General features: G+C 44.3%; 2 protein-coding genes and 1 long non-coding RNA gene across 7 annotated transcripts in view; 2 read left to right on the forward strand and 1 right to left on the reverse strand.

The window, feature by feature from the left end:
* Window positions 1-13,588: 13,588 nt before the first annotated feature.
* On the forward strand, window positions 13,589-84,636 carry LOC115192238 (leptin receptor). 3 transcript variants are annotated; one of them, XM_029750519.1, is made up of 21 exons: window positions 13,589-13,710; window positions 13,802-13,873; window positions 30,459-30,518; window positions 31,826-31,878; window positions 35,121-35,366; window positions 36,753-36,882; window positions 39,702-39,883; window positions 60,386-60,543; window positions 60,781-60,925; window positions 66,761-67,036; window positions 67,615-67,711; window positions 69,454-69,677; window positions 73,463-73,614; window positions 74,824-74,977; window positions 75,523-75,605; window positions 75,879-76,092; window positions 76,878-77,084; window positions 81,623-81,706; window positions 82,266-82,368; window positions 82,846-82,921; window positions 83,582-84,636. In XM_029750519.1, the coding sequence occupies exons 3-21, from the start codon at window positions 30,508-30,510 to the stop codon at window positions 84,434-84,436; spliced, it is 3,450 nt and encodes a 1,149-aa protein (XP_029606379.1). In that variant the 5' UTR covers window positions 13,589-13,710; window positions 13,802-13,873; window positions 30,459-30,507; the 3' UTR covers window positions 84,437-84,636. The 3 variants fall into 3 exon arrangements, with proteins under 3 accessions (XP_029606379.1, XP_029606378.1, XP_029606380.1); XM_029750520.1 differs by having other exon boundaries at window positions 13,600-13,622; XM_029750518.1 differs by having other exon boundaries at window positions 13,589-13,873.
* LOC115192239 (uncharacterized) lies at window positions 30,958-66,858 on the reverse strand. 3 transcript variants are annotated; one of them, XR_003877903.1, is made up of 4 exons: window positions 66,559-66,858; window positions 39,777-39,927; window positions 32,663-32,848; window positions 30,958-31,120 (listed from the first exon to the last, which is right to left on the reverse strand). It is a non-coding gene; the product is annotated as an uncharacterized LOC115192239 (long non-coding RNA). The 3 variants fall into 3 exon arrangements; XR_003877901.1 differs by lacking the exon at window positions 32,663-32,848 and having other exon boundaries at window positions 66,559-66,854; XR_003877902.1 differs by lacking the exon at window positions 30,958-31,120 and having other exon boundaries at window positions 32,545-32,848; window positions 66,559-66,855.
* A 51,817-nt stretch (window positions 84,637-136,453) lies between the features above and the next one.
* Window positions 136,454-144,179, forward strand: part of LOC115192240 (cAMP-specific 3',5'-cyclic phosphodiesterase 4B) — a 319,267-nt gene continuing 311,541 nt past the window's right edge. Inside the window, exon 1 of the mRNA XM_029750521.1 lies at window positions 136,454-136,727. The gene's annotated coding sequence lies outside the window, so the exon portion shown is untranslated. The remainder of the gene's footprint in view (window positions 136,728-144,179) is intronic.

Raw genomic sequence — 144,179 nt, forward strand, 5'->3', positions numbered from 1 at the left:
TCACAGCCGGTTGTGATACAGCCTGGAATTGAACCAGGGTCCGCAGGGACGCCTCTAGCACTGAGATGCAGTGACTTAGACCACTGCGGCACTCGGGAGCCCTAAAGCCATACCCTTAAATTTGGTGTTCCTTTAATTCAAATTTTATCGACAGACTTCCTAGAATATATGGAGAAAACGGTTCAAAATATTAGGGATCAATGTATTTGTTTATATTTTGGATCCCCATTAGCTGCTGTCACATCAAAATGAAGGCAGTTTGTACAATTTTAAAAACATTACAATACATTAACAGATTTCACAACACACTGTGTGCCCTCAGGCCTCTACTCCACCACTACCACGTGTGTGTAGTGTGTATGTTATCGTGTGAGTGTGTGTATGCATGTGTCTGTGCCCATGTTTGTGTTGTTTCACAGTCCCCGCTGTTCCATAAGGTGTATTTTTATCAGTTTTTTAAATCAAATTTTACTGCTTGCATTAGTTACTTGATGTGGAATAGAGTTCCATGTAGTCATGGCTCTATGTAGTACCATCCAGTGCTCTGACATTCATGGGAATGGAGAGGGGTTGTGTGGATAATCCCAACTCCGACACCCGGGTAGCGTGCCCTCCCGGACATCAGCGTTATCAGGTACGCTATCTTCTAGCGATCCGAGTTAAACGAAGAGGGCTGCAGCTTGAAGATGAGGGAGCACTGGGAGAGAAATGCCCGGCAGGTTCCTGAATCTTCAGCGTAGCGCTCCGAAGGAGGTAAGCGGGGTTCCCAGGTAGCCGGAGTAGGCTGGGTATAAGCGCTGCTGGTAGCGGGATTACTGAGAGTCTGGGGGTTACCGTAGTGGCTTGCTGCCTAGTAGATAATCGGTGGAATTGCTCCAGCAATGCATTGAAAGCATGGTATTGGATTTCCGCTAAGATCTGGAGTGCTTTCATAAGGTTTTGAAGTAGCTCCTTGTCTTCCAATGGTGGCTCCTTGGGAGGAGACAGCGTTGCAGAGCTGGTCCCAGTCTGCCGGGTCAGTCATCGCCAATTCGTACTATCACAACTCAGGATAAGACCCAGATGCAGACACAGGAAGCAGACAGTTATAATCTCAGAAATGTATTTTAAAACAGGGGGCAGGCAAATGGCAGGTTAAGGGCAGACAGAGGTCAGTAATCCAAGTCAGAGTAAATCAGGGACAGAATAGCAGGCAGGCTCAGGGTCGGGGCAGGCATAATGGTCAGAACCGGGAAGACTAGAAAACAAAACTTGAGAAACAGAAAAAATGGGAAACACGCTGGAATGACCTGACAAGACAAGATGAACTGGCAACAGACAAACAAAAAACGCAGGTATAAATTCAGAGGGGATAATGGGAAAAAATGGGAGACACCTGGTGGGGGGTGAAGACAAGAACAAGACAGGTGAAACAGATCAGGATGTGACATTTATTCATTGTTTCCTCGCATGTAAAGGTGGTATAATCATGAGAGAATTACGTCCAGGCCAGAATATGTAGACCTATTTTTAAACACACCTTAATAACCTCTCTGGGCCAGTGGGACGCTTGCGTCCCACCTACTCAACAGCCAGTGGAATCCCGTGGCGCGATATTCAAATACCTTAGAAATGCTATTACTTCAATTTCTCAAACATATGACTATTTTACACCATTTTAAAGACAAGACTCTCGTTAATCTAACCACACTGTCCGATTTCAAAAAGGCTTTACAACGAAAGCAAAACATTAGATTATGTCAGCAGAGTACCAGCCAGAAATAATCATTTTTCAAGCTAGCATATAATGTCACATAAACCCAAACCACAGCTAAATGCAGCACTAACCTTTGATGATCTTCATCAGATGACAATCCTAGGACATTATGTTATACAATACATGCATGTTTTGTTCAATCAAGTTCATATTTATATCAAAAACCAGCTTTTTACATTAGCATGTGACTAGCATGTGACTAGCATTCCCACCGAACACTTCCGGTGAATTTACTAAATTACTCACGATAAACGTTCACAAAAAACATAACAATTATTTTAAGAATTATAGATACAGAACTCCTTTATGCACTCGCTATGTCCGATTTTAAAATAGCTTTTCGGTGAAAGCTCATTTTGCAATATTCTGAGTAGATAGCCCGGCCATCACAGGCTAGCTATTTTTGACACAACTCCGATTTACTATTAGAAAAGTTTGATTACCTTTTCTGTTCTTCGTCAATGCACTCCCAGGACTTCTACTTCAATAACAAATGTTGGTTTGGTTCCAAATAATCCATAGTTATATCCAAATAGCGGCGTTTTGTTCGTGCGTTCAAGACACTATCCGAAGGGTAAAGAAGGGTGACGGGCCCGACGCGTTTCGTGACAAAAAAATTCAAAATGTTCCATTACCGTACTTCGAAGCATGTCAAACGCTGTTTAAAATCAATTTTTATGCTATTTTTCTCGTAAAAAAGCGATAATATTCCGACCGGGAGTCGTTGTTTTCATTCAAAGAGAAAGAAAATAAACATGGTGTCGGCTCGTGCACGCGCCTCCAGTCTCATTGTCCTCAGATCGACCACTTACGAAATGCGCTAATGTTTTTCAGCCATGGCCTGCAAAGCCACCATTCATCGTTCTGGCGCCTTCTGAGAGCCTATGGGAGCGTTAGAAAATGTCACGTTATGCCAGAGATCCCCTGTTTTGGTTAGAGATGATCAAGAAGGCCTTGAAATGTTCAGAGAGAGCGCTTCCTGTTTGGAATCTTCTCAGGTTTTGGCCTGCCAAATGAGTTGTGTTATACTCACAGACACCATTCAAACAGTTTTAGAAACTTTAGGGTGTTTTCTATCCAAATCAAACAATTATATGCATATTCTAGTTACTGGGCAGGAGTAGTAACCAGATTAAATTGGGTACGTTTTTTATCCGGCCGTGCAAATACTGCCCCCTATCCCCAACAGGTTTTAATCTCCACCCCAAAAGAATAGCCAGTGTACAGCATGCTATTCTCATTGTTATATTCAAGGTCAGAATACGTGTGGAGAGAAAAGGTGAATTAAAAAGGGAATTATGTTCCAGTTACGGGCTTAATGGTATGATGGACTGATGATGATCTTGATGCTAAAAATGATCTTTATGCTTTTGGGAAACCCACCCCACAAGCTAACAAGCTAACGTATTTACATTGGTAAATGTCTCGGTGAGTACTGTGTGGAATCGTGGTGTTAATATAGACAAGTATAGGAGTTGCAGGCTTTGTCTGCCTTTAGTTTCTTCCTACCCCTTGATGACATACAGTAGAAACAGTGCCTTTTTCAACATTTTGTTGTGTTACAGCCTGAATTTAAAATGGATTAAATTGAGATTTTGTGTCACTGGCCTACACACAATACCCCATAATGTCAAAGTGGATTTATGTTTTCAGAATGTGTACAAATTAATAAAAAATGAAAAGCTGAAATGTCTTAAGTCAATAAGTATTCAACCCTTTTGCTATTACAAGCCTTGATTCGGTCTTAACATTTTAAAGAGACACAGAGCTACAAAATGGTATATCATACACTGCATTTGAGGAACAATGGGAAAGTAATTATGCTTTGAAAGTTTGTATTTTTTACCCCTTTTTTCTCCCCAATTGGTAATAGTTACAGTCTTGTCTCATCGCTGCAACTCACGTACGGACTCAGGAGAGGCGAAGGTCAAGAGCCATGCGTCCTCCGAAACACAACCCAACCTGCTTCTTGACACAATGCACATCCAACCCAGAAGCCAGCTGCACCAATGTGTCAGAGGAAACACTGTACAACTGGCGACCTGGTCAGCGTGCACTGCACCCGGCCCACCACAGGAGTCGCTACTGTACAACAAGACAAGGATATCCCTGCCGGCCAAACCCTCCCTAACCCGGATGACGCTGGGCCAATTGTGCGCTGCCCCATGGGCCTCCCGGTCACAGCCGGCTGCGACAAAGCCTGGGCTCGAACCCAGAGTCTGGTGGCACAGCTAGCACTGCGATGCAGTGCCTTAGACCCCTGCACCACCCGGGAGGCCACTCTGCTTTGAAAGTTGATAAACTTGTAACCTCACTTTAGAGAAAATTGCCTTTGAATCATTTGGTACCTACTGGAGAGCTCTTCTTTGTCTACACCCATTCAGCATTGTTCACACCCTCTTAAGCTTAGCCTCACCCATCTCTTTAAGGGTTGATCCGAGCGTTCTGTCCTAACAGCAGCAGTCAAGCACCCAAGCAAACTGGCTAATGTTGGCTAGCTTGCTAGCTACTTCCAGACACAACTGAGAGAACAGCTCACTGACCATTTTACTTGCCCTAGCAGAGCTGGTTAGGCTGTTTTTATGTTATCCAGAGAGTTGGTGACTGCAACCATACTGCTGGCAATTCTGACACCGGCCATATTCAACCTGTGTTGAGCAATTGTAAATTCATCAGTTATTCTGCACTAGGGCGAATTTAACAGCTACGTCTATCAGTTGTTGCAGTGACATTCTATTGAAATGGTTACTTGCATGGTGGAGTCTTTTGTTAAGCCATGTAGCTAACTAGGTAAACAATGAACCATAATCCCAACTCATGGTGTTAGTACCCTGCATGAATCTACAGGTAGCTAACCAACCAGGTTCAATGTTAGCTAGCTAACATTAGGCTATAACTAGCAAAGCAAAAGGCTCTGAGATACGAATAATAAGATCATGCATGTAATGTTAGCTAGTGAGCCAGCCAACTAACGTTAGCTAGCTAACAGCACACTTTAACTTGAAATGAAAACGACTTTCTGTCAAAATTAGAAACGTGTCATATCTGAAAATGTAGCTAGTTAGACCATCTTACCTGTGTACATCTTGGATGGAAGCTTCTCCTTGTCACGGATGCCATGGCTGCCCTTAGTTTGAAGATGTAATCCGGAGACAGGTGTTTTCTCCATCTCCTTAGCGATCATACTCAATTTCCACTGATTTCAAAACTCGGTCCTCCAGAAAGTGGAGAGCAACACTTATGCATTAAGAACACCTGCTCTTTCCATGACATACACTGACCAGGTGAATCCAGGTGAAAGCTGTGATCCATTATTGATGTCACTTGTTAAATCCACTTCAATCAGTGTAGATGAAGGTGGGGTAGACAGGTTAAAGGAGGATTTTAAGCCTTGAGACAATTGAGATGTGGATTGTGTACATCAAATCGGATTATTTGTCACATGCGCTGAATACAACAGGTGTAGAACTTAACGTGAAATGCTTACTTACAAGCCCTTATCCAACAATGCAGTTTAAGAAAAATAAGAGTTAAGAAAATATTTACTAAATAAACTAAACAAAAAAATAAAAGAGCAACAATAAAATAACAATAAGGAGGCTATATACAGGGGGTACCAGTACCGAGTCAATGTGCGGGGGTACAGGTTAGTTCAGGTAATTGAGGCAATATGTACATGTAGTTTGGGGTAAAGTGACTAGATAGATAATAGATAATAAAAAGTGAGTAGCAGCTGCGTAAAAAAGGCGGTGGAGGGGGTCAATCAATGCAAATAGTCCGGGTAGCCATTTGATTAGCTGTTCAGCAGTCTTATGGCTTGGTGGTAGAAGCTGTTAAGAAGCCTTTTGGACCTGGACTTGGCACTTTGGTTCCGCTTGCCGTGCGGTAGTAGAGAGAACATGACTAGGGTGGCTGGAGTCTATGCCAATTTTTAGGGCCTTCCTCTGACACCAGCTGGTATAGAGGTCCTGGATGGCAGAAAACTTGGCCCTAGTTATGTACTGGGTCATACGCACTACCCTCTGTAGTGCCTTACAGTCGGAGGCCGAGCAGTTGCCATACCAGGCAGTGATGCAACCAGTCAGGATGCTCTCGATGGTGCAGCTATAGAACTTTTTGAGGATCTGAGGACCCATGCAAAATCTTTTCAGTCTCTTGAAGAGAATAGGCGTTGTCGGGCCGTCTTGGTGTGTTTGGACCATGATAATTCGTTGGTGATGTGGACACCTAGGAACTTGAAGCTCTCAACCTGCTCTACTACAGCCCCATCAGTGAGAATGGGGGAGTGCTCTGCTCTCCTTTTTCTGTAGTCCACGATCATTTCCTTTGTCTTGATCACGTTGAGGGAGAGGTTGTTGTCCTGGCACCACACTGCCAGGTGTCTGACCTCCTCCCTATAGGTTGTCTCATCGTTGTCGGTGATCAGGTCTACCACCGTTGTGTCCTCGGCAAACTTAATGATGGTGTCGTCTTGGCCACGCAGTCATGGGTAAACAGGGAGTACAGGAGGGGACTAAGATCGCCCTCTGAGGGGCCCCCGTGTTGAGGATCGACGTGGCAGACGTGTTGTTGCCTACCCTTACCACCTGGGGGGCGGCCCGTCAGGAAGTCCAGGATTCAGTTGCAGAGGGAGGTGTTTAGTCTCAGTGTCCTTAGCTTAGTGATGAGCTTTGAGGGCACTATGGTGTGAACGCTGAGCTGTAGTCAATAAACAGCATTCTCACGTGTTCCTTTTGTGTTCCTTTTGTCCAGGTTGGAAAGGATAGTGTTGAGTGCAATAGAGATTGCGTCATCTGTTGGGGCGGTATGCAAGTTGGAGTGGGTCTAGGGTTTCTGGGATGATGGTGTTGCTGTGAGTTTGTGTACCATTCAAAGGGTAAATGGACAAGACAAAAGATTCATGTGCCTTTGAACGGGGTAAGTGCAGGCGCACCGGTTTGTGTGAAGAACTGCAATGCTGCTGGGTTTTTCATGGTCAATAGTTTCCTGTGTGTATCAAGAATGGTCCACCACCCAAAGGACATCCAGCCAAATCAAATCAAATCAAATTTTATTGGTCACATGCACATAGTTAGCAGATGTTAAGGTGAGTGTAGCGAAAAGCTTGTGCTTCTAGTTCCAGCTGTGCAGTAATATCTAACAAGTTATCTAACAATTTCACAACAACTACCTTATACACACTAGTGTAAAGGAATGATTAAGAATATGTACATATAAATATATGGGTGAGCGATGGCCGAACGGCATAGGGCAAGATGCAGTATATGGTATAGAGTACAGTATATACATATGAGATGAGTAATGTAGGGTATGTAAACATTATATAAAGTGGCATTGTTTAAGTGACTAGTGATACATTTATTACATCAATTATTAATTATTAAAGTGGCTAGAGATTGAGTCTGTATGTTGGCAGCAGCCACTCAATGTTAGTGACGGCCGTTTAACAGTCTGATGGCCTTGAGATAGAAGCTGTTTTTCAGTCTCTCGGTCCCAGCTTTGATGCACCTGTACTGACCTTGCCTTCTGGATGATAGCGGGGTGAACAGGCAGTGGCTCAGGTGGTTGTTGTCCTTGATGATCTTTTTGGCCTTCCTGTGACATCGGGTGCTGTAGGTGTCCTGAGGGCAGGTAGTTTGCCCCCGGTGATGCATTGTGCAGACCTCACTACCCTCTGGAGAGCCTTACGGTTGTGGGCAGAGCAGTACCAGGCGATGATACAGCCCGACAGGATGCTCTCGATTGTGCATGTGTGCAAGTGACGAGTTTGGAGGGTACTATGGTGTTGAATGCTGAGATGTAATTGATAAACAGAATTTGTTTTATTTTTTTAATTTAATTCATTTTTTCACATTCAAATATTTTTTATTGAACACACACACAAGAATGGTGTATAGGTATAAAAGTTTACAGTTCTTATCTAAACATAAGAGAACAGACATTAACCAAGACCCAGAGTTCTGGGCACAAAACAAATATTACAAAATAAGACATACAGAACAAGGACAGGTAGAAAGACAAAGGGTCGATGTAACCCCCCACTTATACCCCCCTTTATCCCCCCCTTATTCCACCCTATTCCCCTCCCAACTGCTCGGGTGGCGGGGCCAGCACATGCTGCCCAAAGGTAGATTACCATATGACAATTGAGAGTGCGTTTAAAAAGTGCAAATTCACAGCGCCGACTGGTCCAAGTAAGAGAGGAAAGGCTGCCAGATTTGATCAAATGTTGATAATTTATTGTTCAGAATATATCTAATTCTTTCTAAGTGTACAGTGTTTGCCAATTCGCTGAGCCATAATTTGGTAGAGGGCGCTTCCCTCCTTTTCCAAAACAACAAGATACATTTTTTTGCCGAAATGAGACTGTAAGTGATGAGTTGTTTTTGGGAGTTGGTTAATCCTTTTAGGGAATCGGACACTCCCAGGATTATCAGAAGCGGGTCTGGATCTATTGAAGTCTCCAGAACTTCAGAGAGGACCCCAAGAATTCCACACCAATACCCATACAAGTTAGAGCATAGGGCAAAGCAGTGGAGTGGTGTACCCTGCTCAGCCTGACATTTATCACACATACGGGATGTACCAGGAAATATCCTATGCAGTTTGGTTTTGGAATAGTGTAATCTGTGTAGTACCTTGAATTGTATGAGACAATGTCGGAAGTTAATGGAGCAGGTGTGTATATACTCCAAGCTGTCCTCCCAGTCTGCCACCGAAATATCAGTCCCTAGTTCTTCCTCCCATTTTGCCTTAATGGCATCAGTAGAGGGTGCGCTAACAGATCGAAAAGCGTCATATATACGAGATATCAGTTTGTCTGAGGTGGGGCATATTTTTATGCATCCGTCAAACATGGAAGGTTTAGCATTCCCAAACGTTGGGAGGTGTTTTCTAAAATAGTCTCTAATCTGTAGGTATCTGAAAAAGTTACTTCTGGGAAGATTATAAGTTTCCCTCAGCGATTCAAAGGAAGCAAAGGTCCCTCCTATATATAAATCCCCTATGGTACTTATCCCCAACTCTCCTCATCGCTCAAAGGTGTTATCAAGGTTAGAGGGGGCAAAGGAGGGATTCCTGGCAACAGGAAGCATGAATGATATTGGTCTAAGATCAAAGTGGACTTTAATTTGCTTCCAGATTCGGACTGTGCTATGTATAATAGGATTGTTACGGTAAAGTGACATCTCCAGATTGACAGGTGGCAAAATCACAGCACCAATAGAGAAGGGGTGACACTCCTCACGCTCCATACTAAGCCAGCTGGGTGATGAACAGAATTCTTACATAGGTATTCCTCTTGTCCAGATGGGTTAGGGCAGTGTGCAGTGTGATTGCGATTGCGTCGTCTGTGGACCTATTGGGGCGGTAAGCAAATTGGAGTGGGTCTAGGGCATCAGGTAGGGTGGAGGTGATATAATCCTTAACTAGTCTCTCAAAGCACTTCATGATGACGGATGTGAATGCTACAGGGCGATAGTTGTTTAGCTCAGTTACCTTAGCTGTCTTGGGAACAGGAACAATGGTGGCCCTCTTGAAGCATGTGGGAACAGCAGACTGAGATAGGGATTGATTGAATATGTCTGTAAACACACCAGTTAGCTGGTCTGCGCATGCTCTGAGGACGTGGCTAGGGATGCCGTCTGGGCCAGCAGCCTTGCGAGGGTTAACACCTTTAAATGTTTTACTCACGTTGGCTGCGGTGAAGGAGAGCCCGCAGGTTTTTGTAGCGGGCCGTGTCAGTGGCACTGTATTATCCTCAAAGCGAGCAAAGAAGTTGTTTAGTTGGTCTAGGAGCAAGACATCGGTGTCCGCGATGGGGCTGGTTTTCTTTCTGTAGTCCGTGATTGACTGTAGATCCTGCTACATACGTCTCAACAGTGGGCAGCATTGGAGGAAACATGAGCCAGCATCCCTATGGAATGCTTCAACACCTTGTGGAGTCCATGCCCTGACAAAAGATGTTCTTAATGTTTGGTATGCTCAATGTATATTCCACCTCAGGACTACAAATACATACTGGCACTTAATGAACTTAACAAGGCTATCAACAAGCAGGAAACCATGCACCCGGAGGCTGCTTTTCTTGTTGCCTGTGATGAAAGTTTGCAATCAAAAGCCCTGGAATAACACAGAGCTGAAGGACAGAGCTACCGCACACTGGGCTATCACAGCCAACACCAAGGCTATGGCTGACACAAACACTTACAAGAAGTCCCGCTACAACCTCCACAGAGTCATCAAACAGACAGAAGAACAATATAGGAACAAGGTGAAATTCTAAATTCAATTAAATAAAATGTTGTTGGTCACATACACATATTTTGCAGATGTTATTGCGGGTGTAGCGAAATGCTTGTGTTCCTAGCTCCAACAGTGCAGTGGTATCTAACAATTCACAACAATACACACAAATCTAAAGTAAAAGAACAGAATTAAGAAATATATAAATATTAGATCGAGCAATGTCTTAGTGGCATTGACTAAAATACAGTAGAATAAAATACAGTATATACATATGAGATGAGTAAAGCAGTATGGAAACATTATTAAAGTGACTAGTGTACCATTATTAAAGTGGCCAATGATTCCAAGTCTACGTATATAGAGCAGCAGCCTCTAAGGTGCAAGGTTGCGTAACCGAGTGGAAGCCGGCTAGTGATGGCTATTTAACACTGATGGCCTCGAGATAGAAGCTGTTTTTCAGTCTCTCGGTCCCAGCTTTGATGCACCTTAATTATCTTTTTGGCCTTCCTGTGACATCGGGTGCTATAGGTGTCCTTGAGGTCAGGTAGTTTGACCCCGGTGATGCGTTGGGCAGACCGCACCACCTTCTGGAGAGCCCTGCGGTTGCAAGCAGTGCAGTTGCCGTACCAAGCGGTGATGCAGCCCGTCAGGATACATGTTAGAATCACCTTTGGCAGCAATTACAGAGATGTGCACACCTGGATTGTACAATATTTGTACATTATTCTTTTTAAAATTCTTTAAGCTCTGTCAAGTTTGTTGTTAATCATTGCTAGACAGCCATTTGCGAGTCTTGCCATAGATTTTTAAGCCGGTTTAAGTCAAAACTGTAACTAGGCCAGTCAGGAACATTCAATATTGTCTTGGTAAGCATTAATAATTCATTAATTGGAAAAAAATGTATAAAAACGTAATTCTACTTGGACATCATGGGGCATTGTGTCTAGGCCAGTGACACAACATCTCCATTTAATAAATGTTAACTTCAGGCTGTAACACAACAAAATGTGGGAAAAGTCAAGGGGTGAGAATCCTTTCTGAAGGCAATGTATATCCTACTACCAGTCATGTTGTATGTATAAACCTCAATCACTCCAGTAACCTGCACATTGAATAAGGTACTGGCACTGTGTAACGCCCTGGCCATAGAGAGGGGTTTTTTGTTCTTTATTTTGGTTAGGCCAGAGGTGTTACATTGGGTGGGCGTTCTATGTTCTTTTTCTATGTTTTTGTATTTCTTTGTTTTGGGCCGTGTGTGGCTCCCAATCAGGCACAGCTGAAGTTCGTTGTTGTTGATTGGGAATCACACATAAGTGCATGTTTTTCCGTTGGGGTTTTGGTGGGTAATTGTTTCTGTCATTGTGTTTCACCTGATAGGACTGTTTGGCTGTCAGTTTCTTGTTTTGTAGTTGTATAGTGTTCCGTTTAAGAATTAAATATGATGAACACTAACTCCGCTGCGTTTTGGTCCACTCTCTCTTCAGACAGCCATTGCACACTGACCTGTATATACTTGCATTCTCATGTTTCTTCAAGTTATATTGTACTTCCTCTGTGTGTTTAAACTAAAATGTTATGTCTTATTATCTATGTTATTATTATTATCACTGCAAGAGCTCTCAAGTAAGAATTTCACGGTACTGTTTTACACCTGTTGTATCCTGTGCATGTCACGAATAAACGTAGAATCTTGAAACACACACACACAGAGACACATTACCTGACGAAGAACTGCCAAAGTCAAACTTTACAATGCAACCACATCTGCTTACTGTAAGACAAGGACAACATTTAGAAGGTTTTGTGAAAAGGTGGACAAATTGTTTTGTGTCCTTACGTGCAAAACAGTCTTTTGTAACACAAGGACTAGGCTCCAGGCGTCACACTGTGTTTCACTGATAAAGCAGACTGTCATCTCTGTCAGGGAACAAACAACCTGCTGAGAACAGACACCTACCTCTGCTTTGGCTGTGTGCCTCATACTGAATCACCCAGAGAATTAGAGATTAATTATCCTAGACCAATTATTATTATCCACATGTAGTCTCTAATGCCTCACAAAAGACCAGGTAGAGATAGGATACTTATTTACTCTGATATGCATATTACCTATTATGTACATTTGTCATGTGATCCGATATTTATCATGATTAGTTAGGTCTCTCTGTGTGTGTGTGTGTGTGTGTGTGTGTGTGTGTGTGTGTGCGTACACTGTGAGAGGATGCACTGTTCAGAATCATTTCTGTCACTTGCAAGTATAATAAAACACCTGTTTGATCAAATAAATATGTTTCTAGTCTGAAGAATTAGTCTACGGAGATCGAAGAGATAAGCTTCATACTTTAGGCTGTGGGAACTTCTTCCCTCTCCTTTGATCTGTGGTCTACACTGTGCTTTTGGCCAGTTACTATGGTGAGAGAAACTAGTTTCAGGACTTCAACACTGATGAGAAATCTATCTGACCGACTGCAGTGGCTCTTTGAGAAATTGGACCGGCTGGGACTGTCCCTCCATGCCAGGCATTGAGACCCTGATATACGCCCTGTCTGTCTATTTACTTTCGGATCTAGCGACACTACTGGATCTGGGATGGACGGATTTTAAATGGGTTGTTCAGGTTGCTCAGGACTGAAATTGTACTTTGGTGAAAGCAAGGAATTGTGTACTCAAATATAATCAATCAGCCACCCACCTCCGTAGGGCGAGGATAATTGTTCAATTCCAGGCAGGGTTGTCTCTTGATATTTTGCAGAGAACAGTAAAACAGAGCCTGGAGGTTTGGTGTCCTTGCTTCTTCTTCCCCGATCTTTGTTTTGGGTGATGCAACACATCAATGTAATCATTCGATTTATGCTTTATCCGACAATAATAGCTACAATAGCTATCACCCAGGTAGTTTTTAGAAGAAGATTTGAAGGGAACTTCAAGGGAATATGATGAATATTATAGAATAACGTGATAAATAACCATCACCTCAGGGTTAACATTAGTCCATAAGCATGCATCCCTTTAGAATAATATGGTCAAAATATTAATTATTATTCCTGTCTACTATATGCCAGTTAGACTAACACCACTACCATGTATTACACGTGTAGACTATACCTTTCAGTTACCCATTAAGTACACAAAATACGAAATGTTTACTGAAGCTACAAACTTTCCATGAATCAGCTATGAAATTGTCCTATGACATCACCTTGAGGATGAGATCACTCCACTGATGTAAGGTAAATATAGGCCTATACATAATGAACCTTTTTCCATTTTAATAATGTGACATCGTAGTCAAAAGCAATTTCATGATAATTGTGCCCGTTATTAATGATTATGTTATTGTAAATGCCTATGGGGCAAAATTATATTAATACGTTGTATTTTTATTAGACTAACTACTACTTAATTGTGATTTGTTAATGATGTTATGTTGTATTGAACATGTTTTGTTATTATAATAGTGCTTTTAATGCGTATTGCAAGTGTTATTATTTGGTGCGGGGTAGTTCCGGTGACGGTATTGGCTCGCCCATAACTATGCCACTCCCTTCTCTAAATAGAGTATAGCGTTCGTTGTGGCGCCTTTCAGTAACCTTCATGTCGGGTTTAGGGGACAGCTCTGGTGAGACACACCGGACTTCAATGATAACGAACTGTAGCTGCCTTCCAACAACGTTATAACCGTTATTTTTTATACAGTCTATAACAAAGTAACGTATTATCTCTCATTTGTATTTGTGATAGATCTAGGCAAACTTTCGGCTACTTATAAAGACTCAAAGTTCGGTATTTGTACCCTAGTGATTCGCGGACCGGATAACTATCGGTTACTGTGCGGGACACTGGCGATTCAGAGAGGAACCAAGATATCAAGTAAGGAAAACTATTAATTCTTTATCACTTCGACATTTTTTTTGGTGAGATATAACCTAGACTACTATCCGCTACTCTCAAGATCACCACAACATGCTATGAATATTTGTGGTCCAGGTGTGAGAACGCAAGCGGATCCTCATCTTGATCTCTCTTGAAGTCTCTCAACTGGGCAGAAAGGCTACTGCAGATTTGTTTCTGCTTATCTATAAAGTGTTTAAACAAATGCCTTTGTTTGAGTCTTCTCATTTATCCAGGCTGTTTGCCTATAGCCTATATATGCATAGGCCTACATTTATTTTTGGTTAAAGATTGTAAGTAAAACAAACTCTTATAGCCATTTGCAATTTCAAGTTTGAAGTTTTATTAGTCGTATGTACGGGATACACATGGTATACACGTCCACGAATTGTTTACTTGCATGTTCATTCTCGACAATGCAACAATAATAAGAAAACATAAGTATAATACAGGAATGCACAATTTATAGTCCTATATTCAAATCAAATGTATTGGTCATATGAGATGGGTGATACAATATGTAAACACAATTTAAAAGTGACTAAGATAACATAGAATATTGTGGAGTGCAGTTTATACATATGCATGAGTAATGCTCGATACGGAAACATGATTAAAGTGGCTAGTGATCCATTTCTAAAAGTGGCCAGTGATTCCTAATCTATGTCTATAGGCATCTCCTATAGCCTCTGATGTGCTAGTGATGGCTGTTTAGCAGTCTGATGGCCTTGAGATAGAAGCTGTTTTCCAGTCTCTCGGTCCCAGCTTTGATGCACCTGTACTGACCTCGCCTTCTGGATGATAGCGGGATGAACAGGCAGGTGCTCTGGTGGTTGATGTCCTTGATGATCATTTTGGCTTTCCTATGGCATCGGGTGCTGTAGGTGTCCATGAGGGCAGGAATTTTGCCCCCGGTAATGCATTGGGCAGACTGCACCACCCTCGGTAGAGCTTTGCGGTTTCGGGAGGTGCAGTTGCCGTACCAGGTGGTGGTACAGCCCGACAGGATGCTCTCAATTATGCATCTGTAAAAGTTTGTAATGGTTTTAGGTGTTAAGCCAAATTTCTTTTGCCTTCTGAGGTTGAAGAGGCGCCTTCTTCACCACACTGTCTGTGTGGGTGGACCATTTCAGTTTGGAAGTGATATGTACGCCGAGGAACTTGAAGCTTTCCACCTTCTCCACTGCGGTCCCGTCGATGTGGATAAGGGGGTGCTCCCTCTGCTCTTTCCTGAAGTCCACGATCATCTCCTTAGTTTTGTTGACGTTGAGTGGGAGGTTATTTTCCTGGCACAACACTCCCAGAGCCCTCACCTCCTCCCTGTAGGATGTCTCATCGTTGTTGGTAATCAAGCCTACTACTGTTGTCATCCTCTCATATTTACAGGAAGGGGTGATTGGGGGCGTGTGTTTAAATTTTGCAGTATTTATCGATCATAACAAGAGACTGGTAGCAGCAGATGTGTGTGTGTGTGTGTGTGTGTGTGTGTGTGTGTGTGTGTGTGTGGGTCAGTGGCAGTCGGTGCCGATGACTGTCATTTATATTCCATTCACCCAGCTCAATGTAACATCGATAGGTTTAGGCTACTACATGATACTCATCATGAGGTTGCTACAACCTAGCCAATGAATGAAAGTTTACAACGTAGGTGCACATCTAACTGATCTAGGGCGTAATCATTAGTCCAAAAGTTGAAAATGAGACTTTCTATTGGACAAATTCATAGCGGCCACATAAAAACAGCATGATCACGCCCTCTCCTCTCACTTTTTCTCTTCGCTTGTGGACTTCAGTGCACGACACATCAGCTGTCTGTGACCAGACGGTAAAACCTTTCCAAACCATATCATGACCGCTAACTGCTACACATAGCCTACATCGTTGTCACCATATTAATGTCATAGTCAACATAGCTACTTGAACTAACGTGTTAGTTAACCCGCTACAATCAAGCAGTACAGTGTACGGTCAGAAATCAGTTTAGCAGTTACACTGGTGGCAATAAATTAATAAAACCAAAAGCTTACCTTGACTTGGAAGAGTTCCAGTGTTGGATAGCCATAGCCAGCTAGCTAACATAGCATCCATCTCTGTTTTAGCCAGGTGTCTGAGTAGGCTAAACTAGATAGCTGCATCTGCTAGCTAAGTGAAAGTGAAAACAAATACAACCAAATATAGCGCTCTCTCTCTTGCTTTTCCTTCATTTTGGAAGAAAGTTAGTTTTTATAAAAAATTGTGAAATAGTGAAACGTTAAAGTTAACCTTTTTAGATAAAACTAATAATTGATTAAAACACACTGTTTTGCAATGAAGGTCTACAGTAGCCTCAACAGCACTCTGTAGGGTGGCACCATGTTGTAGCCGGAGGACAGCTAGCTTCCGTCCTTGACTTCAATACAAACCCTAGGAGGCTTGTGGTTCTCACCCCCTTCCATAGACATACACAGTAATTATGACAACTTCCGAAGGACATCCTCCAACCTATCAGACCCCTCCTTCATGAACTGACATGTTGTCACCCAATCAAAGGATCAGATAATGAATGTACTACTGAAAGCATGAGCTACAGCTAGCTAGCACTGCAGTGCATAAAGTGTGGTGAGTAATTGACTCAAAGAGAGAGAAAGACAATAGTTGAACATGTTTGAACAAATTAATTTCTTCAAAAATGAAGGAACGGAAGAGAGAGAGAGCTATATTTCTTATTTTTTTCACTTTCACTTACTTAGCTAGTGAATGCAGCTAGCTAGTTTATCTTACTCAAACACCTGGCTCAAACAGAGAGGGATGCAATGTTACCTAGCTGGAGAAGGGTGGGTGTGTCTGTCTGTGTTTGTGTCCCAATCATGCAGCGGGTTAACAAGTTTGCTGTCACTCAGTTAGAATGCGCATTAGTTTCCTATTTTTTCTCGGTACCCTTGCACCACTTGTTAGATATTATGCACGTTGTTGATAGCTTGACAGCAACATCCTTGCCATGTGATTTATCATAGTAACAGGCAGCTGCAATGTAAATGATAAGACTGAAAACATGCAAGGAAAAGCGATCGGGTGAATTTATGATGCTAGTGGACAGAGAAATACAACTTCACTCTATCCAATCAGAGCAGCAGGATCAACGTACACCCCGCCCTTCTCTTTACAGACAGGCAAACTAGCCAGTTTAGTTATTTAGACCGCGCATGAATGACTCAAAGACAGTACGGTATGGCTTAGAAACTCTGTGAATGACTGACATGAAAAAGATGCTTGCTGGCACCCGAAAATAACCTTTTCCCCCCCAATCACGGATAATTACAAAAAATACTCGGATCTTAATCGTATCCAGAAAATGTCCCATATCTGTTACGATACTCGTTTTGTCCGACTATTCAGGCACATCCCGATATGAAAGTGAATTATTCTTGCGTGTGATCAGGGGTGTATTCATTCTGTCGATTCTGTTGAAAAACCTTTCTTAAACGGAAGCAAACAGAACAAAACGGTGGAGAAACATAACTGAATTTGTCCAGTAGAAACTCTTGTTTGCAACTGTTGGACTAATGATTACACCCTAGATCAGCTACAGTAGATGCAGGCAAGAGTGTACAAGGTGGTATTGAATGTGTCACAGTCTGTCACCTTGATTACTCAAATTTCTCTCCGCCTGTGCACCTACGTTGTAAAATGTTATTCATAGGCTTAGGTTGTAGCAACCTCATGATGGATGTAGAGAAAATTAGAGTATCATTTAGTAGCCTAACCTATTGATATTAGAGGTCGACCGATTAATCGGAATGGCCGATTTAATTAGGGCCGATTTCAAGTTTTCATAACAATCGGTAATCGGTATTTTTGGCCACTGATTTGCCTATTTATTTATTATTATAGTCGGTATCGGTATCGCCGTTGAAAAATCATAATCGGTGGACCTCTAATTGATATTACATTGTGCTGTCTGAGTAGCCATATACATTTTTGTTGTTGCCATATTACAACCCGTGTTGTGATAATTGCGTTGTTTGCTCTATAACCTGTTAGTTCATATACCTTGCCACTGTGATATATAGGCTTTAGGTTGAGACAAATAAGACACATTGGCAGAATAAATTCAACCACACCTGTGTGTCATCACAAAACCGGAGAGCAACATCTGTCCGGTGAAGTCTACAAAGCATTTTGCATGTAACAAACAGTTACATGACTTACAGCATGGTTAAGCAAGTTAATCTTTCCGATTTTTCAGACTACTAATTCACTTTTTATTTAGAACCATGGGGAGTTAGGCTACCGGAAGTTGCAAACAGGAGCTGCCTCCAATATTCCAGCACAATTTCAACTTTAACATTTCAACATCATCAACTCACCTATGCTTAGTCTAATACAGTGACAACTAAAAGATACCAAACAGAATTTAGTCCAATCAACATAAGCTACAGTGGGGGAAAAAAGTATTTGATCCCCTGCTGATTTTGTACGTTTGCCCACTGACAAAGAAAGGATCAGTCTATACTTTTAATGGTAGGTTTATTTGAACAGTGAGAGACCGAATAACAACAAAAATATCCAGAAAAACGCATGTAAAAATTTTTATAAATTGATTTGCATTTTAATGAGGGAAATAAGTATTTGACCCCCTCTCAATCAGAAAGATTTTTGGCTCCCAGGTGTCTTTTATACAGGTAACGAGCTGAGATTAGGAGCACACTCTTAAAGGGAGTGCTCCTAACCACAGCTTTTTACCTGTAAAAAAGACACCTGTCCACAGAAGCAATCAATCAATCAGATTCCAAACTCTCCACCATGGCCAAGACCAAAGAGCTCTCCAAGGATGTCAGGGACAAGATTGTAGAATGGGCTACAAGACCATCGCCAAACAGCTTGGTGAGAAGGTGACAACATTTGGTGCGATTATTCGCAAATGGAAGAAACACAAAAGAACTGTCAATATCCTTCGGCCTGGGGCTCCATGCAAGATTTCACCTTGTGGAGTTGCAATGATCATGAGAACGGTGAGTAATCAGCCCAGAACTACACGGGAGGATCTTGTTAATGATCTCAAGGCAGCTGGGACCATAGTCACCAAGAAAACAATTGGTAACACACTACGCCGTGGAGGACTGAAATCCTGCAGCGCCCGCAAGGTCCCCCTGCTCAAGAATACATATACATGCTCGTCTGAAGTTTGCCAATGAACATTTGAATGACTCAGAGGACAACTGGGTGAAAGTGTTGTGGTCAGATGAGACCAAAATGGAGCTCTTTGACATCAACTCAACTCGCCGTGTTTGGAGGAGGAGGAATGCTGCCTATGACCCCAATAACACCATCTCCACCGTCAAACATGGAGGTGGAAACATTATGCTTTGGGGGTGTTTTTCTGCTAAGGGGACAGGACAACTTCACCGCATCAAAGGGACGATGGACGGGGCCATGTACCATCAAATCTTGGGTGAGAACCTCCTTCCCTCAGGCAGGGCATTGAAAATGGGTCGTGGATGGGTATTCCAGCATGACAATGACCCAAAATACACGGCCAAGGCAACAAAGGAGTGGCTCAAGAAGAAGCACATTAAGGTCCTGGAGTGGCCTAGCCAGTCTCCAGACCTTAATCCCATAGAAAATCTGTGGAGGGAGCTGAAGGTTCGAGTTGCCAAACATCAGCCTCGAAACCTTAATGACTTGGAGAAGATCTGCAAAGAGGAGTGGGACCTAATCCCTCCTGAGATGTGTGCAAACCTGGTAGCCAACTACAAGAAACGTCTGACCTCTGTGATTGCCAACAAGGGTTTTGCCACCAAGTACTAAGTCATGTTTTGCATAGGGGTCAAATACTTATTTCTCTCATTAAAATGCAAATCATTTTATAACATTTTTGACATGCGTTTTTCTGGAGTTTTTTGTTGTTATTCTGTCTCTCACTGTTCAAATAAACCTACTATTAAAATTATAGACTGATCATTTCTTTGTAAGTGGGCAAACGTACAAAATCAGCAGGGGATCAAATACTTTTTTCCCCCACTGTAAATATGATGAGTATGTCCATGGTACTGATTTGTGTGTGTGTGTGTGTGTGCGCTTGCAAGTAGAAAAAAACATGTTGACTCAACCTACTTGTAGAGGAGCCAATGCCGTCCTCCTCTCTTTCATGTTGCCAAAATGGTCAATGACTCTGTCATGCAGTACACACTTATAGTTTTTGTTGTCCTAGCCTACCTGGCTAAAATGCTTGCTCGCTAGCCTAACTTCCTTTCATGGGCAACGATTCATCTACTACATCTAGCCACATATTGAACTTCCATCCTCTCAGGCAAGAATCGCCGTCAAAATCTGCAGTATAATCATTGGCCAGCACGGAGAATTAAGTAAAACCAAGTAAAGTTCAAATCCCTATCTCCATCCATTGCTAATTTAGGAAAGGGACCATTTTAGCTAGGCACTGCATCTCAGTGCTGGAGGCATCACTACAGACCCTGGTTCGATCCCGGGCTGTATCACAACCGGCCGTGATCGTGAGTCCCATAGGGTGGCGTACAATTGGCCCAGCGTCGTCCGGGTTAAAGGAGGGTGTGGCAGGGGTAGGCCGTCACTGTAAAATATGACTTAAATAAAGGTTAAATAAAAAGCTAGCCTGCCACCGGAGAACAACAACACAACGAGATGCAACAATTGCGTTTTTTTCTGTCAATGACGTTTGGTTTTTAATGTGATGTGATTGGTGTGGAGCCAAATCCAAACTGGCTACCCTTGACACTTTCTTTGGGGCGCGCCAGGACCATTCACAGTTGAGCTCTCTCAGTTTACGCTGATTGGCTATTATTTTATATATTATTTTATCAAGGGAGGCCAAATGCTCGCTGGCTTCCCTTGCATTCAACGCTAAGGGAGGCAACAATGTCATACTCCTTTTGACCAGACAGCATCAGATAGATGGGCTACACATTTAGAGACAAGGGGGCGCTGTTTCGCTCACGTGGATGCTTTATCCAGTAAGATACATTCAGCGTGTTGTGAATTGAAGGAAAATTATGAAACACAGAGAGATGAAAGATACATTATTTAATGTTTAAAAAAATATATATTTGTAAAGTTTTTGGGGAAGCCTGGCTTCCCTTGGCATCCATGAATACACGCCACTGTGGTACCGGGAATCAGTGGTCAGTTCCTCCATGCGTAAAGAATGTCTTGGAAGTCCCTTGAGAGGAGGGAACTGTGGAACTGCTTTAGTTGAGAAATCAACCAGGATTTCCTCCCGGTGATGCAAGCCCCAGAACACAGAGTTTGGAACTGGTTCAACCCCTTGACTAATTGGGAAGTGACAACATTCCCGAGAGTTTTACTTGTGAGTAACCAAGATTACACTGTGACTCACACTGGCTTGTTGGAGTAGGTTATTAAGCTATACTCCCAGGGACATGCAATCGAGAGGCTGAGATTTGTGTGACAAAAAACAGGCTTCACACCTTTATAGGTTAATCTACGTTGACATTCTGGCTCTGGCTGAAATTCAATCAGCAACCAAAATTAGATTTGAGAGATTTGATTTGACCAGTGGTCTATGCGTCAATATGCATGAGGTGCCTATTCCAATGTGGGCCACATTTGTTGATCAAATCTAGATTAACATTCATTACTTTTCTGGTAATTTGATTATTTGTGATAGGCCTACTGTCATATCTTGTTATTGTCACTTGCAGAGTACAACTTGTTTTGATATGTGATCTAATGAAAATCAGGCATGAGGCTTGAGTGTACCAGCACTGGCTGTCATTGAAAGGATTCACTTTTGTTTTTAATGTAGAGCCTGATCGTGCCCAGTGCTTCCTTCTCATCATTATGCTGATAGTCGTTTGATATAACACACACACACACACACACACACACACACACACACACACACACACACACACACACACATGTTGTTATATCTCACTGAATAACACCTAGGCCTGATTGTTATCGCTCAGTAACACAAGTCATTCCTATGGATGGTTTAGGCCACTCAGCTCTCATCTGCAGGTGGCCACTTGGTAGAGCTGGGCCGCTGTCCATCGTTCTGTATTGTAACCTGGGATGTTATTGTTTTGATCCAGAGAACCAATGAATGAATGGATGCAGTCATTAATCTGTGTTCATGTTTGGAGTAATTTTCATGAATGAATTTTCATGAACTTGCATGCTAAGGGTAGGAGGCTATTGATGTTTGGTATGGGAATCAGGTTCCTAGACCAGGTGAAAACACCTTCTCAATTACTAAGCGAGTCGAATAAGCCTAGCTCTGTGACCGCCTTAGCTTCAGAAAAGACAAGGTAACCACACACAACAATTCATTTACATTTACCAATTGGATGTGCTTGTTGAGCAGTCTGATGACGGGCTCATCATATGCTGCGCCGTGACTGTAAAAAGTGTGCCATTTCCCCTACATACAAATTCACACAGACAAAGGTCGGACAAAATGTGTAGCCTATCTCACGCTACATACTGAAAACATGCTGCTGAATGTTTTACAGCATCTGTTGCCACTAATGTCTAATTGATTAGGCTATATGTCGCATTGGTTCCGAAAACACTGCAAACAGTTGCGAATGCTAGGACAGAGATGCATGTCCAATGTCAAAGCAGACCGCGATTTGGCTACATGTTCTTGTCTCAGCTATATCCCCTGAAGCTCAGCTCATTACAGTAATGTCTTTGTTTATATTTTCCGTGGGTTTTCCCAGTTTTAATCTGAGTTATCATTCCAGAATGATTTGAGTCATCCATGGGCGGTCTAATTAACTAAACTGGCTAGTTTGCCTGTCTGTAAAGAGAAGGCCGGGCTGTACGTTGATCCTGCTGCTCTGACTGGATAGAGTGAAGATATATTTCTCTGTCCGCTCCGGGGGTTGTAAGGTGTGCGTGCGCGCAGGGGACCCCTGGTAATAGTTTGGGAATGAGCCTATAAATGATCGCCGCAGTGACAGGGGAGCTTACTTTTGGGAAGAGTTTGAGGTTCCTCATAGGTGGAAGGGGAGGATCATCCTCCTCAGTGAATTTCTGAGAAATAAAAATAGTGAAACATTAAAAAGTTACCCTTTTTAGATAAAACTATACTAAATGTGTTCACATCAAATCAAATTTATTTATATAGCCCTTCTTACATCAGCTGATATCTCAAAGTGCTGTACAGAAACCCAGCCTAAAACCCCAAACAGCAAGCAATGCAGGTGTAGAAGCACGGTGGCTAGGAAAAACTCCCTAGAAAGGCCAAAAAATTTATTAAAACACTGTTTTGCAATGAAGGTCTACAGTAGACTCAACAGCACTCTGTAAGGTAGCACCATTGTGTAGCCGGAGAACAGCTAGTTTCCGGAACTCTTCCAAGTCAAGGTAAGGTTTTGGTTTTATAAATATATTGCCACTGGGGCCCGCCTGTGTAACTGCTAGTAGCTACAGTTGAAGTCAGAAGTTTACATACACTTAGGTTGGAGTCATTAAAACTCGTTTTTCAACCACTCCACAAATTTCTTGTTAACAAACTATAGTTTTGGCAAGTTGGTTAGGACATCTACTTTGTGCATGACAAGTAATTTTTCCAACAACTGTTTACAGACAGATTATTGCACTTATAATTCACTGTATCACAATTCCAGTGTGTCAGAAATTTACATACACTAAATTGACTGTGCCTTTAAACAGCTTGGAAAATTCCAGAAAATGATGTCATGGCTTTAGAAGCTTCTGATAGGCTAATTGACATAATTTGAGTCAATTGGAGGTGTACCTGTGGATGTATTTCAAGGCCTACCTTCAAACTCAGTGCCTCTTTGCTTGACATCATGGGAAAATCAAAATAAATCAGCGAAGACCTCAGAAAAAAAATTGTAGACCTCCACAAGTCTGGTTCATATTTGGGAGCAATTTCCAAACACCTGAAGGTACCACGTTCAGCTGTACAAACAATAGTACGCAAGTATAAACACCATGGGACCACTTAGCTGTCATACCGCTCAGGAAGGAGACGCCTTCTGTCTCCTAGAGATGAACGTACTTTGGTGCGAAAAGTGCAAATCAATCCCAGAACAACAGCAAAGGACCTTGTGAAGATGCTGGAGGAAACGGGTACAAAGTATCTATATCCACAGATAAACGAGTCCTATATCGACATAACCAGAAAGGCCGCTCAGCAAGGAAGAAGCCACTGCTCCAAAACCGCCATCAAAAAGCCAGACTATGGTTTGCAACTGCACATGGGGACAAATATCGTACTTTTTGGAGAAATATCCTCTGGTCTGATGAGACAAAAATAGAACTGTTTGGCCATAACGACCATCGTTATGTTTGGAGGAAAAAGGGGGAGGCTTGCAAGCTGTAGAACACCATCCCAACCGTGAAGCACGGGGGTGGCAGCATCATGTTGTGGGGGTGCTTTGCTGCAGGAGGGACTGGTGCACTTCACAAAATAGATGGCATCATGAGGCAGGAAAAGTATGTGGATATATTGAAGCAACATCTCAAGACATCAGTCAGGAAGTTAAAGCTTGGTCGCAAATGGGTCTTCCAAATGGACAATGACCCCAAGAATACTTCGAAAGTTGTGTCAAAATGGCTTAAGGACAACAAAGTCAAGGTATTGGAGTGGCCATCACAAAGCCCTGACCGCAATCCTATAGAAAATTTGTGGGCAGAACTGAAAAAGCATGTGAGAGTAGGGAGGCCTACAAAAATGACTCAGTTACACCAGTTCTGTCAGGAGAAATGGGCCAAAATTCACCCAACGTATTGTGGGAAGCTTGTGGAAGGCTACCCGAAAAGTTTGACCCAAGTTAAACAATTTTAAAGGCAATGCTACCAAATACTAATTGAGTGTATGTAAACTTCTGACCCACTGGGAATGTGATGAAAGAAATAAAAGCTGAAATAAATCATTCTGTCTGCTATTATTCTAACATTTCACATTCTTAAAATAAAGTGATGATCCTGACTGACCTAAAACTGAGTTTAAATGTATTTGGCTGAGGTGTATATAAACTTCCGACTTCAACTGTATGTTGACTTGATGTTAGCTAATATGGTGACAATGATGTAGGCTGTGTGTAGTGGTTAGCAGTTAAGATATGAAGGTTTAGCTTGGAAAGTTTTTTTGCCGGGCACAGACAGCTGATGTGTTGTGCACACTTAAGTCCACAAGCAAAGGGAAACAGTGAGAGGAGGAGAGTGCGTAGATGCGAGAAGGTATTGTCCAACGATCAAAGGGATCCATGCTGTTTGTATGTGGCTGCTACAAAAGTCAACTGTGTTTGCGTGTAATCCGGGATGTATTCATTCCACTGATTCTGTTGCAAAGCATTTCTTAAATGGAAGCAAACAGAACAAAATGGCGATAAACATACCTGAATTTGTCCAATAGAAACTCTTGTTTGCAACTGTTGGACTAATGATTACACCCTAGATCAGCTAGATGCAGGCAAGATTGTGCAAGGCGGTATTGAATGTTCCAGTGTCTGGCACCTTGAGTACTTAAATTTCTTTCCACCTCTGTACCTTCAGTACGTTGTAAAATGTTATTCATAGGCTAGGTTGTAGCAACAACATGATGGGTATAGGGAACAATTTAGTGTCATGTAGTAGCCTAAATCTGTCGATGTTACATTGAGCTGGGTAAATGGAATATGAATGACAGTCATCCAATATGCTGTAATAGAAATAAGGCCATGCTCATAAAAAAAGAATCATCCTCCCTCATCTTTAACGGCACTGACTTCCACTGTTCTTATAATGGTGTTTATTGAGATGTTTTCCTTTCTTAATACTTGCCTCCTGTGCCTACCTTGGCTTTCAGACACGGTACCCCTCAACACAATCCAGGCATTGATGGAAACACTAAAAACTAAATGGAAGGCGCCTCTCAGACAGTTGTTGTGGCACTCAGCAGGAAGCAAAGCAAATTTGACCCACTCCAATTTGACTACCTCTCCAACAGATCCACGGAAGATGCCATTTCCATCACTTTTCACACGGCCGTAACACATCTGGACAAGATGAACATCTATGTGAGAATGCTGTTCATTGACTTAAATTCAGCATTCAACACTATTGTTCCCTCCAAGCACGACACCAAGCTCAGAGCCCTGGGTCTTGACTCCACCCTCTGCAGCTGGATCCTGGAATTCCTGACGGGCAGACCATAAACTGTGAGGATTGGCAACAACACCTCCTCCACACTGACTCTTACCAGGGGCCCCCCAGGGGTGTGTCCTCAGCCGTCTGCTGTACTCCCTTGTCACCCACAACTCCGTTGCTTTGCACGACACCAACTCCATCATCAACTTTCGCCGAAGTCGGTCCCTCTCCAAATTTGATGACGACACCACGGTTGTAGGACTGATAACCAACAACGACAAGTCAGTCTATAGGGAGGAGGTAAGTGAACTGGCATTGTGATGCCAGGACAACTACCTCACCCTCAATGTCAGCAAAACAAAGGAGTTGATTGTTGACTTCAGGAAGCAGAGGAGGGAACATGCCCTGATCCACATCAATGGGATTGCTGTAGAGAGTAGAGGACGACCGATTTATGATTTTTCAACGCCGATACCGATTATTGGAGGACCAAAAAAGCCCATCCCGATTTATCGGCCGATTTTTATTATATTTATATTTGTAATAATGACAATTACAACAATACTGAATGTACAATGAACCCTTTTATTTTAACTTAATATAATACACAAAGAAAATCTATTTACCTCAAATAAATAATGAAAGATGTTCAATTTGGTTTAAGTAATTTAAAAACACAGTGTTGGAGAGTAAAAGTGCTTTATGTGCCATGTAAAAAAGCTAACGTTTAAATTCCTTGCCCAGAACATGAGAACATATGAAAGCTGGTGGTTCAATATTCCCAGTTCGTCAATATTCCCAGATAAGAAGTTTTAGATTGTAGTTATAGGAATTATGACGCATCAACTATTTCTCTCTATAACAATTTTATTTCATATACCTTTGGATGTTCTTATAGGCTCAGTCAGACTGCTCTATGAAATATCAAATCATAGACCTAATTATAATAAACACACAGAAATATGAGCCTTTGGTCCTTAATATGGTCAAATCTGGAAACTGTCATTTAGAAAACAAAATGTTTATTCTTCAATGTTATGTCACAATTATGTAAAATTCTGGCAAATTAATTATGGTTTTGTTAGGAAGAAACACAGTTCGCAACGAGCCAGGCGGCCCAAACTGTTGCATATACCCTGACTCTGCTTGCACTGAACGCAAGAGAAGTGACACAATTTCCCTAATTAATATTGCCTGCTAACATGCATTTATTTTAACTAAATATGCAGGTTTAAAAAAATATACTTTTGTGTATTGATTTTAATAAAGGCATTGATGTTAATGGTTAGGTACATTTGTGCAACGAATGTGTTTTTTTTCCACGAATGCGCTCTTGTTAAATCATCACCCGTTTTGCGAAGTTGAATTAGGCTGTTATTCGATGATAAATTAACAGGCACCGCATTGATTATATGCAACGCAGGACAAGCTGGTTGACCTAGTAATATCATCAACCATGTCACGTCCTGACCAGCAAAGGGAGTAATTGTATTATAATTTGGTCAGGACGTGGCAGATGTGTATTTGTTTTGTATGGTTTAGGTTGAGTGTGAATTTTGTAGGGGTGTTTGATTTATTATTTCTGGGTTTTGGTTTATGTTCTATGTTTTGTATGTCTAGGTTCATTCTAGTTCTTTGTATTTCTATGTCTAAGTAATTGGGTGTTGGACTCTCAATTGGAGGCAGGTGTTTTCTGTTGCCTCTGATTGAGAGTCCTATATATAGGTTTGTGTTTTGGTTGTAGTTTGTGGGTAGTTGTTTTTGCATTGCGTTGTATATAGCCTGCAAAACTGTTCCTGTCGGTCATTGTTTCTTGTTTTTCGTGGTGTTCACATTTAAATAAAATATGATGAGCACGCAACCCGCTGCGTATTGGTCCACTTTTTCCAACAGCGATTTCTCCATATCTTCAGACGAAGAGGAGCATGACAAACCATGTGTAGTTAACTAGTGATTATGTGAAGATTTGATTGTTTTTTATAAGATAAGTTTAATGCTAGCTAGCAACTTACCTTGGCTCATTGCAGCCACAAGGTCCTTTTGACGCTGCACTCGCGTAACAGGTGGTCAGCCTGCCACACAGTTTCCTCATGGATTACAATGTAAATGGCCATAATCGGCGTCCAAAAGGGCCAATTACCGATTGTTATGAAAACTTGAAGCCATGCCGATTAATTGGGCGACCTCTAGTAGAGAGTCAGCAGTTCCTCGGCGTCCACATCACAGAGGACTTGACATGGACCAAGAGGGTGCAACAGCATCTCTACTTCCTAAGGCGTGCCACCCTGGGTGTCACGACTTCCGCCGAAGTCGGTCCTTCTCCTTGTTCGGGCGGCGTTCGGCAGTCGACGTCACCGGCCTTCTAGCCATCGCCGATCCACTTTTCATTTTCCATTTGATTTGTCTTTGTTTTACACACCTGGTTTCAATTCCCCAATTACATGTTCATTATTTAACCCTCTGTTTTCCCCATGGTTTTTGTGCGTGATTGTTTCATGTATGTTCGTTCCGTTTTTGTGGGCTCTGTATTACGACATGTTATGGGAATATTTGAGTAAAGTTACTTGTGTTACTCATCTCTGCTGTCCAGCGCCTGACTCCTCTGCACCAGCTACACCCAGACCTTTACAGAATCATGCACCAAAAAATGGAGTCAGCAGGAGCAGACAACCCCTCTTTTGCAGTCGAGGAGCGCGTCCAGCAGCATGCGACCATGTTGTAACATCTCGGCACCACCATGGATCGCGTGCTGCAGACAATGGACAGATGGAAGAGAGGAGGAGTTCTTCCAGCACCTCCACCAGCACCACTACAACAGGCACCAGTGTTCACCCCTCCTTCACCCGATCCCGGTGGGATTCGGCTCACGCTCCCGAGGGAGTATGATGGGACGGCTACCGGATGCCAGGGGTTCCTACTCCAGCTGGAACTCTACCTGGCGACCGTCCACCTGGCTCCTTCGGGACATGAGAGTGTGTCCGCCCTCGTCTCCTGTCTCTCAGGGAAAGCCCTGGTGTGTGCCAATGCCGTATGGGGGGAAGGAGAAGCGGTGTTGGACCATTACGCGGAGTTCACCCGCCGCTTTCGGGCAGTTTCCGACCAGGGTAGAGCGGCGGGTGAACGTCTGTTCCACCTCAGGCAGGGGACGAGGAGTGCAGAGGAGTTCGCCTTGGACTTCCGGACCCTGGCCGCCAGTGCGGGATGGAACGACAGGGCCCTGATCGATCTCAAACGTGAGAGTGGTGTCCCTGCAGGCCAACTCCCGACGGACGCGGTATTACGACATGTTATTGGAATATTTGAGTAAAGTTACTTTTGTTACTCATCTCTGCTGTCCTGCGCCTGACTCCTCTGCACCAGCTACACCCAGACCACTACACTGGGTCATCTCCAAATACTTTTGCTGCACCATCGAGAGTGTCCTGACCAGTTGCATCACGGCCTGATATGGGAATTTCTATGTTCACGACCTCAAGGCCCTCCATCGTGTGGTGTAGACAGCCCAGTACATCACTGGGACCGTGCTCCCACCCATCCAGGACATCTACTCGAAATGGTGCCTGAAGAATACTTGCAGCATCTTCAAGGAACCCACACACCCCAGCCACGAGCTGTTCACTCAGTTACTGTCAGGCATACGGTATCGGAGCATGAGGTCTCATACCAACAGGCTCAGAGACAGTTTCTATCTACTGTACAAGCCATCAGACTGCGGAACACTTGAACTGGATGACCACCAGCTCTGATTCTCCTTACCTTAGCACACAGGCACTCACTCATGCACATACCCACGCAGATGAACACATATCCACACACACAGACACATACATTCATGCTACACACACATCACAACTTCTGCTTCCAGACTCTTATTATGATTGCTGAATACTGCACAATTTAAACACTTCCTCCCCAATCTTCCCTTCCCCAAAACACGAGTAAATATTGGACTATTATTTGTGATTCCTGTATTATACTTATGCTAAAATGTTTATTCTATTTTACTGAGCCATTTACTTTATGTTCATATTCTTATATTTTATTATTTCTTATTGTTGTTGCATTGTCGAGAAGGAATCTGCAAGTAAGCGTTTCGTTGGACTTTGTATACCATGTGTATCCTGTACATATTACTAATAAAACTTGAAACTGAAATGGCGTATTATTATCTGAGTTGCAGTGACATGTCATTTTTAAATCAACATGATTTATTAAAGTAAAGACTAAAAATCCACTCAAAAACGATCCTTTATGTTTTCATTAGTCCACTGTTAATACAGTCCCAAAATATTTTGAATGTCAGCAAGTTTTGATGCGTTTTGCATCATATGATTTATTTTGTGGATTTTTCCTTTAAGATCAATGCACAAACTGTAAGTCACTCTTGATCAGACTGTCTGCCAAATTACTCAAATGTAAAATGTGTTGTGTCTTCCCAAATAGTCCATAAGGTTCTCTCTACCTTTTGCTCTCTCCTCAGTGAGAGTCATCACAACCGCAGTAGAGGCCATGCTCGCCAACTCTAACTCATGAAGACAAAGTAAGTATGATTGTGGGCAACACCCAGGCCTTTACAGCAGAATACTGTGGAATACTGTGGTCGTGATGTGGTCAATCAATCAATCAATCAATCAAATGTATTTATAAAGCTCTTTTTACATCAGCAGATGTCACAAAGTACTTATACAGAAACCCAGACTAAAACCCCAAAGAGCAAGCAATGCAGATGTAGACACAATGTGGCTAGGAAAAACTCCCTTGAAAGCCAGGAACCTAGGAAGAAACTTAGAGAGAGGAACGAGGCTCTGAGGGGTGGCCAGTCAAATGTTCATAGATGACCAGCAGGGTGAAATAATAATCACAGTAGTTGTAGATGGTGCAACAGGTCAGCACATCAGGAGTAAATGTCAGTTGGCTTTTCATAGCCGAGTATTCAGTGGTCGAGACAGCAGGTGCAGCAGAGAGGGAGGGGGGGGAGGGGGGAGGGAGAGGAAGAAGGTCGAAACAGCAGGTCCGGGACAAGGTTATGGTTCTATAGCCACAGGCAGAACAACAGAAACGGGATCAGCAGCAGGACCAGGTGGATTGGAGACAGGAACAGTCAGAAGTCGTCAGGCCAGGTAGTCCTGAGGCTCATGTCCTCTGGGAAGGGAGAGAGAGCGAGAGAGAGATGGGAGAATTAGAGGAAGCATACCGAAGATCACACAGGACACCAGATAAGACAGGAGAATTACACCAGATAGGACAGACTTACCCAAGCCCCCTGGCACATAGACTATTGCAGCATAGGTACTCGGGGAAACTGTGGGCCCCATCCAAAGATACCCCCAGACAGGGCCAACCAGGCAGAATATAACCCCACCCACTTTGCCAAAGGGATATCAACAGACCCTGAGACAAGGCTGAGTATAGCCCACAAAGATCACCCCCACCTCACTAGCCCGAGAGGATGCAAAACCAGACCGGAAGAACACGTCAGTGACTCAACGTTGTGACTAAAGGCCCTGATGAAGCTCAGTGACACTGCTGACTTTAGTACCTACTGTAAAACACTCTCCTGTTCTCCTGTGAAACTAGTTTTGGGGTTGAGTCAGCATTGGGTTGACAAGACTCTCTGCTTTCCTCTCTTTATCTATCGCTCTGTCTCTCTCATCTCATGTTCTCTATCTTGTCTTTCTTTATTCATCTGTTTCTCCTTTTATTCACCTGTACATCTCTCCTGATCCCCCTTCTCTCTCTAAATTCCTCCCCATACCATCTCTCATAACTGATAGAAAATGTAAACATTTTATCTCTCCCTCGCTCACTCTCGTTCCCTCTTCCTCCTCTCTCTCCCTACCTCTGCAGGATCCTGTCTGCAATGCTAACATTCCTGGTGCATATCCTCATCATCTCCCGTGGTGAGTTGAGTTCCTTCCCCATGAGAAGAATCGTAACTATCTCACTGCGTCCATCCACATGACTTCCCCTACAACCTCCCGCGGGCAGATTCCTTCTCATAGACCGAGAGAATCTGCCAGGACTGAATGGGGTGCGTGAGATCAGAGCAGCATTAGTTCCGGATTGGACGAAGGCAGTGCTTAATCTGCTTCGCCTCGAGTGCTTTGTGCATGTGCCCACACGGATCGTAAAGGGGGTTATGCCTGTAATTGCACAATTTCACTCACCTCTACCCTGGAATAATGAATAGCAAACATTTCAGATGAAACGCCACATGCAGTTACATGTAGTTAGTTCCCTGGCAGCTTTTCGCCGGAACTAGGCCTACCCATGTCAGCAAATACAGTACAGTGCACTAGTATTCGTATACACAGAAACACAGGGCCTCTTCCTATACTATCACATCCACTACACCAGGGTTTCCTAAACTCGGTCCTCGGGACCCCATGGTGTGCACGTTTTGTTTTTTTCCCTGGCACTACACAGCTGATTCAAATAATCAACTAATCATCAAGCTTTGATCGTTTGAATCAGCTGTGTGGTGTTAGGGCAAAACAACAAAACGTGCAGCCCTTGGGATCCCGAGGACATAGTTTGGGAAACGTTGCATTACACACTATCACACCCCTTAGCTACTTACAATACAGTCCATTATTGGCAAAATCAAAAGGGCCATTAAGTGTTGCATTTCAATGGTGTGACACTGTGTGATCAAAATAGAGGTATGCTGTTCTCTGCGATTACCCATCCTTTTAATGTTGGACGTCATCCAATGTGTAAGGCAACAATCCTTCTAATGGGTGGAATGAATCATGGTCTTGGAGGAGGCTGCAGAGGTTTGGTTTTGTTGGGCAGAGGGGGTCTGGTGGGATGGAGGATGGTGAGGATGGTTGTTGTCATTCTCTTCCCTCTTCAGAGGCGTCAGGTAGCCTAGTGGTCAGAGCGTTGGACTAGTAACTAAAAGGTTGCAAGATTGAATCCCCGAGCTGACAAGGTGAAAATCTGTCATTCTGCCCTTGAACAAGGCAGTTAACCCACTGTTCCTAGGCTGTCATTGAAAATAAGAATTTGTTCTTAACTGACTTGCCTAGATAAATAAAGGTGATAAAAAAATACTCTGTCTCCCCGAGGCACTGTCACATTGTTTCACCTGTTGAAATAGAACCATGTTCAGTATTTACAGTTGAAGTCGGAAGTTTACATACACCTTAGCCAAATGCATTTAAACTCAGTTTTTCACAATTCCTGACATTTAATCCTAGTAAAAATTCCCTGTCTTAGTTCAATTAGCATCACCACTTTATTTTATTTTAGGAATGTGACATGTCAGAATAATAGTAGAGAGAATTATTTATTTCAGCCTTTATTTCTTTCATCACATTCCCAGTGGGTCAGAAGTTTACATACACTCAATTAGTATTTGGTAGCATTGCCTTTACATTGTTTAACTTGGGTCAAACGTTTTGGGTAGCCTTCCACAAGATTCCCACAATAAGTTGGGTGAATTTTGGCCCATTCCTCCTGACAGAGCTGGTGTAACTGAGTCAGGTTTGTAGGCCTCCTTGCTCGCACACGCTTTTTCAGGTCTGCCCACAAATTTTCTATAGGATTGAGGTCTTGGCTTTGTGATGGCCACTCCAATACCTTGACTTTGTTGTCCTTAAGCCATTTTGCCACAACTTTGGAAATATGCTTGGGGTCATTGTCCATTTGGAAGACCCATTTGCAACCAAGCTTTAAGTTCCTGACTGATATCTTGAGATGTTGCTTCAATATATCCAAATAATTTTCCATGCTCATGGTGCCATCTATTTTGTGAAGTGCACCAGGCCCTCCTGCAGCAAAGCACCCCCACAACATGATGCTGCCACCCCCGTGCTTCATGGTTGGGATTGTGTTCTTTGGCTTGCAAGCCTCTCCCTTTTTCCTCCAAACATGACAATGGTCATTATGGCCAAACAGTTCTATTTTTGTATCATCGGACCAGAGGACATTTCTCCAAAAAGTACGATCTTTGTCCCCATGTGCAGTTACAAACCGTAGTCTGGCTTTTTTATGGCGGTTTTGGAGCAGTGGCTTCTTCCTTGCTGAGTGGCCTTTCTGGTTATGCCGATATAGGACTTATTTTACTGTGGATATAGATAGTTTTGTACCTGTTTCCTCCAGCATCTTCACAGGGTCCTTTGCTGTTGTTCTGGGATTGATTTGCACTTTTAGCACCAAAGTATGTTCATCTCTAGGAGACAGAACGCGTCTGCTTCCTGAGTGGTATGACGGCTGCGTGGTCCCATGGTGTTTATACTTGTGTACTATTGTTTGTACAGATGAACATGGTACCATCAAGTGTTTGGAAATTGCTCCCAAGGATGAACCAGACTTGTGGAGGTCTACAATTATTTTTCTGAGGTCTTGGCTGATTTATTTAGATTTTCCCATGATGTCAAGCAAAGAGGCACTGAGTTTGAAGGTAGGCCTTGAAATACATCCACAGGTACACCTCCAATTGACTCAAATTATGTCAATTAGCCTATCAGAAGCTTCTAAAGCCATGACATCATTTTCAGGAATGTTCCAAGCTGTTTAAAGGCACAGTCAGCTTAGTGTATGTAAACCTCTGACCCACTGAAATTGTGATACAGTGAATTATAAGTGAAATAATCTGTCTGTAAACAATTGTTGGACAAATTACTTGTGTCATGCACAAAGTAGATGTCCTAACCGACTTGCCAAAACTATAGTTTGTTAGCAAGAAATGTGTGGAGGGGTTGAAAAATGAGTTTTAATGACTCCAACCTAAGTGTATGGAAACTTCCGACTTCAACTGTATCCTTAAGCTATAGAATCCCTCTGGTAAATACTGAGGTTGCCAGAGTTTATTCTACTGATGTTCTCTGAACAATAGTATTGCCTTTTTGTAATACCTTTTCCAACTTCATGAACATGTCTTGAATGATTGATCTTTTTAATTGATGAATGTATCATTATTATCAATTTACATCAATGACCTCCATTTAAATATTTTTGATTCTGCCTAGGAACAAATGCTATTGTAACAGTTGGAAATAAATATTGTGGGGATGGAATACCATGTGACGAAATAAACCCACAACTCTGGTGTTACCAGCTTCATCATGCCACAGCTTCTGCCCTGTGTCTGATGTCATTTCCTGTCAACCATGTAAACTTCCCATTTCTGCCTAAGGTGTTGTGTCTCTGGAGCCTATGCAAGAATTCCCCCATGGAGACGTTCTAGACCTCCCTTGGCAGACAGAGCTCTGCTGTGCCTCACCCCCAGCCCAGCTTCATCATGGGAGAGAGGGAGAGGACGAGGGGTCTGCGGGGTCCAGGAGGGCACCATCTGATCTGGGACACCCACACACACCCCAGTGCCTCTTTAGGAACTCCACAAGCACACTAATACCTCCCCAGGAGACAGATCCCAGTGGAGGTCAGAGTTCTACTCTGTTTTAATGACATTACAGTTACTGGGTGATAGTTCTCTCTACTAGACCTGGGCCCGTATTCACAAAGCATCTTAGAGTAGCAGTGCTGAGCCAGGATCAGTTCTGCCTTTTAAATAATAATGAATGGAAGTTGGGGACCTGCTCCTTAATCAGCACTCCTCCTCAGAGATGCTTTGTATATACTACCGTTCAAAAGTTTGGGACACTTAGAAATGTCCTTGTTTTTGAAAAAAGGCACATTTTTTGTCCATTAAAATAACAACAAATTGATCAGAAATACAGTGTAGACATTGTTAATGTTGTAAATGACTTGTAGCTGGAAACGGCAGATTTGTTATGGAATTTCTACGTAGGCGTATAGAGGCCAATTATCGGCAACCATCACTCCTGTGTTCCAATAGCACATTGTGTTAGCTAATCCAAGTTTATCAGGCTAATTGATCATGAGAAAACCCTTTGCAATTATGTTAGCACAGCTGAAAACTGTTGTCTTGATGAAAGAAGCAGTAAAACTGGCCTTCTTTAGACTAGTTGAGTATCTGGAGCATCAGCATTTGTGTGTTTGATTACAGGCTCAAAATGGCCAGAAACAAAGAAATGTCTTCTGAAACTCGTCAGTCTATTCTTGTTCTGAGAAATGAAAGCTATTTCATGTGAGAAATTGCCAAGAAACTGAAGATCTCGTACAGCGCTATGTACTACTCCATTCACAGAACAGCGCAAACTGGCTCTAACCAGAATAGAAAGAGTAGTGGGAGGCCCCTGTGTGCGCGTGTGCACACACACACACACACATACACCTAGTTAAATAAATAATAAACCCACACCCAATTAGGACAGTCATAGCAAAAAAGCCATGGAACATATTCTGAAAAATAGACCTTGAATTTGGCCAACGTTATCTCAGGATCCTCTTTGATGAATTAAACACACAGTGAATGGGAAGATGTTATTCATTCATTCACCCCCTCTTATCAAAATAACTCTGTCTAACGCAGGTATTGTGTACCTCCGGTATACACTACCGTTCAAAAGCTTGAGGTTTGGAGCCTGCACAGAGCCCTGACCTCAACCCCATCGACCACCTTTGGGATAAATTGGAACCACAACTGCGAGCCAGGCCTAATCGCCCAACGTCAGGGCCCGACCTCGCATGTCACCGCAGCACTATTCCCAGAATAGTGTAGGTTGTTATAGCAGATAAGGGGGGACCAACTCCATATTAATGCCCATGATTTTGGAATGAGATGTTTGACGAGCAGGTGTGCACATACTTTTGGTCATGGAGTGTAGATTGGGTTTTACAGCGACCAGACAGACAGTCAGACAGACAAACTTGATGCAAACATGCTAATTGAATCTCTCTCCAGCCACCTGTTGGGACATCCTGTGTCGTGTCGATGAGACCTGGGAAAATGTAATATGTGATCTAAAGCACCGCGCCACTTCTTCAGACAACTCCACTCCTGGGTCGGTGACAATTTGCTTGCAGCGCTTGGTGTGAGTATCAAGTTAAATTTAGAGTAACAGTCCAGTGTTACCAGATTTCTATTAAATAGGACCTATAATTAATTACATTATGAAATAGGATGACATCATCCTCTATGAGGAAAGAGCAAGCATTTTTGAAACGGTCCATTTGAGATACAAGATGGAGGTGGGTTTTTTAAAGTGTTTTTTTTAATGCAATTTATGCTTTGGCCACAAATACAAGTATAGGATGAGTCAACAATATTGCTTGGGTATGAGTTAATATCACTTTTAAAAGTTAATATTCTGTTTTCACTGATCCGTTACTTTAACTTGCTGCTACTCTCTAGAGTCACTCTCCTCTCCCATTACTTTTTGTTATTCCTGTCTAGTGTTGGCCAAAAACCTACCTGAGGCAGTGTGTGTGTGTGTGTGTGTGTGTGTGTGTGTGTGTGTGTGTGTGTGTGTGTGTGTGTGTGGCTATGAGCCTATTCATCTCCCACAGCAGGGTTAAGCATGTGGTTGTAGGTGAATCTACTACTGCAGGTAGCAGATCAATTATTGGCTGGTTGATAACACACCAGCACCAGGATAACTGGGATTGCTGGCACTGCTAAACAGACAACAAGATCACACTGCTGTTATCACTCAATAAGCCTTTGATACAGTCATTCAAACAGGATCATCTTGTTCCATACTCAAACAGTATGTGAGTTGTGTTTGATGTTTGAACAGTTAAAGGTCAACTTGTCAATCAATCAAATGTATCAGCAGTTGTCACAAAAACAGTGTTAACTTAGGTATCCCAATTGTCATATTTTGCCAATAATTGGTCTTTTGGCTAATCAGATCAAATATTTTGCTTATAATCAGAATCGGGCTGCCTGTGTAAATGCAGCCAAAGTGCTTTTACTTGCTCATTGCTTTCATGTGGATTGCACCTAGCCTGGTCCCAGATGTTTGTGCAATCATTTCAAACATGGCATGACAAGGAATTTGACATGATAGTACAAACAGATCTGGGACCAGGCTAGGTTGCACCCTGACCTGTGCTTTGTCTATGATTTCCACACTACACTAGCCTATTATCTGTACTGTAAGAGCGTATATTTATTTAGGCTGGCATTTGTGATGAGAACATGTTTACGTCCCAAATGGCTCCCTATTCCCTATGTAGTGCACTACTACAGTTGAAGTCGGAAGTTTACATACACTTAGGTTGGAGTCATTAAAAATCGTTTTTCAAACACTCCACAAATTTCTTGTTAACAAGTTTTGGCAAGTCGGTTAGGACATCTACTTTGTGCATGACACAAGTAATTTTTCCAACAATTGTTATAATTCACTGTATCACAATTTCAGTGGGTCAGAAGTTTACATACACTAAGTTGACTGTGCCTTTAAACAGCTTGGAAAATTCCAGAAAATGATGTCATGATATTAGAAACTTCTGATAGGCTAATTGACATCATTTGAGTCAATTGGAGGTGTACATGTAGATGTATTTCAAGGTCTACCTTCAAACTCAGTGCCTCTGCTTGACATCATGGGAAAATCAAAAGAAATCAGCCAAGACCTCAGGATGAACCAGACCTCCACAAGTCTGGTTCATCCTTGGGAGCAATTTCCAAACACTTGAAGGTACCACGTTCATCTGTACAAACAATGGTACGCAAGTATAAACACCATAGGACCACGCAGCTGCCTTACCGCTCAGGAAGGAGACGCGTTCTGTCTCCTAGAGATGAACGTACTTTGATGCGAAAGGTGCAAATCAATCCCAGAACGACAGCAAAGGACCTTGTGAAGATGCTGGAGGAAACAGGTACAAAAGTATCTATATCCACAGTTAAACGAGTCCTATATCGACATAACCGGATAGGCCGCTCAGCAAGGAAGAAGCCACTGCTCCAAATCCGCCATAAAAAGCCAGACTACGGTTTGCAACTGCACATGGGGACAAAGATCGTACTTTTTGGAGAAATGTCCTCTGGTCTGATGAAACAAAAAATAGAACTGTTTGGCCATAACGACCATCGTTATGTTTGGAGGAAAAAGGGGGAGACTTACAAGCCAAAGAACACCATCCCAACCATGAAGCATGGGGGTGGTAGCATCATGTTGTGGGGGTGCTTTGCTGCAGGAGGGACTGGGGCACTTCACAAAATAGATGGCATTATGAGGTAGGAAAATTATTTGGATATATTGAAGCAACATCTCAGACATCAGTCAGGAACGCTTGGTCACAAATGGGACTTCCAAATGGACAATGACCCCAAGCATACTTCCAAAGTTGTGGCAAAATGGCTTAAGGACAACAAAGTCAAGGTATTGGTGTTGCCATCACAAAGCCCTGACCCCAATCCTATAGAACATTTGTGGGCAGAACTGAAAAAGTGTGTGCGAGCAAGGAGGCCTATAAATATGACTCGGTTACAGCAGCTCTGTCAAGAGGAATGGGCAAAAATTCACCCAACGTATTGTGGGAAGCTTGTGGAAGACCCAAGTTAAACAATTTAAAGGCAATGCTACTAAATACTAATTGAGTGTTTGGAAACTTCTGACCCACTGGGAAGGTGATGAAAGAAATAAAAGCTGAAATAAATCATTCTCTCTACTATTATTCTGACATTTCACATTCTTAAAATAAAGTGGTTATCCTAACTGACATAAAACAGGGAATCTTTACTAGGATTAAATGTCAGGAATTGTGAAAAAATTAGTTTAAATGTATTTGGCAAAGGTGTACGTAAACTTCCGACTTCAACTGTTAGGGAATACCATGCCATTTTGGACACAGACCATGTGCTGATCTGGTTAAGTAAATAAATATCTCCTGTCTTTTTCAGATCACAGCCTGACAGAGTGGTAAACACCACGCATGGGACTGACAGCATGGACTGTGTGGGAAAGGATTCAATCACCTGTTCTATCGTCATCTTCGCGGTCAGCAGTATCGTCGTTGTAACAGCCAACGTGTCCAACACCACAGCAGGCCCCCTGATGATTCTCATTGTCCCTCCGCGTCTCGGTAAGGAGTGGTAAATGCATCTGATCCCTCCTTCACCCTCTTGTCTGATGATGATAGAGGATGTTAATTGCTTTAATGGCCAGGTGGCTTATCTATCTGGACCTCAAATTCAGAGGGTAATGGATATTACTTAAACTTTTTTTCATTAGTCCACTGTTGATACAATCCCCAAAATGTTTTGCATGTCATCAATCAAGTTTTCAGTATATAGAACTTACAAAAAGCAAATTGTCATGCATCATCATGATGATGTGGCAAGTGACAATTTGCTTTAGTTTTTGATTGTTTTTGAATTGATTATTCCTTTAACCTTTTCATATATGAGTTCCAAATATCTCCAACGGTCGCCCCAGCGTGAGTTTTTTTGTGGGACAGTGGGAAAGCCAACCCTAGATGCACACTGCCTACACCAGTTAGCCCAGTTAGATGATCTGGAACTTAGAAAAAATTGTTTCTGCTTGCCATTAACCCCTTTCTAAGTTACTGTAGATGTTTTGTTAACCTTTTCACATGTGAGTTCCAAATATCTCTAACGGTCGCCCCCAGCGTGAGTTGTTTTATGCACGTGATGTCAGACTGCACTCACTGTTCCAAAATGTGATTGTTACGCAGCAGGACAGTTAACCTGAGCTGCGCTCAAACTAAGACACACTCTGCCTGCCAATTATCTATAGACTATATTTCAACTTGTCAATTTGAAATGATTTTCTTAGAAGTTTTAATTGAGTTGTGTTCCACCTTCTCATAAATTCACATAGAAGTAGCCCATTTCACTGTTGCAGACAATTTATGTTTGAGGCTTTACTGACAACTTCTCTCTTCGATGAGGGCCCAAGAAACCTCCCCAGTGTTTCCCCAGATCATGTATGCAGACATTTGCGCAGTCTAGCACAAACTTTTTCCCCCTGGCACATTTTCTGGCTGGCGTTCGCATTGCCTTCATTGTTGTTTACAAATAATAACTTAGGACATGTGTGAGTTCCAATCAAAGTAAGTTCCTTATTTTCTGTATATCGTGTTGTTGTTTCTACTTTAGCATACTGTATGTATGTATGGAGCATAATGTATTTACTGTTTTGTTCACATTTATTCAGATTTTTTTTATTGTAATGGACACGTATGATGTGTGTAAAATACTTTTTTGAAGGTTGTACTGATTATGATGAGCTAATGCTAAGCTATTTGCCAGCTGTGTGTGTTGACATTATACAATGCATTCTGGGTGTCACGTAAATGTCTGTCAGACCAAAGATATTATAACAAATGAGGTGAGGGATGGTTCACTCATCTTTCGGAGTAAACTTCCGGAAGTGAATTTAGAGAAGTGAATGATGGTAGATGACACACCCCCTTCAACATGCATACTGAAAAAAGGCCAAACTCATCTTGTCTCCTCTTATCTTTGGTTGACCCTGAAAAATACATTAAAAACTGTAATATCTTAAGTTTCAACGAGTCATGGCTGCCGATACGGTTATACACTGTATCGGCAGGATAGAACAGCAGCCTCTGGTAAGACAAGGGGTGGCGGTCTATGTATATTTTAAAACAACAGCTGGTGCACGATATCTAAGGAAGTCTCGAGGTTTTTCTCACCTGAGGTAGAGTATCTCATTATAAGTTGTAGAGCACACTATCCACCTAGAGAGTTTTCATCTATATTCCTTGTAGCTGTATATTTACCACTACAAACCAATGCTGGCATCCAGATACGGCGCTCGTTGTGGCTGGGGACTTTAATGCAGGGAAACCTAAATCTGTTTTACCTAATTTCTACCAGCATGTTAACCTCTACGGGCCACGGGGGCAGTATTGAGAATTTTGAAAGAAATATGTGCCCATTTTTAACTGCCTCCTACACCAACTCAGAAGCTAGGATATGCATATTATTAACACATTCGGATAGAAAACACTCTGAATTTTCTAAAACAGTTTGAATGGTGTCTGTAAGTATAACAAAACTCATATTGCAGGCAAAAACCTGTGAAAAATAGATAAAAAAAAAAGAGAATTTTGTGACTGTACTATTTAGTGTCATTGTTTTAAAGATACCACAGTGAGAAAGGATTCAGTTCGCAACTCCTACTGCTTCCACTAGATGTCAACGATCTTTAGAAAGTTGTTTGAAGCATCTGTGATAAATACACACCGAATTAGAAAGCTTACAAGTTGACACGTCATCACTTCATTTTTTGCGCCTGCGCATGAATCTGAGAAGAGTGCCTTTGTCATTATCGTTTATTCTAGACACTTGATAGGTTGTGTGAAAATATTACTGATGTTTACTGATGTTTCACGTTAAAAATGGAACAAAAGATTAGTGCTAAACAACGTTTGACATGTTTAAACAAACGTAAATAGATTATTTACTAGGTTTTCTTTAGTTTTTCGACGTGACTTTACACTGCCCACCTCATTTTGTGGGAGCCTACTGAACGCTAACTATTTGGACATAAATTATGAACTTTGTCGAAAGAAACCACATTTGTTCTGGACCTGGGATCTCTGGCAGCGCCTTCTGATGGAGATAATCAAAGGTAAGGGGATATTTAGAATGTTATTATCGATATTAGATGATGCTAATGCTAACGGTATAGCTTAGCTTAGCTTAGCATATAGCTTATTGTTGTTAGCATAGTACCCAGTTTATACAAAATGTGATTTCCCAGTAAAGTTATTTTGAGATCTGGCCCTTCGGTAGCAATTACGAGATGATAATATATTATTCTTTGAATGACAATATTATAATTTACCAATGTTTTCGAATAGTAATTCCGTGATTTGTAATGCTGGATTCACTGGGTGCATTCGAGCCGAAAAAAATTCTGAATTTCACCGCGACTGTAAATGCTGTTTTTGGATATAAATATGAACTTGATGGAACTAAAAATGCATGTATTGTATAACATAATGTCCTATGAGTGTCATCTGATGCAGATTGTCAAAGGTAAGTGCATAATTCTAGCTAGTTTTCTGTCTGTTGATGCCCTTCTTTGAATTGGCTAAACATTACACGCAGCTATTGTCAATGTACTCTCCTCACATAACCTAACTTTATGCATTCTCCGTAATGCCTCTGAAAATCGGACAGCGTGGTTAGATTTAGGAGATATATCTTTCAAATGGAGGAAAATAGTTGATTATTTGATTTTTTGAAATGATTACTCTTGCAGTTTTGAATTCCCCGCCATGGTCACATGACAATGAATCCCAATACCGGGATAAGATCGGGATAAGATCCTCAACAGGTTAAATGTGCAACCAGAGGGAAAAAACTCTAGACCACTTTTATTCCACACACAGAGACGCATGCAAAGTTCTTCCTCGCCCTCCATTTGGCAAATCTGACCATAATCCTGATTTCTGCAAAAATTAAAGCAGGAAGCACAAGTGACTCGGTCAATAAAAAAGTGGCCAGATGAAGAAGATGCTAAGCTACAGGACTGTTTTGCTAGCACAGACTGGAATATGTTTCGGGATTCTTCCGATAGCATTGAGGAGTACACCACATCAGTCACTGGCTTCATCAATAAGTGCAATGGATTACAGGCAACATTCGCACTGAGCTAAAGGGTAGAGCTGCCACTTTCAAGGAGCAGGACTCTAACCCGGAAGCTTAAAAGAAATCCCGCTATGCCCTCCGACTAACCATCAAACAGGCAAAGCATCAATACAAGACTAAGATCAAATCGTACTACACCGGCTCCGACGCTCGTCGGATGTGGCAGGGCTTGCAAACTATTACAGACTACAAAGGGAAGCACAGCCGAGAGCTGCCCAGTGACACAAGCCTACCAAGCAAGCTAAATTACTTTTATGCTTGCTTCAAGGCAAATAACACTGAAACATGCATGAGAGCATCAGCTGTTCCGGACGACTGTGTGATCACGCTTTCCGCAACCGATGTGAGTAAGACCTTTAGACAGGTCAACATTCACAAGGCCGCAGGGCCAGATGGATTACCAGGACGTGTACTCCGAGCACGCGCAGACCAACTGGCAGGTGTCTTCACTGACATGTTCAACCTCTCCCTGTCTGAGTCTGTAATACCAACATGTTTCAAGTAGAGGTCGACCGATTATGATTTCTCAACGTCGATACCGATACTGATTTATTGGAGGACCAAAAAAAGCCGATACGATTAATCGGCCAATCTTTATATATATTTGTAATAATGGCAATTGCAACAATACTGAATGAACAATGAAACCTTTTATTTGAACTTAATATAATACATAAATAAAATCTATTTAGTCTAAAATAAATAATGAAACGTTCAATTTGGTTTAAATAATTCAAAAACACAAAGTCAAAGTGGAATAGGCCGGGCGGCGGGTGAACGGCTGTTCCACCTGCGTCAGGAGACGAGGAGCGCACAGGACTTTGCTCTGGAGTTCCGGACCTTGGCTGCTGGAGCGGGGTGGAACGACAGGGCCCTGATGGACCACTATAGGTGTAGCCTCCGGGAGGACGTCCGCCGTGAGCTAGCCTGTCGGGACACTACCCTGTCACTTGATGAACTGATCGACATGTCCATTCGTCTTGACAATCTGCTGGCTGCGCGCGGGCGTCCAGACGGGGCCCTGTTGGTTCCACCTCCAGGTCCTCCAGCTCCCATACCTATGGAGCTAGGAGGGGCAGCGTCCAGGGGAACCGGAGGAGGAGGCTCCCCTTGTCCCCAGTGTGGTCGGAGACGACACACTACCGACAGGTGCTGGGGGAGCTCCTCTGGTAATCGGGATGGCAGGCGGAGCACTCCTCGTCCATCTCAGGTGAGTAAGCACCAACCTCACCCAGAGCCCCCTGTTGGTCACATGTTCATTTTAGTAACTTTCCCCTTGTTTTCTCCCTCTTTCCAGCATAAGGCGCTAGTCGATTCAGGCGCAGCTGGAAACTTTATGGATCGTGGGCTCGCATTAAGGCTAGGGATTCCCCTGGTATCGTTGGACCAACCTTTCCCCGTGCATTCCTTAGATAGCCGACCATTAGGGTCAGGACTGGTCAGGGAGGCCACGGTGCCACTGGACATGGTAACGCAGGGGGATCATGGGGAACGGATTAGTCTCTTCCTCATTGATTCTCCTGCGTTTCCAGTGGTGCTGGGGATTCCCTGGCTGGCCAATCACAATCCCAATATTTCGTGGAGACAGGGGGTTCTCAGAGGGTGGTCAGAGGAGTGCTCAGGCAGGTGTAAGGGAGTTTCCATCGGTGCGACGACGGTGGAGAGTCCAGACCAGGTTTCCACAGTGCGCATTCCCTCAGAATATGCCGATTTGGCTATCGCCTTCTGTAAAAAGAGGGCGACCCGATTACCACCTCATCGACGAGGGGATTGCGTGATAAATCTCCAGGTAAACGCTGCACTTCCCAGGAGTCATGTGTACCCATTGTCACAGGAGGAGACGTTGGCTATGGAGACATATGTCACGGAATCTCTGAGACAGGGGTATATACGGCCCTCCATGTCACCCGTCTCCTCGAGTTTCTTTTTCGTGAAGAAAAAGGATGGAGGTTTGCGCCCGTGCATTGATTATAGAGGTCTAAATTCCATCACAGTAGGGTTCAGTTACCCGCTACCTCTCATCGCTACGGCGGTGGAATCATTTCACGGCGCGCATTTTTTCACGAAACTGGACCTCAGGAGCGCTTACAATCTGGTGCGTATCCGGGGAGGAGACGAGTGGAAAACCGCATTCAGTACCACATTGGGCCACTATGAGTACCTCGTCATGCCGTACGGGTTAAAGAATGCTCCAGCCGTCTTTCAATCCTTTGTTGACGAGATTCTCAGGGACCTGCACGGGCAGGGGGTGGTGGTGTATATTGACGACATCCTGATTTATTCCGCCACCCGCGCCGCGCATGTCTCCCTGGTGCGCAAGGTGCTTGGGCGACTGCTGGAGAATGACCTGTACGTCAAGGCTGAGAAATGTGAGTTTTTCAAACGAGCCGTTTCCTTCCTGGGGTATCGCATTTCCACCTCGGGGGTGGTGATGGAGGATGACCGCGTTAAAGCCGTGCGTAATTGGCCGACTCCGACCACGGTAAAGGAGGTGCAGCGGTTTTTAGGGTTTGCCAATTACTACCGGAGGTTTATCCGGGGCTTTGGTCAAGTTGCGGCTCCCATTACCTCACTGCTGAAGGGGGGTCCGGCGTGCTTGCGCTGGTCAACAGAGGCGAACAGAGCGTTCAGTTGCCTGAAGGAGCTGTTTACCGTTGCTCCAGTGCTGGCTCATCCGGATCCCTCTTTGGCATTCATAGTGGAGGTGGACGCGTCCGAGACTGGGGTGGGGGCCGTGCTATCACAGCGCTCGGGCACGCCACCCAAACTCCGCCCGTGCGCTTTCTTTTCTAGGAAGCTGGGGCCGGCGGAGCAGAACTATGACGTGGGGGACAGGGAGTTGTTAGCTGTGGTCAAGGCTCTGAAGGTGTGGAGACATTGGCTTGAGGGGGCTAGGCACCCTTTCCTCATCTGGACTGACCACCGTAATCTCGAGTACATCCGGGCAGCTAGGAGACTGAATCCGCGTCAGGCCAGGTGGGCCATGTTCTTTACCCGTTTCCGGTTCACGATCTCTTATCGGCCAGGTTCACAGAACACGAAGGCCGACGCACTGTCCCGCCTATATGACACCGAGGAGAGGGCCATCGATCCGGCTCCCATTCTTCCGGCGTCGTGTTTGGTAGCTCCGGTGGTATGGGAGCTGGACGCGGAGATCGAGCGGGCGTTACGGTCGGAACCTGCACCATCGCAGTGTCCGGCAGGTGTTCAGTACGTACCGCTTGGTCTCCGTGATCGATTGATTCGATGGGCCCATAATCTCCCCTCTTCGGGTCACCCTGGGATTGAGAGGACAGTGCGGAACCTGAGGGGAAAGTACTGGTGGCCCACCTTGGGTAAGGACGTGCGGTTCTATGTTTCCTCCTGCTCGGTGTGCGCTCAGAGCAAGGCTCCTCGACACCTGCCTAGAGGGAAATTACACCCCCTCCCCGTTCCCCAGTGGCCGTGGTCACACTTGTCAGTGGACTTCCTCACTGACCTTCCCGTATCTCAGGGGAACACCACTATCCTGGTCGTTGTGGATCGGTTCTCGAAGTCCTGTCGTCTCATCCCGTTGCCCGGTCTCCCTACGGCTCTGCAGACTGCGAAGGCACTGTTTACCCATGTCTTCCGGCACTACGGGGTGCCCGAGACATCGTTTCTGATCGGGGTCCCCAGTTCACGTCCAGAGTTTGGAGGGCGTTCATGGAACGTTTGGGGGTCTCGGTCAGCCTGACCTCGGGTTTCCACCCCGAGAGTAATGGGCAGGTGGAGAGGGTGAACCAAGAGGTGGGTAGGTTTCTAAGGACGTATTGCCAGGACCGGCCCAGAGAATGGGCGAGATACGTGCCATGGGCAGAAATAGCCCAAAATTCTCTACGGCACTCATCTACCAACATGTCACCGTTCCAGTGCGTGTTGGGCTACCAGCCGGTCCTGGCTCCATGGCACCAGAGCCAGACCGAGGCTCCTGCGGTGGAGGATTGGGTGCAGCGCTCGAAGGACACCTGGAGAGCCGTCAAGGACGCACTCACAAAGGCGAGTGGACGGCAAAAGAAGAGCGCTGACCAGCACCGCAGTGAGACCCCTGTGTTTGCACCAGGGGATCGAGTCTGGCTCTCGGCTAGAAACCTGCCCCTCAGCTTGCCCTGCCGGAAGCTGGGCCCGCAGTGTGTAGGGCCGTTTAAAGTCCTGAGGAGGATAAACGAGGTGTGTTACCGATTACAACTTCCATCTTACTACCGTATTAACCCCTCGTTTCATGTGTCTCTCCTCAGGCCGGTGGTGGCTGGTCCCATGCAGGAAGGTGAGGTGCCAGAGGTTCCTCCCCCCGCTGGACATTGGGGGGTCCCCGGCGTATAGGATACGCGCCATTCTGGACTCCAGACTTCGGGGGGGGGGGGGGCCTACAGTACCTCGTCGACTGGGAGGGGTACGGCGCGGAGGAGAGGTGCTGGGTACCCAGGAGGGACATTTTGGACCCCCCACTACTGAGGGAGTTCCACCGCCTTCATGGGGATCGCCCTGCACCTCGTCCTCCGGGTCGCCCTCGAGGTCGGTGGCGGCGCGCTGCGGGAGCCGCGCGTCAGGAGGGGGGTACTGTCACGAATCCCATCGAAGGTGGCTCCCCTGCCTGCTCGGGCGGCGCTCGGCGGTCGTCGTCACCGACCTACTAGCCGCCGCTGATCCTTTTTTCCTTTTCGTTTGGTATGTCTTATTGTTTGCACCTGTACCTCATTTGGTTTTTTGATTTTGGTTATTTAAGCCTGGTTAGCCCGCCCAGTGTTGTGCGGGATTATTTTAACGTCAGGTTGTATTTTATCGTTGGATGTGCTGTCGATTTATTACTTGTTATTAATTGCATGCTGTGCACCTGATTTGGGCACTTGGCAATTTACCCACGCCGTTTGTGTTGGCGTTGATCGTGTTAGCTTTTTGTTCAAAATAAACACGAAGTTCTGTACCTCTGCTCTCTGCGCCTGACTCCTTACCCCCACTCCTAGCAACACTCTGACAACATGAGAACATATGAAAGCTGGTGGTTCAATATTCCCAGTTCTCCAGTATTCCCAGTTAAGAAGTTTTAGGTTGAAGTTATTATTGGAATTATGACGCTTTGACTATTTCTCTCTCTATACCATTTGTATTTCATATACCTTTGACTATTGGATGTTCTCATAGGCACTTTAGTATTGCCAGCCTAATCTCGGGAGTTGATAGGCTTGAAGTCATAAACAGCGCTGTTTTTCAAGCGTTGCTAAGAGCTGCTCGCAAACGCAGTAAAGTGCTGTTTGAATGAATGCTTACGAGCCTGTTGCTGCTGCTGCCTACCACCGCACAGTCAGACTGCTCTATGAAATATCAAATCATAGACTTAATTATAATAAACACACAGAAATACTAGCCTTTGGTCTTTAATATGGTTAAATCTGGAAACTATAATTTCGAAAAACAAAACGTTTATTCTTTCAGTGAAATACTGAAGGCTGAAGGCAATCATCTTCTGTGGTAGAAAGCGGCCTATGTGGCATCGATATGAGTCAGAAACATTTATTCTACTGTCAAAATGTACTAAGTGTAAATAGGATACTTTTGTTCATAAAACTGTCCAAAACTGAGTTTTGTTAGTGCGTTCGTCATGACTTACTTGAGGGTTGGGTTTAGATTTCGACAATTCTCAGTTGCCCACCTACATGGAATCCGAAGCTGCTGTTATTGCGTTCTACCGCAGAACACACAGACAGTGAGAAGGACCTGCCCATGAGCGCAGTGGATCTGACTTTGTTCACATAAGACAACACGTTGCACATTTTTTACTTGAGAAATACTACACCCTACACCTTTGCTATATGTTAACTCAAGAAATCTGTAATTAATTTGAGGTTATCTTAGATTTATTCTTACTATTTTGAGGAAGTAATACTGGCTTTGTTCCTTTGGTGTCTCATGCGGGACAAACATCAGTAACTGGCAAATCAAACCACAACCCCAAGACTGAAATTTCATTTTTCTTAATGAACAACAGAGAAACACGTGGAATCGGTGCGTTCATTATGCCAAGTACCAGCGTGCTGCCTGGCAGGCTGGCACTTTTCTTATGTAGGCTAGCGGTATCTAGGTAGCCATTTGGACCATAATGAAACTAGAGTTATTGACTAACTCCCGCTTGGAGTTTGCCAAAAGGCACCTAAAGGACTCTCAGACCATGGGAAACAAGTTTCTCTGGTCTGATGAAACCAAGATTGAACCCTTTGGCCTGAATGCCAAGCGTCACATCTGGAGGAAACCTGGCACCATTCCTACGGTGAAGCGTGGTGGCAGCAGCATGCTGTGGGGATGTTTTTCAGAGGCATGTCCTGGGAGACTAGTCAGGATCGAGGGAAAGATGAACGGAGCAAAGTACAGAGAGATCCCTGATTAAAACTTGTGCCATAGCGCACAAGACCTCAGACTGGGGCAAAGGTTCACCCCGCACTTGAACCCGAACGAACATCTCTGAAGACTCCTGAAAATAGCTGTGCAGTGACGCTCCCCATCCAACCTGACAGAGCTTGAGAGGATCTGCAGAGAAGAATGTGAGAAACTCCCCAAATACAGGTGTGCCAAGTTTGTAGCGTCATATCCAAGAAGACTCGAGGCTGTAATCGCTGCAATGTGTGTAACGGTCGTCGTATGGAGTAGACCAATGCGCAGCGGGTTGAGTGCTCATTTTATCTTTTATTTAGAACACTTAATTAACAAAACAAGAAAACGTACGAACGAACAGTATTGCAGGCTAACACAGCAGTGCAACAACAACTTCCCACAAATCCCATGACAAAAACACCCCTCTTAAATAAGACCTTCAATTAGAAGCAATGAAGAGCAGCTGCTTCCAATTGAAGGTCAACCCCATCAACTAAACATAGAAATAGAAAGACTAGAACATAGAAATATACTAACAGAATATTAACAAAACCCCGGAACACTCTAAACAAATACCCCTCTACATAAACACATATCCCAATAAACCCAGAACCACATAAAACAAACACCCCCTGCCACGTCCTGACCAAACTACAATAACAAATAACCCCTTTACTGGTCAGAACGTGACAGTGTGCTTCAACAAAGTACTGAGTAAAGGGTCTGAATACTTATGTAAATATGTTATTTCAGTTTTTATTTGTTTTAAATTGGAAAACATTTCTAGAAATCTTTTTTGCTTTGTCATTATGGGGTATTGTGTGAAATATCAGGACAACAATTGATGAGGAAAACAATTTAATCCATTTTAGAATAAGGCTGTAACATAATAAAATGTGGAAAAAGTCAAGGGGTCTGAATACTTTCCGAATGCTCTGTATCTCAATTCTGAATAGTCCCCTTAGTGTCCAACCAACATGAAGGTAATTGACATTCATTCCGTAATCTACAGTAAAAAGTTATTTCACATTCACAGCCTGTTTTTTGAGACATGAATGTCTGAGAGTGCTAATTTATTTTATAATGAAACACATTAAAAAAACAGAAAATAGAAAAAGATAATGCTAATTAAACCATTCTCTCTTTCTGTCGGCTAGGCGGTGACATTGTCATTATAATACTCAATTATCCCCCCTGCCAATCATTATCAACGCGTCTCACAACGATGACATGTCTCATTTCCATTTCGTTCGATGGGCTACAAACAACGCCTGTGTCAAGTCAAACACTGGGAGTAAACACTAGCAACTCAAATTAACAAAGCCGTTTAAATACCAGGCAGAGAAATATGTTTAATTGTCAATTTAAATGCTGTTTAAATACCAGGAAGACAGTGTTGTGTTAGAGACCACCCTAAAGCGAGACTGATTCAAGACCAAGACCGGAACGAATCAGGTCCGAGTCAAGACCAAGACCGGAGGGTGGGTGAGACTGAGTCAAGACTGAGACCGGGAGGAGGACGAGAGGTACGAGACTGAGTCAAGACCGAGACCAGAAAAATGTGAATCCAATTCAAAACAGTTACTGTAATTTTGTCAAATTGTCACCATAATAAGAGTTCAAAATGTCCAGTATTTCTGTGTTCATATTTCAGAAGAACGTATGGATTCTTTAGGCATTCAAAATGGGGGGAAAAATGCTTTCTGAGGGCAAATAGTCACTCTACAAATGTTTACTAAGCCGAACACAGTGGGGAACAGTGAGGGCCTTCTACGCTTTCAGAGAAAGGCTAAGGATTTATAAAATAATAATCATCATTTTATTTTTATCTTCAATTATGTTTTGATTTAATCTGATTTAATCCAATTAGGATATTTTCTTTGGTCTTCTCTGGGGAGATAAATCTAGCTAGCTAAGTCAGCCATTGGCTAGGCCTTCAGAAGCTTGATAGAAGGCATGTGTCATTCAACTGTATTAGTGCAACATTTAGTGCAACATTTTGGAGTAACAGTGGAATCAACCAATCACATTGGCTTGTAATGGGTGGGACCGTTTTTACAAAAACGTATGGAAACTTCTGCCTTCTCGAAGGCCGACAGGTCACTGTGCATTAGCGAGCAGTAGTTTTCCCACGGTCTAGCTAGTTAGATTTTGTTTTAGGCCAGTTTGCAGCGGGTGCATCAGGTGTTATCGAAGAGGGATGTTGTTGCTGATTTGTTAGCGTCTCCCTTTTCAGCAAGTTTCAAATAATCATCATCTGGTGAGTGGAACTGTGCTTTTTATTGCAGCTCGCATCCTGTTATTAGCCATGTCTTTCAAAATAACTTATTCTACATGACCAAAAGTATGTGGACACTTGCTCGTCGAACATCTCATTCCAAAATCATGTGCATTAATATGGAGTTGGTCCCCCCTTTGCTGCTATAACGCCTCCACTCTTCTGGGAAGACTTTCCACTAGATGTTGGAACATTGCTGCGGGGACTTGCTTCCATTCAGCCATTAGTTAGATTGGGCACTGATGTTGGGCGATTAGTCCTGGCTCACAGTCGTAGTCGGCATTCCAATTCATCCCAAAGGTGTTTGATGGTGTTGAGGTCAGGGCTCTGTGCAGGACAAACCATTTTTGTATGTACCTCGCTTTATGCACAGGGGCATTGTCATGCTGAAACAGGAAAGGGCCTTCCCCAAACTGTTGTCACAAAGTTTGAAGCACAGAATCATCTAGAATGTCATTGTATACTGTAACGTTAAGATTTCCCTTCACTGGAACAAAGGGGCTAGCCCGAACCATGAAAAACAGCCCCAGACCATTATTCCTCCTCCACCAAACATTACAGTTGGCACTACGCATTCGGGCAGGTAGCGTTCTCCTGGCATCTGCCAAACCCAGATTCGTCCATTGGACTGCCAGATGGTGAAGCGTGATTGTTCACTCCAGAGAACGCCTTTCCACTGTTCCAGTGTCTAATGGCGTCAAGCTTTACACCACTCCAGCCAACTCTTGGCATTGCACATGGTTATATTAGGCTCATGTGCGGCTGCTTGGCCATGAAAACCCATTTCATGAAGCTCCCGACAACCAGTCCTTGTGCTGACGTCGCTCCCAGAGGCAATTTAGAATTTGTTAGTGAGTGTTGCAACCGAGAACAGACGATTTTTACGCACTTCAGCACTCATCGGTCTCGTTCTGTGAGCTTGTGTGGCCTACCATTTTTTTCTCCTAGACGTTTCCACTTCACAATAACAGCACTTACATTTGACCGGGGCAGCTCTAGCAGGGCAGAAATTTGACAAACTGACTTGTTGGAAAGGTGGCATCCTGTGACTGTGCCACGTTGAAAGTCTCTGAGCTCTTCAGTAAGGCCATTCCACTGCCAATGTTTGTCAATGGAGATTATTTGGTTGTGTGCTCGATTTTACACACTGTGGCTGAACTAGTCAAATCTACCAATTTCAAGGGGTGTCCACATACATATATACTGTATGTGTGTAAAACATTGTTGCGTTTATACTTTAGATCACCGGTTACTTTGTGTGCTAAACGTGCAACGTGCTCCATGCAACAACCAGTTGAGAGCTGCGCACTCTTGCTGCCTGAAGATTATATTCTGCACAAACTAGGCTTTGTGTGCTGTGTGCATGTGAATATATTTCACGTGCTTTGTGATTGTCTAGGCTACTTTGTGCATGATTTATCTATTGTACTACGTAATGAATATGTTGTATACCACCACTACACTACTTTGATATGCAACAGAAGGGATTAAGTCAGTATAGGCAATGCCCACTGGGTATATGGCTTACACCTGCATATAGCCTCCACTACACCACTGGCCCTTGAGTGTTTTACAAAAAGTACACTCTCCTACATTTAATTTATTTTATTTAACTAGGCATGACAGTTAAGAACAGATTCTTATTTACAATGACGGCCTACTCCGAACCCGGACGACGCTGGGCCAACTGTGCGATGCCCTATGGGACTGCCAATCACGGTCGGATGTGATACAGCCTGGAATTGAACCAGGGTCTGTAGTGACGCCTCAAGCACTGAGATGCAGTGCCTTAGACCGCTGCGCCACTCAGGAACCCTAAAGCCATCGCTTTAATGTATTACAGTTTCTATCCTTTTAGCATCACGAGCCTGTCACACACTGAAAGACTAGGTCCAATAGGTTCTGCACAAACATGTCTATAATAGATATAAAGACTGTTACAACTTCCCACTGTCTCTCCTTACTTCCCCCACTCTTCCCTACCAGCTAGTCAAGGAAATTCTGACAAAGTTAGAGGATATTTTTCAATGAAAGTAAAAGAATTTCGGGACAAGGTTTGAGGATATTTTTCAATGAAAGTAAAGGACAGTAATGTTACGAGTAAAGTAGGAATCCCAGGTTTCAAATTGTTAAGATACACATTTTTCAAGAATGCAGTGCATATCTTTGGCCTGGTGCTTTTATGCGCTGACTGAATGGAACCTGAATTTATGAGTTTTTTACTCCGCTGGATGTGTGCTCATTGTCTAAGACCGAGTCAAGACCAAGTAAAAATGTATCCACCAAGACAAGCCTGAGACACTCACTCAATATGTAGACCGGGACTCTGTCTCGAGTACTACAACACCGCAGGAAGATAAACTCAGCAAAAAAAGAAACATCCTCTCACTGTCAATTGCGTTTATTTTCAGCAAACTTAACATGTGTAAATATTTGTATGACCATTGTCACGTCCTGACCAGCAGAGGGAGGTATTGTATCAGTTGTGGTCAGGATGTGGCAGGTTGTTTGTATGTTAAGGGTTTGTGTTGGGGATGGGACTCCCAATTGAAGGCAGGTGTGTTGAGTTGCCTTTGATTGGGAGTCCTATATAGAAGGGTGTGTTTTCTTTGGTATTGTGGGTAGTTGTTTGTGTGCACTGCGTTTGTTTTAGCCTGCCACACTGTTGCCGTTGTGAGTATTGTTTTTTTGGTTTTCCAGTGGATACTTTACTTGTTTTTTATCAATAAACATGAGTATCCACATTCCCGCTGCGCCTTGGTCCATTCCTAACGATGGTTGTTACAGAACTACCCACCACCAAGGGACCAAGCAGCGGAAGAGGAGGAAGCCACAGGAGAACAGGGTGGATGAATGGACATGGGAGGACGTCCTGGACGGCAAGGGAGTCTACACTTGGGAAGAGATCCTGGCCGGAAGGGATCGCCTCCCATGGGAACAGGTGGAAGCACTCAGGAGAGTGGAGGCAGCTGGACAGAGGAACCAAAGCGAACGTTATGCTGGAACACGGCTGGGTAGGAAACCCGAGAGGCACCCCCAATATTTTTTTTGGGGGGGGCACACGGGTAGTTTGGCCAGGCCAAGGAAGAGCCGTAAGCCAGCTACCCGTGATTACAGGGAGGTGCGTGTGAGGTGGAGGGCGCCATGTTACGCTGAGGTACGCACCATCTCGCCTATATGGACACACAGGCCAGTCCGCCCTATACCAGCGCCCCGCATGTGCCAGGGTGAGGTGAGCATCGAGCCGGAAGGGGTGATGCCAACCCTGCGCTCAAGACCGCCAGTGCGCCTCAAAGGTCCGGTGTTTCCCGCTATACGCACTAGCATGGAGGTGCGTGTCTCCAGGCTGGCACGTCCAGTACCAGCCCCACGCATCAGGCGTCTAGTGCGTCAGCCTAGCCTCGCCAGTCAAGAGTCGCCAGAGCCGTCCGCCGGTCAAGAGTCGCCAGAGCCGTCCGCCGGTCAAGAGTCGCCAGAGCCGTCCGCCGGTCAAGAGTCGCGAGAGCCGTCCGCCGGTCAAGAGTCGCCAGAGCCGTCCGCCGGTCATGAGTCGCCAGAGCCGCCCGCCGGTCAAGAGTCGCCAGAGCCGCCCGCCGGTCAAGAGTCGCCAGAGCCGCCCGCCGGTCAAGAGTCGCCAGAGCCGTCCGCCGGTCAAGAGTCGCCAGAGCCGTCCGCCGGTCAAGAGTCGCGAGAGCCGCCCGCCGGTCATGAGTCGCCAGAGCCGCCCGCCGGTCATGAGTCGCCAGAGCCGCCCGCCGGTCAAGAGTCGCCAGAGCCGCCCGCCGGTCAAGAGTCGCCAGAGCCGTCCGCCGGTCAAGAGTCGCCAGAGCCGTCCGCCGGTCAAGAGTCGCGAGAGCCGCCCGCCGGTCATGAGTCGCCAGAGCCGCCCGCCGGTCATGAGTCGCCAGAGCCGCCCGCCGGTCAAGAGTCGCCAGAGCGGCCCGACTGCCCGGAGCCGCCAGAGCGGCCCGACTGCCCGGAGCCGCCAGGGCGGCCCGACTGCCCGGAGCCGCCAGGGCGGCCCTACTGTCCGGAGCCTCCAGGGTGCCCCCCCCTGTCCTCCGGTCCAGCCCGGGCGCCCCGCCTGCCCGGATCTGCCAGGGCGCCCCGCCTGTCCTCCGGCCCAGCCCGAGTGGCCCGCCTGTCCTCTGGCCCAGCCCGAGTGGCCCGCCTGTCCTCCGGCCCAGCCCGGGCGCCCCGCCTGCCCGGATCTGCCAAGGCGCCCCGCCTGTCCTCCGGCCCAGCCGAGTGGCCCGCCTGTCCTCCGGCCCAGCCCGAGTGGCCCGCCTGTCCTCCGGCCCAGCCCGGGCGCCCCGCCTGCCCGGATCTGCCAAGGCGCCCCGCCTGTCCTCCGGCCCAGCCGAGTGGCCCGCCTGTCCTCCGGCCCAGCCCGAGTGGCCCGCCTGTCCTCCGGCCCAGCCCGAGTGGCCCGCCTGTCCTCCGGCCCAGCCCGAGTGGCCCGCCTGTCCTCCGGCCCAGCCCGAGTGGCCCGCCTGTCCTCCGGTCCAGCCAGAGTGGTCCGTCTGCCAGGGTCAGCCCGAGTGGACCGCCTGTCCTCCGGCCCAGCCCGAGTGGCCCGCCTGTCCTCCGGCCCAGCCCGAGTGGCCCGCCTGTCTTCCGGTTCAGCCAGAGTGGCCCGCATGTCTTCCGGTCCAGCCAGAGTGGTCCGTCTGCCAGGGTCAGCCCGAGTGGCCCGTCTGCCCGGCGCAGCTATCGGCGCCACCGAAGTGGGCGACGCCGAAGGTGGAGCGAGGTCCACGTCCTGCACCTGAGCCACCTCCAGGATAGGTGGGTTGGGGAGGGAGGGTGTAGCACAGTGCCGTCGGTGACGGCAGCCACCCTCCCTTCCCTCCCTTATTGTTTAGGGGTTATTGTTTATTGGTTTTGTTGGGGATTGTTTTTTTGCGTTTTCTTTTTTTTAGGTGCATTGAGGGGGGGGTACTGCACCTTGATGGGGGGTACTGTCACGTCCTGACCAGCAGAGGGAGGTATTGTATCAGTTGTGGTCAGGATGTGGCAGGTTGTTTGTATGTTAGAGTACATGCCTCGGCGTAACGCTCATTCCTTCGACGATAAACGCGAATCCAACCATCACCCCTGGTGAGACAAAACCGCGACTCGTCAGTGAAGAGAACTTTTTGCCTGTCCTGTCTGGTCCAGCGATGATGGGTTTATGCCCATAGGCGACGTTGTTGCCGGTGATGTCCGGTGAGGACCTTCCTTACAACAGGCCTCGAAGCCCTCAGTCCAGCCTCTCTCAGCCTACTGAGGACAGTCTGAGCACTGATGGAGGGATTGTGCGTTCCTGGTGTAACTCGGGCAGCTGTTGTTGCCATCTTGTACCTGTCCCGCAGGTGTGATGTTAGGACGTACTGATCCTGTGCAGGTGTTGTTACACCTGGTCTGCCACTGCGAGGACGATCAGCTGTCTGTCCTGTCTCCCTGTAGCGCTGTCTTAGGCATCTCACAGTACGGACATTGCAATTTATTGCCCTGGCCACATCTGCTGTCCTCATGCCTATTTGCAACATGCCTAAGGCACATTCACGCAGCTGATCAGGGACCCTGGGCTTCTTTCTTTTAGTGTTTTTCAGAGTCAGTAAAAAGGCCTCTTTAGTGTCCTAAGTGTTCATAACTGACCTTAATTGCCTACCATCTGTAAGCTGTTAGTGTCTTAATGACCATTCCACAGGTGCATGTTCTTTAATTGTTTATGGTTCATTGAACAAGCATGGGAAAGTGTTTAAACCCTTTGCAATGAAGATCTGTGAAGTTATTTGGATTTTAACGAATTATCTTTGAAAGACAGGGTCCTGAAAAGGGGACGTTTCTTTTTTTGCTGAGTTCACATCTTATTGTCAAATACTTTTAATATTTGTTCAAATACCAGGAAGAAATTGTGAGAGGCTCTCTTCTATAAACTATAACTCTACTCTGCCCTGGTAATGGATTGCGATTTCAGTGACTAATTCCATTTTGAGGTATTGATTTTCCTGACATGAGGAGCATGGCCTTATTGATCGGTAATCAGTATAAGTCCAGAGACCATAACATTTATTAAATTGTTTTTCCCCATCATCAATCTACACATTATACCCCGCAATGACAAAGCAAAAACAGGTTTTTAATCATTTTTGCTAATTTATACTAATGTACATAAGTATTCAGACCCTTTACTTAGTACTTTGTTGAAGCACCTTTTGACAGCGATTACAGCCTCAAGTCTTCTTGGATATGACGTTACAAGCTTGGCACACCTGGATTTGGGGAGTTTCTCCCATTCTTCTCTGCAGATCCTATCAATTTCTGTCAGGTTGGATAGGGAGCGTTGCTGCACAGCTATTTTCAGGTCTGTCCAGAGATGTTTTATTGGGTTGATGTCTCTGGCTGGGCCACTCCTGTGTTGTCTTGGCTGTGTGCTTAGGGTTGTTGTCCTGTTGGAAGGTGAACCTTTGCCCCAGTCTGAGGTCCTGAGCCCTCTGGAGCAGGTTTTCATCAAGGATATATCTGTACTTTACTCTGTTCATTGTTGCCTCAATCGTGATTAGCCTCCCAGTCCCTGCCACTGAAAAACATCCCCCACCATGAGGCTGCCACCACCATGCTTCACCGTAGGGCTTGTTTCCTCTAGACGTGACGCTTGGCTGTCTTGTGTGTTTTGGCTTCCTCTGGCCTTCAATGCTGCAGATTTTTTTGGTTACCCTTCCCCAGATCTGTGCCTCGACACAATCCTGTATCGGAGCTCTTCCGGACAATTCCTTCGACCTCATGACTTTATTTTTAAAACATTTTATTTAACCTTTATTTAAATCATGTCCAATCAATTGCATTTACCACAGGTGGACTCCAATCAAGTTGTAGAAACATCTCAAGGATGATCAATAGAAACAGGATGCACCTGAGCTCCATTTCGAGTCTCATAGCAAAGGGTCTGAATAGTTATGTATTTTCACTTCGTCATTATAGGGTATTGTGTGTAGATTATTATTTTTAAATCCATTTTAGAATAAGGCTGTAATGTAACAAAATGTGGAAAAAGTCAAGGGGTCTGAATACTGGCACTGTATGTTTCTGCTGATTTCGTTATCTGGCTGCCCAGTATGAAGCCTCTGTGAGTCTATAACCAGTGTAGTTATCAGGGACAATCAATTTGTCTCCAATGGCTGTTACATTACTGTATGTGCCTGAGGCCATTGTTGACTCTGCATTATAGAGATATTTGATCATTGTAGGAGCAATGTTCCCTCTTAGCTGCACGTGTGTGTGGGCGTGCAGCTCCCTGGGATTGCCACGCAGAAGAAATATCAGAGTGCTCAGAGGCACGAGATTGAACTTCACTAAACTTTCTGGAGTTTTCCCCATTAGTTAACACTATCAACATTTCCCTTTGCTGTGGGAATTGTGATCGAATCAATGCAATATTAGCCACTTCCAACGCAACATACTGAAAATTAAATTAACTATGCAAGACTTATTATGCAAAACTAACTATACAAGAGATTTTGTTGCAGGCAGAATGCATCGGAGTAGGATTCTATTGCATTGACATGCAGGACTCTACACAGACCTATGCGCCATAACCAATAAGAACTACAATAGGCCTATATGCAAATAGACCATTGGCATATATGGATCTGTGCCATTCACTTTGAACTGGACTATGTTTACAGTATCAGCGGTCGTGAGTAGTAGCGCTTGTTTTGAGATCAAAATGAAAGCTACATGTAGCAACGTGTGCACATTTGTACATTTGTTCATGTCCTTTTCTAGTTAGTTGGTTATTAGCCCAGTTATAGATCATTTGTAGTCTGCAATGGGGGAGTGACTGCTTCCTACAAAAGCACAAAACGTGTGCCTTTCTAGACATCTTTGAAAAGCTGAGTGCTGAGTAAGGTAAAGAGATTTTTTTTGTCTTAAAGGGGCAGTGTTGTATTTTGAGAGAGGCTTGAACAAGCTAAGTAGCCAATAGGCAGAGGGTAGCACTACCTGACCACTGTTAAAACTAACTAAAAGCTGGTACAGACTAACTGAAAGCTGGTACAGTGTTCACAGTAAACACGCACCGGAAGTTGCACAGACTTTTCACAATGTTCAAGTTTGCGCTCAGCAGACCAGAAATTGGTGATGAAAACAGTTAGAGAGAACATTGTGTAGGCATATTGGATGGCATTATGATGATGATGTTACATAGTTTGGAGGATGGTGATGATGCTCTGGCTAACAATCACAAATGATTATTTATCTAGTATGTATTGCTTGTGGTGTGTGTGTTATACAGATAAACCAAGCCCGCCAGTGAACCTAGCACACACCCAGACCGCAGAGGGAGAGTTGGTTCTGAGCTGGAGCAACCCACAGCCCCATGCCAGCCCTGTCCCACTGAGCTATGAGGTCCGATACATTACCTCCCACAACACCTCTAACCCCAACTGGAAGGTAAGAACACACTGGCCTCAGAGCAAACACAATATTTAAGTACAGGTCTTAGAACAAATGCAGACAAACATAATTTATTAGAGAACAAGAGCAAGCACGTTAAGTGAGAGTCTTAAGACCACTCATATTTTATTAGTCATATTCTCAGTCATCACAATGGCATTGTGTATTTGTGTCAAATTTTGCATTTGCAGGTAGAGTAACATCTTGTTTCTCTCCACTGTTCCTCTTGCTCAGCATGTGGAGGTGACTGGAGACCAGTGGGTGTCTCTGACTGGATTGAGGGCAGGTCTGACCTACATTGTACAGATCCACTCTCACCACCCTGCTCTGCCCCACCTGTGGAGTGAATGGAGCCAGCCATACCACATCTACCTGGAAGGTGAGACCTCTGCCTGCACAGAAACACCCTAAACATAGAGTTAACTTATAATTGTACATTTGAGTCATTTATCAGACGATCTGATCCATAGCTACTTACAGGAGAAATTAGGGTTAAATGCCTAGTTCAAGGGCACATCGACAGATGTTTCACTTAGTCGGCCCGGGAATCAAACCAGCAACCTTTCAGTTATTGGCCTAACGCTCTTAACCGCTAGGCTACCTGCCGCCATACTCCACTCATACTCCACTCACATCTACCTGCAGAGTAACACCTCTGCCATGCTCTACTTACATACAATAAACATACAAATATTCAGATATATTCCGTTCACATACAGTATACTACACAGTAAGACATCTGGCTGTACAGCAATGTACATATGCTTTACTGTTTGCCTTAACCTTTTCACATGTATCAACAAAGGGGGTGATTATTCTACAGTGGTCCTTGCAGCATACGCTCAAACCGGTGTGATTAGAAAGCTTATTTAGAACGTGCAGTTTCGATTGACGCAACAGTCAGCTTTTAGGCTGGCCACACTGTTTTTTCACAGAAACGTTTTGCACAAACGCAGTCCTTACAAAGTCATGTCCTGAATGTGACCAGTTTATTTTGGGGATGCAATGTTCAGACATTCACAGAAGTAGCGACAGCATACACAATCATCCAAACCGGAAAATGTATGCTAAATTAGTCCTAGTGCTAACTGAGGAAAGATTGACATAACACAAGCTGTCATATTTAGATAACTCTCGGCTGTCAGAAACCACAATATGAATAAGCTAATCGCAATTACTATTTACAATTCATCACATCACAGGTGAGCTCACCATTGATCGAAATAATTGAGTAAAACACTTTCTTGAAATCGAAAGTTATCCGACAATGGGTAGTTTGTGCGTGCCGCCATGTTTGTTTTTTTGCGTCACCCAAAGATAATAAGAGGAGACAAGATGAGTTTGGTCTGTTTGCAGTATGCATGTTGAAGGGGGTGTGTCGTCTACGCTCATTCACTTCCCTTCATTCACCTCCGGAAGTTTCCCTTTCACCTCATTATAACATCTTTGGTCTGACAGATGTTTACGTGACATCCAGAATGCATTGTATAATATCAACAAACATGGCGCCACACATAGCTGGCAAATAGCTTAGCATTAGCTCATTATAATCAGTAAAATCTTCCAAAAAATATTTTGCACATGTCATAGGTGTCCATTACAATCTATGCAGTAATTGGAATGCATTACTTGTCACCAGTACTTGAAAACATGTGAATAGAACTGTAAATACATTATGCTCAATACATACAAAATATACATACACACAGTATGGTACAGTAGAAACGACAACACAATACAGAAAATAAGGCACTTACTTTGATAGGAACGCACACATGTCCAAAGTTTATTATTTGTAAGGAAAACAAGAAGGAAAGCAATGCGAGCGCCAGACAGAGAATGTTCCAATTCGTGCAGGCCTGCGCAAATGTCTGCATACTTGATCTGCGGAAACATTGTTGAAGTGCAGTGGGCTCTACTTGAAGAGAGTTTGTCCGGTTCAGTAAAGCCTCAAACATAAATTGTGCGCAACACTTAAATGGGCAACTTCTATGTGAATTAATGAGGAGGTGGAATACACCTCAATTCACACTGTTAGAAAATAAAACATGTAAAAAATTATTTTAAATTGACGAGTTGGAACATAGCTTCTAGATAATTATCAATCAGAGCGTGTTAACTGTCCTGTTGCGTAAACAATCACATTTTGGAACAGTGAGTGCATTCTGACATCACGTGCATAAAACAACTCACGCTGGGGGTGACCGTTAGAGATATTTGGAACTCACATGTGAAAAGGTTAACAAAACATCAAGTCTATTTTCCTCCCTCTATTGCTCCCGTTCACCTATAGACGCCTGATTGAATGTTTCTGAAATTGACGCAGTAGGAGTGAGAGAGTCTGCAGGCGAGTTACTCTGGCACAAAGGCATCAGCACTTGTGTCACAGCTCTAGATGGTAGCTAGTTGCTAGTTATTCCAGTAAACTTACAATGTGCTTCTCAAAAGGGGACCTATTCCGTACATAGTGCATTACTTTTGATCAAAAGTAATGCACTTCATAGGGAATAGGGTGCTATTTGTTCCAGTAAACCCACTGGGCACACACCGATTGAATCAACGTTGTTTCCACGCCATGTCAATAAAATTACGTTGAACCAATGTGGAATAGACGTTCAATTGATGTCCTGTGGGAACTAAAACAACAGAATTAGCTTCTTTGTCCGTTAAAGTTTTGTTATTCTAGTGATACAGTGGCATTTGTTTTAGAGAGAGTCGTGGAGGACAAATGTCTCATCAATTGTCTTGTGTGTGTGTGTGGTGTGGTGTAGTGCGGTGTGTGTAATTCAACTACTGACCTCTATTATCTCTAAGGGGAGATAGGGTGCAAAAACCTGAACACCAAACAAACCAATTAAACTTGATCGTCTGCTTATGTTATGTAGGAAGCAGAGTGGAAATGTTAGAGGTCAGAGGTTATCTCAAGGGTCAGTGGCTGTTCACCCATGATTGAAACAAAATAATACGCTTTTTCCCTAGCACACTTTAAGAGGAGACTTTTAATGAGGTCATAAATCATCTGTGGTTGACAGATTGTGTGGGCACAAACACACCTAGCTATTATAGTATTGAGACTGGGATAGGTCTGTACCTGCTGCGTACTGTGCTGTTAGTGACGATGGATGATTCATAGATATGCATTGCATTTCCATGTACTCAATATAGGGGGACTGGTCTAAGGCGCAGCGGTCTAAGGCACTGTATCACAGTGCTAGAGGCTTCACTACAGACCTGGTTTCGATCCCGGCCGTGATCGGGAGTCCCATAGGGCGGTGCACAATTGGCCCAGCGTCATCCGGGTTAGGGGAGGGTTTGGCCGGGGTAGGCCGTCATTGTAAATAAGAATTTGTTCTTAAATGACTTGCCTAGTTAAATAAAGGTTACATTTAAATATACACTGGGTTACTAAGCAAACAGATTTGGTTTGGACACGCTGGATGTTTGAACTGTGAAGTTACTGCATGAAATGTCAAATATGAGGACAGGATCAGAATAGAGCAGGGTGGAGATGAGGGAGCCAGATGGATTATATTAAGATAATATTAGTTAATGAATATGAAGGGGACATTATTTAGTTATTCGTCAAAGGGCTGATTTGCATTTTAGTGTAGTTAATCTCTCTTTCTCTCCTCTCTCTCTCTCTCCTCTCTCTCTCTCTCCTCTCTCTCCTCTCTCTCTCTCTCTCGCTCTCTGTCTCTCTCGCTCTACCCCCAAGCCAGAAGACTGCTAAACAAGACTAAATAGCTAATCAAATGGCTACCCGCTGCTGCTACTGTCTATTACCTATCCTGTTGCTTAGTCACTTTAGCCCTACCTACGTATATGTACGTAGCTACCTCAATTACCTCGTACCCCTGCACATCAACGTGGTAATGGTACTCCCTGTACACTGAGTTTACAAAACATTAAGAGCTCTTTCCATGACATAGACTGACCAGGTGAATCCAGGTGAAAGCTATGATCCCTTATTGATTTCACTTCTTAAATCCACTTCAATCAGTGTAGATGAAGGTGGGGTAGACAGGTTAAAGAAGGATTTTTAAGCCTTGAGACAATTGAGACATGGATTGTGTATGTACAGTGCATTCGGAAAGTATTCAGACCCCTTGACTTTTTCCACATTTTGTACGTTACAGCCTTATTCTAAAATGTATAAAATAGTTTTTTCCCCTCATCAATTTCCACATAATACCCCATAATGACAAAGCAAAAAACAGGTTTTTAGACATTTATGCAAATTTAAAAATAATAAACAACTGAAATATCACATTTACATATGTATTCAGACTCTTTACTCAGTACTTTGTTGAAGCACCTTTGGCAGCAATTACAGCCTCGAGTCTTCTTGGATATGATGTTACAAACTTGGCACACCTGTATTTGGGGAGTTTCTCCCATTCTTCTCTGCAGATCCTCTCAAGCTCTGTCAGGTTGGATGGGGAGCGTCGCTGAACAGGTATTTTCAGGTCTCTCTAGAGATGTTTGTTTGGGTTCAAGTCTGGGCTCTGGCTGGGCTACTCAAGGACATTCAGAGACTTGTCCCGAAGCCATTCCCACGTCGTCTTGGCTGTGTGCTTAGGGTTGTTGTCCTGAGCACTCTGGAGCAGGTTTTCATCAAGGATCTCTCTGTACTTTGCTCTGTTCATCTTTCCCTCGATCCTGACTAGTTCATGCCTCTGAAAAACATCCCCACAGCAGGTTTGGTGCCAGGTTTCCTCCAGACGTGATGCTTGGCATTCAGGCCAAAGAGTTCAATCTTGGTTTCATCAGACCAGATAAACTTGTTTCCCATGGTCAGAGTCCTTTAGGTGCCTTTTGGACATGATTGACTTGGAGTTACATTGTGTTGTTTAAGTGTTCCCTTTATTTTTTGAGAGAGAGAGAGAGAGAGAGAGAAGAGAGGAGAGAGAGAGAGAGAGAAGAGAGAGAGAGAGGAAGAGAGAGGAGAGAGAGAGAGAGAGAGAGAGAGAGAGAGAGAGAGAGAGAGAGAGAGAGAGAGAGAGAGAGAGAGAGAAGGAGAGAGGAGAGAGAAGGAGAGGAGAGAGATGAGAGAAGAGATTGACGAGGAGGAAGGAGAGAGAGAGAGAGAGAGAGAGAGAGAGAGAGAGAGAGAGAGAGAGAGAGAGAGAGAGAGAGAGAGACTTCCAACTGTATGTGTGCCATTCGGAGTGTGAATGGCAAAACAAGATTTAAATGCCTTCAAGTGCCTTTTAATGGGGTATGGTAGTAGGTGCCAGGCGCACCGGTTTGTGTCAAGAACTGCAACTCTGCTGTTTTTTTTCATGCTCAGCAGTTTCCTGTGTGTATCAAGAACAGTCCACCACCCAAAGGACATCGAGCCAACTTGACACAACTTTGGGAAGCATTGGAACCAACATGGGCCAGCATCCCATGTTGACTTTGTAAGGTCCAACATGGGCCAGCTTCCCTGTGGAATGCTTTTGACACTTTGGACCCGAGGAATTGAGGCTGTTCTGAGGGCAAGGGGGGGGGGGGGGGGGGGGGGGGGGGTGTAACAACTCCAAATTAGAAAGGTTTACCTAAGGTTTGGTATAGTCAGTGTTGAAGCCATGTTATTTTTACTCATTGTTATTCACTGTGTATTTATTCCCTTTGTCACCATTTAATTGTTTTAATCTTTAATTCTGCATTGTTGAGAAAGGACCTGCAAGGAAGCATTTCACCTGTTGTTCATGAAGCATGTGACAAATAAAATTTTAATTTGATTTCTCATCCGCTCTTTTATTACTGAGGCCCCATTTGCTCTGAGTAAGACTATTACATTCAGCTAGTCACCCAGGCTATGGCCCCTTAGCATTCAGTCAATATATTGTCTGATATCATGTACCTCATGGATGAATAGCAAATCATTTAAACTGGAAGGAAGTTTGTCATCATACTTCCAGAAGCAGTTTTGCATCTGTTCTTTCAGACTATGTCTGGAGGTTGGGTACTGCTACATGAAATTGAGTTCCTCGGGTTATACATCTTTGACATAGATTTTCTTCTTACCATGGTCCTTTAACTTGCAGACGGAAAGAAAAAAATGTGCCGCCTGTTGCCATGGTAACTAATTAGGTTGCTGCATGAAACAACAAATTTAGACAACTCGGTCAGGGTATCAAATCAATCACGATGCTCTCGCAGAAAAATACTTCAGCTGTCAGTCAGGTGATCTTGCTTCTCTGACTGAATTCCCTTTGCTTGGCTTCAGATGTGACATATCTCCCTGAGAGAGTGGTGGCCAGCCTTGGAGACAGTGTGACTGTGTACTGCGTGTTCAACGACCGCAGGGTGAACGCCAGCGCGGCAGTCTGGTTTCTGAACCTTGACCGCCTTCCACAGAGCCAGTACACTGCTGTCAACGACCGTGTCAGTAAGATAACGGTTCAACCGTCTGAGCAGAGACTGTACGACATCCTGCGTTGCTGCCAGCCTTCAGGGGAGAAGTATAGCTGTAACTACCGCTATGCAACGATATACATTAAAGGTGAGCTGGTATGGATGGATGGATGGGTGGATGGATGGGTAGATTAAGTCCTGTAGGGTTGGGATTGGAGAATGGTTAGGTTTAGACTTCAGGAAAAGGATGGGTCATGGGATTAAGGGATCAACTGTATATATATATATATATATATATACTTTTGACTGGTACTGGTACTACCTTGTCACAACACAACTGATTACATCTATCAAAATAGATGTAATATTTTAGTTTCTTCTAAGTAGCCACCCTTTGCCGTGATGACAGCTTTATACACTCTTGGCATTCTCTCAACCAGCTTCATGAGGTAGACACCTGGAATGCAGGTGTTCCTTGTTAAAGTTAATTTGTGGATTGTCTTTCCTTCTTAATGCGTTTGAGCCAATCAGTTGTGTTGTGACAAGGTGGTATACAGAAGGTGGTATACAGAAGATAGCCCTATTTGGTAAAAGACCCAGTCCATATTCATGTGTTTGTTATGACCCCTTTCTGTCTGTCAATGGGCTGTGGTCAGGTTTCAAGCTCAAGGTTCATATTGATGTCAGGGTAAGGGTTTCACTCTTCTATTTGTGTCTGTGTTTCAGATCCGGTCATAGATATCAGCTGTGTAACCAATGGGGATCTGGACAGCATGACCTGTAGGTGGAACAACATCCAAACTAAAATCAACTTCCTGTCCAGGTCAATACTACTTTTACTTACAGCATTGGACCACCTACACAAACACCTGTATACGTGTACATACACCAGTAAAACCTACACATATAGCTGTATACTTGTACATAAACCAGTAAAACCTACATACATACTTGTACATACACCAGTAAAACCTACACATACATGTGTATACTTGTACATACACTAGTAAAACCTACACATACACTTGTATACTTGTACATACACCAGTAAAACCTACACATACACTTGTATACTTGTACATACACTAGTAAAACCTACACGTATACTTGTACATACACCAGTAAAACCTACACGTATACTTGTACATACACTAGTAAAACCTACACATACACTTGTATACTTGTACATACACTAGTAAAACCTACACATACACTTGTACTGTATAGTTACAGTGACCGTTGGTTATCTTATGAGTCGAATCAATCAGAGTCTTTGAAATACAAGCCCAGCATGGAATACAGCAGGACATTACTTTTGACTCCTGTGCAATATTGACACCTTTTCAGTGTCTCTGCTTGGTGTCTCTGTGTTGTATTCCTAAGAAATACGGGACGGGAACTGGTTCAAGATCGTAGAACAATACAGAATGGATTTAGACTCCTCAAGCAAAACTCAAATGACTGTGTGTAATTATTAGTAAATTGCCACGATTTCAAAACTAAGGCAGTGAACGGAAGTTTAGACTTGTTGCATAACAGAGAGCTACGGCATCATAAGGCAAACATACCCATAAGGAGATACGGCGTTTTCACCCTGAAATTCTTTGTGTGTGTGTGTGTTACTATCCTCGTGGGGACCAGAAATCCTCACAAGGGTAGTAAAACAATGAACATTCGGAGTGTTGGGGACATTTTGCTGGTACCCACAAGGAAAAAGGCTATTTTAGAATTAGGGTTAGGTTTAGGATTAGGGAGTTAGGGTTACAGCGCCAGCGCTCAACATCCTTTCCCCCGCTCTGCTAAGAATCACTCACAGGAAAAAGGAAAACGCTCACAGGAAAAAAATGCCACTCCAAAAATAGCTCCATTCATTTTTTTTTCTTTTTTCAAAAGATAATTTAACCAACACCCCGTCTTTTATTGTGACTATGTACCATTTGATTTTGAAGTAGGCTATTTAACAAAGACCTACATGATGATATGCGGCCGCTGTGTTACAAAACAAATTGCTTTTTCTCTAATCTATTGATGATCAGATACTTCAGTTGTAAGTGGCTCTGTTGCGCTCACAGTTGATAGTCAACTTAAGCACTGTTACAAACTTAGACTCCTTTTTTTTACGATAGCCTATATAGAAATCAAAACATCTCCGGTGCTGCTGCATGGGCTAGTTGGTGTTCTTGCCATCAATTACACAGGCTGTGTGACCTATTTCTTGATCGACTCATATCAACATCTCTGCACATTAGTGGTGGGGTAGGCTAACTAAATAAAACAGAATAGGCCTAATTAAAAGAACAATGATGAAAGGAATGAAACATGCTGGCCAGAGCTGAGTGGTACCAGAGCGAAATTGGAGGGGGAGAGAAGGCCGACACTCCCCAAAAATTTTTATCCGGTCCTCGCTCTACTCTGCTCAAATCCTCTGTTTGGGGTTAAGGTTAGCTTAAGGTTAGGTAAGGGTTATGTTTAGGGGTTAGGAAAATAGGATTTTGAATGGGAATCAATTGTTTGGTCCCCACAAGGATTGTAAAATGAATGTGTGTGTGTGTTTATATTCTCCAGGGTGGCCGACCTATCCTGCGACGTCATGGAGGAGGCGGAGGAGGAGGTGGGCGGGCCAGTGGGTGTGGTCAGGCAGGCGGTGTGTGTATCCAGCAGATCTAGAGAAGTGAAGAGCTGCACTCTGCAGCCAATCAGAGTGACTTCATGCTACAAGCTATGGATGGAGGCCAAGACAGACAATGGCACGAGGTCACATCCTGTCTACATCACACCTATGGACCACGGTGAGTTAGGACATGTGCAGTATAGGAATTCCAAGTTTCAAGTTTATTCGCCACGTGCACAGGATGCAACAGGTGTAAAACAGTACAGTGACATTTTTATCTTGAGAGCTCTTTCCCAACAATGCAGTGATGGTAATAAGATAGATAATAATAGAAAATATAATGAAATAGCACACAAGAAGTATGATAAAGGTTGAAGAAATCTGCTCTCGATGGTACAGCTGTAAAAGTTCCTGAGGATCTGAGGGGCCATGCCAAATCGTTTCAGACTCCTTCATGATTGTGCTTCTGTGAGAGTACCATGTTAAGTAGGGACCAAAATGGAAATAAGTCTGACTTTTTTGTGATATCCATGTGTTGTTTTTAAAAAGTATGTACTGTGAGTATGTTTTTTTTTAGCTGGCAAATAAAATCAATCAAGTCAGCAGTGATGTGGACACAGAGGAACTTGACCCTCTCCACTGCGGCCCCATTGAAGTGGATGAGAGTGTGCACCCCCCTGTTTCCTGTGGTCCACGGTCAGATCCTTGGTCTTGCTGACGTTGAGGAAGAGGTTGTTGTCCTGGCACCACACTGCCAGGTCTCTGACCTTCCCCCTGTAGGCTCTTTCATCGCCGTTGGTGATCAGGCCTACCACCGTCGTGTTGTCAGCAAACTTGATGATGGAGTTGGAGTCGTGCGTGGCCATACAGTTGTGGGTAAACAAGGAGTACAGGACGGAGCAAAGCACACACCACTGGGGGGCTCCCCGTGTTGAGGGTCAGTGTGGCGGACGTGTTGTTGCCTACTCTCACCACCTTGGGTCGGCCCGTCAGGATCCAGTTGCAGAAGGAGATGTTCAATCCCATTGTGCCAAGCTTGAATACCGTCCGGCCTGAGGCCTGCGAGGGAGTACCTTGTATGCATGCTTGTGGATTGAGTAACAGTGGTCTAGGACTTTATCGCCCCTAGTGGCGAAGGAGACGTGTTGATAGAAGTTGGACATCATGTGTCTTAGTGCATGGTTTCCTACTTGTTTATAGCCTACATAAGGGATGCGAGTGGCATTTCCCATATGAGGATTTCCATATTGCAAATGTACAGTCCCTTACTAGACGTCCGTGGGGTTTAATAAAATACTTCGAGGACGAAACTCAGTGAGCACAGGTTTGGCCAAATGTACTTTTAGCCCAGAAACAAGATGGCCTTCGAGGCCTCAGCGCTTTTTGAGTTAAGGCCCATTTTCTGGGATTAAAGGTCAAAAACGGTAATAAACCGCTAATTTGTCCGCTTCACGTCAAAGTACACAAACCTGTGGTGTAAGGAAAAAAGAACCAGCCATTATAAATCGTAATTTACGAGAAATCGTTCAATGTCCGTTTGGTGATGGTTAAAGAAATTTCAAAAACGTTATAGATCCAGTTGCGGGGTGTTCAGACGAATCCGTTAAGGCAGGTTTCGGAGCTCTACGTGATTTCTGTGATTTTCGGGAACTCACACACAGTCAATGGGGAGTGACACAGTGTGAGGCTTACAGACACACAGAGCCTGCAATAGTTACCTGCGTTGGAACTATCAAACCTAGAGCTCTGAAACATTATATGTTCTAGAGCTTAAGTCGATAGTGCACTGTGAGTTAGGTGGCTCTAGAAGATTCTCAGGCCGAGGAACAGCCTCGTCCATTTGCAATGACTTCCATTCATTTTGAACATTGTGAAAATGATGACATTTAGAAAAGTCCCAGAATCACAAGACTATGTGCATTGAAACCGCCTCAGCCCATAGAGACGGACCCTAAAGCTTCTGTCCGATAGCTCTTTCAGGGACCCCGTAGCAATGTTCGGAAAAAGTACATTTTCAGCACTAAGGATTTTGCTCGGGTTCCGAATGCCCATTGTAAGACATTGCAAATGGACAGCCGTGCACCTGGTAATCTGAACGGGTTGCAATTAAATAAAAAAAAAGGTTTTTAATGCCTTTAGGGGGGTACAAGGGGTCCATGCCGGGTAGGGAGCACCCCGCACCCGGGCCCATCCAATAGAGGTAATTTTGGACGTTTTCCAAAAATCTTTAAAAAAAACAGAGAGTCCCACTTCTCTCTCACTGCACCAACGAACAATGGAGAGGAACCATTATCACTGCTCGTCTATCCCGAGTTCAACGAGCCATTCAATTGGGCATTTCTGCAGTATATTAGACCATGTCCAATTTGTGATGGTAAATGCCCATTATAAGACATTGCAAATGGACAGTTTACATTTGTCCATTTGCAATGTATTTAATGGGGGATTTTCCATCACCAAATGGACAGACTGAAACCTACATCAACGAGAAATTCTTACTTCCTATGATCAAACATGACAAATAGACCTTATAGGTTGATTCAGGGCTTAACATAGTGATATATATCATTTGGTCAGTATAAATGCCATTTGGACATTTCTTATGCCATTTGGACATGGTTCACTGACTTTTGGGTTCGGAAGCCGACTTCCTATGATCATATATTGCAAATGGACAAAATATAGGCCTTATGGACAAACTCAATAAAATAAGACAAATGTATGTCCACACGGTTATTACATATGTATAATTGACAATTATTATTTTTTTTAATCGAAAACATTCCAAAATCACATTTTTAGGTTTTAAAATGTAGATTTCTTTTTTAGATTTTCAAAATTTCACCCTTGGGACCTGACTTAGTGACAATTTTCCATATGGAAATCTACGGTGGAACACGCTCGCCATCTTTGGGATTTTTGGAGTTTGACACTTGGCATTTGCCATGTTCCACTTGCAATATGGTTTTGATGAACTGCTGTCCATTTGAGTGGTATTTGCAATTGTGTATATAGTTCGCCCAATGCCAATAAGTTGCCATTCATTTTTGTCCATTTCATGGAGGTCTTCCCTTACCTTGTACAGTTCGTCAAGTGCCAGCTTGTTGTTGTCCTGAGGTGGGATATATACAGCAGTCCTGATATCAGATTAAAACTCTCTCGGGAGGTAGAAGGGTTGGTATTTGACCATCAGGTATTCCATGATGGGTGAACAATAGGTCGAGACTTCAACTGCGGTAGAGTCTGCACACCATTTGTTGTTGATGAAGAGACATACCTCTCCCCGTCTGGATTTCCCTGAATCCAATGTCCTGTCCACTCAGTGAATGGAGAATCCATCGAGTTGGATAGCCATGGGGGGTATCTTGTCCGAAAGCCATGTTTCAGAACAACTGAGAATTTTGCAGTTATGTGAGTCCCGTTGGTAGCAAATCTGCGATCGAAGGTCATCCATCTTATTATCAAGTGACTGTTTGCCAATAGAATGGAGGGAAGTGGTGGCCGCTTTTCCCTAATCCTTAGTCTCACCAGGACACCCTCTCTCCGGCCTCTTATTTGCCAGGGTTTCATCTTGGGTAGCCTGAAATTTGGTTGGAGCACAAAATGCCCAGGGTAGATGAGTCAAAGTCTGAATCAGGAATTGAGGTTAGTTCTTGTCGATCATCAGAAATTCTAGCGGATACATTTAGTGCAAAAAAAGTTACGATTAAACGCCAAAAGAATCACAAAATAGAAAAGTTGGGTCGGAGTTCACAAGACGCAACCATACAGTAGGGCGCCATCCTTAGATGTTCTGGTCTTCTTACATTTATGTTCTTACCTGTTGTGGCTTTTAGGAACCTACAGCATCAGTGTGTCAATAATAATAATAATAATAAGTACTTAAAAAAAACATGTATAGTGGTCAGTCTGCTTGACCATGCAAGATAATGACTGTCCTTTCCATCTCATCTCCCCCTCCAGTGAAGCCCCACCCTCCCTCGGGCCTTGAGGCAGTGAGCATGCCAAGTGGGGTCCTGAGGCTGGCATGGGTGCCCCCAGAACTGCCCCTCTACGATATGCAGTACCAGGTTCGCTATGCCCTCTCAACTGGCAGGGCCCATCCATTCTGGCAGGTACGTAAGACTCTGGCCATAGGGCTCTGGTCAAAAGTAGTGCGCTATGTAGGGAACAGGGAGGGTGCCATTTCAGATGCAGTCTTGAGCTTATCCAGAGTGGCAGGGAGGGAGCAATGTGTGCAATCGCCTGGCATCATGAGCATCAGTTGGTGGACTAAATGAATCTATTTGTTATCTACTGTATCTCCTATCTCTGATCTGACAGTGGCATTATTGCCCTAAAGGACATGGCATTTACTGGTAGTGGTACACTCTGACATGTGGTGGCAGACTGGCAGGTAAATAGGGGGCAACCACACAGAGACTGAAGCTGTGTCTGAAATGGCACCCTATTCCCTTCACACACTTTTTTACCAGAGCCCTACAATGCAAAAAGTGAAATCTAAGCTAAGTCTAAATATATGCCAATAACAGCTAGTTTTCAGTTGTCCCCCCCACCCAGACCTAGCTATGTGTTTTAATTGAAAACAAATCACAGTAAGGTATTTCATTGTTACCCAGAAATGATTTGATATTGAAATAAAAACACATTTATTTGATATTGAGCTAAGTTGCATTGGACCTTTAAGGTAAAATATCTTGAGAAATATACATTTTTGCATTATGCATTTTTTTAGGTTAAAATAATAAATGATCTGCCAATGACATTATATAATTTAGCTTGGTAAGATAATTTTTTAAAAGTAAAATATCACTAAATATAAGATATTTAGGCTTGCTTACATTTCACGTTTTGCAGTGTATGGACCCTCGATGCCCTCATGTAGGGAATAGGGTACCATTCTGGATGCAGCTTGAGCCTCAGCTGGTTGGCATAAATTAGTCTGTCTCTAATCTGGGGGTGGCATCATTGCCCAAAAGGATATGAAAAGGAATAGGCCTACCTGATTAAAACTTTTTTCTTTAGAAAATGTGCCCACTTTTGCTGAGCACAAGAGTATTTTGGAAATATTCCTGCCATTTAAAATGCTCCTTCGCTTGCTCGGGTCACATAACATTCATGTCTATTAAGACCTCTATTTCCCTAAAACAAATGTTTGAGTTGATGCATAAATATGTAGCTGTTTATGCCGGATATCTAAGTTCAATCACTGGAAAATATATTTTCGGATAGAATAGACTTTAATGTCCCTGAGGGGAAAATGTTTCCATTATCATGGGATATGTGATTTAACATGTGATTTTTAATTGGGATGTGTACTGCAGGTCCTGGCTACTCAGGCAGAGTCGTGGGCTGAGGTCCCTGAACCAGACGTATGTAGGGTGTACAACGTGCAGGTCCGCTGTATGCATATCAACAGCTCTGGGACCTGGAGTGACTGGAGCCGCTCTCTATACACCACCCCTCACAACAGCAGAGGTATGTACAGTATGTCTTCGTCTCATCTATGTCATTGAAACTGCATTTATACAATTTAGTCTCATTGAAAAAAAATCGATTCAGCAAGATACACATGTATTGTACATAACAGTTTTGACAACGTTGCTTTGACAAAACGCATCAGCAATACACTTTTGAAGGGAATTAAGCTGCTGTCCTGAAAGTTCTCTTATAGTTGCGCCAGCACACCACAACTATCAAGTCTGACCTACTGTGTATGTAGAGCACATTAACTCTCACAACCACAATGGATGGGTCATTTGAAAGCCGTCATTATCCATGGTTTGTAGTGTGGTATAAGCTCTTTCTGACCCTGATCTAACAGTGACCTTGCGTGGTGTCTCTCTATCAGAATCGCTGTTATTGAGTGCTACAGCCAGCACTTTAATATGACCTTCTCTGATGTTAGATCTGATAGAAAATGAAAGCCTCAGACGTAAGTACATAAACACACACACAAGCATGCATGCTAGCATGCACACGCACACACACAGAGCTGGAATATCTATGTTCTGTTCTCTCAGCTCCCGACCAGGGTCCTGATTTCTGGCGAGTGTTTCAGGAGGATCCAGCAAGGAACCAGACTAACGTCACTCTTCTCTTCAAGGTACAGTCCATAGCCTACAGAGAACACATTAAAGATTGCACAATATGTGGTTTAAACGTCAACATCAAATAGTTACATGAATTGAACAGGTGTGTGAAGTCGCCTCCTCTCCTTTTTACTACACTATTGTCCTTAGTTTAGTCTGAAAAATCTATTCAGTTGGCTTCCCCAACACTTGTCTTGTTTTGTCTGATCAAATAGTATAAGGAAGTAGCACATTGGATAATGATTCCTCATTAGAGTCTTTGATAGTCTCTAAACTCTTCCCCATAGCATTTCCCCATAGTGGTGCCAACCTACTGTGTGGAGGGCCTTGTAGTACAGCACCAGGCCTCTGGGGGCATTGTGACTGAGGAGCGGATAGGCCTGGTGTCCTCCTACCGCTTTGAGTGGCGAGAGGACTTCCACTCTGTGACGGTCAAGGCTCAGAACAGCCAGGGATACTCCACTAGGAACATCAACATGACCCTGGAGAGACACCCCAAACGTAAGGGAATGTATTTGTATAGGGCTGAAGAATTGTTATACCCAATACACAGATTACTAGTCAGTCAATTAAGAGTCAGTAGTTGGAAACATATATCTGAAAATACAATTTTCTTAGAAAATCTTTAAGAACCGGTTGTTTGTTTTCACATTTTATGTTTATTTTTATTAGTTGGGGTTTTTGGTTCATGTCATAGAAGTCAGTAGAAATGCTAGGTGTGCTGCCATTACAGTCACCAGGGAGACATAGCAGGCATGTTAATGTCAGCTAAAAGCCTGAGAGTGGACTAAAAGCCATTATCTCTGGCTTGGGATGTTGTCTTCCGAGGCCTAATAGCTGTTATGGAATTGATTGTAAAATGGAGCTCTTCTCAGCACAGATCTCTGTGACACACCGGGATGTTTGTGTTATTTGTGTGTGTGTGTTCTCCTGTTATTCATATTTTCATGAATAGCTAATTAGTTGAGAGGAACCCATTAACTGTGATACAAGTAGTGCTGGTACTATTAGTTTTCCTCTTGAAAAAAAAAACTGACTATGGATGGGCCCAAAATAAAAAGCTGCTGTTCAGTTTATTTTATTGTGAAGGACAGAGGGGGAACACTCATTGTTGTGCTAATTCCCACGCATGTCAGAAGTAGCAGAAAACACACGGTAGTAGAAGAAGAGTAACGGAAAATGTTAGTCACTGACAGAAAATATAAACATGTTATTTACTTTCTTTTTCCCTCTTATCACTCTCCCCCCTTTGCCTCTCTCTCTTCCCTCTTCCTCCCTCTCTCCAGGCCAGTGTGTGCGTTCGTTCTGTGTGTCCCGTGTGAACAGTAGTTGTGTGGTCCTGTCGTGGTCTCTGCAGCCCAACAGCAGTATACCGTGTTCCCTGGTCGTAGAGTGGTCGGGTCAGAACCACCAGAACAGACAGGGTCAGACCACAGTGGGCAGGGAGAGGTGGACCAGGGTCCCCCCTACTGACCAAGTCCTCTACCTACATGGTATGTTATCATGTCTCTCTTTCTCAGTCTGTCTCTCTGTCTAAACCTCTCTTTCTGTTGTCAATCTTTCTGATTACTTCAAATTTGATTTGTCACATGCGCCAAATACAACAGGTGTAGACCTTACCGTGAAATGCTTACTTACAAGCCCTTAACCAACAGTACAGTTCAATAAATAGAGTTGAGAAAATATTTACTAAAGAAACTAAAGTGAAAATATATCAAATCAAATCAAAAAGTAACCAAATAAAATTTCATAACAATAATGAGGCTATATACAGGGGGTACCAGTGCCGAGTCAATGTGTGGGGGTACAGGTTAGTCGAGATAATTTGTAAAGTAAATATGCATAGATAATAAACAGAGTAGCAGCAGTATAAAAACTTAAAAACAAAAAGGGGGGGGGGGCAGGTAACTGTAAATAGTCCAGGTGGCCATTTCATTAATTGTTCAGCAATCTTATGACTTAGGAGTAGAAACTGTATAGAAGCCTTTTGGACCTAGACTTGGCTCCGGTACCACTTGCAATGTGGTAGCAGAGAGTATAGTCTCTCACCCAACTTGGGTGATTGGAGTTTTTGACAATTTTTAGGGCCTTCCTCTGACACCGCCTAGTATATAGGTCCTGGATGTCAGGAAGCTTGGACCCAGTGATGTACTGGGCAGTACGCACTACCCTCTGTAGCGCCTTACGTTTAGATGCAGTTGCCATACCAGGACGTGATGGTGCAGCTGTAGAACCTTTTGAGGATCTCTTCACAGCTGTCTTGGTGTGTTTGGACCATGATAGTTCGTTGGTGATGTAGACACCAAGGAACTTGAAACTCTCGACCTTTCTCCACTTCAGCCCGTTGATGTTAATGGGGGCCTGTTCGGCCCTCCTTTTCCTAAAGTCCACGATCAGCTCCTTTGTCTTGCTCACATTGAGGGAGAGGTTGTTGTCTTGGCACCACACTGCCAGGTCTCGAACCTCCTCCCTATAGGCTGTCTCATCGTTGTCGGTGATTAGGCCTACCACTGTTCTGGCGTCAGAAAACTTAATGATGGTGTTGGAGTCGTGCTTGGCCACGCAGTCATGGGTGAACAGGGAGTACAGGAGGGAACTAAGCACGCACCCCTGAGGGATCCCAGTGTTGAGGATCAGCGTGGCAGATGTGTTGTTGCATGATTCAGTGTTGCTTGCCTCGAAGCGAGCATAAAAGGCATTTATTTTGTCTGGTAGGCTCGAGTCACTGGTCATCTCGCGGCTCAGCTTCCCTTTGTAGTCTGTAGTATTTTTCAAGCCATGCCACATCTGACATGCGTCAGAGCCGGTGTAGAGCTGAGGCTCCTGAGTGGCGCAGCAGTGTAAGCCACTGCATCTCAGTGTTAGAGGCATCACTACAGACCCTGGTTTGATCCCGGGTCCCATAGGGCGGTGCATAATTGGCCCAGTGTCGTCCGGATTAGGGGAGGGATTGGCTGGGGTAGGCCGTCATTGTAAAATAAGAATTTGTTCTTAACTGACTTGCCTGGTTAAATAAAAAAGTAGGTATTCTATCTTAGTCCTGTATTGAAGCTTTGCCTGTTTGATGGTTCGTCTGAGGACATAGCGGGATTTCTTATAAGCGTCCGGATTAGTGTCCCGCTCCTTGAAAACGGCAACTCTGGCCTTTAGCTTGGTGCGGATGTTGCCTGTAATCCATGGCTTCTGGTTGGGAAATGTACGTACGGTCATTGTGGGGATGACGTCGTTGATGTTCTTATACACTCCTCAACGCCATTGGACGAATCCCAGAACATATTCCAGTCTGTGCTATCAAAACAGTCCTGTAGCGTAGCATTCGCGTCATCTGACCACTTCCGTATTGAGCGAGTCACTGGTACTTCCTGCTTTAGTTTTTGCTTGTAAGCAGGAATCAGGAGGATATATTTATGGTCAGATTGGTCAAATGGAGAATGAGGGAGAGCTTTGTATGCGTGTCTGTGTGTGGAGTAAAGGTGGGCTAGAGTTTTTTTTCCCTTTGGTTGCACATGTGACATGCTGGTGGAAATTAGGTAAAACGGATTTAAGTTTGCCTGCATTAAAGTCCCCGGCCACAAGGAGCGCCGCTTCTGGATGAGCATTTTCTGGTTTGCTTATGGACTTATACAGCTTGTTGAGTGCGGTCTTAGTGCCTGCATCGGTTTGTGGTGGTAAATAGACGGCTACGAATAATATAGATAGTGTGGTCTACAGCTTATCATGAGGTATTCTACCTCCGGCAAGCAATACCTTGAGACTTCTTTTAATATTAGACATGGCGAATCAGCAGTTAATCTGTCTGGGCTAGGGGGCAGTATTTTCACGGCCGGATAAAAAACGTACCCGATTTAAACTGTTTACTACTCTTGCCCAGAAACGAGAATATGCATATTATTAGTAGATTTGGATAGAAAACACTCTAAAGTTTCTAAAACAGTTTGAATGGTGTCTGTGAGTATAACAGAACTCATATGGCAGGGAAAAACCTGAGAAGATTCCAAGTAGGAAGTGGCCTGTCTGTGATTTTGTAGTTCTCCTTTTGTTTGTCTATCGAAACTACAGTATCCGTGGGGTTATGTTGCACTTTCTAAGGCTTCCATTGGCTCTCTAAAGCCGCCAGAAAGCGGATTGGAGCGTCTCCTGTCTCTGGGCAAAGTATAGTAGCTCAGTTTGTCAGTGGTCTGCCTGAGGACAAAGGGAATGGAAATGCGCGTTCACGAGACCTCGCCATTTTTTCTTTTCCTCTTTGAATGAATACAGTATTGTCCGGTTGGAATATTATCGCTATTTTACTAGAAAAATACCATAAAAATTTATTTTAAACAGCGTTTGACATGCTTCTAAGTACGGTAATGGAACATTTTGACTTTTTTTGTCTCAAAATGCGCTTGCGCGTTTCCCTTTGGATTAGTGGCCTGAACGCACGAACAAAACGGGGGTATTTGCACATAACTATGGATTATTTGGAACAAAAACAACATTTGTTGTGGAAGTAGCAGTCCTGGGAGTGCATTCTGACGAAGAACAGCAAAGGTAATCCAATTTTTCTAATAGTAATTCTGAGTTTAGGTTGCCCCGAACTTGGCGGGTGTCAAATTAACTAGCCGTGATGGCTGAGCTATGTACTCAGAATATTGCAAAATGTGCTTTCGCCGAAAAGCTATTTTAAAATCTGACATAGCGATTGCATAAAGGAGTTCTGTATCTATAATTCTTAAAATAATTGTTATGTATCTTGTCAACGTTTATCATGAGTAATTTAGTAAATTCACCTGAAGTTTTCGGTGGGAATACAATTTCTAAACATCACACGCCAATGTAAAAAGCTGTTTTTTGATATAAATATGAACTTGATTGAACAAAACATGCATGTATTGTATAACAATGTCCTAGGAGTGTCATCTGATGAAGATCATCAAAGGTTAGTGCTGCATTTAGCTGTGTTTTGGGTTTTTGTGACATATATGCTTGCTTGAAAAATGGCTGTGTGGTTATTTGTGTCTTTGTACTCTCCTAACATAATCTAATGTTTTGCTTTCACTGTAAAGCCTTTTTGAAATCGGACAATGTGGTTAGATTAACGAGAGTCTTATCTTTCAAATGGTGTAAAATAGTCGTATGTTTGAAATATTGAAATTATTGCATTTTTGAGGTATTTGTATTTTGCGCCACACGATTCCACTGGCTGTTGAATAGAGTGGGACGCTAACGTCCCACCTAGCCCATAGAGGTTAATGACCAATAGACTCACACCCACACCCCTCGTCTTACGAGATGTAGCTGCTCTGTCCTGCCGATGCTGGTGTCGTCGTTCAGCCACGTCTCGGTAAAACATAAGATATTACAGTTTTTAATGTACCGTTGGTAGGATAGTCTTAATCGTAGATTGTCCAGTTTGTTTTCCAATGTTTGCATGTTGGCCAATAATACGGCGGGAAGTGGTGGTTTACCTACTTGTTAGCGAATTCTTACAAGGTACCCAATCCTCCTCCCCCTTTTTTCCACGTTGGTGACGGGGATTTTGGCCTTGTCTTGACAAAGCAGTATATCCTTCGCGTTGGACTCATTAAAGAAAAAATCATTGTCCAGTTTGAGGTGAGTAATCTCTGTTCTGATGTCCAGAAGCTCTTTTCGGTCATAATAGACGGTAGAAGCATCATTATGTACAAAATTAGTTATAAACAATGCAAAAAAATGAACAAAATAGCACAGTTGGTTAGGAGCCCGTAAAACGGCAGCCATCCCCTCCAGCGCCATTATATTCTCTCTCTGGGTCTCCTTTTCTTTCGCAACACTCAGTTCCATTTAACATTTTTCATTCTAAATGGATCTAGAAGGGCCTAAATAAACCCACACAACCACTGCAGGACAATTGATATTTGTCAAATTGAGGTGAATATTTCAGTCCACTTTGAGTTCCAGTTTGAGAGATTGTTGGCTGTGAATATCTGGCGCCCTCTAGTGGCAGTACATATTCATGCTTCAGTCTGATTGACTAATCTGAGCATCTCTGTTCTCTGCCTTTATTTTCCAGGTGATTTCTATGGCTCTGAGGAGTATGTGTTCATCTTGTATCCAGTGTTTGCAGATGGAGAAGGAGAGCCAGTGTATACTAAAGGTAAGCTCTACTTTATCTCCAGGGATGAATACAACCAATACAATCCACCCGTACACCAATATCTCTGTAGGCTACAAATTGTATTTTATTTGTCACGTACACGTGTTTAGCAGATGTTATTGTGGGCGTAGCAAAATGCTTGTGCTTCTAGCTCCAACAGTGCAGTAATATCTAACAAGTAATATCTGCCTAGTGGTTAGCGCGATGGGCCAGTAAACGAAAGGTTGCTGGATCAAATCCTTGAACCGACAAGGTAAAAATCTGTCGTTCTGCCCCTGAACTAGGTAGTTAACCCACTGTTCCCTGGTAGGCTATCATTGTAAATAAGAATTTGTTCTTAACTGACTTGCCTAGTTAAAAAATGTTTTAAAGTGACTAGTGTTCCATTATTAAAGTGGCCAGTGATTTCATGTCTATGTATATTGGGCAGTAGGACATAAGTATGTTATATGTACATTGCAGCGTATCCCTTAGGGATATATATTTATTGATGGTCCTCTGAATGTGATCCAATATGGATTGATTGATAGCCTTACCATGGTGTTGTACTGTCCTCCAGGCTTTAGGGGGGCCGACGCTGGACCTGCTGCCTACATGCTGCTGATGATCATCGCCTTCCTTTCCATTGTCCTCTTCGTCACCCTGGTCATATCCCAAAATCAGTAAGATTATATCTCATATGATTGATAAAACACCTTTTATACTGCTCAATAGCAGTGGTGTATTCTGTTACATAAGGACATTACTCAATAATTATATAACAGGTACTATGTGTAGTGTGTTTCTCACTAAGAAAGAGAAGACCTATGGTTTTGGCCTCTGGGTAGGTGGTGAAGACTAAAGTGGTCATTCTAGGTGTTAATTATTGATCTGAGGAACAGTCAGACACACTGATTAGGAATGTAATTAGAGTCTACATGACATTTCAACAATAGAAAGAATGTCCTGAGGGTTCAATTACTGTCGTGATTGGCTGAATGTGTTCTGACAAAGAGGGAGACATGGAGGAAGGGGGTAAGAGGGGGCAGAGAGAGAGGGGAAAGGGAGAGATAGGTAGATGAAAGAGAGAGAGAGGTTTTGGATTGGAGACTGAGAGGCTCCCTGCCTTGTTGTTAACTCCTATTCTGTCTGAATCCCAGCATGAAGAAGGTCATGTGGAAGGATGTTCCCAACCCAAGCAACTGTTCCTGGGCCCAGGGGGTGGACTTCAGGAAGGTGAGATGGACAACAAACCCATTTACTCTTGAATATAATCATATTATCTCTAAATAGCAGAGACCATGAAAAACACACCATATTTACCAGAACACACTCTATATACAGATGTAGGATCTTAATTTGAGCTTGTTGGATAATAATACTGCCGCAACAGGAAATGTGAATTATAATTAATGGAGATTTTTGTAGGGGTTGATACATTTTTTCGTAAGGGAAAATCAAGTCTGAAATGTCAAAGTGGAAATTACGAACTTCAGAAGCCTTTTTAAAGTTCTCTTGCAACAGGGTGATCCAATTAAGAAAGAAAGAGGGATACCTAGTCAGCTGTACAACTGAAATGTGTCTTCCGCATTTAACCCAACCCCTCTGAATCAGAGTTGCTGTGGGCTGCCATAATCAACATCCACTTCTTCGTGGCCCGGGGAACAGTGGGTTAACTGCCTTTCTCAGAACAGATCTTTGCCTTGTCAGCTCGGGGATTCGATCCAGCAACCTTTCGGTTACTGGCCTACGCTCTAACCACGAGGCTGCCTGTATGGCTGCTATTTAGATCAACTATTCTATAAACTACATGAACTCTATAGCTTACTTAGGGCAGTTGGCAGGCCAGTTTACCTTGCTGTGTTCCTAACTCTACTGTTCTGTGGTCCTGTCCAGGCTGAGACTATGGAGCAGTTGTTCCGCCACCCAGATGGCCTGCCAGCCTGGTCACCACTCCTCATCTCAGAGACTATCTCCCAGGCCACCATCGTAGAGAAGACTTGTCCCCCAGCCCCAGACAAGGACAGCATCCTGATCCCAGCCTCCACCCCATCCCTCTTGGACTTAGAGGTGCCTGAGGTCCCAGAGGAGGATGAGACCCCCCAGCCCCCAGATCTCCCCAGGAGTGTGGAGAGCTCATCCCAGTCGACAGTGACCTATGCTATGGTCCTGCTCTCAGACGACCCCTGCCGGCGCTACAAGCAGGACAGCAGCCTCAGCCGCTCCAGCGACGAGGGCAACTTCTCCGCCAACAACTCTGACATCTCCGGCTCCTTCCCCGGAGGCCTGTGGGAGCTGGAGAATTCCCATTACCGAGCCGGAGAGTCGGACCTGGACCCACAGCGTTCATGCTCTTACAATTATGTGGATGAGTTTTCTGAGACGTCGGAACAGAAGGATGAGGCCCTGGGAGGAGAGAGGGATGGGGGGATGGAGGAGAAGGACCTGGATTACCTGGGAATGGGCTACCAGGAGGAGAGTGAGGAAGAGGAGGAGGAGGAGGAGGAGGAGGAGAAGAGGGAGGATAACACAGGGGCTATGCTGCTCAAAGAGGTGGTGGTTCTGCGGAGAGAGGGCTCATCCATTGAGTCCAACCCTCTACTTGGGTGTCGGGACTCTATGTTTAGTGAGTCCAGTGACGAGGCGGCGGTGGTAGGGATAGGGATGAGTTCTGTCCCCCTCTACCTTCCCCAGTTCAGAACTGCTCCCTCCAGGCCACTCAAAGCACAGGGCAGCGCCCCCAAGCTGTAAGAACTGGTAGTGTCTAATGTATTGTTTTACTCGAATGCTGCTGTTTAGTCCCTCAGGAGGGACAGCACTCAGGAGAGACAATAGCCTGTGGCCGGTGTTCAGTCACTGAACCTCGGCTGTGTCTTAGATGACACCCTATTCCCTATATAGTATAGTGCACTTAGATCCCTATGGGCCCTGGGCAACAGTAGTGCACTTCTATCAGAAATTTTGAAAACAGGGACAAGGTGTCCGAGGGGGCTAGGCATAGTAGGTGCTAAGCCTCTGCCCACTTCACAAGGAATTAGGGTGCCATTTCATAAGCATGCTCCCTCCCTGTCTACAGTGGCACACTGCTACTCTGCACCTTCAGTCCACAGGAAGCCAGCATTATCATATATCAGAGCTGAGGAGAGGAGAAGAGACTCCTTTATCCAGTGCTGCACACTTTCAGGAACTATTATGCTGGGATGAAGGGAATGTCATAAAAAAAAGAGAAAGGGGAAAAAAGGCCTATCTTCTGAAAAGGTCTATTTCCTTTCTGATGGCTGCTCTGAGCACAACACAAGCACATGATAGGATCTTGTCTCCAAGCAGGTGGTACTGAATAGTTTGACTGGTGGCGCACAAATGATGATCATGATGATGCTGGTGAATTTGGATGCTTTTGGAACATTTACAGTAACTGTTGTGGAGAATTGCCGTTCAGATCTGCATTTGCATTGACTGAGCCCTCAAAAAAAATGAATGTCGCTTTTCTTCGTTGTTTGCACTGTATTTGAAACTGTGTTATGAAATGTAAAAAATGTGCCATCTATTTTCATTGCGTGCCATTTGCTATTGAAAAAGCTATTGCTAGGTATACATTTGATGGAAGAATGTACATTTTGAAACCAATTAATAAAATGAAGACTATCCCCTGCTGTAGAAGGCAGAATGATATTTAATGTTTATCGAGGTCCCTCGTCTATTTTTCGTGTTCAAAAGTAAATATGTATGGCCACGACTGTCGACTTATTGAGAAAAGGTTAACAAGTTGAAGGTTTTCCGTGCTGAGAAATATAGAATACAAAAGCGTTTGCTCTTCCACCATGACCAAGGCTATCAGTCACTCAGAGAGCAGAGAAAAAAACAGGTTAGGGTTGCAGACAGACAGTACTAGGAGATCCAGGAGCTGCCATCCTAAACCATTATTTTGTTGTATATTGACTTAGTCACCTGTAGAATGATATAATGACACCATGTGATTGTTGCAGCCTGTAGGCTACTCACAGACCCAGGCTATGCCTCTAACCTGTGGGAATGACATTACAGTGAGCAGCAGACGTGGGTGGGCTGCCACTCTGTGTTTAGAAAGCCAGAGTTCAAGCGGAAGTGAAGGCCCTAGCTCCTGATAATAGAATAACCCGGGCAGCATTCCTGATTGAGTTTTGCTAAGATGAAACCAATTGGATTGACTTGGGGGGGGGCGGCTTCATCCCTAAATGTCACATTATTTCCTACACAGCGCACTAGTTTTGTGGTGCAATATGTAGGGAATAGGGTGCCATTTGGGATGCATTATGTGCTCCCTTTTCCGGAGTCTGCCAGGCCCAGAGGGTTGTGAGGACACTAATGCTCTGTTGACACCTTCACACCTTATTATTTCTATCATTCCCTCACCACTTTTTATAAATGGGGAAGTGGCCATATTGTCACCATATTGTTATTGGGTTCTACTAGCTAGGGCTATGTTTGAGGGAAGATGGAAACATTTCAGATTACTATCTCAATAACACTTGCCTTAGAGCAGGTATTCCCAAGGTACGCGCAATGCCGTCGGGGGTACGCCAAAGAGAACTGTGATTCACATGCGCAGACATTTAGAAACGAAACATGACAATTTGAAAAATAAGCCACAGGAGTTTTTTGAGCAAGAATTAAGACGACTTTCGAGTAGTAAGACGTGTAGAAAAGCAACAGATGCCATTAATAAGAAGGGGCTAGAAGCATCTTATATGGTGAGCTACCGAGTGGCTAGGACAGGCAAGCCCCATACTATTGTGGTGGACTTAATTCTTCCTGCTGCCGTAGATTTGGCTGGGGGAAAACCCCAAAAAACTATAGAGACAATGCCTTCATCAAACAACACTGTTTTACGACGCATCAGTGACATGGCAGGAGACGTTTTTAAATAATTACTGCTTCGCATACAAGCCAGTGAATTCTATGCGTTACAGCTGGATGAGTCAACAGACGTGGCGAGCCTGGCACAACTCCTGGTATATGTCCATTACGTTTATGGGGGGTCAATTAAGGAAGACATCCTCTTCTGCAAACCACTGGAAACCAGGACAACATGAGAGGATATTTTTTAAATACTGGACAGCTTTGTGACATCAAATGGACTTTGGTGGTCAAGATGTGTTGGTATCTGTACTGATGGCGCAAAAGCCATGACAGGGAGACATAGTGGAGTGGTAATGTGTGTGCAAGTAGTTGCTCCCGACGCCACTTGGGTACACTGCAGCATCCACCGAGAGGCTCTTGCTGCCAAGGGAATGCCTGACAGCTTGAAAGATGTTTTGGACACATAAGTGAAAATGGTTAACTTTGTTAAAGCAAGGCCCCTGAACTCTCGTGTATTTTCTGCATTATGCAATGATATGGGCAGCGACCATGTAACGCTTTTACAACATACAGAAGTGCGCTGGTTATCAAGGGGCAAAGTATTGACACGTTTTTTTTAATTGAGAGATGAGCTTAAAGTGTTCTTTATGGACCATAATATTCACTTGTCTAACCGCTTGCACAATGACGAGTTTCTCACACGACTGGCCTATCTGGGTGATGTGACACTGATGCCTTTTGCAACCACATACCTATGTGAGAGTGGATTCTCGGCCCTCACTAGCATGAATACGAAATACAGGCACAGGCTGTGTGTGGAGAATGATCTAAGACTGAGACTCTCCAATATAACCCAACATTGCAGAGTTATGTGCATCCTTTCAAGCACATCCTTCTCATTAACCTGTGGTGTTGTTCACAATTTTTGATGAACAAATATGTAAGATGGCTAAATAAAGAGCAATGTTATTATTATTATTATTTGTGCCCTGGTCCTAAAAGAGCTCTTTGTCACTTCCCACGAGTCGGGTTGTGACAAAAACTCACACTCATTCTAATGTTTAATAAATGTATCGTATAGTGTGTGTGTGGCAGGATTACAATGATGGCAAAAAACAACATTTAGAGTGCGTTGACCCTGGTGCTAGAGAGGGTACGCAGCTGGAGGTTGAATGTTTGAAGGGGTACGGGACTATAAAAAGTTTGGGAACCACTGCCTTGGATAAGGGATAAATAGAACTTTGGTTTTAGAAGTGGGGGAGACATAATGTTGTTTTTTTGTTTTTTTATCCATTTGCCTTGTTTTGTATCACATTCCAATGATAAAACTGGAGAGGGGGACAAAAATCAATTTCTGAATGCGGGGGTACATGTCCACAGAAAAAGTTGCGGCCCTGAGTAGAAAAATGTATAAAATGGACGGTGAGCTTGTGGCGGAACCATGAGCCTTCTTTAGTGACTGTGAGATAGAGGCAGAAAAGGATAGCACGGGGCAGAATTTCCCATTCATGTAGAGTAGGCTAATGCTAGCTCTTTACTGTCCATTCACAAAGCTCAAATCAAATTGTATTTTTAACATACAACGAATACAACCTTGAAATGCTTACTGATGAGCTTTGAAGGCACTATGGTGTTGAATGCTGAGCTGTAATCAATGAAAAGCATTCTCACGTAGGTGTCCCTTTTGTCCAGGTGGGAAAGTGTGGAGTACAACAGAGATTGCGTCATCTGTGGATCTGTTGGGGCGGTACGCGAACTGGAGTGGGTCTAGTGTTTCTGGGATGATGGTGTTGATGTGAGCCAGGACCAGCCTTTCAAAGCACTTCATGGCTACAGAATTGAGTACTACGGGTCGGTAGTCATTTAGGCAGGTTACCTTGCCATTCTTGGGCACAGGGACTATGGTGGTCTGCTTGAAACATGTTGGTATTACATACTCGGTCAGGGATAGGTTGAAAATGTCAGTGAAAACACTTGCCAGTTGGTCAGTGCATGCTCTGAGAACACGTCTTGGTAATCCGTCTGGCCCCTCGGCCTTGTGAATATTGATCTGTTTAAAGGTCTTACTCACATCGGTTATTTTTTATTTTATTTTTTTCACCTTTATTTAACCAGGTAGGCAAGTTGAGAACAAGTTCTCATTTACAATTGCGACCTGGCCAAGATAAAGCAAAGCAGTTCGACAACATACAAAAACACAGAGTTACACATGGAGTAAAACAACATACAATCAATGATGCAGTAGAAAAAAATAAGACTATATACAATGTGAGCAAATGATGTGAGATAAGGGAGGTAAAGGCAAAAAATGCCATGGTGGCAAAGTAAATAAAGTATAGCAAGAAAAACACTGGAATGGTAGATTTGTAGTTTGAAGAAAGTTCATAGTTAAAATATAAATAATATGGTGCAAAGGAGCAAAATAAATAAAATAAATAAATACAGTAGGGGAAGAGGTAGTAGTTTGGGCTAAATTATAGATGGGCTATGTACAGGTGCAGTGATCTGTGAGCTGCTCTGACAGCTGGTGCTTAAAGCTAGTGAGGGAGATAAGTGTTTCCAGTTTCAGAGATTTTTGTAGTTCGTTCCAGTCATTGGCAGCAGAGAACTGGAAGGAGAGACGACCAAAGGAGGAGTTGGCTTTAGGGGTGACCAGAGAGATATACCTGCTGGAGCGCGTGCTACAGGTGGGTGCTGCTATGGTGACCAGTGAGCGGAGATAAGGAGGGACTTTACCTAGCAGGGTCTTGTAGATGACCTGGAGCCAATGTGTTTGGCGACGATTATGAAGCGAAGGCCAGCCAACGAGAGCGTACAGGTCGCAGTGGTGGGTAGTATATGGGGCTTTGGTGACAAAACGGATGGCACTGTGATAGACTGCATCCAGCTTGTTGAGTAGGGTATTGGAGGCTATTTTGTAAATGACATCGCCGAAGTTGAGGATTGGTAGGATGGTCAGTTTTACGAGGGTATGTTTGGCAGCATGAGTGAAGGATGCTTTGTTACGAAATAGGAAGCCAATTCTAGATTTCACTTTGGATTGGAGATGATTGATGTGAGTCTGGAAGGAGAGTTTACAGTCTAACCAGACACCTAGGTATTTTTAGTTGTCCACAAATTCTAAGTTAGAACCGTCCAGAGAAGTGATGCTAGACAGGCGGGCAGGTGCAGGCAGCGATCGGTTGAAGAGCATGCATTTAGTTTTACTTGTGTTTAGGAGCAGTTGGAGACCACGGAAGGAGAGTTGAATGGCATTGAAGCTCGTCTGGAGGGTTGTTAACACAGTGTCCAAAGAAGGGCCAGAAGTATACAGAATGGTGTCGTCTGCGTAGAGGTGGATCAGAGATTCACCAGCAGCAAGAGCGACATCATTTATGTATACAGAGAAAAGAGTTGGCCCAAGAATTGAACCCTGTGGTACCCCCATAGAGACTGCCAGAGGTCCAGACAGTAGGCCCTCTGATTTGACACACTGAACTCTGTCAGAGAAGTAGTTGGTGAACCAGGCGACGCAATCGTTTGAGAAACCAAGGCTACTGAGTCTGCCGATGAGGATGTGGTGATTAACCTCTCTCGGGTATGTGGGACGATTTCGTCCCACCTACGTAACAGCTACTGAAAATCCAGTGGCGCGATTTTTGAATCGTTAGAAATACTATTACTTCAATTTCTCAAACATATGACTATTTTACAGCTATTTAAAGACAAGAATCTCGTTAATCTAACCCCACTGTCCGATTTCAAAAAGGCTTTACAACGAAAGCAAAACATTAGATTATGTCAGCAGAGTGCCCAGCCAGAAAAAATCAGACAGCCATTTTTCAAGCTAGCATATAATGTCACAAAAACCCAAACCACAGCTAAATGCAGCACTAACCTTTGATGATCTTCATCAGATGACACACCTAGGACATTGTGTTATACAATACATGCATGTCTGTTCAATCAAGTTCATATTTATATCAAAAAACAGCTTTTTGCATTAGCATGTGACGTTCAGAAAACGCATAACCCCCGGCAAACTTCCGTTGAATTTACTAACAGTTTGCTAAATTACTCACGATAAACGTTCACAAAAAGCATAACAATTATTTTAAGAATTATAGATACATTACTCCTCTATGCACTCGATATGTCCGATTTTAAAATAGCTTTTCGGATGAAGCACATTTTGCAATAATCTAAGTACATAGCCCGGCATTACAGGGCTAGCTATTTAGATACCCACCCAGGTCAGCATCCACCAAAATCACATTTCCTATAAGAAAAATGTTCTTACCTTGCTTGTTCTTCATCAGAATACACTGCCAGGACTTCTACTTCAATAACAAATGTTGGTTTGGTCCCAAATAATCCATCGTTATATCCAAACAGCGACGTTTTGTTCGTGAGTTCTAGAATGCTTCTTCACGGTCCCGCGCATGGCGCATTGGCGTGTCAAAAATGTCTAAATATTCCATTACCGTACTTCGAAGCATGTCAACCGCTGTTTAAAACCAATTTTTATGCCATTCAACTCGTAGAGAAGTGATAATATTCCGACCGGGAGTATGCATTGAGCCTAAACAGCCGAATAAAATTTCTCCTCAGAAGCGACTCATGCACGCGCATCATTCAAAGGTCCTCGGAGCAGCCACTTACAAAAGGTGATAATGTGTTTCAGCCTGAGGCTCCCTCGTAAACCTTCAGTTATTTCGCGGGCTCTGAGAGCCTATTGGAGCCCTAGGAATTGTCACGTTACAGCTAAGATCCTTACTTTTCAATAAAAAGATGCAAGACGCACGACTCCTTGTCAGACAGGGTACTTCCTGCTTGAAACCTTGTCAGGTTTTTGCCTGCCATAGGAGTTCTGTTATACTCACAGACACCATTCAAACAGTTTTAGAAAATTCAGAGTGTTTTCTATCCAAACCTGAACAATAATATGCATATTCTAGCTTCTGAGTTGGTGTAGGAGGCAGTTAAAAATGGGAACATATTTTTTCCAAAATTCTCAATACTGCCCCCTACCCCAAACAGGTTAACAGAGTCAAAAGCTTTGGCCAGGTCAATGAATACGGCAGCACAGTATTGTTTCTTATCGATGGCGGTTACGATGTCGTTTAGGACCTTGAGCGTGGCTGAGGTGCACCCATGACCAGCTCTGAAACCAGATTGCATAGCGGAGAGGGTACGGTGGGATTCTAAATGGTCGGTAATCTGTTTGTTGACTTGGCTTTCGAAGACCTTAGAAAGGCAGGGTAGGATGGATATAGGTCTGTAGCAATTTGGGTCAAGAGTGTCACCTCCTTTGAAGAGGGGGATGACAGCAGCTGCTTTCCAATCTATGGGAATCTCAGACGACACGAAAGAGAGGTTGAACAGGCTAGTAATAGGGGTTGCAATAATTTCGGCAGATAATTTTAGAAAGAAAGGGTCCAGATTGTCAAGCCCAGCTGATTTGTAGAGGTCCAGATTTTGCAGCTCTTTCAGAACATCAGGTTACAGAGAGCATGATCACACAGTCGTCCGCAGCAGCTAGTTCTCTCATGCATGCTTCAGTTTTGCTTGCCTCGAAGCACACACAGAAGTAATTTAGCTCATCTGGTAGGCTCGTGTCACTGGGCAGCTCACGGCTGGGCTTCCCTTTGTAGTCTGTAATAGTTTGCAAGCCCTACCATATCCGACGAGCATTAGAGCCAGTGTAGAAGGATTCAATCTTAATCCTGTATTGCCTGTTTGATGGTTCGGCTGAGGGCATAGCGGGATTTCTTATAAGCGTCCGTGTTAGAGTCCCACTCCTTGAAAGTGGCAGCTCTACCCTTTAGCTCAGTGCTAGCAAAGCTCATATTCTAGTCTGTGCTAGCAAAACAGTCCTGTAGCTTAGCATCTGCATCATCTGACCACTTCCGTATTGAACGAGTCATTGGTGCTTCCTGCTTTAGTTTTTGCTTGTAAGCAGGAGTCGGGAAGATAGAATTATGGTCAGATTGCCAAATGGAGGGTGAGGGAGAGCTTTGTACGCATCTCTGTGTGAAGTAAAGGTGGTCTAGAGTTTTTTTCCTCTGGTTGCACGTTACATTCTGGTAAATATTTGGTAAAATGGATTTAAGTTTTACTGCTTTAAATTCACCGGCCACTAGGAGCGCCACCTCTGGATGAGCATTTTCTTGTTCGCCTATGGCCTTATTCAGCTTATTGAGTATGGTCTTAGTGCCAGAATTGGTTTGTGGTGGTAAATAGTCAGCTACGAAAAATATAGATGAAAACTCTATTGGTAAATAGTGTGGTCTACAGCTTATCATGAGGTACTCTACCTCAGGTGAGGAAAACCTTGAGACTTCTTTTAATATTAGATTTTGCGCACCAGCTGTTACTGACAAATAGACACAGAACACCACCCCTCGTCTTATCCCTCGTCTTACCAGGCATGCGGAGGAGAATAAGATCCCTGACGTTCTGTCTGAATGTTAACAGGTCTACACAGAGGTGGCATCACATGTTCAAAATTGGTGTGTCTTTTCTGGGGCCTGGAGTTTTTCCTGATCTCATGACCTGGTCAGGTAAAAATATATACTGGCCTGGACATAGTGTAGTTTGTAAATGCATTGGGGTCATGCATGGCCCGATGGCACAGTCAATGACGTGGCACGCAACCATTGGTTGAGGCATGCAACGTTTGAGCAGGGGAACACAACCCTTACAATATATCTAGTGGAGCTGCAAGCAAATGGTTTGCCGCATTAAAACTAAGGAATCAAGCGACCACACAACTCTCATGTTATTTTCTATTCATGCATTGATCAACAATCAACATAGATGAGAACATAACATCTCTCAATAAATAGTTTTAATCAATAACTTGTTTTATTTTTCTATATTTTTCAAGACGACGGATAGTAGTTTGTGATAGAGTCCTATCTCTTCCTCTCTTTCTCTCTTAGTAACACAGTGACCATGGATGGATGAGATGCTCACATTAAATCTCTTTCACACAGAACAAGAACAGATAATCGCTGAGAGGGAAGAGAAACGGTGAAGTCAGGTTGGCCTATGTAGCCTACAGAAACTCTGTACAGTGTCCCGCAACCCCCTAAAATCCAATAGAGCCGCTTCACAGGTTAAATGTTGTAAAGTGCTTTAGGATCTTCCTGATGATGAGGAGACTGGGGTAGTAGGGAAGACAGGGGTAGTCTCTCTGGGTAAAGTAAGGCAGGCTGAGCTGGGGTAGTAGTTTAGAAATTCTAGTGCTACTAAAAGCTTTCATGGAATGGGGTGCAGTTGTATTCCAAAAAAGAAATGGCATCTCCCTTCTCTGTGTAGCTCAGTCGGTAGAGCATGGCGCTTGCAACACCACAGGCTGTGAGTTCGATTCCCATTGGGACCACCCATACGTAAAAATGCATGCACACATGACTGAGTTGCTTTGGATAAAAGTGTCTGCTAAATGGCATAGAGTGCATTCGGAAAGTATTCAGACCCCTTCACATTTTCCAAGTTTATTCCTTATTCTAAAATGGATTAATTATATAAAAATCCTCATCAATCTACACACAATGCCCCATAATGACAAAGTGAAAAAAGGTTTTTAGATATTTTTGCAAATGTATTACAAATAAAAAACAGATACATTATTTAAATAAGTATTCAGACCCTTTGCTATGAGACCCGAAATTGAGCTCAGGTGCATCCTGTTTCCATTGATCATCCTTGAGATGTTTCTACAACTTGATTGGAGTCCACCTGTGGTAAATTCAATTGATTGGACATGATTTGGAACAAGTCTCAATGTCCTTGAGTGGCCAAGCCTGAGCCCGGACTTTAACCCTATCGAACATCTCTAAAGGGACCTGAAAAGAGCTGTGCATCGACGCTCCCCATCCAACCTGACAGAGCTTGAGAGGATCTGCAGAGAAGAATGGGAGAAACTCCCCATATACAGGTGTGCCAAGCTTGTAGCCTGATACCCAAGAAGACTCGAGGCTGTAATCTCTGCCAAAGGTGCTTTAAAAGTACTGAGTAAAGGGTCTGAATACTTATGTAAATGTGATATTTCAGTTTTTTGTTTTTAATATATTTGCTAAAATGTATAAAAACCTGTTCTTGCTTTGTCATTATGGGGTTTTGTGTATAGATTGATGAGGATTTTTGTTGTTGAATAAGGCTGTGACGTAACAAAATGTGGAAAAGTCAAAGGGTCTGAATACTTTCCGAATGCACTGTACACATCAACAAAACATATGACTGTTGGAGATCTTATCTGTTCTGCCCTGGTACCACAGGGTCATAAATTACTCTGCGCATGCACAAGCTCCAAGAACTATCTGTGAACCTTCTATTAGGTTCCAGAAACTAGCCATGGCATAGCACAAGTGCGAACTATGAATGTGCAGTGGTAGCATGTGCAAAACTTACAGGCTATACAATAACCATCTCTAAACTAACATACTATGCATAAATACTCATGCAATTAAGGCAATGCTGGCACAGAAAATATAAACAACATGCAGATGTTGTATCTGAAATATACACAAACATTAGCTGCATGTTACAAACAGTACTGTACGCGCAGTTCCAAATGTAAGAAAGTAACTATAAGTGACTGAGCATTGCTAACAGCATTAAACCCACAACAGTAAACTCACTTTTTGGATGCACGCACAATCTTCCTAGTAACTTCACCTCTCTGGAACAGATGGCGACTTAATCTTCTTCATCGTCCTCTCCTCTCCATCCAACTCCTATCAAAGTATTAAACATCTTTGCTGTTTGGGCCAGAGTTTTAAAACAGATTTAGTGACGCATCTGATTCTGGGAACTTGCAGAAACAGTGAATAAACTAGTTTTTGGGCCACATTGATTTAGCTTAGAACTAAGTTTGTCTGCACTATGAACAAGGCATTTTTTACTCAAATACTTCTAGCAAGTTGAACTCAGTCAATGAAAAGTCATTTTTACTTAAAATGTTTAGGTGGTACTTACTCAACTAATTGAGAAGACACATCAACTAAATATTTGACATTTATAATAACAAATAAACATTTTAGCCAGCATGCTCTACCGCAGGTCCATTTTTTGGAATTGTTTTTAATATCTGTTGGTTTTTTATGTGCATTGCGTGATTGGTTGATTAATCTTATGCTACACAAAGATAAATAACATCCATTTTTCTAAACGAATCCAATCATTCATTTATATTTTTTTGCATCCGTTACTGAAATGGTTGTTCCAATTTAAATGGCTTATGTAATCTCTTCACACTGTTCCTGACCCTGGCAGTCATTATGAATGCAGGTTTTGGGTGAATAACAATTCCAACTGTTGGATATCCTAGCGCTGGCTGAATTCCAATAGGAATTACACATCACTTTGCAAGCCCGCAACAGTTGGAATTGAAGGTAGGGTTACAAATTCGGGTAAATTTAAATCCCGGTTGGAAGATTCCTGAATAACCTCCAACCAGGATATTGTTTTTAATCTGGGAATTTTGGGACAGTTGCTGGAATTTTGCAGCCCTACTTGCAGGCCTGATGTGGCCTGTACACCATGAGTTTCAGGCCACTGTATTAGGCTCAAGCTAGGCCTCGAAATAAGGCCTTATGATGTAATGTATTGTCATAAAGAGTTTAATTATAATGATAATATTCACCTAGGAACTCACTTGGGGAAGGCCAAAGGACAAAACATTTTCCGAATTCAACATGTCCCTGTCATTTAACAAATACAATCATGGGTGGTATAACTCTACAATTCACTCAATAAGACCAAATTACATTGGAGGTGTAACCGATGTGAAATGGCTAGTTAGTTAGCGGTGGTGCGCGCTAATAGCATTTCAATCAGTGACGTGAGACCTGAAGTAGGGTTTCCCCTTGCATGGCTTAGTGGGGGCGTTACTCAAAATATTCAAGCTGACACTCAAATCTGGACCCCGTACAGGGTCACAGTGACTCTTATCAGTTTGAGCAATGACTACAAAATCACTTTAAGTAACTGTACTCAGATATATTAAGAGCCACAGGTTTCCTCAAAAGTATTGAGTAATGATAGCCATTGTGGTTTACAGTAGATTGCTCTTGAACCTCCATATGTGAGGTTCCGTGTGTGTGTGCACGGGTTGGTTTTTGCGCATACATGCTTATGTGTATGTCTGGGTGTATGTACTTCACATACATGAGGGATGATCGAATGCAAGACAGGTCGTGCTTGGCTAACAGTTAGCTTCATTAAAGCGGATCACCTATTCATTCATTAAAACTGTCACTGTCGAGCTGGATACAGTTAATATATATTCAACAGCAGGGGGTGAGAGAATGAACAGGCAGGGACAGCTAAACGACTCAGTAATGACACCCACAGAGATGGCGATTACCTGACTGGTGTTGGAGTGACAGCAGGGCAAAGGGGAGAGAGGGAGAGGGGAATGAGAGGGAGAGGGGTAAACGAGGGAAAGGGAGATGGGGAGTGGAGGGAGAGGAGCGATGGAGATAGGACAAGTCTAGAGGTCAGAGGAGAAAGAGGGGGGAGAGAGAGAAGGATGGAGAAAGAGCATGGTTCTTCTTTAGGTTTCTTTCTAGGTTCCTGCCTTTTCTAAGGAGTTTCTCCTAGCCACCGTGCTTCTACATCTGCATTGCTTCCTCTGGGGTTTTAGGCTTAGTTTCTGTATAAAGCGCTTTGTGACAACCGCTGATGTACAAAGGGCTTTATAAATGCATTTGATTGATTGATTGATTGAGTGACAGGAGAAGGTGAGTGAGAAAAGGAAGGAATGGGAAAAGAGGAAATGGACATAGAGAGAAAAATAGAGGAGGTGATGCTGTGCGTGTTTGGGTGGGCTGTTGGGAGGGGGGTGTGGGTGATGAGAAAGAGGGGGAAAGAGAGAGAGGGAGAGAGTAAGGGAGTGAGAGGGAGAGCAAGTGATAGATAGAATGAAGTAGAAAAACAGGAAGTGATGAAGAGAGGTCAGAAATGCTTTAGAACAACTTTTGTGATTACCTGTGGCTCAGTGACCCTAGACTCATAGTCCCTGTCCTGTTGTCACGGTCCACCGAGTGCACACACACAGACACACACACAGACACAGGCTGTCTGTGTGTACATAAATGAGTAGGGCTGTGTTCCTGCTCTAGCGGGTCAGAGTGACCATGACTAACTACCTCATCACACAGAGGGAATGCCCCCATCACCATGGAAGTGTGTCAAGATCGCCAGGTGTTGGGTGAAGACCCCCCGCCCCCTCCACTCCACTCACATACACACACCCCTCATACACTCCAATCTGGGTGATATGTTTATGCGTGTGTGTTGATGCTCAGATATGTGATGGGCGAGATAAAGTGTCAGAATTCCAATGTGAGCCCTCTATCCTATCCTCTTCCTAGTCCTTGACTCTCTCTGGCAGAATGTTAAAGTAGTGGATTGATATGCACCCCGTGTCTCCAGCACTCTCTCTGTCACTCAGACAGACTCAGGGACCCAGGCATCAAAGCAGCCTCTCAGCCGCTCTGTATAGATAGACCTGGGATCAGTTGACTCTCAGTTCTAGATTCAATCAGATCAAGCATTAACCTGAGATAGTGTCACGCCTGCTCCTGCTCCCCCTTTCTGGCGCTCAAGGGCGCCAGTCGGCCCATCATATCGCACACCTGTCACCATCGTTACATGTATCAGAGCTTCATGGGATTCACCTGGACTCAATCACATCTTTGATTGCCTCCACTATATCTGTCACTTCCTCATTTTCTTCCCCGTGTCTGCATTAATGTTGTTTTGTTCCCCCTGTTCAGACGCTATCCTTGTTTTGTATCATGTCTGTTATTTATTAAATATTCACTCTCTGTACTTGCTTCTCGTCTCCCAGTGTCTGTCCTCACAGACTGCAGACACCAATATTGGAAGCATCAGGGAGGTTCTTTTTGTTGGGGGGGGGGGGGTTGGTGATGTCAGGGTGCCGCTGCCAAAGGAACTGGGGGTGCCTCAGCTTGCTCGTCGGGCTCCCACGCCTCAGCCGGCTCGTCGGGCTCCCACGCCTCAGCCGGCTCGTCGGGCTCCCACGCCTCAGCCGGCTCGTCTGGCTCCCACGCCTCGGCCGGCCCGTCAGGCTCACCTAGGCGGGATGCCAGGTAGCGCCCCCTAGAGGGGGTAGCGCCCCCCATCGTTACGCAAATCAGCACTTCATGGGACTCACTTGGACTCCATCACGTCTTTGATTGCCTCCCCTATATCTGTCACTTCCTTAGTTTCTTCCCCGTGTCTGCATTAATGTTGTTTTGTCCCCCCTGTCCAGACGCTGTCCTTGTTTTGTTTCATGTCCATTATTTATTAAATATTCACTCCTTGTACTTGCTTCTAGTCTCCCAGCGTTTATCCTCACAGATAGCAGACAGCAGCATAGCGGCTGTTCTGGCGGTGTTGGAGGTGGAACTGCATTGGAGCCATCACCTCGGTGAGCAGCTGCTCTTGCGATCATTGTAACAAATCAACACCTGCCCCACTCGAGTTAGAAGTTCAGAACAAGAAAGTGTAGGCTATATAGAAGTAATTACACTCAAATGGAAAAATCATTAAACGAAATGAGGATTTATACCAGCCTGACTGAGGTGTAAATTACATCTCACATTCCAGTGTTCGAACTTGTAAAAAAGGCTGTATGGGATTTCTCTTAATGCGACTCAGTGCAGCCAATGTCAATTTCTGCTTTAGATATAATGCCAGGAGGTGCTTGTGAATTTGATAGCTCTAACGCAAACACTGCCCAAACAACCTCTATGCGAATGTCGGCTAAACCGGATCTGATTGAATAGAGCCTGTCGGGTTAGTGCATGTAAGGTTTTGGTTGTCTCACAGACTAAACTCTGACCTAGGGTCAGTCCCTACTGCTCAGAGGGATAGTCATACAGATTGAAATGGGATAGTAAATCCAGTAACAGCAGGTGTGTTTGTTTCATACATCTTCATGTAAGCTACATATTTTGCATTTCATTTGTTTGGATTTATTCGTGCCTGCAAGGTATGTACCTTTGTAGAATGCAGGAGTTTTTTTTGGTGAATAAGACTAGGGATTCAGTGGAGAGACTCGAAGGAAAGCTCATCTGAGTCCTTATCATATAAATGTGTTTTTGTATGTGTTTGAATAAATGCATTCCTCTGTTTGTGATGGTGGATCTGCTATGGTGCCTTGGCAGCCAAGCAGGGATACCTATGACGCTTGATTTCCATCCCTATATTTAGACATGGAGATGAGATGGAGATGAGATGCAGAGGAATCCTTCCAAATGCTCAGCAAGAGTAAGATTGGTAGAATGGGAATGAGGCCCACCGGTTTTTATTTTATTTATTTATTTATTTCACCTTTATTTAACCAGGTTGGCAAGTTGAGAACAGGTTGTGTGAGTGCACTACACTGCGCTGCATGCTATTGGAATATTGATGCGATGTGGACCAGAGTGGTAGTCCAAACATCCAGATTCCTGAAAAGCTGAGGGGAAATCTCCCATAGAGTGCTGAAGTGTCAACAACATCATGTTGTTATTGTGTAATACCTGTATTATTTAAGTGATGATGCCCTCGAAGCCGGTGTTTCGAGGATATATTGGCACGGGTGTTGTTAGGCCCGAGATGAAGTTGAGGGCCGGCGAACAGTGCCAATATATCCTCCAAACACCGGCTTCGAGGGCATTGTCATTTTATACAACAGGTTACCAACATATTCAAATAATGATTTACATATTTTCATTAAACAGTGCAGCCAGAATAACAGCAAAGTAGCTGCATTTGCATTTGTTTAATCTGTTTTCTACTGACATTTATTTGGATACATCAATAACAATGAGCTAATGAGGCGCGATTTCGCCTGGCATAGAACATGTGCTCCCTCGCCAGGACACTGTTGTTCAGAGCAGTTAGCCAACAACACAGTTAACGCAATCACTTCAAACTAAAGCTGGAAAGACTGCAAACTAGCTGCTCTTTGTTTTGTTTTTGTCACACCCTGATCTGTTTCACCTGTCTTGTGCTTGTCTCCACCCCCCTCCGGGTGTCTCCCATCTTCCCCATAATCCCCTGTGCATTTATACCTACGTTTTCTGTTTGTCTGTTGCCAGTTCGCCTTGTCCCGTCAAGTCCTTCCAGTGTGTTCCAGTGTTTCCTGTGCTCTAGTTTTGTTTTTTCTTAGTCTTCCCAGTTCGGACCTTTCTGCCGTCCTGTACCTGCCCGACTCTGATTTGGATTACGACCCTTTGCCTGCCTCAACTTACTTTTTTCCTGCCCTTTGTACTATAATAAACTCTGAGACTCATGTGTCTGAATCTGGGTTTTAGCCTGAGTCCTGATAGTTTTACCTGTTTTCTATTGAAATTTCTTTGTATATATCCATAAAATGATGCCAACCGATTAATGATTTTGACTGGCTGAGAAAAGCTGTCTGCCTGTCTATCTCGTCCCGACACGTTCAATACTATGGGAAAGCTGGAGATAGAATTTCAATGTTGAAATTGACGGAGAGACAGACAGCAAGGTTTATACAAATCTCCGTTGTTGAAAACCAAATGTCTAGATGCTTTTTATAGTGGAGATCTGGCTGGGTTGATGAGACAGTGGATTGCGCAGTGAGATGGAACAGAGTAAATAGGCATTTCAACTCCATAGCTTTAGCCGGTGGTAACTTGTTGAATTGACACCAGCTGGTATGCGGTTTTAACCAATCAGCATCCAGGATTAGACCCACCCATTGTATAAATATGTAAGACAAACAGAGAGAAAGAGAGAGCTCTCGTGGCAACAATGTGAGCTTGATGAGTCATGTCTGGAGGTCATGCTGCTAGGGCTGGTTGTTACGACGATAGCGGGGTTGGTTGTTATGGCGAATGATCAACAAGCTCTCACAGTCTCACTGCAGAATTAGATGTTCATCCACAATCTCCAAACGTCAAATTTCTAAGTGTAGGGTTAAGTTTAGGTACTCATTCCAAATGGTTAAGGTAAGGGTTAAGGTTTGGGATAGGATCCAAATTAACAAAAGAAACCAATGTCCATGACTGGGGTCGAACACACAACCTTGTCATGGGATTACGCCCATCCACAATGCCCTAGTAAACCCCCGCCTACTTGATGATAATAGCGCTCAACGTTGCCATGGTTTTTGAACGCATTTCCCCTCAGGACATGGATAGACGTCCAATTTCGACATCTATCTTGAACCATCTCCCTGGAATGATAGAGGCTGGATCGTGTAGCCTCTCAGCACGCCTCGCTAACACAAAGACGAGTTATATCAGATCTGACTGTGTGTGTGTGTGTTTGTGCCCGTGAAAGTATGCATTTATGTGGTTTGTGTGCTAAGAACCATATGCAGGCTGACTGTGTGTGTATTTTATTCCCTGTGCCTACAAGTGTGTGTTACCTTCAAGAGTGTGAGTATGTATTGAGACGTATTAGCTTAAGGAATGCAGAGGGTCTCAGAGTCAGACTGCCATACTGAGAGAGCCAGCCACAGGCAGAGACAATCCCAATGGCTGCAGCCTGCTGATTAGAGTTCTACTGCTGCATGACATTTAATTATGACCTAAGGGATGCCGTGCACTTAACCTGACAGTTAGCCAGTGTGATATAACACCATCGCTTTCACGCTATCTCTGTTACGTCCTGACCAGTAAAAGGGTTATTTGTTCTTATAGTTTGGTCAGGACGTGGCAGGGGGTATTTGTTTTATGTGGTTCAGGGTGTGTTTGTGTATGTGTTCATGTAGAGGGGGTATTTGATTTATGTATTCCGGGGTTTTTGGGTTATCGTTCTATGTTAGTTTATTTCTATGTTCTGTCTAGGCGTTTGTATTTCTATGTTTTGGTAATGGGGATTGGGGCCTTCAATTGGAGGCAGCTGTATATCGTTGCCTCTGATTGAAGGTCCTATATTTAGGAGTGTGTTTGTTTTGGGAATTGTGGGAGATTGTTTCTTGTTTAGCTGTGTGCCTGACGAGACTGTCCAGTTCGTTTGTTTTGTATACGTTGTTTGTGTTTTTCCTTCTTCACTTAATAAAAAGAAGATGAGTATACATTTTCCCGCTGCGTTTTGGTCTCTACCCTATGACACCCGTGACACTCTCTCTCCCACTGCTGACCAGGTCCTCTACCTACAGTACATGGTTTTTGCTCTCTCGCCCCTATCTCAATTTCTCCCCTTTCAATTCAATGGGCTTTATTGGCATAGGAAACATGTTTACATTGCCAAAGCAAGTGAAATAGATAATAAACAAAAGTGAAATAAACAATCAAAAGGAAACAGTAAACATTACACAGTGCACAGTGCAGGGCCCTACCCTTCCGCAATCCCTTACCCCAGTAAACACACATTAGATAATATTCGAGCTCTGTGTTTTATTTCTGTAAATGAAAAGCGCTCTACAAATGCAAATGAATACTGGAGAATAAACACACGCTGGCATCCATATTTTGGTTTAATGATCCGGTCTTAAACCAAACAAAAGCTCTGCTTTGATCTTAAACACAATTTCCATTTATTTTTCCAGCCTTCCTGTATATAGTTAGGCTACTGGTTTGACATCGACTCTAGGGTGTTAAAATAGAACAAAAGCAAAGTAAAAGCACAAAAACAATAACAAAGATTCCTACTATATATACATTTAACAAGTTACACCCCCACCCACATACCCCATGTGAATTGAAATACAAAATAACATATTACAGTAAATTCTTAGTCATTCAATACATTCTATGAATTCATTTCTCAAAATAGCTATTTGGGAAGTTTGTTTTGTAACTTTCTGTAAAGGAGTTTCAGGACACTGCCCTGAAGCTGTTTTTCCCAGCTCTAATTTGTGTTTTGGTGATCTATACAGTACGTGGCCTTGGTTCTGCTCCGTATGTTATGAGAGTCTTTGTCTTTGATCATATCCAATGTATCATACAGTATATAGCAGTTAGTCTTTCAGAGTAGTGAATTTTATGAAAAATGATTATTATTTTCTACATTTCCTTCTACATTTGAGTGCATTATGTAATTCCTTGGAGGACCACTCGTAGCCATATTGTAGAACCATTCTGGCTGCCTTATTTTTTGCTATCTGTAATCTCTTTAGGTCACCAACACTTGCATTACTCCAGACAACAGAGCAGTAGTTAACTATGAGTGAGAGCTTGTGAGATTTGTTTTAGAATTTACTCAGGCATACTGTCACGTCCTGACCAGTAAAAGGGGTTATTTGTTATTGTAGTTTGGTCAGGACGTGGCAGGGGGTATTTGTTTTATGTGCCTCGGGCTGGTTGTGTTAGTAGTTGGGTGTTTGATTTATTATTCCAGGTTTTTGGGCACTGTTCTATGTTAATGTATTTCTGTGTTTAGTTTAGTCATTTGTATTTCTATGTTTAGGTAATTGGAGGCAGGTGTTTTCTAGTTGCCTCTGATTGAGGGTCCTATAAATAGGTATATGTTTGTTAGTATTTTGTGGGAGATTATTCTTGTTTAGCTATGTGTGCCTGACAAGACTGTCAAGTTCGTTTTGTGTTTTTGTATACGTTTTTGGTGTTTTTCCTTCTTCACATAAATAAAAGAAGATGAGTGTACATTTTCCCGCTGCGTCTTGGTCTCAACCCTACGACAATCGTGACACATACAGTGCATTCGGAAAGTATTCAGACTCCTTCTCTTTTTCCACATTTTGTTACGTTACAGCCTTATTCTAAAATGGATTCAATCAAAAAAATGTCCTCAATCTACACACAATACGCCATAGTGACAAAGCGAAAACAGGTTTGTAGAAATGTTTGCAAATGTATTTTTAAATAATCTTACAGAAATACAAAAGACTTATTTACATAATTATTCAGACCCTTTGCTATGAGACTCAAAATTGAGCTCAGATGCATCCTGTTTCCATTAATCATCCTTCAGATGTTTCTACAACTTCCTTGGATTCCACCGGTGGTAAAATCAATTGATTGGACATGATTTGGAAAGGCACACACCTGTCTATATACGGTCCCACAGTTGACAGTGCATGTTAGAGCAAAAACCAAGCCATGAGGTTGAAGGAATTGTTCATAGAGCTCCGAAACAAGATTGTGTTGAGGCAAAGATCTGGGGAAGGTTACCAAAACATTTCTGCAGCATTGAAGGTCCCCAAGAACACAGTGGCCTCCATCATTCTTAAATGGAAGGAGTATGGAAACACCAAGACCAGCCAAACTGAGCAATCGGAGGAGAAGGACCTTGGTCAGGGAGGTGACCAACTGCTTTATGCTGACAAGATAGGACTGTAACCATCTTAATGAGGTGTTATCAAATCCATAGTGACACAATTTCATCAACCGTATATCATGATCAACAATGGCAAAAGCAGCACTAAAATCAAGAAACAGCACACTCACAAGTTAACCTTAGTCAAGTGACCTGAGGCATTGATCTGTTAAATCGACCAGAGTCGTTGCAGTCGAGTGATCCTTACTGTATGCATTCTGGGAGGCTGTGATAATTTTATTTTGCTCTATATACTCCCGTATATGGTTAATTGCTTCAAAATTGTGCTCAATGATGACAGTAAGCTAATTGGTCGACTGTGATACCATAAAAGGTAATGTTTTGTCTTTTGGAATTGGACACAATTTTACATGCTTCCAATCATTAGGAAACTTTCCTTGGGGTAATGACAGGTAAAAAAAGAATTGGAACTACAATATAGGGTGCTGCTAGCTCTCGAAAACCCTTCTCCGTATGTAGGGTTTTTAGCCATTACATTTACCCACATTTGGCTATGTGTAAACTACAATTCTGACACTGTTTAAACGCTTAGAAATGTCAATAATCATCACTTTCTAAATGGTTTTCATAACATATGTGATATGCCCCTTTTCATGTCAGCAAGAAATAATCTTTCAATTAAAAAATATACACTTACTGAAGCAGTTTTGCACAGACTGCGAGTGCTTCCAGTTGACAAACTGGAAGCAAACTGGACTCACGCCATATGTAATAGTGTTTAACATGTGTGAGCGGACCAAGTAATTTGGTGTCACTCTAAAGCGGAAAGGTGGAATAAACGAGTCAGGAGTAGGTTTTCTTGATTGAACACAGTTCTCTATTGAGGGATTTCTGACAATACAAACACTCCAACACAGTCAATGAGAATCTCCCAAGGAACAACATACATCTTCTTTAGATGACAGATGACAAGACGATTATCTTTAAACTATAACAACAATCACAGATTTGTCACCATCTTAACCTCTCTGGCGCAGGTGGGACGAATTCGTATCACCTACGTAACAGCCACCTGAATCCAGTGGCGCGATTTTTGAATCGTTTGAAATACTATTACTTCAATTTCTCAAACATATGACTATTTTACAGCTATTTAAAGACAAGACTCTCGTTAATCTAACCACACTGTCCGATTTCAAAAAGGCTTTACAACGAAAGCAAAACATTAGATTATGTCAGGAGAGTACCCTGCCAAAAATAATCAGACACCCATTTTTCAAGCTAGCATATAATGTCACATAAACCCAAACCACAGCTAAATGCAGCACTAACCTTTTATGATCTTCATCAGATGACACACCTAGGACATTGTTATACAATACATGCATGTCTGTTCAATCAAGTTCATATTTATATCAAAAAAACAGCTTTTTACATTAGCATGTGACGTTCAGAAAAAGCATACCCCCCGCAAACTTCCGGGGAATTTACTAACAGTTTGCTAAATTACTCACGATAAACGTTCACAAAAAGCATAACAATTATTTTAAGAATTATAGATACATTACTCCTCTTTGCACTCGATATGTCCGATTTTAAAATAGCTTTCGGATGAAGCACATTTTGCAATATTCTAAGTACATAGCCCAGCCATCACGGGCTAGCTATTTAGACACCCACCCAGTTCAGCCTTCACCAAAATCACATTTCCTATAAGAAAAATGCTCTTACCTTTCTTGTTCTTCGTCAGAATGCACTCCCAGGACTTCTACTTCAATAACAAATGTTGGTTTGGTCCCAAATAATGCATCGTTATGTTCCATCAGCGACGTTTTGTTCGTGCGTTCTAGACACTATCAGAATACTAAATCACGGTCACGAGCATGGCGCATGGCGTGACAAAAAAATTCTAAATATTCCATTACCGTACTTCGAAGCATGTCAACTGCTGTTTAAAATCAATTTTTATGCCATTTATCTCGTAGAAAAGCGATAATATTCCGACCGGGAATCTGCAATAAGCTAAACAGCCGAATGAAATTTCTCCACGGGGGCGAATCGCGCACGCGCCTCATTCCATTGTCACCTAATGGGACACTTGGAAAAGGCGATAATCTGTTTCAGCCTGAGGCTGCCTCGTCATCGTTCCTGTTTTTCCCGGGCTCTGAGAGCCTATTGGAGCCCTAGGAATTGTCACTTTACAGCTAAGATCCTTACTCTTCAATAAACAGAGGCAAGAAGAACGACTCCTTGTCAGACAGGCCACTTCCTGCATGAAACCTTCTCAGATTTTTGCCTGCCATAGGAGTTCTGTTATACTCACAGACACCATTCAAACAGTTTTAGAAACTTTAGGGTGTTTTCTATCCAAACCTGAACAATAATATGCATATTCTAGCTTCTGAGTTGGTGTAGGAGGCAGTTAAAAATGGGCACATATTTTTTCCAAAATTCTCAATACTGCCCCCTAGCCCAAACAGGCTAATGGATCTTCTTGGATAGCTCCCCTCTCTTCGTAGCTGTGCTTCCTACTTATGAAGAGAATCGGCCTCTCTGCGTCGCCTTCACCCTGAGCTAGTACGGCCCCGAGCCCCGTATCTGCGGCGTCTACCTGCACAATGAACTGTGAAAAGTCCGGAGCCTGTAGGACGGGATCAGAACACAGGCCATCTTTTAGCAATTGAAAGGCATCTTTCGTCTCGTCTTTCCACTCTACCCGGTTTGGCAAGTTTTTCTTAATGAGGTTTGTGAGGGGGTTGGCAATGGTTGCATATCCAGGGATAAAACGGCGATAATATCCCATTATCCCTAAGAAGGTCCGAACGTCCCGCTTGGTCCGGGGTCGAGGCCAGTCCCGAATTGCCCTGGTCTTCTCTGCCTGTGGGCATATTTTCCCATTCCCCATGGTGTACCCCAGGTATTCCACTTCTGACACCCCCAGGTAGCATTTTTTTGGATTGGTCGTCAACCCTGTCGCTTCCAGACTCATGAGCACCGCCCATAGTCGCAGGAGGTGACTATCCCAGTCCTCGCTGTGGATGACCACATCGTCTATGTACGCCGCTGCGTACTCCTGATGGGGCCGTAGAATGGCATCCATGAGGCGTTGGAAAGTTGCAGCGGCACCATGCAGTCCGAAGGGCATCCTCACATACTGAAAAAGCCCCTCCGGGGTGGCGAAGGCAGTCTTTGGGTGGTCATCGGGAGCCGCCCACTTGCCAATATCCCTTCGTCAAATCCAGGGTGGTGATGAACTTGGCCTTTCCTAAGCGCTCCAAAAGTTCATCCATGCGGTGCATGGGATACGCGTCGAATGTAGAAATGGCATTCATGCTCCTAAAGTCGTTGCAGAGTCTCATACTACCATTGGGTTTGGGGACCAGGACTATGGGACTGTACCACTCACTCGTCGATCGCTTGATCACACCCATCAGCATCTCCCTTACCTCGTTCTTAGCGATGACTCGGCGAGCCTCAGGAATCCTGTAAGGACAGATATGCACCTTCTTGCCGGGTTCAGTGTGGATATGGTGGAACAAGACATCGGTTTGTCCTGGGAATGGAGAGAATACCCGGCCGAAGTTCATAATCAGCTTGTCTAGCTGTTGCGACTGCTCCGGCAGGAGAGTTTGGCCACGGCGCACCTGTGGTAGAGCCTCCTCTTTTCCTTTGCCCTCCAGGGCCATCAAAGCCACCTCCTCCTCTCTTCCATGGTACTTCTTCAACAGGTTTATGTGATAGAGTTGGACCTTCTTCCTGCTGTCAGGTTGCTTGATGAGGTAATTGACCAGTGAGACCCTTGTCATTACCTCATAGGGCCCCCTCCACTGCGCCAGCAAGTGGTGTTCAGCCGTGGGCACGAGCACCATCACTTTCTCTCCCACGGTGAACTCACAGGATGTCGCGGACTTATCGTAGGCCCGACCTTGGGTCCTTTGCGCCTTCTCCATGTGCTCCTTTACTATGGGCCACACTGCCGACAAGCGGTCTCTCATCAGGGTAACATGTTCTATTGTGGATCGAAAGGGGCATGGATGGCCTCCCAGGTCTCCTTGGCTAAGTTGAGGATCCCTCGACAGGGTCTGCCGTAGAGCAATTCAAATGGGGAGAATCCAGTGGACGCCTGGGGTCCTTCTCGCAGGGCAAACATTAAGTGTGGGAGAAGCATGTCCCAGTTTTTCCCCGTCTCTGGACATCACTCTTCTCAACATGCTTTTAATCATTTTGTTCAAGCGTTCGCACAACCTGTCTGTTTGAGGGTGGAATATGCTTGTACATATCTGTTGAATCTGATAACCGACACAAGTCCTTCATCAACCGGGACATGAACGGGGTTCCCTGATCGGTTAAGATCGTTTTGGGAAGGCCTATCCGAGAGAACATGAACAATTCCTTGGCAATTCCCTTTGACAACATCTTACGCAGGGGTATGGCCTCTGGGAACTTGGTATCGTAATCTACGACCACTAGGATGTACTCGTGTCCTCTGGTGGATTTTGGGAGGGGTCCCACGAGGTCCATAGCTATGCGTTCAAGGGGGTCTCTATGATGGGGAGAGGAATCAAAGGGTTACGTAGGTGTGGCCGTGGAGCTGTACGCTGACATTGATCGCACGTCCTACAATACCTGGCCACATCCCGGGTGACACAGGGCCAATAGAATCTCTGCATGATTCTGTCGATAGTCTTGTCCCGTGCCAGGTGTCCTCCTAGGACGTGGGAATGGGCTAACTGTAGGACTGTATCCCTATATGGTCTAGGCACCATTAGTAATTCCTGGTTTCCCCCCCTCATTGCACGACCCAATATAAGAGACCCCGCCTGATTGCATAGTAAGGAAGAGAGGGCTCACCTGATCCGTCGACGTTCCTCCCGTCGATCACCTTCACCTTCCTCATGGCCTCCCTTAGGTCTGGGTCTCTATGCTGCGAGGTGCCGAACTGTCCCTTTAATTCCTGGGACAGGTCAACCTTGGTAGAGGGGTGTGAAGGTTGTTCCCCGTCCCCGCCAGGGTTGACAGAGGAGAATCCCTTCCAGGTTTCCTCCTCGGATGGGGTTTCAAATATATCCCTTAGCGCCTGGTTGCTCCTTCCTTCCTGCGTTGTGTATAACCCGTCGCAGGTGTCTTCATCGGTGGTTTCCTGGAATATCTGTCGTAAACGTTGGGTCGCTATTTCTTCCTCTGCTCCAGAGGCTACGTCTCCTTGTAGGACTACTACCTCGGGCTTGGATTTCTTCTTCTTTCCTGTCCCCCTTCTTCCTGTGCATAACGTCATCTGCCGAAGCTCTTTATATAGGGGACAGTCTCTCCCGATCAATAATGGCACCTTCAGCTGGGGTACTTTCCCTGCCCTGACTGTACACCTTCCTTTCGGAGTGAGAATAGACAGATTCACGGTGGGGTAATAGTGGGTGTCTCCATGGATACAGGACACGGCTACTTTGTCTGGTAGCAGTGTTGCGGAGGTCACCATCCGCTCCTCTACCAACGTAACCATACTTCCCGAGTCGAGAATGGCTACCACATCTTGTCCTTCTACTCGAACCGGAATCTCTGGGGCTGGGGCTATTTCTGCTAACCAACAGTGTTGATTCTGCCCTCTCGAACCGGTATGCGTGGGGATGGGCAGCGATGACTCCGTGACCATGGACTCGTCCTTGCTAGGACATTGTGGGCATAATGGTCTGGAGACTGACATTTATAACATCGACCCTGCTGTGTGGGGGATGACTTCTCCCACCTCCGGAGGGGGTTTGGACCTGTCGGTGGCGGATGCGCCGGGGCGAGTCGTGGTACGGGATTTGCAGAATCCTTCCGTTCCTCCTTGTCCCCTTTTAACAACTCCCCTGTAGATCGGTATGTTTCCACCGCCTGGGCTATGTCGTCGGCTGACAACGTGTTGGCTTGCCCCACGACCCTTTTTAAGTCACTGGGTAATTCCCTCAATATCTTGTCCACTACGAGGGTCTCTATTACATGTCCTACTCCCTTTCCGGGTTCCAGCCACTGTTTCGTCAGTCGTATTAGTGCAAAGATCTGGGCACGGACGGGTTGGTCAGCCGTATAGGTCCATTGTCAGCAGTCAGCTGGTACCGGGACAGGATCTCGGTTTTTAGTCACCCATAGTCCGCAGCTTTGCAGGAATCCAGGTCAAAATAGACTTCCTGGGCCACCCCGGTCAAAAGAGGGGCTAATGCGCTCGCCCATTCTGTGGGCAGCCACTCTTCCAAGGTGGCCGTCCTTTCGAAGGTCATGAGGAAGGCCTCTATCATCCTCCTTGGAGAGACAAGGTAAGATGGCGTGAGCAGCCACTCTTGGCTTAACTCTAGGTTCTTCTCGCCGGCTCAGCTGTTGTTGCAGGAGTTCTATGGTTGTCTGCTGTGCCGTGATCAACTGTTGTAGTAGGGCGTTGTCCATCGTTCTTGAATGGTTCCTCTGTGTCTACTGGAAGAATCTTGATTTACTCACTTATTCTTGTGTCACTCGTCCACCTAATGCCCACATTCTCCACCAATGTGAGCGGACCAAGTAATTTGGTGTCACTCTAAAGCGGAAAGGTGGAATAAACGAGTCAGGAGTAGGTTTTCTTGATTGAACACAGTTCTCTATTGAGGGATTTCTGACAATACAATCACTCCAACACAGTCAATGAGAATCTTCCAAGGAACAACATACATCTTCTTCTTTAGATGACACAGGATCACAAGACGATTATCTTTAAACTATAATAACAATCACAGATTTGTCACCGTCTTAATGGATCTTCTTGGATAGCTCCCCTCCCTTGGTAGCCATTCTCCAGAGATAGTTTATCTTCCTCCCTTCCTGCTGGTTCCGTCCTCTCTTATAGGGGAAAGAGAAAATGTCATTAGTTCCGTCAGCTGTGCTTAATTGCCTCTGGTTACCTTGTCTCACACGACTTGTTGGGCTACTATCCGTGAGCCCAGCCTGCCCTCTGGTGGTCCTTCTACACATGATTTTTTTAATTACTACCTCACCTCTTTACATACACTACATGACCAAAAGTATGTGGACACCTGCTCGTCGAACATCTCATTCCAAAATCATGGGCATTATGGAGGAAGTGTAGTTTGTCAACTGGAAACACACGCAGTCTGTGCAAAACTGCTTCAGTAAGTATCTTTTTTAAGAAGTCAGCATCTATGAATGGGGTAGGGTGCAGCTAGTCAAAGTTGTTTGTTGTCAATTAGATCGAGCCCAGGTGACGTGTCCTCAGGTAAGCACATTTGTGGTTTGAGCACTTCATCAGTTTATACCTGTGGTAATGTGAAACTGCAGGATTTTGATGACATGATTTGTTCAGTAGAATAAAGAATGTCCCTTTCATTGACAGGATGACTCATATTCTGTATGAGCTTTTTTACCTTATTTTCTAAATAATCTGCAAAATGAATAGCCATGTCAATAGGTTTAGTTTTTATTTACCCATTTACTTTCACACTAGATGGATAGGATGTGCTGGATGTGCCCAGGAGGCCTTTTACAGTATTCCAGACTGATTTGGGATTGCTTTTAGAGTATTGCCTCAGTAGATAGCGAGGCCAAACGGAAACAGCCCATTCATCATATGCTGTTAATTATTTCCTTCCACTTCCCTCAATAGACTGACTGCTTGACTCCCTATATGTGACTGACCGCCTTGATTCTGTCTCATGCAGCAACATTTGAAAGGGTGTTTTTTACATTGGATAAAAGAGACACAGAGCTACAAAATGGTAAATCATACACTGCATTTGAGGAACAATGGGATAGTAATTCTGCTTTGAAAGTTGATAATCTTGTAACCTCACTTTTTGTGAAAATTGCTACTGGAGAGCTCTTCTTTGTCTACACCCATTCAGAAAGCTCTTAAGCTTTAGCGCCCACCCAAACTCTGATCATTTTACTCACCCTAGCAGAGCTGGTTAGGCTGTTTTCATATTATACAGAGTGTTGGTGACGATAACTGTGCTGCTTGCAAAAATGTATTTACGTTTTTTTGTCAATGTTTACTGACACCGTTTACTGACACCGTTTACTGACACCTTTCAAAGATTTGTTCTTGTTCTGTTTGTCTATTTCCTTTTGGCTGAACTCCAAGCTGGCTGTCTGCGATACTCTGTTGGATTGTCTCTAGCATCTCCAGTTTCGCCCGCTTTTTGTCGATAGACTCCAGCACGTCCCTAGCACCGCCCACAGCCTCCGTGCTGAAAGACTGTCCTTCGCCGGTGGTGTCCGATGAAGAAGACTGTCACTTCTTGCAGGGCGGGCGTATGACAGCGCTTGCACGGATGCTGCCTTTGGCAGTTTTCATGTCCAACAGGGTCTGCAAATCCCTATATGACTTGCCTAATTAAATAAAGGTGAAGTAAAAAAAATATATATAAGAAATATAGCTTTCTAGATCCTGGATTGACTGGCAGTTCCTGTTTTTGCTTAAAACGCTCACTACTACACATTATATCCTTGTGGATGGCAATATAAACTCATAGATAAATCTATATTACTTGGATTGAGCAAACAAGTGTATTTTGTGCAGCGAGAGAGAGACCATACCGCTGCTCACCAGCCTGGTGAAACAATTTAGGAATGGCTACCTCCCAAATGGCACCTACGTTTGACCAGAGAAAGTGCACTATACAGGGAATAGGGTGCCGTTTGGGACACAACCAATGCATGCTGGGATGTTAATTGCTTAATTAACTCAGGAACCATACACTAAACAATTTCCTGTAATTTTTACAGTAAAGTAGCCAGTAAAGTACTGTAGATATCCAGGACCTTTACTGAAACACAAGTTTACAGCAACACCTGACTACAGCAATATGCTTTATTTCTACAATTTACAGTGCATTATTGGAAGCACAGTGGTTAGTAAACTGTTTTTCCACATTTTGTTGTATTACAGACTGAATTTAAAATTGATTAAGTTGAGATGTTTTGTCACTGGCCTACACACAATACCCCATAATGTCAAAGTGGAATTAGGTTTTTTCCAAAATTTACCAAATTAATTAAAAATTTAAAGCTGAAATTACTTGAGTCAGTAAGTATTCAACCCCTTTCTTATGGCAAGCCTAGATAAGTCCAGGAGTAAAAATGTGCTTAACAAATCACATAATTAGTTGCATGGACTCACTCCATATGTAATTATAGTGTTTAACATGATTTTTGAATTATTACCTCATCTCTTTACATACACTATATGACCAAAAGTATGTGGACACCTGCTCGTCGAGCATCTCATTCCAAAATCATGGGCATTATGGAGTTGGTCCCCCCTGCTATAACAGTCTCAATCCACTCTTCTGGGAAGGCTTTCCACTAGATGTTGGAACATTGCTGTGGGGACTTTATTCCCTTTAGCCACAAGAGCATTAGTGAGGTTGGGCACTGATGTTGGGCGATTAGGCCTTGCTCGCAATCGACGTTACAATTCATCCCAAAAGTGTTTGATAGGGTTGAGGTCAGGGCTCTGTGCTGGCCAGTCAATTCCTTCCACACTGATCTCAACAAACCATTTCTGTATGGACCTCGCTTTGTGCACGGGGACATTGTCATGCTGAAACATCAAAGGGCCTTCCTTAAACTGTTGCCACAAAGTTGGAAGCACAGAATTGGCAGAATTGCATTGTATGCTGTAGCGTTAAGATTTCCCTTCACTGGAACCAAGGAACCTAGCCCGAACCATGAAAAACAGACTCAGACCATGAGTCCTCCTCCACCAAACATTACAGTTGGCACTATGCATTGGGGCAGGTAGTGTTCTCCTGGCATCCGCTAAACTCAGATTCGTCCATCAGACTGCCAGATGGCGAAGCGTGATTCATCACTCCAGAAAACGCATTTCCACTGCTCCAGAGTCCAATGCTGGCGAGCTTTACACCACTCCATCCGATGATTGGCATTGCGCCTGGTGATCTTAGGCTTGTGTGCAGCTGGACAGCTAATCAGACTTCTATAGATAGGCCCAACCTCTCCCTCACCCTTGATCCATCTTCCTCTACTTTCTTCACTGCCTCAGCATACGACATCTTCTGCACTACTCTGACCCTGGCCACCTCAACCTGCCTCTCTCGCACCGGACACCTCCAATCGCCAGCAACATGGGTAGCCCTACAATTGACACAGAACTTTTCCCACCAAAAGTACACATTCCTCTGTCCCATGTCATCCTGCACACTTCCCACATCTTGGAGTCTCCCTCCTACACACTGCTGCGACACGCCTGTAAAACGTGACACCTACAACACCGCAGTGGATTTGGCACAAAACCTCTAACAGCATAACTCACATATCCTAACATTACTTTGTCAGGTAAAGACTCTAAATCAACGCTCAAAAGAACAGACTATGTCACCTCTGTTTCACCACACTTCCCACCAGATCTACTTCGCACCAAATGGCGCGTGTCACAAATACTTAAATTGCTCCATCTCCACACTTAGCACTACCCCAGAAATCTATCCCTTCAAATGGTGCCCTGTACCTAAGCGGAAAACAACATACAGTTCTTTCCCCAAGTTGCATCACACGGAGCGTCTGCTCCCTCTGATCTGAAAGGAGAAAAAAAACCACAAACATCACAAACAAACAGTCCACTTCGGGTTACATTCACCGACTCAACAGCACCCACCATCTTTCCACCCAACCTGAAACCACCCATGGATCAGCCAAAAGGCCTGGTTCCACCCTCTTTAAAAATGTCCTTCCCACTGGACCAAATGTATCTGCATCATAACCATGTCCATCAATGCAAGACTCAGGCTCCGAGCTCTTGACAACACCTTCTACCCATTCCATTTGACCTCCAGAACTCGAACCGCCTTCCGGCTCACTCTGTTTGAACATCGCACCTTTATCTCATCAATTAAACATTTGATCTCCATGCAGTTTTCTGTTTCCAAAACTAGAATCTGTAACAGAGTCAACTGTGTTTTGTAGACTTTGCCCTTTCCCAAAGTTTCAAAAAATTGCGTTGTTTAGGAGTTCAAGGATGAATTGAGATATTGCACACACGCACTTCACAGAGTAGGCGTTCCCTAACGGAAATATGCAAATAAATGCTAGAACGCACCAATAGGATCTCACTAGCTTGTGCCCACCTCCTTGCTTCTTCTGCTCATTATGATTCATTTGCTACCATTGGAAACGACAGGCTCTTGTCTAGCTTGTGCCCACCTCCTTGCTTCTTCTGCTCATTATGATTCATTTGCTACCATTGGAAACGACAGGCTCTAGTCTATCTTGGGTTAGTTATAAAAATCTTTGATACTATACTGCTCTATGAATGGGAAGGTCATAATGGAAGGTAGGAATGGAAACATTACAGGAGGCAACAGTTTATGTTAGAGTTCTTACCTTCTCTCCCAGTGTGTGCCAGTTTAACAAGGAAAGTAGAGAGATTGGCAATGATAATATGATTTCTGCCCTATGTATAGACACACAGGCTGTACATTTACGTGCACGCACGCACACACACACACACACACACATACAGCCCTGCTGTAATTGCCTGAGGTGAGTCATTTTTACCATCTCAACAGACAGAGGGGATTTGAAAGGGTCTCCCAGCCGTTCCGTTAACATCTTGCCATCACATTCAGAAAACGTTAAGCCGTTAATGCTTTAAGTGCATGACTCTGCAACAATGCTAGCGGATGCTAGAGGGAATTCACATGTGCACAATGCCAGGACATAGCATCAAGGGCTAATCAGCTGGCCTAGTGAGGGATAAGTTGTGTTGCTGTGTTGTGTGTTGTGTGTTGTGTTAGTATAACAAATTAAGATGCATGTCCGCCCTGTCCAGTGGTGGGAAAAGTACAGAATTGTCATACTTGAGTAAAAGTAAAGTTACCTAAATAGAAAATGACTCAAGTAAAAGTGAAAGTCACCCATTAAAATACTATTTGAGTAAAAGTCTAAAAGTATTTGGTCTTAAATATACTTATGTATCAAAAGTAAAAGTAAGAGTCCTTATATTAAGCAAACAAGACAGCACAATTTTCTTGTTTATCTTATTTTTACGGATAGCCATGGGTACACTCCAACACTCAGACATCATTTACAAACGAAGCATTTGTGTTTAGTGATGTCAGAACTCTCTACGAGAGGTGGGTGTAGAAGTCAGGCGCAGGAGAGGAGTAAATACGGAGAAGGCGTATTTACTTACAGTTCATCAAACACTACAGGCACAGACTAAATGGCAGTCCACAGAAATAATCTAGAACATAGTCTAGGAAAAACACCTGTTAGAAAAAAATGAACAAAATATACGCCACCCAAAACCACAGACAGGAAAACGCAAACAAACCCGCATGAAACAAAGTGGGTAGGGCGAGAATAAATACACCAACTAAACAACCTAAACAAGACACAGGTGAACAATCAAAACAGACATGACTAAACGAAAAAGAAAAAAGATCGGTGGCAGCTAGTAGACCGGCGCCACCCAAACAGGGAAAGTCGTGACACTACTCACTCAGCAGGGATGGGTCCAAGGTGTCCCCCCTCGGTACCCAGCACCTCTCCTCCGGACCCTACCCCTCCCAATCCACGAGGTATTGCATGCCCCCCACCCGACGCCTAGAGTCCAGGATGGTAAGCTTTTTCAATTCATCGCTGAATGTTGTCAGTAGCAACAGATACATTTCTCTCGTCCTCATCTCTCGACCGTACTGTGTACGCCGGGGCCTCCTCGGTGTCCAGGGGGGGCGGAGGGACCTCCCACACCTTAGCGTCCTGCAGTGGACCAGCTACCACCGGCTTGAGGAGAGACACATGAAACGAGGGGTTAATATGATAGTAAGGGGGAGCCGTAACCTATAACATACCTCGTTTATTCTCCTCAGGACTTTAAATGGCCCTACAAACCGTTGGCCCAGCTTCCGGCAGGGCAGGCGGAGGGGCAGGTTTCGGGTCGAGAACCAGACCCGGTCCCCCGGCGCGAACACGGGAGCCTTACTGCAGTGGCCGTCAGCGCTCACCTTCTGCCGCCCACTAGCCCGTTTAAGGGATTCCTGGACGGCTTTCCAGGTCTCCTTTGAGCGCTGCACCCATTCCTCCACCGCAGGAGCCTCGGTTTGGCTCTGATGCCATGGTACCAGGACCGGCTGATAACCCAACACACACTGAAACGGCGACATGTTCGTGGAGGAGTGGCGGAGCGAATTCTGAGCCATCTTGGCCCATGGGACGAACCTCGCCCACTCTCCTGGCCGGTCCTGGCAATATGACCGTAAAAACCTGCCTACATCCTGATTAACTCTCTCCACCTGCCCATTACTCTCGGGGTAAAAACCCAAGGTCAGGCTGATCGAGACCCCCAGACGCTCCATAAATGCCCTCCACACCCGGAACGTGAACTGGGGACCCCGATCAGAAACTATGTCCTCAGGCACCCCATAGTGCCAGAAGACGTGTGTAAACAGGGCCTCTGCGGTCTGTAGGGCTGTAGGAAGACCGGGCAAAGGGAGGAGACGGCAGGACTTAGAAAACCGATCCACAACGATCGGTGAGGAAATCCACCGACAGCTGGGACCAAGGCCGCTGTCGAACGGGAAGGGGCTGTAACTTCCCTCTAGGCAGGTGTCTAGGAGCCTTACACTGGGTGCACACCGAACAGGAGGAGACATAAGCCCTCACGTCCCTTGCCAACGTGGGCCACCAGTACTTCCCTATAAGACCCCGCACCGTCCTATCAATACCCGGATGACCAGGGGAGGGTAGCGTGTGAGCCCTCCTGATCAGTCTATTGCGAACACCAAGCGGGACGTACCTCCGACCAGCTGGACATTCTGGTGGAGGGGGATCTGACCGTGACGCCCGCTCGATGTCAGCGTCCACCTCCCATACCACCGGTGCCACCAGACAAGAGGCCGGAAGTATGGGAGTGGGATCGATCGACCGCTCCTCGGTATCATAGAGATGGGACAGTGCGTCAGCCTTAGCATTTTGGGAACCTGGTCTATATGAGATGGTGAAACGAAATCTGGTGAAAAACATAGCCCACCTTGCCTGACCGGGTTTCAGTTTCCTCGCCGCCCGGATGTACTCCAGATTACGGTGGTCAGTCCAGATGAGAAAAGAGTGTTGCGCTCTCTCAAGCCAATGTCTCCACACCTTCAGGGTTTTTACCACAGCCAACAACTCCCGGTCCCCCACATCATAGTTTCGCTCTGCAGGACTGAGCTTCCTTGAAAAGAATGCGCAGGGGCGAAGCTTGGGGGGCGTGCCCGAGCGCTGTGAGAGCACAGCTCCAACCCCAGCCTCAGACGCGTCCACCTCCACTATGAATGGCAAAGAGGGGTCCGGATGCGCCAAGACGGGAGCATCGGTAAATAGAGCCTTCAGACGACCAAAAGCTCTGTCCGCCTCCGCCGACCACCTCAAACGCACCGGCCCCCCCTTCAGCAGTGAGGTAATGGGAGCAGCCACCTGCCCAAAACCCCGGATAAACCTCCGGTAGTAATTGGAAAAACCTAAAAACCGCTGCACCTCCTTTACCGTGGTTGGAGTCGGCCAATTACGCACGGCCGCAATGCGGTCACACTCCATCACCACCCCAGATGTGGAAATGCGATACCCCAGAAAGGAGATGGCTTGTTTGGAGAACACACATTTCTCGGCCTTGACGTATAGGTCATGCTCCAACAGTTGCCCAAGTACCTTGCGCACCAGAGACACATGCGCGGCGCGGGTAGCGGAATAGATCAGAATGTCGTCGATGTAGACCACCACACCCTGCCCGTGCAGGTCCCTGAGAATCTCGTCTACAAAGGATTGGAAAACGGCTGGAGCATTTTTCAACCCATACGGCATGACGAGGTACTCATAATGGCCAGATGTGGTACTAAACGCTGTCTTCCACTCATCTCCCTCTCGGATACGCACCAAGTTATATGCGCTCCTGAGATCCAGTTTTGTGAAGAAGCGTGCTCCGTGAAATGACTCCACCGCCGTGGCGATGAGAGGTAGCGGGTAACTGAATCCCACTGTGATGGAATTTAGACCTCGACAGTCAATGCACGGATGCAGAACTCCCTCCTTCTTCTTCACAAAAAAGAAACTCGAGGAGACGGGCGATGTGGATGGCCGAATGTATCCCTGTCTCAGAGATTCAGTGACATATGTCTCCATAGCCACTGTCTCCTCCTGTGACAAGGGATACACATGACTCCTAGGAAGTGCAGCGTTAACCTGGAGGTTTATCGCACAATCCCCTCGTCGATGAGGTGGTAATTGGGTCGCCCTCTTTATACAGAAAGCGATAGCCAAATCGGCATATTCGGGGGGAATGTGCACGGTGGAGACTTGGTCCGGACTCTCCACCGTCGTCGCACCGATGGAAACACCTAAACACCTACCTGAGCACTCCTCTGACCACCCCTCAAGAGCCCCCTGTCTCCACAAAATTTTAGGATTGTGATCAGCCAACCAGGGAATCCCCAGCACCACCGGAAATGCAGGAGAGTCAATGAGGAAGAGACTAATCCGCTCCTCATGCCCCCCTCGCGTCACCATGTCCAGTGGAAGCGTGGCTTCCCTGACCAGCCCTGACCCAAGTGGTCGACTATCTATGGCATACACGGGGAAGGGTTGGTCCAACTGAACCAAGGGAATCCCTAACCTAGTCGCGAACCCGCAATCAATAAAGCTCCCCGCTGCGCCTGAATCTACTAGCGCCTTATGTTGGGAGTGAGGGGAAAACTCAGGAAAAGAAACCAACACATACATATGGCCAACAGGGAGCTCTGGGAGAGTCTGGTGCGGACTCACCTGAGGTGTACGAGCAGTGCTCTGCCTGCCCTCTCGACTCCCAGACGAGCTCCTCCAGCACCGGTCAGTAGTGTGTCCTCTCCAGTAGGTTCCTCCTCCAGTCGACCTAGCGGCAGCACCCCCCAACTCCATGGGCGTCGGAGCAGGTGGGCTGGAAGGTGGAATGAACAGGACCCGATCAGAACGCCCACAGGCAGCCAGCAAGTTGTCCAGTCTGATGGACATGTCTATTAGCTGGTCCAAAGTGAGGGTGGTGTCCTGACAAGCTAGCTCCCTGCGGACGTCCTCTCATAGGGCCCTGTCATTCCACACCGCGCCGGCGCCCAGGGTCCGGAAATCCAGCGCGAAATCCTGTGCGCTCCTCGTCTCCTGCCTCAGATGAAACAGACGTTCCCCCACCTCTCTACCCTCTGGTGGGTGGTCGAACACAGCCCGGAAGCGGCAGGTGAACTCTGGGTAATTGTCCCTCGCCGAGTCTGTGCCATCCCAGACCGCGTTGGCCCACTCCAGGGCTTTCCCTGAAAGGCAGGAGACGAGGGCGTTGACACTCTCCTCTCCCGAGGGAGTCGGGTGAACGGTCGCCAGGTAAAGCTCCAATTGGAGCAGGAACCCCTTGCACCTGGCAGCCGTCCCATCGTACTCCCTCGGGAGCGCGAGTCGAATCCCGCTGGGGCTGGACACCGTTGGAGAGGGTGGTGGTGCAGGCTGAAGAGTGGCTGAAGACGGGGTAGGGAGACCGTTCCTCTCCCATTCCTCCATTCTCGCCAACACTTGATCCATAGCCGTCCCCAGACGGTGGAGAACGGCTGTATGCTGAAGGACACGCTCCTCCATGGACGGGGAGGGCGCATCCGCTCCTGCTGACTCCATATCTTTTTGGTGCGGGTTTCTGTCAGAACTCTCTACGAGAGGTGGGTGTAGAAGTCAGGCGCAGGAGAGGAGTAAATACGGAGAAGGCGGTATTTACAGTTCATCAAACACTACAGGCACAGACTAAATGGCAGTCCACAGAAATCATCTAGAACAGAGTCTAGGAAAAACACCTGTTAGAAAAAATGAACAAAATATACGCCACCCAAAACCACAGACCGGAAAACGCAAACAAACCCGCACGAAACAATGTGGGTAGGGCGAGAATAAATACACCAACTAAACAACCTAAACAAGACACAGGTGAACAATCAAAACAGACATGACTAAACGAAAAATAAAAAAGATCGGTGGCAGCTAGTAGACAGGCGACGACGACCGCCAAGCGCCGCCCGAACAGGGAGAGGAGCCACCTTCGGTGGAAGTCGTGACAAGTGAGTCCGCCAGATCAGAGGCAGTAGGGATGACCAGGGATGTTATCTTGATAAGAGCTTGAATTTGACAATTTTCCTGTCCTGCTAAGAATTCGAAATGCAACGGGTACTTTTGAGTGTCAGGGAAAATGTATGGAGTAAAAGTACATTATTTTCTTTGGGAGTGTAGTGGAGTATAATATAAATTCACTTCTTCAGTTAACTCATCTACTTATATTAATCAATAAAGCCGGTAGTACAGACTACAGAGTATTTCCAGTGATGGAACTAACATTAATATCTGCATTCAGACCAGGCTACCACACATTGCTACAGTGTACTAGTGCTATTTCTCCCATTCTCTGTCTGTGTGTGTGTGTGTGTGTGTGTGTGTATATAGAAGAATAGTAAACAAACAAAAAATTGACCAATTAGGGACATTTTGTTAGTCCCCACAAGGTTAAATGCTATTTCTAGGGGGTTTAGGGTTAAGGTTAGAATTAGCGTTAGAATTACGTTAAGGGTTAGTTTTAAGGTTAGGGTTAGGAGCTAGGGTTAGGAGCTATGGTTAAGGTTAGGTTTTGGGTTAAGGTTAGTGTAAGATTACGGGTTAGGTTTAGGGTTAGGGAAAATAGGATTTTGAATGGGACTGAATTGTGTGTCCCCATAAGGTTAGCTGTACAAGACTGTGTTTGTGTGTGCGCGCACAGGCGGGCTAGTACAACCTTCCCTGTTCCAATCCAGTGAAAGTCAATCAGCTCACAGTACACAAGTCTTAAATGGGTTAGAGATCATGGGAACAGAGTCATAAGGAGTAATCACTACAACATGCCCTTGTGACACTCAGTCACACACACGCACACATGCATGCACACTGAACACTGACACATCTCTTTCCTATTCAGCTTAGGAGATGTTACAAACTTGATACCCATCCCCCTTCCTCCCTCTACCAAATCTTCCTCTCTTTCTGTCCATGTTCCAACTCTCCTTCCTTCTCTCTGCTTCTCTCATTCCATTGCTGTCATCCGCTGTTCCAAGCAGACGTGTGTAGTGTCTTAACTGGGCCTGAGGACAATCACACACAGAGAGGCCCTCTGTCCGGCTGCGTCACAGTGGTCCGGCTGTCTCTATCTTCTCACAGGGCTGTCAGCGGTCATGTGAGCAGTGTGTGTGTGTGTGTGTGTGTGTGTTTGTGCGCATGTGTGAAATGTAACAGCACCTTGCTCGGACCAAACAATATGTCTAACCATAAAACAATTTTGTAAACAAAAATAATGATATTGTAAGCAAAACATAAACATATTGAAAGCTAAAAAGTATTGAAAGCTAAACCCAAAAGTAATACCCAAAAGTATTGAGAGCTAAACAAAATATTGTAAAGAAATTACTCAGAAATGCGAGAAAAAAGAATTGTAAATGGGATGCAAAAAAATAAAAAATCAGTTATTTTTTTTAATGACAACTCAATTTCCCTCATCTTTGGTTATGTTACCATGGCCTATGCTGTCGCTGCTTTTTTCCAGTTGCAAGTTTAGGCACATTCAATCCAGCAACATAGCACGCTGCATCCCATTGCTGATTTGGATGGGAGACCAGATTGAGCTGGAAGTGGTGAAAAATAACCTGTTAGGAAAAAAATGTTGTGTGTAATTAAAAATAAAAAAATAATCATAAGAAGGAAAAACAGTGAAAAATTAACAAGTTGCCACAGTTGTCGTACGATGAAGGAGCGGACCAAAGCGCAGCGTGTATCGTTCCACATTTTCTTTATTGTACTGTGAAACTATGCAATACAAATAAACTGAATAACAAAAACAACAAACCTTGACGCAGAGGTGAAACATACACTAACTCAAAGACAATCTCCCACAAACCCAGGTGGGGAAAACACCTACTTAAGTATGATCTCCAATTAGAGACAACGATGACCAGCTGCCTCTAATTGGAGATCATCCGAAACAAAACCCAACATAGAAATACACAACTAGAACATAACAACATAGAAAAACTAAACTAGAAACCTCCCCTGTCACGCCCTGACCTACTCTACCATAGAAAATAACAGCTTTCTATGGTCAGGACGTGACAGTACCCCTTCCCCCCAAAGGTGCGGACTCCGAACGCACCTAAAAAAAAAGGGTTAGGGTGGGTGACAAATGTCTATGGCGGCTCTGGTGCACCACACAGAACCTTCTCATCCCACGGATCCTCCAGCAGAGGCGGCAGCTCCGGTTCGAGGCGTACCCCCGCTCCGCCCGCTGATCCCTTTGCTTTTGTGCCACCGGACCGTGGATCGTCGATGGAGGAACCGGACCGTAGATCATCGCCGGAGGCTCTGTACTGCAGACCGCCGCTGGAGGTTCTAGACTGCATACCGCCGCTGGAGGTTCAAGACTGCGGACCCCGCTGAAGACTCTGGACTGCGGGCCGTCTCAGGAGGTTCCGGACTGCGGGCCGTCTCAGGAGGTTCCGGACTGCGGGCCGTCTCAGGAGGTTCCGGACTGCGGGCCGTCTCAGGAGGTTCCGGACTGCGGGCCGTCTCAGGAGGTTCCGGACTGCGGGCCGTCTCAGGAGGTTCCGGACTGGGGGCCGTCTCAGGAGGTTCCGGACTGGGGACCGTCGCTGCAGGCTCCATGCCATGGACCATCACTGCAGGCTCCGCGCCATGGATCACCACTGGAGGCTTTGTGCCATGGATCATCCCTACAGACTCCGGGCCATGGATCATCCCTACAGGCTTCTTGCCATGGATTATCCCTACAGGCTCCGGGCCATGGATCATCCCTACAGGCTTCTTGCCATGGATTATCACTGGAGGCTCCGGGCCATGGATTATCACTGGAGGCTTCATGCCATGGATCATCACTACAGGCTCCGGGCCATGGATCATCACTGGAAGCTTCATGCCATGGATCATCACTGGAGGCTTCGGACCATGGATCATATCTGGAGGCTTCTTACGTGGAGCCGAAACAGGTCTCACCAGACCGGGGAACGTCGCTGGGGGCTCCGGACTGGGGGACGTCGCCGGAAGCTCTGGACTGGGAAGACACACTGGTGGCCTGAAGCGTGGGGCTGGCACAGGTGGCGCCAGACTGGTAACACGCACCTCAGGGGGAGTGCGAGAAGCAGGAACAGGACACACCGGACTGGGCAGGTGCACTAGAGACCTGATGCGTGGGGCTGGCACAGGTGGCGCCAGACTGGTGACACGCACCTCACGGTAAGCACGAGGAGTTGGCTCAGGTCTTCAACCTGACTCTGCCAATCTCCCCATGTGCCCCCCGCAATTGTTTGGGGGGGGTCTGCCTCTCGTGCTTCCCTCGTTTGCCGTGCTCTCGCTGCCTCCACCTGTTCCCATGGGAGGCGCTTTTCTCCTGCCCCTAATTCCTCCAAAGCTCTGGATATACTCCTCCTTATCTCCTCAAAAGTCCACTGGTCCATACCACGCTGCTTGGTCATATTATGGCGGGAGATTCTGTCACGGTTGTCGTACGATGAAGGAGCAGACCAAAGCGCAGCGTGTGTATCATTCCACATTTTCTTTATTGTACTGTGAAACTATGCAATACATACAAATAAACTGAATAACAAAAACAACAAACCGTGATGCAGAGGAGAAACATACACCAACTGAAAGACAATCTCCCACAAACCCAGGTGGGGAAAAACACCTACTTAAGTATGATCTCCAATTAGAGACAACGATGACCAGCTGCCTCTAATTGGAGATCATCCCAAACAAAACCGAACACAGAAATACAAAACTAGAACATAACAACATAGAAAAACTAAACTAGAAAAAAACCCTGTCACGCCCTGACCTACTCTACCAAAGAAAATAACAGCTTTCTATGGTCAGCACGTGACACATGTAAAATGTGTCTGAAAACCAAGTTTTCTTCACACGATTCTTTCATGTAGTTTTTTGTAAGATTTTACACAGAATTACAAATGCAATTTTGTGTCTTATATAGATCCTAGATCTTATACAATCCCTTGCTTTGTATGGCGTGACAAAAATAGAAGACTTGCCTACAGCACATACTGTAGAACCTGGCTAGGTCATAAGGCTGTAACATGTAACATGTAATGTTACAGTTGAAGTCGGAAGTTTACATACACTTAGGTTGGAGTCATTTTTCAACCACTCCACAAATTTCTTGCTAACAAACTATACGTTTTGCAAGTCGGTTAGGACATCTACTTTGTGCATGAAACAAGTAATTTTTCCAACAATTGTTTACAGAGAGATTATTTCACAATTCCAGTGGGTCAGACGTTTACATACACTAAGTTGACAGTGTCTTTAAACAGCTTGGAATTCCAGAAAATTATGTCATGGCTTTAGAAGCTTCTGATAGGCTAATTGACATCATTTGAGTCAATTGGAGGTGTACCTGTGGATGTACTTCAAGGCCTACCTTCAAACTCAGTCCCTCTTTGCTTGACATCATGGGAAAATCAAAAGAAATCAGCCAAGACCTCAGAAAAAAAATTGTGGACCTCCACAAGTCTGGTTCATCCTTGGGAGCAATTTCCAAACGCCTGAAGGTACCACGTTCATCTGTACAAACAATAGTACGCAAGTATAAACACCATGGGACCACGCAACCGTCATACCGCTCAGGAAGGAGACGCGTTCTGTCACCTAGAGATGAGCGTACTTTTGTGCAAAAAGTGCGAATCAATCCCAGAACAACAGCAAAGGACCTTGTGAAGATGCTGGAGGAAACAGTCACAAAAGTATCTATATTCACAGTAAAACGAGTCCTATATTGACATAACCTGAAAGGCCGCTCAGAAAGGAAGAAGCCACTGCTCAAAAACCACCGTAAAAAAAACAGAATACGGTTTGCAACTGCATATGGGAACAAAGATCGTACTTTTTGGAGAAATGTCCTCTGGTCTGATAAAACAAAATAGAACTGTTTGGCCATAATGACCATCATTATGTTTGGAGGAAAAAGGGGAGGCTTGCAAGTTGAAGAACATCATCCCAACCGTGAAGCACGGGGGTGGCAGCATCATGCTGTGGGGGTGCGTTGCTGCAGGAGGGACTGATGCACTTCACAAAATAGATGGTATCATGAGGGAGGAAAATGATGTGGATATATTGAAGCAACATCTCAAGACATCAGTCAGGAAGTTAAAGCTTGGTCGCAAATGGGTCTTCCAAATGGACAATGACCCCAAGCATACTTCCAAAGTTGTGGCAAAATGGCTTAAGGACAACAAAGACAAGGTATTGGAGTGGCCATCACAAAGCCATGACCTCAATCCTATAGAAAATTTGTGGGCAGAAATGAAAAAGCATGTGCGAGCAAGGAGGCCTACAAACCTGACTCAATGGGCTAAAATTCACCCAACTTATTGTGGGAAGCTTGTAGAAGGCTACCCAAAACATTTGACCCAAGTAAAACAATTTAAAGGCAATGCTACCAAATACTAATTGAGTGTGTGTAAACTTCTGACCCACTGGGAATGTGATGAAAGAAATAAAAACTGAAATAAATCATTCTCTCTACGATTATTCTGACATTTCACATTCTTAAAATAAAGTGGTGATCCTAACTAACCTAAGACAGGGAATTTTTACTAGGATAAATGTCAGGAATTGTGAAAAACTGAGTTTAAATGTATTTGACTAAGGTATATGTAAACTGTAAATAATTGGCAACGGGGTCCACCACCCTGCAGCCCCAAACCCAACACATCCCACTCAGCTTTGGGATCTTAGTGAAACATTGATTATTGTTTTCGGGTGTGTTAGGCCAAGGCCAGAGTGACAACCCACAGGATGGCAGACCCCCAGGGCCAGGACCGAGCAGCCCAGCAGCTAGGAATTGCCTAAATTGGTATCGTGGGCGTGTGCATGTTTTCAATACAGACTCATTTAGTCGTACTGTATTCCATATATGGGATCCAGACCTTATGAAAGTTACCCAGTATACCCTTAATCTTGTAATAAATCAAATCTAGTGATACATAAGTTGACATTGTGGAAGGATAACCAAACTTCCAATTAATGGCAATGCATTTCTTGGCCGCTGTAAATGCTTGGTTATTTTCTTCAGATAACAGTCTCCAGTATCATCATTTCCAAGCAAACACAAACAGGGAGAAGGGAGAATCTGTAGACATGCTGAGATTAAAGAACATACTCTTTGGCAGAATTCAGCCAGCCTTCATAAGACCATAACATATGCAAATATGTCCCCTTTTGTGTTTTACACCTCCAGCAGAGGATTGACATGTAATTGTGCATGTAATTCAGTTTCACTGGCATATAGTACATTCTATGGATGGCCTTAAACTGCAGTAATTTATGTCTGAGATGAAATTAACATGACTGGGCATTCAAACATATCTGTATCCATTCAGCATCATCGATAGCTTCTACCAGGTCTTTCTCACATTTTTGTTTGACATGTTTTGTGTCATCGGGAAAAACCTCTATCAACCCTTGATACAGTTTGGAAATTAACATTGGAGGTTTGTCAGACTGCCTTAAAATAGCATCTGGCTCGTCCAGTGTTTGCTGCACAGAGAGAATAAAGTCTTGAATCTGCAAAAATTCACCTCACCTCACTCCCGTCACAAACGGGTCTTCCCTGGCTGCCTGACCCTGCTGAGACTCCTAAAATGAGGCATGACAAAGAATTACCTTGGTGTACATTTATACATTATCTAAGAATAGAATCAATGGTTAAAAAATGTAAATGATCATTATTTCCAGATCCCAGACTGATGCCCTGTAGCTACTGTAGGGCCACCCATCAATTCAAGATGTAACTTTGTATCATTCACTGATATGTTAACATACTGCAAAATTAACCTGAGCTCCGTAGACTGGTCTTCCCTGGCTGTCTGACCCTGCTGGGACTCGTGTCACCATCTGCTCCTGCTAAGACATGATGAGCATAGTGTTGTGTACTGACTGCACTAGATGGCTGCATAAACACCTCCCTGGGAAGAGGAAGGGCGGGGGTGTATGGTTCATTATTAACGACTCATGGTGTAATCATAACAACATACAGGAACTCCTTCTGCTCACCCGGCCTAGAATTCCTTACAATCAAATGCCAGCCATTTTACCTACCAAGACAATTCCCGTCAGTTATAGTCACAGCTGTGTACATTCCCCCTCAAGCAGACACCAAGACGGCCATAAAGGAACTTCACTGGACTACATGCAAACTGGAAACCATGTATCCTGAGGCTGCATTTATTGTAGCTGGGGATTTTAACAAAGCAAATTTGAGAACAAAGTTACCTAAATTCTACCAGCATATTGATTGCGCTACGCGCATGGGCAGTACGCTTGACCACTGCTACTCTAACTTCCGCGATGCTTACAAAGCCCTCCTCCACCCTCCCTTTGGCAAATCCGACCACGACGCCATCTCGCTCCTACCTTCTTACAGACAGAAACTCAAACAGGATGTAATAGTGACGAGAACCATTCAACGTTCAACGGAAGCCACGCTTCAAGATTGTCTTGATCATGCGGACTGGAATATGTTCCGGTCAGCCTCAGAGAACAAAATCAACCTATATGCTGACTTGGTGAGTGCATTTATAAAGAAGTGCATTGGAGATGTTGTACCCACTGAGACTGTTAAAACCTACCCTAATCAGAAACCTTTGCGGGTATTCCTTGCAAAACTGAAAGCACGATCCACTGCATTTAACCATGGAAAGAGGTCTGGGAATATGACTGAATATAAACAGTGTAGTTACTCCCTCCGCAAGGCAATCAAACAAGCGAAATGCCAGTACAGGGACAAGGTGGAGTCGCAATTCAACGGCTCAGACACGAGACCTACTGTATGTGGCAGGGTCTACAGGAAATCACGGACTACAGAAAGAAAACCTGCCACGTCACGGACACCAACGTCACGCTTACAGACAAACTAAACACCTTCTTTAACCGCTTTGAGGATACTACAGTGCCACCGTCATGGCCCTCTAACAAGGACTGCACCCCCCCGTCTCTCTCCTTCTCCGTGGCTGACGCAAGTAAAACATTTAAACGTGTTAAACCTCGCAAGGCTGCTGGCCCAGACGGCATCCCTAGCCACATCCTCAGAGCATGTGCAGACCAGCTGGCTGGTGTGTTTATGGACATATTCAATCACTCCCTATCCCAGTCTGTTGTCCCCACATGCTTCAAGATGGCTACCATTGTTCCTGTACCCAAGAAGGCAACAATAACTGAACTAAATTACTACGGCCCCGTAGCACTCACTTCTGTCATCAAGTGCTTTGAAAAACTAGTCAAGGATCATATCACCTCCACCTTACTGGCCACCCTAGACCCACTTCCGTTTGCATAGCGCCCCAACAGGTCCACAAAAAACACAATCGCCATCACACTGCACACTGCCCTATCCCATCTGGACAAAAGGAATACCTATGTAAGAATAATGTTCATTGACTACAGCTCAGCATTCAACACCATAGTTCCCTCCAAGCGCATCATCAAGCTGGAGGCCTTGGGTCTCAACCGCGCCCTGTGCATTTATGTCCTGGACTTTCTGACGGGCCGCCCCCACGTGGTGAAGATAGGCGAGCTGCGGTCGTGCTCAGCCCCCTCCTGTACTCCCTGTTCACCCACAACTGTGTGGCCATTCACGCCTCTAACTCAATCATCAAGTTTGCAGACGACACAACAGTAGTGGGCTTGTTTACGAACAACGACGAAAGAGCCTACAGGGAGGAGGTGAGGGCACTCAGAGTGTGGTGTCAGGAAAACGACCTCTCACTCAATGTCAACAAAACAAAGGAGATGATCGTGGACTTCAGGAAACAGCAGAGGGAGCACCCCCCTACCCACATCGAAGGGACAGCAGTGGAGAATTTGAAAGTTTTAAGTTCCTCGGCGTACACATCACAGACAAACTGAAAATGTCCACCCACACAGACAGTGTGGTGAAAAAGATGCACAATCGAGAGCATCCTGTTGGGCTGTATCACAGCCTGGTACGGCAACTGCACCGCCCTCAACCACAAGGCCCTCCAGAGGGTGGTGCTGTCTGCACAACGCATCACCGGGGGCAAACTACCTGCCCTCCATAACACCTACAGCACCCGATGTCACAGGAAGGCCAAAAAGCCCGAGCCACTGCCTGTTCACACCGCTACCATCCAGAACACGAGGTCAGTACAGGTGCATCAAAGCTGGGACCGAGAGACTGAAAAACAGCTTCTATCTCAAGGTCATCAGACTGCTAACCAGCAATCACTAACTCAGAGAGGCTGCTGCCTACATTGAGACCCAATCACTGGCCACTTTAATAAATTAATCACTAGTCACTTTATACAATGTCACTCTAAATATCACCACTTTAATAATGTTTATATATCTTACATCATTCATATCACATGTATATACTGAATTTTATACCATCTATTGCACCTTGCCTATGCCGCTCGGCCATCGCTCATCCATATACTTACATTTACATATTCTCACTCACCCCTTTAGATTTGTGTGTATTAGGTAGTTGTTGGGGAATTGTTGGATTACTTGTTAGATATTAATGCAGTGTCGGAACTAGAAGCACAAGCATTTTGCTACACTCCATTTTATTTTATTTCTTGCAGGATGTCTGCAGGAATTTTTTATGCCGCAGGCAGTAGCGGGCGATCAGACAGACGACTTTGGGATGAAAATATTTTTGTTGTCCCACATATTATTTGTAAATGGTCCTCTTTCTGCTTTGTATGCGTTAGCCTATCTATTGTATTAAAATTACATATTTTCGCATTATTCACACATTTAGAATTCGCTGCTTCAGCTTCAGTTGCCTACCTCTCCTAGATGGGCGTGAGAGTTCAAGTGAGCCTGGAGTGTGTGGTCTCACTGAAATAGAGTAGGCTGCCTACATGGGCGGAGAATCACATGGTAGTTAACTTGAATATGAAATTAACAGTGTCTGTAAATAAATATTGATAATGGAAAGAAGTGGAGGGCGCTCAACCAACATGAGTCGAAGTGCAATCAAAAGATGTAATCATTATGGAAAAGGAAAAGTCAATGTACACATAGGTTAGGCTACTATGGTGAGCGAGTGTTGCGACTTTTAATTTACAATAATTATTGATTACCCATTTATTTGTTTCTGCCTGCAAATCATCCTCCTAAAAGGTAGGCTATATCCTATAGGACTATGCAAAACGTAGCAAGTGTCACTGTCATAATTCTTGCTGTTTCCAGTTCGTAGCCATATCTGCGAGAGCAGGTGCGCATGTGGTCAGATGACGCAGATGCTACACTACAGGACTGTTTTGCTAGCACAGACTGGAATATGTTCCGAGATTCATTCAAAAGCATTAAGGAGTATACCACCTCAGTCACCGGCTTCATCAATAAGTGCATTGACGACATCGTCCCCACAGTGACCGTACATATATATCACAACCAGAAGCTATGAATTACAGGCAACATCCGCACCGATCTAGAGCTGCCACTTTCAAGGAGCGGGACACTAATCCGGATGCTTATAAGAAATCCCGCTATGCCCACAGACGAACCATCAAACAAGCAAAGCTTCAATACAGGACTAAGATTGAATCTGATGCTCGTCGGCTGTGGCAGGGCTTGCAAACTCTTTTGGACTACAAAGGGGAACCCAGCCGCGAGCTGCCAATGACGCGAGCCTACGAGATGAGCTAAATGCCTTTGATGCTCGCTTCAAGGCAAGCAACACTGAAGCATGCATGAGAGCACCAGCTGTTCCAGACGGCTGTGTGATCACACTCTCCATAGCCGATGTGAGCAAGACCTTTAACCTGTTAGGGCTAGGGGGCAGTATTTACACCGCCGGATAAAAAACGTACCCGATTTAATCTGGTTACCACTCCTATCCAGTAACTAGAATATGCATATACTTATTAGATATGGATAGAAAACACCCTAAAGTTTCTAAAACTGTTTGAATGGTGTCTGTGAATATAACAGAACTCATATGGCAGGCAAAAACCTGAGAGATTCCTTTACAGGAAGTGGCCTGTCTGACCATTTATTGGCTTTCTTTGTCATCTCTATCTATTACAAAGGATCTCTGCTGTTACGTGACACTTCCTACGGCTCCAATGGGCTCTCAGAGCCCGGGAAAAACCTGAATGACGTAATTCAAAGCCCTGGCTGAAACACACGAGCGCTTTTGCTAAGTGGTCTATCAGAGGACAAAGGGCTTAGGCTCGTGCACTGGCCGCCCCCGCCTTTCTGTTTTTCCCTCTATTTACCGAAACGCAGATTCTCGGTCGGAATATTATCGCTTTTCTACTAGATAAATTGCATAAAAATTGATTTTAAACAGCGGTTGACATGCTTCGAAGTACGGTAATGGAATATTTAGAATTTTTTAGTGTCTAGAACGCACGAACAAAACGCCGCTGTTTGGATATAACGATGGATTATTTGGGACCAAACCAACATTTGTTATTGAAGTAGAAGTCCTGGGAGTGCATTCTGACGAAGAACAGGAAAGGTAATAACATTTTTCTTATAGTAAATCTGATTTTGGTGAAGGCTAAACTTGCCGGGTGTCTAAATAGCTAGCCCGTGATGGCTGGGCTATGTACTTAGAATATTGCAAAATGTGCTTTCAACAAAAAGCTATTTTAAAATCGGACATATCGAGTGCATAGAGGAGTTCTGTATCTATAATTCTTAAAATAATTGTTATGCTTTTTGTGAACGTTTATCGTGAGTAATTTAGTAAATTGTTAGTAAATTCCCCGGAAGTTTGCGGGGGGTATGCTAGTTCTGAACGTCACATGCTAATGTAAAAAGCTGTTTTTTGATATAAATATGAACTTGATTGAACAAAACATGCATGTATTGTATAACATAATGTCCTAGGTGTGTCATCTGATGAAGATCATCAAAGGTTAGTGCTGCATTTAGCTGTCTTCTGGGTTTTTGTGACATTATATGCTAGCTTGAAAAATGGGTGTCTGATTATTTTTGGCTGGGTACTCTGCTGACATAATCTAATGTTTTGTTTTCGTTGTAAAGCCTTTTTGAAATCGGACAGTGTGGTTAGATTAACGAGAGTCTTGTCTTTAAATAGCTGTAAAATAGTCATATGTTTGAGAAATTGAAGTAATAGCATTTCTAAGGGATTTGAAAATCGCGCCACAGGATTCAACTGGCTGTTGAGTGGGTGGGACGCTAGCCCTGAGAGGTTAAACAGGTCAACATTCACAAGGCCGCAGGGCCAAACGGATTACCAGGACATGTACTCAGAGCATGGCAAGTGTCTTCACTGATATTTTCAACCTCTCCCTGACCGAGTCTGTAATACATACATGTTTCAAGCAGACCAACATAGTCCCTGTGCCCAAGAAAGCGAAGGTAACCTGCCTAAATGATTACTGCGCCATAGCACTCACGTCGGTAGCCATGAAGTGCTTTGAAAGGCTGGTCATGACTCACATCAACGCCATCATGCCGGAAACCCTAGACCCACTCCAATTCACACCTATGCTGTTCACTGACTACAGCACAGCGTTCAACACCATAGTACCCACAAAACCCATCACTAAACTAAGGACCCTGTGACTAAACACCTCCCTCTGCAACTGGATCCTGGACTTCCTGACTGGCCACTCCCAGGTGGTAAGGGTTGGCAACAACACAGCCTATAAGGAGAAGGTCAGAGACCTGGCAGTGTGGTGCCAGGACAACAACCTCTCCCTAAATGTGAGCAAGACAAAGGAGCTGATCGTGGACTACAGGAAAAGGAGGGTCGAACAGGACCCCATTAACATCGACGGGGAAGTAGTGGAGCGGGTCGAGAGTTTCAAGTTCCTTGGTGTCCACATCACCAAGAAACTATCATGGTCCAAACACACCAAGACAGTTGTGAAGAGGGCACGACAACACCTTTTTATTTATTTTTTACTTCATTTTATTTATTAAATATCTTCTTAACACTATTTCTTGAACTGCATTGTTGGTTAAGGGCTTGAAAGTAAGCATTTCACGGTAAGTTCTTCACCTGTTGTATTCGGCGCATGTGACTGTGAAGCCTATAACGTTAGAGCTGTTTATTAGTGTGTCTGTGTGAAAAGTAGGAAATTAGCTTGGCAAACCGATGGTTTCATCGTTTCATCATTTTATTCAGGTCTAGTGTGATTGAGGAAAAAATAATAGCTAACATTAGCCAACATTTGGCCAGCTCTCTCTCTAACTGTCAAGGTTGTGCCCTACTGGTGCAGAAGTCAGGTGCAGGAGAGCAGAGAGTTGTGATCAGGCGCACACTTTATTAGGCAGAAGCAAACAACCATAGGACGCAACTGCGTAAAACAAACCTCCAGCCAAAAGCGAAAGTGTAAAGCGCGACAAAGTCACAATGAAGCAAAAATGTTTAACCAAATCTAAACATACAACGGGTGAACATGGTATCTGGAAAAACCAGCCTGGCGCGTCACACAAAAACATGTAACAAAGAACAATTCCACACAAAGACATGGGGGGAACAGAGGGAATATATATGTAGTGTGATTAGGAAATGTAAACCAGGTGTGCGTGGAAACAAGACAAAACAAATGGAACAATGAACAGTGGAGCGCTGATGGCTAGAAAGCCGGTGATGTCGAACGCCGCCCGAACAAGGAGAGGAGCCGACTTCGGCGGAAGTCGTGACACTAACAGTACATCAACTGGCGGAAGCTAGCCAAGTTAATTTACTTCTGAAACGGGACAAAACAAAGGCTACAAAACATTTCCATACAAACAACAGCTGTTAGATAGTATTACTAACTGCCTCATATCGCTATCTGACAGATAACTAGAGCTGACCTGGCTGTGGTAGCTACTACTAGCTAGCATAGCTTATTCATCCACCTCAGTCGAGAGGGGATGAAACATTAGCTAACGTTACTGTACATGTCAGTTACAATACTAGCTCAGCACAGCTAATAAACACTATTTAATTTTTTTCTGTTAAGTTAAACAGAAGTTACTTTGCCAGCTACATCAGTCAACTAAAGAGTAGCCAGTGTCTGCTCTACTTACTATTAAAACTCTGTGAAAGAGCGTAACATACACACTGAACTATGCTCAACTCTCCTTTGCTGGTTCAGCCAGCCTTCCAGAAGCTTTGCCTTCACACAGCCTGTCAGCCCTCTCTGTGGTGTCTTCCTGGTCCTAAATCCAGCTGTTGTATCATATTGCAATGATATTTTTTTACATTTCAGAATGTGGTGGGGACATGGCTCCCATCCCCAGTTAAAGTTGCGCCCCTGGCAGCATACATAAAGTACCCATCTATACATCCCGTGCAATTTTAATGTGACAATGACTGGGCTTTTCAAATACATTCCTGCTCAAATTCAAGGAAAGACGGATACAGACCAAATCTTTAACATGTCACGCTGGAGAGCGACATAGATGAGGAAGACACAGATGAGATGATGACCACGCTCGGTAGAGTAGCCTATTCATTCGTTTATTCTGCGCGCTCGATTGGTCCAGAATACTCTACCGTGCGGTGAGGGAGTGAATGCCGACTTGAGAGATATTTTTTGAGAAGCTCTTCGGAAACTATCTTCCTCCATTTTTTTTAAAAGAACGTCGTAAATTGTACTATCCTTGAGATAGTTAGATCCTCAGAATTACGCCCGCATGATTGTCTGGTGACAGACAAGTCACTCCATCAAGGAGGTGCTGTAATTTTTTGGGTGGGGGGGACGAACGATACCGGATGTCTCTGGAAGAGATTCCCTAAAACGGGTTTTTAGCTGGACCATTATAGCCGAACGAGGTTGGCTCGAGGAGGAGGACACACAATAGCGCGCCGCGAAATAAACCGCGTGGCTAACAAAAGGAACCAGCCTTGGTTTTTGACACGTTCGCGGTTTACAGAAATTCAAGAATTCAGGAAGACCCCTTTGTCAACCCATGAGAATATAAAGTGGATTCGCTTTTTTAGGTAAGGTGCACCTGAGCGCAGGCTGTAGTTTGTCTAATTCTGTTGTTTTGTTACGCTATTGGTGGATAAGACTAATAATAATGTTAAACAACACCAACATGCATTAGGTTCTGATATTTCTGGGAGTTCTGAGATTTCCCTGTAGCGAAATTCCAATTGATGTGTTATTTATAATGGCTAGGCTATAGCCTATTGATAGGCAATTGGATTGAGTAACATGTGGTCGGCTACGTTTATCATTTTTCAAGTATGTGATGATTCGATTGATAAAAAACAACAAAAAATACATCATTTTTTATTACGAAATAAATCATCATTTGTAACGGGTGACCCAGACCCAGACTAAATGATAGGCTACATTGTGCAGGCAACATTTCAAGACGTTACATTGTTTCTGTCTTAGTTAATGTTAACCAACCTGACTTAGGCAGGTTACATGGCAGGGTAACCTATTTGACTTCAAATGGGTTAATAACTGAATAAAGTAATGCCTTCAAAGCAGGAAACTGACAGATAACTGACACCACTGACGTGATAATGAAATCACAGTAGTTGTACAGGTGCTCTCTCTCGATCAGTGACTGGGTATTTTAATTTTAGAGGTCCCTCTGACACACTTTGATATTCTCCTAGGTCTGTCTGGAAAAGGACAAGAATGAGAGTGACACTGATATGAAATAGCCTGCAGTAGCCTGCATATTCAGCCTAGACTCTAGAAGAGTCTCTCTGTTTCTTTCTGAAGCCAGATTAGTTTTAAATCCAGGGCCAACCTCCTAAACAGAAAAAAAGAAACATGGTCACACTTTACATGAAGTTGCACAGATACCATGTAGCCAAATGTATTGTTACGTGGTAATATACTAGTAAACAATTGAATTTCCTTCAATTAAACTGATATTTAATGAATGATTATTGTCTATATTTACAGATCAACTACATGTCATACAGGGAACTGAAGCTTCCTATGTTCATTAGAGGTTGCAAGACATGTTTTGCATCTCCCTTACCCTTGTGTTGAGCTTTAGTGAGAGAGTGGGTCTGGTCTTAATGATTCCATCCCTCTCTGAGAACACATCACTTTCTCTTCATTTCATCCCAAAATCAAACCCTTTTAGAGTGTGTCCATCGATCAGACAACTCAGTCGCTCTCTCTCTCGCTCTCTCTGTGTGTGTGTGTGTGTGAAGTATAGTAAAACACATTGATCAATAAGCAGTGTTGTAAGTGGACTCTGAGAGCAAAGCTTTAATATTCAATACCTCAGCTTGAGAAATCAATTCATCTCAATAGTCATGCAATCATAGTATTTGCAAATATTAAATCAACATTTGCCCATTTTGTATTAGCCAAAATGTTTTTGAATGGTCTGCTGGCTCCCTGTGGCAAGATTTTGATTGGATGGGGGTGGTACGTGTTATGTTCGTCACTGTTTTCGGACCAGGTAGGACAGATTTTGTAGAGAGTTGTTCCGTATGCTAGTTTGCAACATTGTAGAAAATGGAAGAAGACTTGGAGGAAAAACTGAATTATTTTTTTGCCAGAAGTGTGGTCCATACACAAAATCAAGTCAATGAAGGCATTACTCCTCTACTTGAACTCTCTACTAAATAAAAAATAGACATTTTGGCGTGTCTACCTACAGGCTACGGTAAAAGTTGAGTGTATCAAGTGTGGCCGACATATTTATTGAAATTTGAAAGTGGAGAAATCGATTGTAATTGTAGTTTCTCCTCTGATGTCAATGATCGAGGATCAGGTTCATGTTCTGAACTCTCAAGGAATCTCCACCTCATTTAGGGTGTCCATCATTGACTTTTAAGGTGTCCATCATGTTGTCAACTATGGACCACTTCAAGACATTGAGCCCCATATGCAGGCATATGGAAGAGCAGGGAGGGACGGCACAAGCTCACGTGGGTCAAAATGAGATGGAGGACGAGAAAATTGCCAAAGACTCCTGAAGCTTTGGTTGGCTCAGAGAAATGGCGATGCCTACTGCAAACGCCATTGTTCCTCGAGCGTCTCATTGAAATGGCTGTCAATGAGATACCCACTGTGGTTCAATGGTGAGTTATTTGTGTGTAAAAGCATCTTTTATTTGAGCTTTTTTGGGGGGGCTAAGTTGACTAAAACTGTCTGAGAGATATTGGGTGTGTGGGGAGAGAGGGGGAAGGTGGGGGCATTGCATGTGATTATTGCCATGTGTGTATGTTGCCCTGGTATTATTTGACTTGTAAAACAAGTGTCTGATGTGTGAAACCTGCTAATTCTTTGATCAGTTGTGTTTCTGTATGTCTGAATATATATCACTTAATTGTTGGACCTTCTCTTAAAATCACACTCTTTAAATGAACAAAGGCCATGTGCTACCTTCAACATGATACATTTGTCATTGAACCAGTATTATTTTTGTCCTTTTTATTATGACAACTAATGCATATTTTCTTGTTTTTATCACATTTCCTATAAAATGGTAAGGCACAGGGGAAGGAGGCAGCTTTTCGGAAGTGGTGTGGAATGGTTGGCGAGCTGCGGTCGCTCTTACCATTTCCAGACCTGGCAGCCACAGCTACAGCTTCCAAGGCTACAAGGAAGAGCATAATGAAGCACCTGGGCATTCGGCGAGGTGGTGAAAAGTCCTGACAGGGACATCAGACTGGCAATGAAGAAGGTGTTGTCTGACCCTGTAGAGACATTTTCATGGTTGCTCAAAGAGTTGGCCTGAAAGGCGCCTGAGACCCCAAGGACTGTCATATACTGTAAGAGAAGTAAAGACTGTTCTTTGCTGTACAACAAGGTTTCTCAGCATTTCCTTGGGGAGAATTCTGTGCATCGAGCAGGAGTAGAGGATACACTGGAAAACAGGCTTTTTGACATGTACCACTCAGAGACACCCGAGCACATAAAACTGCACATCATCTCCGGCCTTGGAAGATAAGTCAATCTAATCTTCGAGTTGTGATGGCTTCTTCAGCACTGGGAATGGGGGCAGACTTTAAGGGTGTCCATCATTTCATCAACTATGGACCACTTCAAGACATTGAGCCCCACATGCTGGCATATGGAAGAGCGGGGAGGGACGGCACAAGCTCACGTTCACTTATCGTGAAATCATGCTACCTCGTGCAACTGCAGGGTAATTACAGTAGTTTGGAGAGGCATGCAGGACAACAATTACAACCATTACAGGCTGGTCAGTGAAGAGCGTAGGCAATACCTGAGAAAGGAATGACATGACCTTGCATTTGAGATGGCGCACACAGGTGTTCATGGGAGTGTCTGTTTATTGCACATCGTCCAATGTGGTTAACGCTGACAAAATCATGGACAACATTCTGAGCGCAATTCCCTTTTCTCAATTGAGGACATTTTTTCTGCTCTGCCCATTACTGACATGAGACATGCAATAGCCCTACTGTCTATCATCACTGAGATTTTGGGGGATGAGGAAGACTTGAGTGATGATGATTCAGTGTCGGGACAACTTGGGGCTTTTGCAAACATGACTGTGTATACATGAGGACTTTTACATTCTGTGTTGACAAATGAATACTGTAGGTATTATCTCCTCTGCTTAACACTTCAAAAGACTTATGTAGTCAAGGATATTATTGTTGTGGATACAGGCCCTCTTACCATTGAGCTGTAGCTGTATGGAATAGTAGAATGTATGCCATACACACACTGTAAATAAATAATTTGACTTAAAGATTTGTTCTAACACTCATTTTTCAGTTATATAAAGTATAGAGTGGGCCAAGATGTGACCTGTCACCCATAGTTAGTTATTCAAAATGCTCATTATGAACTATCTCCCTTTTCTCCTTCACTGGACTTCAATACATAATCAAGATTTGGAAACATCAAAGTTTAGTGGATTGTAAGACTTTATTGTAAATGAACTTGTAGTTACCTTTTTTTGGATGAAATAAGTGTCACGGTTGTCGTATGATGAAGGAGCGGACCAAAGCGCAGCATGTGTATCGTTCCACATTTTTTTTATTAAACTGTGAATCTATGCAATACATACAAATAAACTAAAGAACAAAAACAACAAACCGTGACGAAGAGGTGCAACATACACTAACTCAAAACAATCTCCCACAAACCCAGGTGGGAAAAACAACTACTTAAGTATGATCTCCAATTAGAGACAACGATGACCAGCTGCCTCTAATTGGAGATCATCCCAAAAAAAGCCCAACATAGAAATACAAAACAAGAACATAACAACACAGAAAATCTAAACTAGAAAAAAAACGGTCACGCCCTGACCTACTCTACCATAGAAAATAACAGCTTAAGTAACAAGTAACAAGCAAGTGTACTACTATAAACTTTACACAACTTTTAAAGTGGGAAAGTATGAGATTTTCCCCCAGTGTTGGCCCAGAGAATTGGCTATAGCAGTTGTTACTGCTCGTACGGTGTACACATCACTGTGTATATATCACGTCTTCCTATATAAAGTTTCAGACAGCAACAGGAAGAATGTTAATAGTACATCAAATGTTATTGGTCACATACACGTGATTAGCAGATGTTATTGTGGGTGTAGCGAAATGCTTGTACTTCTAGCTCCGACGGTGCAGTAATATCTAACAAGTAATATCTAACAAATTGCACAACATATACACACAAATCTAAGTAGGAATGAATTAAGTTATATACAAATGGATAAGCGATGTCAGAGTGGAACGGACTAAGATACAGTAGTATAGAATACAGTATATACATATGCAATGAGTGAGTAATGCCAGAAATGCAAACATTATTAGTGACTAGTGTTCCATTCCTTAAAGTGGCCAGTGATTTCTAGTCTATGCCTATAGGCAGCAGCCTCTAATGTGCTAGTGATGGCTGTTTAACAGTTTGATGGCCTTGAGATAGAAGCTGCTTTTCAGTCTCTCGGTCCCAGCTTTGATGCACCTGTAGTGACCTCGCCTTCTGGGTGATAGCGGTGTGAACAGGCAGTGGTTCGGGTGGTTGATGATCTTTTTGGCCTTCCTGTGACATCGGGTGCTGTAGGTGTCCTGGAGGGCGGGTAGTTTGCCCCCGGTAATGCGTTGGGCAGACCGCACCACCCTCTGGAGAGCCTTGCGGTTGCGGGCGGTGCAATTACCGTACCAAGTGGTGATACAGCCTGACAGGATGCTTTCAATTGTGCATCTGTTAAAGTTTGAGGGTTTTATGTGACAGCCAAATTTCTTCAGCCTCCTGAGATTGAAGAGCCTTCTTCACCACACTGTCTGTGTGGGGGGTCCATTTCAGTTTTTCAGTGATGTGTACGCTAAGGAACTTGAAGCTTTCCACCTTCTCCACTGCGGTCCCGTCGATGTAGATAGGGGGGTGCAACATTTGCTGTTTCCCGAAGTCCACGATCATCTCCTATGTGTTATTGAGTGAGAGGTTGTTTTCCAAGCTCCACACACCCAGAGCATTCACCCCCTCGTTGTAGGCTGTCTCGTCATCATTGGTAATCAAGCCTACTACTGTTGTGTCGTCTGCAAACTTGATGATTGAGTTGGAGGCGTGCTTGGCCACGCAGTCATGGTGAACAGGGAGTACAGGAGGGGGCTGAGCACGCACCCTTGTGGGGCCCCAGTGTTGAGGATCAGCGGAGTGGAGGTGATGTTTCCTACCTTCACCACCTGGGGGCGGCCCGTCAGGAAGTCCAGGACCCAGTTGCACAGGGTGGGGTTCAGACCCAGGGCCTCGAGCTTAATGATGAGCTTGGAGGGTACTATGGTGTTGAATGCTAAGCTATAGTCAATGAACAGCATTCTTACATAAGTATTCCTCTTGTCCAGATGGGATAGGGCAGTGTGCAGAGTGATGGCGATTGCATCGTCTGTGGATCTATTGAGGCGGTAAGCAAATTGAAGTGGGTCTACGGTGGCAGGTAAGTTAGAGGTGATATGATCCTTGACTAGTCTCTCAAAGCACTTCATGATGACAGAGGTGAGTGGTACAGGGCGATAGTCATTAAGTTCAGGTACCTTTGCCTTCTTGGGTACAGTAACAATGGTAGCCATCTTGAAGCATGTAGGGACAGCAGACTGAGATAGGGAACGATTGAATATGCCCATAAACACACCAGCCAGCTGGTCTGCGCATGCTCTGAGGACGTGGGTAGGGATTCCGTCTGGGCCGGCAGCTTTATGACGGTTAACCCATTTAAATGTTTTACTCACGTCAGCCATGGAGAAGGAGAGCCCACAGCCCTTGGTAACGGGCCGCATTGGTGGAACTGTGTTATCCTCAAATCATGCCAGAAATGTGTTTAGCCTGTCCGGAAGCAAGACGTCGGTCTCGGCAATGTGGCTGGTTTTCCTTTTATAATCCGGGATTGTCTGTAGTCCCTCCCACATACGTCTCTATACTTTATCTCTATACTGACGTTTAGCTTGTTTGATTGCCTTGCGGAGTGAATAACTACACTGTTTATTTTCTGCCATATTATCAGTCACCTTGCCATGGTTAAATGCGGTGGTTCCCGCTCTCAGTTTCACACGAATTCTACCATCTATCCATGTTTTCTGGTTAGGGTAGGTTTTAATAGTCACAGTGGGTACTACATCTCCTATACACTTCCTTATAAACTCAGTCACCGTATCTGTGAATGCCTCTAGATTATTTTCGCAAGCTACCTGGAACATATCCCAGTCCATGTGATCAAAACAATCCTGAAGCATGGATTCCGATCGGTCAGACCAGTGTTGAATGGTACGAAGCAGGGGTACTTCCTGTTTTGAGGTTCTGCCTATAGGACGGGAGGAGCAAGATGGAGTCGTGGTCAGATTTGCCGAAATCAGGGCGGGGGAGTGTCTTGTAAGCATTCCGGAAGTTTGAATAGCAATGTTCGAGAGTCTTACCAGCGCGAGTAGTACAGTCGATATGTTGATAGAACTTCTGCAGTCTAGTTCTCAGATTTGCTTTGTACCCAACTACAATAAATGCAGCCTCAGGATATGTGGTTTCCAATTTGCATAAAATCCAGTGAAGTTCTTTGAGGGCCGTCGAGGTATCGGCTTGAGGTGGGATGTAAACGGCCGTGGAGATGATGGAGGAGAATTCTCTTGGGAGATAATAAAGTTGACATTTAATTGGGAAGTATTCTAGGTCGGGCGAACAAAAGGTCTTGAGTGCCTGTATTTTCCTAGAATTACACCATGAGTCGTTAATCATGAAACACACCCCTGCGCCCTTCTGCTTCCCGGAGAGATATTTATTCCTGTCTGAGCGATGTACTGAGAATCCTGCTGGCTTTCCCGACTCCGACAGAGTATCCCGAGAGAGCCATGTTTCCATGAAACAAAGTATGTTACAGGGCCCGATGTCTCTGGAAAGAAATCCTTGCTCTCAGCTCATTAACTTTGTTATCCAAAGACTGAACATTAGCAAGTAATATACTCGTAAGCGGTGGGTGGTGTGCACGCCTCCTAAGTCGAACC

Source organism: Salmo trutta, chromosome 4 (genome assembly GCF_901001165.1).
Source record: "Salmo trutta chromosome 4, fSalTru1.1, whole genome shotgun sequence".
Classification (NCBI taxonomy): Eukaryota; Metazoa; Chordata; class Actinopteri; order Salmoniformes; family Salmonidae; genus Salmo; species Salmo trutta.

What these genes read in the sequence shown, in the direction of transcription:
- LOC115192238 (XM_029750518.1), top strand. An exon ending in GGGCCCATCCATTCTGGCAG is followed by an intron (nt 73,615 to 74,823) that starts GTACGTAAGACT and finishes TGTGTACTGCAG; the next exon opens with GTCCTGGCTACTCAGGCAGA. An exon ending in CCAAGTCCTCTACCTACATG is followed by an intron (nt 77,085 to 81,622) that starts GTATGTTATCAT and finishes TTTATTTTCCAG; the next exon opens with GTGATTTCTATGGCTCTGAG.